General features: G+C 47.0%; 1 protein-coding gene and 2 long non-coding RNA genes across 8 annotated transcripts; 2 read left to right on the top strand and 1 right to left on the bottom strand.

Moving 5' to 3' along the window:
* Positions 1–10,573: 10,573 nt before the first annotated feature.
* LOC106739617 (uncharacterized) lies at positions 10,574–13,308 on the top strand. The gene is made up of 2 exons (XR_001372913.3): positions 10,574–10,733; positions 10,987–13,308. It is a non-coding gene; the product is annotated as an uncharacterized LOC106739617 (long non-coding RNA).
* A 6,629-nt stretch (positions 13,309–19,937) lies between these two features.
* MLLT6 (MLLT6, PHD finger containing) lies at positions 19,938–114,346 on the top strand. Of its 6 annotated transcripts, none has more exons than XM_019482562.2 (20): positions 19,939–20,560; positions 25,088–25,167; positions 32,515–32,569; positions 37,346–37,455; positions 38,130–38,233; positions 39,032–39,125; positions 44,172–44,276; positions 71,643–71,741; positions 83,827–84,001; positions 85,066–85,659; positions 93,735–93,919; positions 95,049–95,166; positions 99,450–99,516; positions 100,030–100,181; positions 100,566–100,754; positions 101,025–101,113; positions 102,828–103,192; positions 104,299–104,407; positions 109,560–109,940; positions 111,002–114,346. In XM_019482562.2, exons 1-20 carry the CDS (start codon positions 20,452–20,454, stop codon positions 111,044–111,046), a joined length of 3,225 nt encoding a protein of 1,074 aa, XP_019338107.1. In that variant the 5' UTR covers positions 19,939–20,451; the 3' UTR covers positions 111,047–114,346. The 6 variants fall into 6 exon arrangements, with proteins under 6 accessions (XP_019338109.1, XP_019338107.1, XP_014459117.1 ...); XM_014603631.3 differs by having other exon boundaries at positions 44,169–44,276; positions 100,030–100,148; XM_019482563.2 differs by having other exon boundaries at positions 44,169–44,276; positions 100,030–100,172.
* Positions 51,732–61,012, bottom strand: LOC132250343 (uncharacterized). Its single transcript, XR_009462009.1, has 2 exons — positions 60,861–61,012; positions 51,732–54,769 (listed from the first exon to the last, which is right to left on the bottom strand). It is a non-coding gene; the product is annotated as an uncharacterized LOC132250343 (long non-coding RNA).
* Positions 114,347–121,588: the final 7,242 nt, after the last annotated feature.

Here is a 121,588-nt window from a genome sequence, read left to right as displayed (position 1 = left end):
ACATTTATAAAGTACAATGAGGCATGGGCAGATCTAGGATTTTGAAAAATGGAGCGCAGATGCCATGGTGCATCATCAAATATAACACAACACCTATTTTTCTCATGTTAAAGAGAAACTAGAAAGTTTACTAATATGCTAGGAACCTAGCACTATCTTATTCAGTTTATGATCAAAGCAAAACCAAGTATAATTTATTGGAATGTCCATCAATATGCTAGATTATAAATTAAGTTTAAAAAACACAACAAACTAGGAAAAAAATAGTTAAGCAATATTGTTTCATTAGTCCTATAGTCATTAGAGTTAAATGTATGTCTCTTTCAGATTTGTAAACTAAAATCTAGTCTACTACCTTGATTTTGCCTCCAATACTTCACCGTCAGTCATTTCTACACCTGAGTTAATATTTTTACAACTGAGTTAAGGTTTTTAGCTAGAGCTAAGAACAGACTGCAGGGCTGTGAAAAAGAAGTGAAACATTACCAGGAATAGCTAACAGAGAGCAAAACTGCAGAAGAAAGGCTAGTTTGAATAGTGGAACATCATTCAAGACCATTAAAAAGGAGACATGGTTGTTAATATCCATGAAGTGAAATCATAAGTAATATGGTAGATTTTTATGTCCTGTTATTTGACTCCTTCAGTGTTGCCTGAATAGAAATGCCACTGTCCCTTCCTGGTTTTAAAGTTTGGGTGCAGCAGGAATCAAAGGAATCAAAGTTAAAGCAATTGCACCACTGCACCATCCCTAGATCCATTCCTGCAATGAGAGGGTATAAATCTCTTATGCCCTGAACATAATAAAATCATTTTAATGGCATTAAATAAATGCAAAGAACACATAAAACATCACCCATGCTGAATGGAAGCACGCTGTAACATTTGATGCTTTCTCATCAGTTTTCCATGCCCCCAGTTAACATACTTTGGGTTGTCTCTATTAGAAAATGTGGATCAGTCTAACTCGATTTCTTTAGCCAGCCACTACTGTCCCCAACAATACTACCTTACGGTGGCATAAATTACTTTAAACTGTAGGTATAATACCACATCTTAACTGAATTAATAAAACAACAGATTAAACTAAATTAACATAGCCATGATTTAAACTTGTTTGAATGCACCTATATTTGGAGCTTGCACTGGTGTAACTAAGGAGTAAAAGCCTCCACAAGGTCCACGGTACTGGAGAATCAGACCCATAGGATCTGATTCTCCTTTCATTTACCCAAGGTCTACACTGATATAAGTCTCAGCTTTTGTGAAGTTACTCTTGATTTCCATGAGTGTAACCAGGAGCAGAATTAGAGCCAGGAATACCTTCTACAGAAATGAACCATCACAAATTTTAATGGGATTTGCAATCAGTTGCTAGCAAGAGGTGCTGAAAGTCTCCTGCATGCTGAGGGAAATACTGGAATGGCCTTACCAGAATATGAAATAATTGAGAACTTGCTCTGATTTCCACTACAGGGGATGGCAAAGCTCCTTCAGACAGAACCCTGAGAAGGCAACATATGGGACAGATCATCATCTGGAGCATTTACAGGAGGTATATGGCAGATCAAAAGGAAACCCATTCCCAGTTGGTGATTTTCTTATTTGTATTCACTTGTTAATATTTGCCGTTCAGAAATCTACCTTTGAGACTTTCTTGACCTTTTTCCTTACTAACTAGAATGTCCTCTCTGTTAATCCATGTGAATATGTTCAAATCAGAAATTAAATGAGTTTCTATTGTTTTTCTCTTATTGGCTTTGCTACACACAAAGCTTGAACCACTTCGACAATTACAGGCAGAGTTAAAGCAGCATGAACATCCGTTTATTTTTATCAGTATAGCTGCTCACATACAGGAAGGGGAACAAACAATACTGGTCTAAGGCCTCTTTATATAAATATAACTGCATCTAGTAAAACTTCTTTGGTTAAACAATTGTACTTCCAAAGTGATATAGTTACAATAATACAAAAACTATATGCAAACTAAGCCTAATTTTCAACCCCAAATCCTCTCATTGTTATTCCAAGCCCTCATTTTGGGTTGTCTCTATTAGAAAATGTGGACAGATCTAACGAAAAGCATATAGGGCTGTGCAAAACAGCACCATTTCATTTTTACTTCTGTTTCACTGTTTTGAAGGGTCAGTGTTTCATTTTGTTGTTTTGCTCGTTCCGTTTCGTTTCGTCAAAACTGTTTCGCTGTTTCAACATGTTTTGACATCTTGCCCATAGGCTTTAATGGGGAATCAAAAAATGCCTATAACTTTGCCATTTCTTGCCTGCTTCAGATGAAAATTGCAAGGATGGTAGCCCCTTCAGAGATCATGAAGCCTGTCAAGTTTCCAGGAGATAGATGCAGAGGTTTTTGTGAAACTGCACCTCAAGCTGTTCAATGCAAAACTCATATCACTTGCCAGCAACGGTGGCCTGCTGTCATCCCTCACACAGATCTGGGGGCCCGCTCCCCCCAGGAGAAGTCTGGCACAGCCCCGCTGTCCTCCTGGGGGAGCGAGTCCCTGGAATTGCCTGTGGGATGACAGCAGGCTGCCACTGACGGCTAGAGCCAGTGCCAGCACTGCGTTCTTCCCGGTGCTTGGCACGGGCTGCACTGGGCAAACTTGGGTGCTGGCACTGGCCCCAGCCAGCAGGATCAGCATGCTGTCATCCGCATGCTCCACAGCCGGTGTGTGGAAATTTAAAAAAAAAAAAAAAGCCCTGCACTCACTGGTTCTGGCAGCGGCCTCTGGGTGCTTGTGGCAGAACCTCCTTGGCAGGGGGGCAGTGGGGATCACCCCCCTGCCTGGCACCCATGCAGCAGCTGCTCCATGGTGTGGGTGCAGTGTGGCTTGGCAGGGCACTGTGTGCTGTCTGGGAGCTGGGGCAGATCCACCTATCTCTGTTCTTCCCAGGGAGTGCTGGGGGGGCAAAGGTTCAGGGACCTGAGAACAATTCCCCAGCCCCTGGTTTGATTCCCCAGCATTCTGATCATTCCTGCAGTTCTTCCTGGGGGGGCACAGGCCCCCTGATCTGCACGCCGGGTTTCAGCAGGCTGTCGCTGTAGGCTGGGGTCAGCAGCAGCACTGCTGTTTTCCCGGCGCTTGGTGTGGGCTGCGCCAAGTGGCTGCCACTGATCCCAGCTTGTAGCAGCAGCCAGCTGAAACCCTGCGCACAGATCAGGGGCCCACACCCCCTGGGAAGAGCTGGAGGAATCAAACCGGGAGCTAGATATCAATATCAGAGCAGCAGTCCTTCCCTCCTCTTCTCCCTCCCTCTCCTTAGTTTCTGCTTAGCTGCAAGCAAGCCCAGCCTCAAAATGTTTTGAAACTTTCAAAGCATTTTGAGTGCCCTCATTTCATTTCGAAGCTGTTTCAAAGTCTTTCATTTCGTTTCGATTTGGCTGTTTTGAGCTCGAAATGCATCGAAACAAAACACCCGTCAAAATTTTGCACAACCCTAATAGCCATACCTGCACAAATCTTTAATGTGGATGAATGTAAATTACCTTGAGCTGCATTATGATCAACTCAGTAAAAAAATCAGATTAATATAATTAAAAATGGATTAAACTAACCTAATTTAAACATCATTCAAATTGGTTGAAATGGGTGCACTTACATGTGCAATTAATTCAAAAGTAATACATTCCAGAGCAGTTTGAATCAGAGTAAACTACTCCTGGGGGCAGCATCTACACATGCACTTGGGACAGCAGCAATTAGAGCTAGGGAGGAACAGTTTATGCCAGGGCCAGGAGCACAGGAAGGTCAGCCCTGGGTTCTGGGTGGCAATATCAGATGGTCAAGGGGCTGGTTGGGGCATGAGGGTGCTGAAAGTATGGAGCCATGTGGCTAGGCAGCAAACAGGAATCTGGCCCCCTGCCAGCTGGGCTGACTGGGTGCAATTTATAACTGCAATCAGCATCTACACATGTTTAATCATAGTTAATTACCCCACTGTAAGATAGTAAATTAGTTTACTGCAGCCTAATAGCATTGCACATGTAGATGGTGATGCCTTACTTTGCAGCTAATTAGTCTACTCCACAGTCAAGCGCATGTGTAGATGCAGCCAATGTGTCTATATTAGGGATTAGTGGCCTGACCCTGAGAAGCTTTGAGCTCTATCAGCTCCTACTGAAGTTAATGGGAAATAGGACCTGAAAGCATTTGATGATTCCTAGTATAAGATGGCAGGGCCTTGATCTTCAAAGGTACTAAAGTTACTGCCTCTTGGGTATATCTACACATGTATTAATGCACCATAATTACTGCACATTAAGTTTAGTACCCCTAATATTTACTGCAATAAAATGCACAGTAGCTGATGCTAATGCACAGTAGCATCAGTGCAGTCTTTTCATGACGCTAAATGCGCAGTAGACTAATTCGGTTTTTTAGAAAAAAATGTTTAAATTAGGCTGGTTTCATGTTTTTTAATTATTTTACCAAATTAATCTGATTTTTTTACTGAGTTGATCATAATGATGAATTTGTGAAAGCCACAGGGAGAGATAATGGAACAATCGAAAAAATACTCCAATCTTTCTGAGAGAGACAGTTTGTTCCCCAGCCAGGAAAAATACATTACATGTCTGCTTAATTTCTGGGTAAATGCTTAAGGATTTAAAAAGTGCTCAATTAGGAAATCATAATCCCAACTAACCCAAAAGAAAACCTAACTCCACACTCCAGCATTTAATCAACCAGGGGAACTCAGTGTCTCAAGAAAATCATTGAGCCAGAACCACAGAAGTAATGTAAAAGGATCAGATGTTTATTATGGAGTACTGGGGCTCTTTGTTTCATGTACAAATTCAACAACTTGTTATGCATGAAAAATGAAGCATATCCTACCTCAGAATTACAGAACAAACTTTTTGAATAAAGATTGAAGTTTGTGAGAACTTGCAAGAAATCTTATTAGGAGTTAAAATTAATAATTTAGGAGTTAAATTTATGGAAAAGCAAGTTTTTTTACAAGTATGTTGTGCAGTACCAGACCTTTTCTTTGTCTTCAGTGATCATAACAGAATAATACAGGCTGTCCAAGCCTCCCATGTAGTTAAAAATTACTGCAAGCCTATGAATTTGCTACACATGAAGAAAAACAAGTACAATATAGGCTGGTGAAGAAGCTGCAAAACTTATAATTATTTGTCCCTGTGTTTCAGGGCAAAAACTGATCAGCTACACGAGTCAGGCAACTTCTGTGTCTTTAAAAAAGTGTTAGTGACTTAAGAATAAATTTCACCTTTATTTGCAGAGCTAGGTCTAGGCCACCAACAAGCCAGGCACTAGACTGAACTGGCCTGCTGGCATGCAGCAGTATGGAAATTCTTATGTTTTGTCTTGATAACGAATAGAAAAAATGGGAGCACAAATAGACGACATTTCCCAGTCACTAAAGATTGGAGCTAGGACTTTGGGGTTCATTGTTTTAATAGATTTTAAGTCACAGAAGATCACTATGGTTATCTAGCCTGATCTACACAGTACAAGACTGGGAATTCACCGATTCTTTAGTTAAGTACATAACTTCTGACTGGTTTTTGCCAGTCAAAAATTCTATACCCCAAACTTGTAGCAGTGTAAGAGGGATTATATTGGCAAACCCTGTTCTTGTATGGGAAGACCAGCTCTAGGTGTTTGAGGCTTTCCCCATACACCTACAGCAATATACTGTACTACCAAAATGCTCCTAGCATGGGCACAACGCATACTGACAAAACCGCACATTTGCTGACATAGTTTGTTCCAGCGCCATCGATGACACCCGCAAGTAAAATAAGTTAACCTAGCAAACCTTTGGTTGATATAACAGCATTTATACAAGGGACTGTTGCCAGCACAGATCTGTTGTTTAAAAATCTCATCCTGACCAACAGAATTATGCTGGTAGCACAGAAGCCATTTCATTAAGCTATGTGTCCTATAGCTCGGGGTGCTCAACCTCTGGCCCACAGCCCAAATTTCTCCTGCAGGGCCATGTCATCTAGCCCATGGGCCTCCCCAGGGGTCTGGAAATGTGGTGCCTGGGGAGCTGTGGCAACATTAATTACCATGGTTTTGAGGGAGTCCCACAGACTGGATGACATGGTTCCACATGCCAGATGGCACCAACACCTGGGGTTGCTCCTCGGTTGTATTTGGCGAGCAGTTCTGAGCCAGTGTGCAGGGTTGCACCATGGCTAGATCCAGTGCATAGGGCTGGGCTGGTGCATTGGATTGCATCCACAGACCAACCCTGCATGCTGCCCCCATGCTGGATCTGGTCCATGGATTAACCCAACTTGTCAGCTCTGGCCTGTGGACCAGCCGTTCATCACTCATCTGGCCCATGGGACCAGATGTTTGAATACTGCTGCTCTAGCTTGCTGTTCTTCCTGGTCCTATATAACTCCCTCTCATGGCTGGCCAGGGAGGGGGGGTGGGAGTTGGATAACGCAAATTTTTCAGTTCAACCTTAAGTACCACCAGTCATTTTTTGTCATATAAATTCTAATAAATCTGGTAATGCTTACCACTGATAGGTTGTCTGTGTACCACTGGTGGTACCCGTACCACAGATCAGGCAATGCTGCCATAGGCTATCAGGCTAAAACATAGGATAGCATCCTCCCCTTGTCCCCTAGGTGACGCATAGCAGGAGTACCGGGGGGGGGCATACCCCCCCAAATTGGCTGCCGCCAAAGCTGCCACCAGCTTCTGCAGGCTGTTGCCGCTCACCACCCATCTACCCCCTCACTGCCGACACCACTGCCCGCATCTGCGGGTGGTCCCCCCTTGCCACTTGCCACCACTGACACCACCACCAGCATCTGCAGATGGTCCCTGCTCATTGCTTGCCACCGCTGGCATCTGTGGGCAGTCCCCGCTCGCAGCTCACCCCCTGCCCCAACACCGCCGCCGGCATCTACAAGTGGTCCCCGTTCACTGCTGACTACTATTGCAGAATAGTTATTTCAGGCTACTTCTGCATGTAGATAAGCCTTAAACACAGTCTCATTAAAGACGGTCTTGAAAATGTAAAATACTGCAGTGAGCAATGGCAGTATTAACAAGGTTCATTCTGTGTAAAATGGTGTGATCCTGCATGATTTGCATATTCAAGAGTCCGAGATTTTTTTTAAGGCTATCTTTAAGGGTCCTGATTCTCAGAGGGAAGATGCTCAACATTTTGTAAAAAGTAGTCTTTAAGGTTCCTCACGTTGTGCATCCTGTCTCTAGTCCCTTTAGTAACACGGGCAAATGTACTTTAATCAAAGTATTAGCTGCCCAAGGTATTCAGGATCAGGCCCAAGATATTCTGGGCTGGATTCTGACATCTTTACTGATGTGAGGTAGCATCTTACTGAATACCTGCATTGACTTTACTAACACTATTTGTGGAGTATGCAGTTTTTCAAAATGAGTAAGTGTCAGCTCTCAGGGGACAAATTATGACTCATCAATGACTAAGTAACAAATTGGAACCTCTGAATTTCTGATGAGTAACAGGGCGTGTAACAAGGTTATCAAGTCTTTTCTATAATGGCAAACTGAAAAGACAGGATTTAGAGAACAGTATTAACAGCACTGAAGAAGTGCAATTTACAATGATAGAGCAATAAATTATCAGCATAGGAAATAGTTGCTTCCTCTGATAAGTTCACTAGCACATTTGCAGTAAATATGTGGAGCATCTGAGAATTGTCCATGCAACTCTCCCAAGACAGAAGAGAAGAGGTTTGGGGGTTTTTTGAGTTTCCCTTTACAGTTTTTTTTTTAAAAAAGCAGTATTTTTTTTCTAACGTGAGCATGTGTGAAAAGATTTTTTGCAGTTTAGATAATCTCCTGGTGATCTCCAGGGGATTTATTTTTTTCTTTCCTTTTTATATCTTACTTTAATTCTACAGTTCTCATCCATTAGGAGTAAAACATTGACCATTATGACCATATTCATCCTTGAGCCACTGCACTGAAATCAGTCTCCTAGGAATTAAGTTAGTGCAATATGTTTTATTCTCCATTCTGAAAAAAAATGTTGGATAAAGGACTTTTTAGAGTATATTTTAAATTTTACGTTACAGGGTCTATTTTGATTTCTATAGTGTGTGGAGTGTTCTGAGATGTATGCATGTTCCTTATTGTAAAAATGGAGAGCCAGATTACTGTTTCCAAGAAGGTTTAGAAATGCTGTACTCTGCATGCACGCATATGCATGTGTGTGCGTGTGTGAGAGAGAGAGAGAGAGAGAGAGAGGGAGAGATGAATTTGCTCCTAAGTTTCATGATTCTATGCAAAACTGTTCCACCAGGCAGATTTTGATATGTGGGATTTTTTAAACAAAGTGATGATTGGGATTGCAAGTATTTGTCATTCAGGGGTTTCCCTGGGAAGGGACATAATTTGTTCCTTTAGGGTGGAGAGGGGTGGTACTGTGAGGACTGGTAGGTTGAAGAGCTCAACCATAGACTAGGAAGTAGCAAAGAGACAAGGTCATCTGTCAAACCAGAAACATCTCAAGCAGGGTTCTGAGCTGCTTTGAGATCTTTTGAAGGGTGCCACACAACTTTAGCAGTGTTAGGTGTGCAAACATGAATCACAAGATAAACCCAGAGCTTTTGAATAGGTATCCATAGTGTTAAAACCATCCTGACCTGTTATAATCTTTTAGGGCTTCTGTACACGTGCAGGGAGGTGGCTCCCATGCACTGGAAATCCCGAATGTCGGAGCAGACTCAATTAATCGAGTCTGCTGGAGCACAGAAATTAACACGCTCCAGCAGACTGTACTGTCACATGTATCAGCATCCCCGCGCTGAAAAATGGCGGCAGGATGCTTTGAACTAAAGCTTGTTCGATGAGCTTTAGTTCAAAGTGCCCTGCTGCTATTTTTCAGTGCAGGGACGCTGATACACATGACACTTAGGTGCTGTTAATTAGCATGCTCACTAATTAAGGTGCCCCACCATGCCTCCTGGAGTATGTGTAAAAATGCCCTTAGAGTTCTTTGCAACAGAATTGCTCTATTATTTTCTGTAGTCAAAAAATGAGTGAAAAGAAAGAGCTGGCATTTTTTGAGCAATGGTTTAAGTCTATTCAGGGGTACCTTAAATCTAATGAGGTTGAGAACCACTGGATTAGAAACTCATAAAGCACAAGGGCTTGTGTACCTCTATGCCTGGTAAGTTTCTCCTGTGTCTTGCCCCATACAGGGGCAGATTCAGGGGACGGTGCAATGGTACAGATGAACCCTTCTTTGATTCCTGCTCCACCCAGATTCTAGCTAAAAACCTTAACTCAGATGTGGCAATATGAATTCAGGTATAGAAATGACTGACAGTGAAGTACTGGAGGCCACTCAAGAAGGCTAGTTTTGGTTTACAGACAAGAACTAGAGACCTACATCATCGACTGTGATGATGACTGCAGGACTAATGGCATAATGGTGGGCACATCTACACACACATTAATATGCTGTGATTACTGCACATTAAGTTTAGCACCTTGAGTTTATATTGACAACATTTTATAGAAGCAGGATGTTGGCTGCTGTGGTTCCTCTGCTTTACCTGTGACAGGTTTGGGGGTTAGGTCTGTGTTGTGTCAGGGCTCACATAGAGTTTTTAGATAATAGTTTGTATGGGTTGGTTTGTCTCTGGCTGATCCTGCCTCAGGCAGGGGGTTGGGCTAGATCAGTGTTTCTCAACCTGTGGGTCATGACCCTAAAGTGGGTCACAAGAATATATGAAAGGGTCACGAATAAACTTTAAAAATGGATTCTCCTTTAAACGTGGGAAACTGTGGCTTTTCCCTTGCAGGCTGGCAGAGGTCCGGCCTGCCAGGGGCTGCTTGGAGTCCCCCCCTGCCCCACACACTGGGGGGCTGGGGGTGGGGGCAGTGAGGGGCACTGGGTCGGGACTGGCCACTGATGTTTACAGATGGGTCCTGGTTAGGGTGGCCATCATTGGCGATGTGCATGCACATGCACCCCCTGAGCGTGGTGGTGCACCCCCTGCAAAAAGGTGCTGCCGACACTGCAGTCGGTCGTCCCTCACCACCCTGCCCCCCTTGCCGCCGGTGTCTGTGGGCGGTCCGCGATTGCCCCTGGCCCCTGCTGGCAGTCGCTGCAGGTGGTTGCTGACCGCTGGCCAGCGCTTGCCACCCCCCACGGGGGGCAGGGGGCACGTGATGCTCACGGTGGCCATCATAGAGTACAGTCTGTCCCCTGTCCTCAGTTTTCTGCTACTCTGTCCTCTATTGATATGAAACCCCACACCTTTCCGCCCTCTATGTTTCTCTTCCAGAAGGTGTGGGGTTTGTTATCAGTAGAGGACAGAAGACAACCCTAGTCCTGGTGCAAAAACTGTTGAGAAGCACTGGACTAGATGACCAGCCCTGCTTCTCCGTGGCTCCACACTGTCTTTGCACTCCCCTTCACGCCGGTCCTTGCGGGTCTGTGTGGAAACCCTCCGGCCTGGCAAGGCGGCGCAGTGGAGTAGCCCCCTTCGCTTGTGCGCTGATCTCCAGCCGCGGCGCCGGGTTGCTCTGGACCCGGAGACCAAGTCGGGGCGCGCTGGGCGCCGCCCGCAGCCCGGCCCCGCCGAGAGGAGCCGCGTCCCCGCGCCCCCGCCCTCGCCCTCGGCCCCTCCTCCCGGCAGCGGCAGGATGTTGTTGCTCGAACCTCAGCGCTCGGAGCTCGGAACCCACGTACCAAAAAAGCCGCCGATCATTTCCTGTCAATAGGTTTACGGGGGTTTCCCACATGCTGAGAAACCCGCCCCCCCCTTCCCTTCCCGCCCCTGCGGCCCGGGGGCTCGAGGCCGGGCCGGGGCTGAGCGGAGGCGAGGGCAGGGCAGGGCGGCGCGGCGCAGCCTGCGCAGAGCGGCGAGTTTCCGCTCGGCAGCGCCCAGCCCACAAGCCCCTCGTAGCGGTGGCGGGGGGAGGTCAGCGGGAGGGAGAGCGAGCGAGCGAGAGAAAACAATTTTCTGTTTGCCAGATCTGCCCCAGCTCTTCAGAGAGACAGCGAGCTGCCAGAGCCGGCGAAAGAGAAACCACAGAGAGAGACGCCACACATCAGAGCCGCCCAGCGCCAAGACCACCAGAGCCGGGGACGCGGCAGGGCAGGGCAGGGCGGAGCTGTGCCTGGATCGCAGGGACCTGCTCCAAGAGTGGTGCAGGGGGGCAGATGAGGGGGCGCTCAGCACCCGCGTGTCCGTGCCTGCCGTGTGGCCGCTTTCCTCACCTTCTTGAGTAACGTTGTGCGGGCGGCTGTGTAAGGCACTTCTTCACATATTTGCAACCCATCTCCACGTGTGAAAGAAAGACAGAAAGAAGAAAAAGGAAGGAAGGAGAAAAAGAAAGAAATGAAGTGGACAAGAAGGAAGAAAGAAAAAAGAAGGAAGGAAAAGAAAGAAAGAAAAATTTAGCTCTGTCAAGAGTTCTCATCTTGACAGCCCTGGTAGATGAAGGATACTCTTCATCCACAGTTTCCCAGCTCATTGCTTGTCAAAATGAGATCTCTCTGGGGTCTACATAAGGGACATTTGGGGGGCCAATACATCTCCATGGTCAGCTCTTGCCCTCGCCACTGAGACTGCCAATTATTATTCCTGTTGGTAGTACAGAAATAATTATATCAATTATATAAATGTTACTTATTTCTGTATTTATTGTGTTACCTTAGTTCTTAGGAGACCTTCCTGTGAAACTAGACTCTGCTGTAATAACTAATGCCCAACAGACAATAAAAGGTTGGTCCCTATTCCAAAGCACTTACATTTAAAGTACAAGCTGACAGTCTAATGCTAAGCATAATGCATGGGAGTGTGTGAGAGAGAAGGAGGGAGATGAGGGCAAAAATTTCATAGAGGAAGTCAGCCATGAGGACATGGATTGTTTCTTGGAGGATGTTCCAAACACACATGAACTTTTAGGCACAAGGATGGTACTGGGCAGTGTGGGCTAAAGGATATATCCGTCAAGCGTAGCAGAGCAGAGGGCATAAAGGTGCTAAGTTATTTAGACTTAGAACTATTTTACAAGTGGAAATTAACTTGCATAGCTATAGCAGAATAGTTATGGCGATTATAGGCCTGTGAGCCTAAGAAGAGAGAGAGATCACTATAGTGGTATATCAATAGCTGCAGTCATGCCATAATAACTCTCATTAAGAACACTGCCTTCCAAAATCAGAGTGACTTGACTTCGGAATAACTACTCTGCTTCAGAAACAAGACAATTATTCCACGATAAACTCCCTTTCATTCTGGAATGGAGTGATCATTAAGAGGCAAACTCCTTCATGGAATTGACACATAAATAGAGGGGCAACACTCAGGCCATAAACCTGGAGCAAAGTGCATTGTGATGATAACTGTACACAGACAAGCAGGCAGCCCAAAGTCTTAAAAACAAGTAGGCTATGCATGGAAAGGTAAGCATTTGAAATTGGGAGCAAACTGGCCCTGACTCACCCAGAGGTACATTTTCCACTGTCAGAGTAGGGCTAGGCTTGTATCATGTGCTTATAGCCTGAGGTCCGGGACACATCAGCAGGGAAACTTTAGCTTTACTGAGAAAAGGGAAGTTTGAACACATGGTACAGTCCCTTGAAGTGAGATAAATCTGCTGTAGCTAACCACTTCTTCCTCAGTTGCAATGAGGCCCATCCCTTGAGGACTTCAGGCCAGGGCAAGGTCATTTCTTCTTGTAATAGCCATTTACTTGTACATTTACTAGATGCCCAAAGGCAGCTGCATCCAGACTTTTGCTTCAAGGTTCCATGTCTTGGGGCAACCTCTCATTGTGTTCTTATGGCCTAAATATACAAGTGCAAGCTAAATAGATGCAGCCAGTTTGAACAAGGAAAAGGATGTCCTGTTCAGTTTATTAAACTGCACCTGACAAGGGGATGTCCCTTGTTTATGCAGATAATCTCCCATTCTCCTTTTCTGGAAAAAAATTAGCAGCAGAAAAATTATTTCTTAGTGCATGGCCTATAGGAGCTCTTAGTTCCCTAGTATGATAAGGCAGCAAGATAAGTAGGCTGGTAAAATGAAAAGTGGTTACAAAAATGTAGGAGTCTCAGTTTAACATGTGAAGGAAAATGAAACTAATTAAAAAGCCACTTAAAATATTCCCCTCTGTAAAAGAGAGAAATGTTACACCACAAACAAATTTGTTACATTCCTGTGTGTGATGATCATGCACTATATTCGTTGTCTTTATTGTTTGGAATGACTCAGAAGCACCAAGGCAAACGTAGCCTACTGTATCTTTTGATTCAAGCGGTTAAAGTAAAAGGAAGACATTTAAGATATTTTGGTTACTACCTTATTTTCTTTAGAAGTCGGTAACAACATGGTTTCCTTATGAAGTCAATACTGACATCATTGTTTCCTTTCAGATACATTCATGACATTGTTTAATGAATAATAGCTTGCACATAGATGGTGTTTTTCATGCATGCTGCTCAAAGGACTTTGCAAAAAGGAATTGGTCTTTTACAGAATGGGAAAATGATGCATAAAGGGAGGAAATGACTGACCCAAAGTCAAAGAAGTTGGCAGCAAAGTAAAGTCTAGAACAGGGGTAGACAACCCCTGGCACAGGTGCCAGTTTGTGGCACACAAAGGCATTTTGTTGGGTACGTACACCTCAGAGTGGATGGCAGAGAAAGAGCCTGGGCTGCACTGCCACCTCAAGGATCAGGCCCTTTGCAGCTCCCCCATCATCCGCCCCTGGCACTCCAACATCTTATCAGTTGAGGTTGCAGGTGTTTTGGGCACTCTGCATTGCCAACAGCTGGTCTAGAACCTATATATCCTGTTTATTGGTGCCCTGCACAGTTACCTGAATAAGCTGTGAGCACTCTTCTGTGTCTGAATAACACAAGGCCTGTCCCATGAGACATCAGGCATACAGGTAAACCTGTTAATAAAACCCGAACACTAATCTAGAGGTCTAGTCTAATGTGCAGTTGCCTTCTAACTTATCAGTACAATATCATTTAAAAGTGTATGTGATCCTATAAAATCTGGCATCTTGTTGGTAATGTTTTATTTGTTTAGGGCAGAGAAAAAGACCAAGATAAAGAGCAGAGTTGTTTCTTGGGGGTGTGGTTAATGCAAAATAGGGGCAAAGTTCTTAGCTTTTCCTTTTAAAACAATATATTACAAAGATAGCAGACGTTCCTGTTCAAACAGAAACTTTGGCTTTTCTAACAAGAGTTCAGGGGCCCAACTTTCCCTCTGCAGGATAGTAGGAGCTCTGGAGACTTTAGTTGGGATTCCCTGAGTCCTGCTCTCTGGAGACCTATATAACATGGAACAATTTAAAAATTACTGTGCATTGACGATCTCAACACATTTTACAGTGGTAATACCCCATATTCTTATTCTCTGGGTCAAGGAAATCTTGGGATTATGACACCCCAATTGTGTCTGACATTGGGGATGGGTTAATTATTGCCAGGAAACAAAGGCAAAGAGGGAGAAATTGATTTAAAATTATGTCTTTTAAGAGCCATCCACATGTTGGCCAAACCAGTACATAAGCCTGACCAGGACAGAAAGTCAGAAGCTCAGAGCTGTCCAATTAGGACAGTCTGAATATGGGAGATTTAAAAAAAAAAATGAGTAAGATTCAAATTGTCACATTGAAAGATGGGGTCAAATAATGGTCTACTATAAGTAATACATAGAGGGCCCAGGTGACACAGGCACTTTACAGGCATAGAATAATAGCCAGTTCCTGTTACGAAGGGCTAGCAGCCTAAATAGATAAGAAGGAAAAGGGGACGAAGTACCACGATTTGCCCAGTGTCTTGTAATTGGTTGATGGCAGAGCTGGGACCAGAGCTCACTTCTCTCAGCTCACAATAGGATCTGAAATAAGGGGTTTGAAGGAAATACTAATAGGCAAAATTTTAAGGGAAGCTTTTTTCAGCTTCAGTAACATGTATATTCTCCCATTTGTGATATCACTCATTTATGGTGAAGAACAGGAAGTATTACTGCCAGATCTTGGTGGGAGGAAAGAAACTGCAGATCTGAACTGAGGAAGGAACTTTTTAGAGATGCAGCAAGAGGGATACATTGATTGTGGGAGGAGCAGAACATCCCTGTGTGCAACACTAGTTGTCGTGCCCATCTCTAGCAGATGGCCCTTACCAAGGATAGGAAGCTAGGTTCTGCTGCCAGCTAGTGGATTTGCTTCCTTAGCTCAAGTGATAAGAGGCTCATGCTTTGATGGTGCAGTTCCTGAAGTCTGACACTGACGGTAACTCAGGGAGAGGTTATTACTTTTCCCTTCACATTCACTTCTTCCTACAACCTGCCTTTGTGGAAGGAGGCAAAACCTCAGACAGAGCAAACTACTTTGAAGAAATGTCTTCATTATAGAGAGGCATAGATTTGCTTTCCCCTGTGTAGACAAGACCTGCCTTGCTTGGAATCAGATGGGTAATGATTCTTACTGCTGCCGCTTTCATGTGCTAGTTTCACTGGCCCCCATTTCCCCACAGAGGAAGGACCTGAAGGCAATATTAGGTATAAGGAATGGCTTTAATTCCTAGAAGAAGCTATGAAAGAGAACTGTGATATCATGTGGATATGTGAGTCTATTGCCAGTCCGTCAAACACAGGAAGCCCAATACATTCTTACCTTGACACTTTACTTATGTACTTCAGGTACTAGTTAAGCTTGACTTAAATGTCCTTTGTCTAGTCCAGAAAAGGTTGAAACTCTTTTGAAGCACTTGCTGTAACAAAGTTTAAGGTGATTTGATCCTTGTACAGGGCTTTCTCCCCCCTGTTTTTCTATTATGACTGATGGGGTTTTTTTTAAATAAAGTAGCTACAGCACGAACAACACAAAAAGTATGTTAATGTGCAGCTGAGCTCTGAAAATATGATTTTGCAGGGCACTGTGCTCATTTTACCTTAAAAGTTCTCATATCGCTGCCATTCCATCAACAAGTAAAAGGATATAGCTTTCAAATACCAGTGAAACACAAAGTGAATTCTGAAAGTCCAGCTGAGTGTGAGATCACCAGTAAGACACTTGACACTCAGGACAAAGTTAACAATTATGTGCATGATGCATGTGCCAGAGAAGGATCCAACTTCTCTTAGAGTATTAATCTCTGTCATGCTAGCAATCGTAACAGTTTTTATAAGTCAAGCCAGCAGTTATGATTTAGATACACAAGAGGCTCAGTTCTTTTGCATCTGTATGTGTTTTACAGAGCCTCTTCCCTAAACACAGCCACATAGTGGACGTGTCTACATGTGTGCTTTAATGTGCATTAGCCTATTTTCTTGTTCATTAAAGCATCACAAAAAATCTGTGCGCTTTTGCTAATGCGCATTAAACTAAAATAATGCGCTTTTTTCCTAGTACCTCACAATGAAAGTACTAAATTTAATGCACATCAGCAAAAGCAAATTAAGGAATGTGTAGACATGCCCATTGTGAAACACCTGTGGGGGAAATACGAAAGGGACAATATAAATTTGGTAGCTTTAGCTCTTAGTTTTCACAGTTACAGCTTTACCCTACTTTTGCTTAAGATGCAGGCATGCTCTTTCCTTTCTGACCTATCCTTTCCTCACCATAGGGATTAGTTATGTAAATTGGGATTTTATCCCATGAAGGCAAATTTCAGTTCAAGTCCAAGTGCCTCTTAGCATGGCCAACTGGAACCAAGACCATCAGGGGACAGAGGATGTTTAGCATTTTGCCCTACAGCCTAAAACAACTTTAAGCCACAAGTGTCTCCTTCAGGTTATAAAGGCAATTGGCCAGATTTTTTTTCTTTTAAACAAGTTTATAACACAATAGATAAAAGGGAAAGAAAAAGGCAGAGGGAGGGAACCCTCCTAGAAAAGTGAGCTAAGGCTCAGTGAATTTCCAGCAATGTGGTGAACGTATTGTCTGCCCCTGTAACTCTCAAAGGAATGTAATAAAAGGAAGACGGCAGCCCAGCAGGCAACTTCTAGGGGAGCCGTCTGCCTTCCAGCCCCTTGATGTAACGCTTGAACAGGTGCAATATAAAGGATGCTAAACTGGTGATTATTAGGGCTGTTGGAATGGGTTTCCTTTTTGCTGTCTGATGTAAAGATTTTTTTAAGGCACTGTATTAAGGATATATAGATCACCTACTCCACTGGAAAAACCATATTTGACGAGAAAAAGAAGAGCTGCCAGTCTAATTGCTATTTGTCATGATTATCCTCTTATTTACGCTACTGTAAAACAGGAATAATTGTACTGAAATCAATGGCAGGATATACACCCATAAGAGGAGGAGAACCAGAACCACTATTATATTTCTGCTGAAATACTGACAGTTCCACTGACTGACTCCGGAGCAAAGATCTGAACTCTTGGCCACTCAAGTTTGTATAACTGGCCTCAAAGATTTTGACATGTCTGCCTTTGTAGGAATTCAGAGGGGCTTTTCTTCTGCTCAGGAGTTTCTGCACTTCCAAGATTATCTGTACTTAAAGCTTGGAAGCCACACAAAGAATCAGAGAAAAGGTTTCTTGCGGTTCAGTGACTTCATGGTTAAACTTCCCAGTCAAGATACAGCATTCTCTTCCTCAGCTATAATGTACATTATTTCTTTTTCACGACAACAAGGGTTTACATGAATGGAACTTGGAAATATTAATGCAAACTACCCAACCTTAAAAGTGTCTTTTTATTGACCGTGTGCTTTTTCATTCCATTACCCAAGCTAATCTGGGCCATAACTTGTACTACTATAATAGTTATGGAATTTAATTCTGAGGGCTCCTCTAGGCACCATCTAACTCATTGCAAAACCATTCCCTGAACTAAGTTCTATTACTTTGCACGCTCCACCTTTTAGTGCTCTGCTTTCTGTTACAGACGGGGTTGTCAATTGGGTAAGTCACTGGGCAGAAAATCAAGAGATCCCAGTTTCATAGGCGACTGTGGGGTGGGGAGGAATGGAGTGACACGTGCCCCACCGACAAGGCCGTCCCTGCTGCCTACACCGCCGCCAGCTTCTGCGATGCTTGCCAGCCCCATCTCCACTGCTGACGCCAGCTTCTGCTGGTGCACCCCCAGACTCAGGAGGCACTAGTCACCCAGGCCCAGTTTCATCCTTAGCTCCCACCAGCTGTAAAACTTTAGGCCAGCTATTTCTGTCGCTGTTCTTCAGGTTCTCGCCTCACTCTTTTTATTTTTACTTTAGGAACCTCAGGGCAATGACTACATCCCACTACATGACTGTATACAGTGCACTAGTCTTAGTGTGCACCTCTAGCTGCTCATGCAATATGGTAATCTAATCCCATGTAGTTTTACTTCTTATACAGGGTCTTCATAAAATCCTTGTGCACAACCTAAGTTATTAAAGCTTAAAAGTGCACAAGGACTCTATGAAGACCCTGTACTATGATGCTTTCTGATCTTCTGTTTAGGTTTGATCTGTAACATATCTGTCCCAATGGGCGGGTCTATACAAGATGTTAACTGAGCAATAGCCTAATAACACTGCACAGCATGAAAAGTGCTAATACGCTACTGCACAGTATTGTTAGGCTACGGCACAGTAGTGTCACTAAAAAGGTGTTCACTGGTGCTTCTGTACAGTAACTCTGGTTACTGCACATTTATTTAGTACTTGGTTATACAAGTACTAAATTAAATGTGCAGTAACCACTGTGCATTAATGAATGTGTAGACATGCCCAGTGCTACTCAAAGGGCTATTTTTCTCCCCATTCCTTTGGAAAGATACCTTAGCTAAACAGGTGCCAATAGGTTTAAAAGGTGTGGGTTGTAGCTGTGTTGGTCTAAGGCAGGGGTGGACAATTATTTCAGGCAGAGGGCCACTTACTGAGTTTTGGCAAGCCATAGAGGGCCACATGACAGGCAGATCAATATTAATTTTCTAAATTTTTTAGGGGCCCCCTGGGCCAGATAGAATGGTTTGGTGGGCTGCATCTGGCCCCTGGCCACATTTTGCCCACCCCTGGTCTAAGGACATATGCAGACAAGGTTCTTTGGGTAAATATGGGCAAGTCTACAAATCACCCTATGGTGATGTAGCGACGTGCTACGTCATCCTATGGAGTGCTATGGCAATGTAGTGATCATGTGGGTCTACATGTGACCAGCGGCTACATTGCTGTAGCGGCATGCTCCCCCATTTTAGCGCACTGCTATGGGAACATAGCAGCAAAATCTAACCACATGCTGTGTGCACGGTGCAGTACAGGCAGTTATTGTGCCATGCTTTAGCACTTCAAAAAGGAAGTGCTAAAGCATGGCGCCACAGCAACATTACCATACAGTGACGTGTAGACCTGCACAGTGATATCATTTATTAGACCAGCTAAATAGTTGGAAAAATTGTTCTTTGCAAGCTTTTGGGCACAAACGCCTTCCTTCAGGCATAGGGAGAGTCTGATGGTGTGTTGTGTTCTCCTGGATGGAACAGAAGCCAATATGCAGATATATGGGTCTGTATTTTGCATATTGGTTTCTATTCTATCCAGAACACAACACACTGTCAGACTCTCCCTATGCCTGAAGAAAAGCGTGTGTGCCCGAAAGCTTGCAAAGAACAATTTTTTCCGACTATTTAGTTGGTGTAGTAAAAAGATATCACGTTTACCCAAAGGACCTTGTCTACAATAGAGTTAAAAAATGTCTACTCTTTGAGAGCCAGTGTCTAAAAGACGCCAGACGGTGGCGCTGGCAGAACCCCTATCTGTCAAAAAGGAATTGTATAGCTAATAGGATTTGGGGAATGGTCCTAAATGATCGCTCCGGAGATATCCATGTTGACTGGGGTGGGCAAGAATCCAGAGTTTTGCACACACGGGTGCGCATTTGGGTTTCTGATCAGTTTATTTGGGGAGAGGGGGGCAAAAAGCAAAAGGAGCGGGTGGCGGGCGGGGCTGGGGGGAGAAGGAAAAAAAAAATCTAACAAAAAATGCTCCCTACCCAGCCAGGCTGCAATCCCTGAACCTAAGATTTTACAAGAGCATGTAAACTACGCAGCCATGATTGCTGTGTAGACTGGAGACAGGGGAGCTTGCATGTACGGTGTGTGTGTGTGTGTGTGTGTGTGTGTGCCTGTGTGCATGCGAGACAGAGAGAGCGAGCGAGCGCGAGCGAGAGAGTACGTGTAGACGGGAATGTGCCACCCTCCAGCCCCTGAGCCCGGGCGAGCTCCGGCTCCGCTGATTGTCTCCTAGCAGTAACAATGTGGATTTACGCCGGGGGTCCCGGACCCTTGTCTCCGCCCGTGGAAACCGTGTGAAAGGCAGACTGCAAAAGAAAAAAGAAAAAGAAAAGAAAGAAAGAAAGAAAGAAAGAAAGAAAGAAAGAAAGAAAAAACCAGGGGGGAAGAAAGGAGGTCAGAGGAGGAGGAGTGTCTGCCGGAGGAGGGGGGGTGGGGAAAAGGAAACCCTCATGGAAGTATGAAGGAGATGGTGGGAGGCTGCTGTGTCTGTTCTGATGAGAGGGGCTGGGCGGAGAACCCGCTGGTGTACTGCGATGGACACGGGTGTAACGTGGCCGTGCATCAAGGTAAGCGATCGGCAGCAGAAGGAAGAAAACAAGCCGGAGCCCGCGGGCAGGGCTGGGGCTCGGCGCCGGCGGGCGGGCGGGCGGGCGGGCGGACAAGGGGAGCCGGCCCCGCTCCCGCCCCGGCCCCGCGGGCACCGAGCGGCGCTGCCAGGATCCGGGCCCTCTGCGCGGGGCGGGGGGAGGGGGGGCGCGAAGCTTTGTTGTATTCCTATTGTTCCGAATAACGGGCCGGGCCGGGCCGGGCCGCGCGGGGCGGGCGGGGCGGGGGGCGCTGCCCAGGTGGGAGGCGGGGGCCGAGCCCCGCGATCTGTCGGCGGGCCGGGCCAGGCCAGGCCGGGCCGGCGGCAGCGGCCGGGAGCTATTTATGACCCGCGGCGGCTCCTGCGCTGCGATGTCGCCCGCGAGGGCTCCGGGGGGCTCGGCCAGACAGCGCTGACCTCTGGCAGCTCCTCCCGCTTCCTTCCGGGCTGCTGCCGGCTCTCGCGGGCTGCCCCGGCCCGGGGCGGCTGCAGGGAGGGACACGGCGGCTCTTGGCGGGCAGGGGCAGGGGCAGGGGCAGGGGCTGCGCTGGCAGATGATGAACGTGGGGCAGGAGGCTGCGGAGGAGTGAAGCCAGCTCTCCTGGCCAGGGCTGGTGCTGCTCGCGGCCGCACATGGCTGCAGGCACTCCCCCCCGCCCCCGGGCCGCATCCTCCGAGGCGGGGAGGAAACAACCCCCCACACATCGCCCTCGAGATAAGGATCATTTGCATGTTTAAATCACTTTGCACTCTTGCAGCGGGCTTGGACCGGAAAGTTTGCGCAGTCAGATCTCGGAAGCAGCAGAGTGCGTGTGCACGTGTGTGTGTGTGCGTGTGCGTGCATCCATCCTTGTGTGCGTGTGTCTGTGTATGTGTGTATACGGGGGTATGTGTACCTGTGTACATCTTTGTGTATACATGTGTGTATGTGTATGTGTGTCTCTGTGTATATGTGCCTATGCATGAGTATATGTATACATGTGTGCATATGTGTACATGTATGTATGTGTATATATATGTATGTGTGTGTACATGTGCCTATACATGAGTATATGTGTGTATGCATGTGTGTATTTGCATATATGTGTGTGTACATGTGTATGTGTGTATGTATATGTATGTGTGCACATGCATGCACATATATATGTGTGTATATGCAGGTGCGTATATGTGTGTATGTATGTGTATGTGTGTATGTATATGTGTGTGTGTGTGTGTGCACGCGCACGCACATTTGCTTTGGTTTGGTTTAAATCTAGCAGAAGGAAAGAGGCTGCAAAACTGAGGAAGTGCTTGCTTGATAAGGTTAAGCAATAATTATCCTGTCTCATCTGGTATCTGTCAGGTTTTGGATCTATCCTGATCATGTCCATATGCCAGTATTTATCTATCCTCTTTCTGTAGGCAACCCCCTGCCCATATCACCAGGCAAAGCCAGGTGTGTGTGTGTGTGTGTGTGCGCACGCACTCGTGCCCTTCCCTCAACTTCAATAATATGCTGCGTTGCTTTGAGTTTGGAGGTTGGGCTTTCTCCTGAGATGTATGTGGTTGTCACATCCAGGCTCACACCTGTAATAAGAGGTAATTTGCAACCAGGTGAGCAAAGGGGAGTTAAACAGAGGATGTGAAGCTTGCAGGGGAAATCTCGAAGGCAGAACTAATGCTTGGCTGTCTCCTGTCATAAAACAGTTTATTCCGGGAGGCCCTAACCCCACTCCATTCTGCTGCAAGTCCCTTCATAATTACACCAGGTTGTTTTAACATCACTGATATAATTCTCCTACTTCCCATTATGTGTAATACCAGAAGCTTCAAGACATTTTTTTTATGAGTGATTACCGGATAAAAATGAAGGGCAGTGGCATCTGCAACCCCACTCCCTAAATGAACCAAGATGCTTTCATTTGCAAACAAGAACAGTGCTTTTATCCTTTCAGGGTATCTCTGTTTTCAGGCTGGCACAGGTGTTGAGACTGTGTGTTTTCTATTTGCTGTGGCAATGGCAGAGCAAGCATATAGCATTTGATTTTGGTTGGGTTTGCAAAGCACTTTTTATTTAAGAAAGTCATAGTCATGGAGCAGCCTATTAAATACACCCAGCAAGATCTTTAGAACTTGGAGGCCTCCTTCAAGTGCTAGTAACTTCAAGTATATCCTAGATGAAATCTGAAAGCATTATCCTCTCCCATAGAGTTGGCATTGTGGTGTGGTTTTGGTTCGCTTTTAATTCTTACTGAGGCAAAATACCACCTGTTAATCTGTTAGTTTCTCTCTTTGTACTTCCTGAATATTGGCAAAATCATGTTTAGTGTTTGAAATGATCTCCTGAATAAAACAAAGGGGCAAAAAGCTATTTTTGAGCTTACTTCAAAGCTTTGCATTAAAACTAGTAAAAAAAAAGGTTATGATATTTTGTGCAAAGAATCATGAACATTTAGTTTCTTCCCTTCCATCAGAACTCTAAATGTCAACAAAAATCTAATCAAAATGGCAAATTAATATTTTCAACTCCGTGCAGTTGTTATTCTTCCTTCTTTTCTTTCTTCTTGAAGCAATGGGTACAGAAACGAATAATGTCTCCAGCTGAGTGCTTGCTTCTGGCCCAAAGCCCATTGCTAAAGATGGACCCAAGGCAGGCTCCTCTATCATTGCTTTTATACAGTTTCTATTTTCTTATGTGTATGCCTTGGCTCATCGTTGAGTGAGCCAGCCCTTTTGGTTTAATTCCATCACCACATTTTTTTTCTGGTTCACATAAAATCACAGGCATTAGAGAGAGGAAAAAAACCAACTGGGGTCATGTTTGTCAATCCCCAAGGGACCATCACAAAATTGCTTGCAGCAATATATTTTCAGATGCTCTGTCGAACCTAGTTTCAAGTATCTTGAGCGACTGGGATTCCACCCCAACTGTCAGCTCAGATTTGGAGGTGGAATAAAGAGGATGTAATTTGTTCTGTCTTAGTGGCTGAAGCATGAATTATTTCACCCTTTACCCCTGTCTTTGCTTTGCTTCTGTAGCTTTAGACGCACCTGCTTTAGTGGCATTGGAGCCAGCATCCTCTCAGAGCCAGAAGGTCCTTCAGGACCCATCAAGGCCATTCCTTGGCTGGGTTTGGCAGGGGGTGGCTGAAAAAGTCAGGGTGTCCTCAAGTGACACTACCAATCCTTGTATAGGACTAGTAGCCCAGAGTCTGTACTGTCCCATCATCACAGAAAGGAAACAGGCTGATTATGGAAAAGAGAGAGCTTTTGTTTGCACAGAGAGATCTTGCAACAATCAGCAATGATGGCAAAACCAAAGACTGCTGGGGGAAAGGTTTGTTCAAATTTGCCTGGATATGAGCTAGAGGCTATTATGTTAAAGTGGAACCTGCTCCCAACATTGCTCTGAAACAGCCCAAAGTTGGTGACCTTCCAGGCATGCTGCAAAAAGACATCTGTTGGACATGGCTTATGGAAAAGTCTAATGTTAGGTTCTTACAGTAATGAAGGGGTATAAAAGAGTATCTGTAGGTGTCTGGCTGGCTGAGTGCCCATTAAAATGATTCCTTTCATGCTGCTGGGATCCTATTGTATTGCTAACAATAGTTAGGGTGCCTACAGCCTTGGATAGGCATATTTTTAAGTACCTTGAATCTAATAAATAAAGTGGGAACTGGCAGGGTTGAAATTGGTTAGCACAGGGAGCAAGAAGCTATAAGCACTCTATCCACCCTATTCTGGGCAGAATCAGAGGAAGGTTCTCCAGATAACTCAGCTTCCCTTTAGGCTACATTTTCAGACATTTTCTTCATATTGGGGCATGAAGTCTTTTGATAAAAGTCTGACTAAGAGTGTCATCATGGAAGCTGCTGAGTTCTGAGCATTTTGGAAAATGTGGTCACTTATTTAGGGACTGAACTGTCCTGAAAATCTAGTTCCCAGCTGTGGGATCTTGGTTGGGGTTTTTTTTGTCTCCTGCCTCTCCCTACCTGCCCAGAGCTACTGCTACTGAAGACTGGTTCACTGATGAAGGGATGATGGGCCTAGGAGTTTTAAGACCTGGGTTATAGTCCAAGCTCTTGTGCAAACATAGACAAGTTACTGGTATTTCACTACCCTGTGCCTATGTGGACTGGATGAAATTCTACAGTCTATATTACATGGTGGGGGTCAAACTAGATGTGCTAATTGTTCCTTTTAAGCTTCAGATTCGTTTCAAGCTGACTTTTTCCATAGTACTCTAATTTGCAGGTGTGATCAAAGCCAAAAGATGTTCTGTGAGAGACTTGTGGTGGCAGGAGAGGGAGCTTGGTATCTTGAGAGGGTAGAGTTCTGCTGCTAGAGGGTAGGGGTGTGGTGGGGAAGCTACTGTTTAATGTTAATTTATGATCTTGTATTATGGTCCTGTTGTTTAAAGCGTTGCTTAGGCTGGAACATCCCCTTTTTATAATCATAGAAAACAGTTTATATTCAATGAGCAGTGAAAAATAAGCCATATGACCATCTCCTACTTTTCTTTCAGCTTGCTATGGAATTGTCCAGGTTCCCACTGGACCCTGGTTCTGTCGAAAATGTGAGTCACAAGAGAGAGCCGCCCGGGTGGTAAGTATGAGCCATACTTTGTCCTTATATTGCATAGACTATTTTTTTCTCCTCTGTTTCTTGGGAAAGCATTGTGTAGTTCCCTGGTGAGGGCTGCAGTGTACAGTTACTCAGGAGAGTCAGGTTCAACTCCAAGCTCTGTTCCTAACCCTGGGCATGACCCTGGGCAAGTCATTCTGTCTCCTCACCTTATACTGAGCTGCCTAACTCCCTTGTTCAGTTTCCCTATTCTCTAGTAAGCAAAATTATATTGACCAACATTTGTGCAGTGCTTTGAGATGCAGGGGTGAAAAGTGCTGCACAAGCATTTTTATGAGTAGGTTGGTAGGGGCTGATAACCTTTATCTCTGGCCTCCCAACACCCTCCATAGATTATGGTTAGTCTCTAAAAAGAGACCCCCATATTTCTTTTTCCCTTTCATCACCCCTCCCCACAAGGTTAGCAAGTATGGGATGGGTGTGTGCATGCATGGGTGTCTGCGTTCATGTGTGGATGAAGCTGACATAGTTCAGGTAGTGTGTAAAACTATAGAAAGAATTCTAGACACCTTGCCCTCAATTCAGTTTGAGGCTCAGTAGCAACTTAGCAGTCCTACAGCACTTTACAAGGGCTCATTAATTAATTCTGGCATCACCCTTGTAAAGCAAAAAAGAAAAAAATCATTAGGACAGGGGCTGTCTTTTAGGCCTTGCTAAATCATGTGGTTTTTTAAATGATAAAATTGGTATAAAGCCCCCATATAGACACTCTGTTTGATTTAAGAGGTTTTTGTTTTGGTTTAGCTTAAAGATGTTCCTAGAAGTAGTCAATGTATCGAAATTGTACCAGTTGAAATTAAATTAGCACAAACCCATCTGAGGACACACTTATATTGGTTTAAAACTAGTTACATCAATTTAGCTTGTCCTTGTAAATAGTAACAAGTTAACCCAATACAAAACAGATTTAAACCAATTTAAGCATCAACATACAACATTTAATTTGTTTGATTAAATCAGTGAGAAAATTGTACTCATTTAACTTTGGAGAAGTGACCCCAGGAATGAATTTACGTTGTACTAGTGACCCTGCATTGACTTCTCTTGCAAGCACTCTTACAAGTACATAAACAAGCTAACACAAGGTAAATCCAGGTTTGACTTTACAGTGTGCAGCTATGTTGTGATAACTGTTCACGTGCATGCCCTTAGTCCATGATAAATGAAAGTGAATTTAAGGGGGGCAAGGTATCTCATATTTACTGCTAACACACTGTAATTTTACACCCTGGCTTACCTTGTGTTACCTTGTTCTTGTGGCCTTATCCTAGGAATTAGTTTAAGCTGAAATAAGAATGTCTGCACAGGAGCTTACACTGGGTTAATTAAATGCATTTAAAAAACAATTTAACTGCTGTGACTTTTATGTGTAGAGAAGTCCTGCACAAACAAATGTCCACACTGCCTTTTGGACTGGAGTAACTAAATTTTAAATCACATATTTCATGAACCGAAGTAGATGACCCTTTAATATGTATCTGTATAGTACCTAGTACAACAGTGCCCCCAATTCCAAGTGGGGCTGACATAAACTACTGCAATGCAAATAATAACTCTACTTGTTTTACTGATGGATACACAGAAATGAAGTGACTTGGCAAAGGTGAATAAGTGGAAGAATTATGTATAAAAGTTATGCCTCCTGGCTTGCATTAGCTCATACCCCTGTTAGAACTGGCAGTGCGAACAAGACCAGACTCTCAGACCCCAGGTCTGAGCACTGAGAAATGCTGTTTTCTGTGGTAAAGCAGATGAAATATGCCTCAGGGTGGTTTAACATCATGCAAATTATTTCTTAGCAGAGGGTCAGACAGGAATGGTAATTCTGATTTCATGTCCCTCCTCCGCCCCCAGTGCAGAAGAAAGGAAGCTCTGCTATGTTCGTTACAATTCAAACAATGTCTAAGCTGAAATAATGCATGCACACACAAGTCCTCCTCACCTGTGCTTCTTGCAAGGATTGTAATATTTCAGCAGCAGAATATGCCCTTCAACCCGCCTTCCAGACATCAAGAGGACAAAGGCCCTGCAGGTGGTTCCTCATTTGACTCGCTTTCAGTGAAATCTGTTAGACAATGCGTGGTGGGCTTCAGCGATGCCATTCTGTCGTGTGACATTCCACCATAATAACTGGACAGTAATAATCTTCCTTCCTCGGAAGAGCTGGGGATGATTTCCTATCCAAATCCTTCACCTTTTGAGTTAGACTTCAGCAGTCATAGCAACAGATGCACAGATGGGTAAATACTTAGAAAGAGTCTAGTCCTTTGATGTAGGAAACAGTATGGTCAGAACAAGGGAACTGAGTCAGCTCTTACGACTTGTATGCCTAGCTCTGAGTCACTTTACCCACTGCAAAGCCTGGTGGGTAAGTTAGTCTACCAAGACTCAGAGGAAAAGGCTTTGTTACACTTCTAAGGTGCCACTGCATCTATCCATCGGCTGCCCCAGCTGTAAAAAGAGACGTATCTGTTTGTGGAAAGTGCTTTTACAGCCTGAGATGAAAAATGCTATTCTACCTGTGCAAAGTATTGTTTTCCCAGTGGCAGGATGCATTGGCATTCATATCTCACTGACAGTGGCTGGCACTCTCAGCTGAACTTCACTGAGAAATAACAGTCTAATCGTACATTGTGTTTAATCAGTTTTCTTCATAATATACTATTTTCCTCATATGTGAATATCAAAGCACTTCACAACATTGACTTAATCAAAAACCTGAATGAGGTAAATATTAATACTTCTGCTTTACAAGGGAACCTTGGCCAAGGAAATAGTTTGACACTTTCCCAGTGTTTTACAACTAAGGTTACCTGAATCCCACACCTCTGCTTTGTCAGCTAGATTCCACTTCCTCTCCGGGAAGAAAACCCAGAAGTTTCCCAGTCACTGAGTTTAACCACAAGGTTATATAGCCCTGTTCAAGGGAAGAAAAACAGAAGTCCTACCTTCTGTTTTAATCAACAGGCACTTCTCTTCTCCCAGAGCTAGAAAGAGAACTCAGGAGACTAGACTAGACCATATAGGTTGAATAAAAGGAAAAGGTATTGTTAATCCCTGCTCCTAACCCTCTCCTCAAATGCTCAGGTCTCTAAAGGATGCTGTGGACATTATTGTACTTACAGTAAGCAACTGAAAACCCATCCACTTTGTAATCAAATTGTCTAGGAAGCCCAGCGAGCTGCAATGGCCAGAGGGCACTCATGTGAGGGGATCATGTGAAGGCTTTAGCTGTCTTTTAGAAGCAGGGCTATTAAAAGTCTTGTGTGGGGCCTACAGAGCTGTTAACCCCTCTTGTTACCATCAGAGCTTTGCTAATCGCGTGGTGGGAGAGCTGCTTTGATCTGAGGGGCTGGGGGGAGAGTGGAGGGGCCTTTTCAAGTGCAAATTTCTTAGTACAGTGCTGTAGTTAACCCCGTTCTTCTTCTATCTTGGCTTTGCCAGGCTTTCCGCAGGAATCCTGGGACCAAACTCTACAGTGCCCTAGCAGTCTGGGCCTAGTAAACAGCTATGTGGAAATGCAGCCTATGGCTATTCATATACCAGATCAACATCCACTGGCAATGGTATATTTGCAGTGGGGACACTAATTGCTGAGGGAGTTGGCCTGTTTCTTATTTCTAATTATTTGCTATAATTTCACATGGATTTAGTAAGGTCAAAAGCCCTAGGGACTCAATTCTCCTGTTTGTCTAAAGCACACGTACAGTGTAAGCAAGAGCAGCAAGAGCTACCTGTATTTTATTATTTTTGTTACAGTAGTGCCTGAGGGTTGAAATCAGAGATCCGGATCTTCAAGTTGCTAGGTGCTATGCAAACCCATAACACAAGTAATAGTTATGTTGTAGGGACCAATTCAAAGTGGGTGCAAAACACAAAGCCAACCAGAATGGCAGCAACATGCACCTAGTTGCTGTGGTGCAAAAGACAATGCTACGTGCATGGTAATAGCAATGGAGAATCAGGCTTTAGGAGTTTATCTACCAGTATAGCTACCCTGTTACAAACCCCTAGTGCTGACATAGCCTGCACTGATGCTACATGACTTGCATCTTATTAGAAGTGGGCTAAACTGCCATGGTTCAGATTGCGTTGTATTAATGTAAACTGTGTCTACACTGTGGCAAAATCCCAACGGAGAAGAGACCTCAGGCCTGTTCTAGCAGCACTACCCCAGGGGGCCGAGAGGAGTTCAGTATTTATGCATGCTTCAACAGTGGCAGTTTTTGCTGAGGGCTCTAATACAAGGCAAATTACAAAGTGTTATGATGAATTGTGTAGCTCAGGACACCTGCTCCATAGAGCAGTGAATCACTAGAGCTGGGTAAATACAACAAATGCAAACAAACAAGAATCTCGTATCCATGAATACTCACTGGGGTGCAACCCACTGGTTCATTTTGAGAGCATCCAGAACTAGAGCTGCACAAACATTTTCTGTTGAAACAGTTTTGTTAAAAAATGTCTTTTTTACAAAATGGACAATTTCCCCAAAGCCGTCTGTTTGCAGGGATATTGTCTGAGTTTTAGTATTTCTGCCAAAGCCCGATAAATTAATCAACAAAAATGAGAGATACTTTTCATTTTCATTTACATTGTAATGAGGAAAAAGAAAATTCTCATCTGGCTTGGTCTGTGACCCCTCTTCACAAACATGAGAGCAAGCCAGGAAGACTGTTCCCTATCAGGAAAAGAGTCACGAACACAAATGAAGGCACCTAAATGTCCAGGCCAGAACCATGTTCATAACCTTTTTGAAAGCTCTTTGTGGACCTCGGATCATCCAGCCATGGAGCAGGGAAAGTAACATGTGACCTATGTGTCCAGCCATGTGATACAAATAATCAGATACAAATAGCCAGGGGTAGAAATGAGTGTGGAAAAAGAATGAATACCTGGACTCACCTTGGGTGGGATGCTCGAGCAAATGCTGTGTGCCTGGTGGGAGGCAGGGGATGCTTGAGCAAATGCTGTGTGCCTGAGGCAGGCTGCATTGTGGAAAAGGCATTTGCTCCCGTTGTCCGGTGTGGCCATTGCTTTCAGCCCTATGAGGGTGTGCATTGGTGAGCAAATCTCTGATCCCTCATGGCTACTTTTCTTGCTGTGTGGCAGGGGAGGGGTTTGGGCAGGTCTCCCCTCCCTTGCCAGCCTGACAGCATTTCCTTGACAGCTCTTCTGCTCGTGGGGGGTTGCTGATCCCCATCCCCTCACACTCTCTTTTGCCCTAGTGCCCTCATTAGTGGGATTCCTTTTTCTGCTTCCCTGAAGAGGGAGAGACAGGCAGAGATGTGAAGCTGGCCCAGGAAGTCTGTCGAGTCTGTGGGGAGGATGGAGCTGACAGCTGGGGCTTGTGTCTGGGAGTGGTGTGGAAACAGCTCAGGGCAGAGGCATTCTTCTGCTGTCCCCCATGGCAATTCCTCTCGCTGAGACTGGGGCTGTTGAGCCAGGCTCTGCTTTCCTTATAAACTAACCCACATTATCACAAGGGCTCAGGGTGGGGGGCTTTCCTCTGCTGCTCTGTTGCTCTCCGGGGTGATCCATCCTCTTCCATTTGGGCTGTCCTTTGTCCCAACACTGTCCCCAGCAGCCTGGTTCCTCCTCCTCCTTCTTCAGGGATGTACAGCGGACTAGGAAGGCCATCAAAGCAGTTGCAAGGAGGGAATTGGTGGCTGGGGCCCATGCCTGGGAGTGCTGAGTGGATGGCCCAAGCCTCTTTTCTGCTACCCTCTCAGCCCGTCCTTTCACTAGCTGTTGGGCTGGGCTCGGTGCCCCTCGCCACAAATTTGTATTACTGCTGGGGCTGGGGTCTTTACAAAGCAGTTCTTCCACTTCTGGGGGGAGGTTTCTCTGTTCCCTTTCCTTTAAGCTCATTTCACTCTCGAGGCCATCCCCATTTTACTGTTCCCCCAAGCACAAAGAGTTGTGAAGAGCAGACCCAGAAAAGAGAGCACAACTCATCCAGGGGTATCCTGGGCTCACCCCCTGAGGTGCCACAGTGATCAGCTAGGGGAAAAGAGGGAGAAAGGAGCAGGTAACAGCCACTGGGCCAGTTGCAAGTGCAGGGTAGGGCTTGCTCTTCTCTTCTTTTGCATCCGGGTTTGAGTCCTATTCTTGACACCACCCTACAAGAAGGGTGAAATTCAGCCCTGTGGTAAGAACATAAAGTGTAAGCACTATTTACAGGGGTGTCGACCCCAAGCACTCAAACCGTGTGTCAGACCCTCCAAAATTGTAATATTGCTTTTAAAATATTATTATTATTATTATTATTATTAATGATGATGATGACTTGGGCCTCTTGCTTTTTGCTTTCTGAGTTATGTTTTCCAGTTTTTCTTCACTGTCCCAAAAGCTAACCACTGATATTAAAAAAAAACAAACAAACAAAAAACAATAAATACATATAATCCTCTGACTCCAAAAGGTGGGGCGTTAAGATAGACACCATATCTCAGGATGCTCCTGATAAAAACAAAGCAAGACAAAGCATGAGTTGGTCATGCTGATGTACTGGAACTAGAACGAAATTCTAGCACAAAAGGGATGATGTGTGTATAACTTCAGCCCAGTGGGAATTGAGTGACACGTTGGCTTTCTACTCAGGCATGAATTTAACCAGTGAAAATGCTCAAAGCAATGACTGCTGAGAGCGTTTTGCAAGTAATGTGCAGCTGGGAAATAGCATCATAACAGCCGTTATATTTATACAAATAATTTGTGATAATTCATGAATAGAAAAAGGAGCAAGATTATTTGAATGAATTGTTCTCTGTGGATGGTTTTGCATGCCTTTGAGCTGGGAGCAACCAAATTCATTTCACATGGCCCACCAAGAAATAACTTGTGATGACTACTGACTGAGGTTGGACCAACAACCAAAAAAGACCGTATCATCTGTGCTATCTTTTTTCTGCCAACCATGTTATCATAGCTGAGGCAGAAGAAAAGTGACCGTGAGTTAAATCCTCAGCCTAAATCCTCAGTATAAATCACCATAGGACTCACTGAAGTCAACTAGAACCTCACTCATTTACATCAATTGGGCATCTGGGTCCTAATCCTAATGGTTTAAGGGACTTCCTGGGTGTAACTGCAGCAGTGGTAGTGCAGACACAATAGTATCTGTCTCTGCTGTGGAGTAGCCTCCTGACCCTTACCATTTGCTGTCCTTTCCTCCCTCTATCTCCCAGAAAGAACTAAAAAAACACTATTCCTGTAATCCAGCTGTGCACTAAATGAGATCACTTCTGTTTCCAGCCTCTGTTCCTGAGAATCATTCTAACGTTGTTGTTTCTGCTTGATTTCAAGAGATGTGAGCTGTGTCCTCACAAAGATGGAGCCCTAAAACGGACTGACAATGGAGGTAAGCACCCCTGCCTAGAGCAAGCAGCCTGTTCACTCGTGACTTGCTTGCTAGGATTACAGCAGCAACTGTTCCAGAGTAATGGTTAAGGGAACAGAAATTACTGTATCCATTGTTCATGGCAATGGCTGGTTCTCCAGAAGAACAAGAGAGACTTCTTCCCTTTCCCACAACACCTCATCTTGTATTATTTTTTAAGTGTAATTCTGTTGCCTAGATATTTCTTTTCTTAACCTCAGGCTGGTATTGAACCTTAAGCGTGAGGGTTTGCTTTCATAAGCTTTGTCCTAGCTGCTGTCACTGGAGAGGCTGCTATTGTTCATATAAATAAACACACAACTTACTAAGCTATTCTTTTGCACAGTGTGATGGTGAGTTCCAAAATACAAGGTCTCAATATTGTACTGGAGAGAAGGGCTGCCCAGTAGAGTTAAGAGGGGAGTTTATTCTCTGCAAGCTGTATAGTCCTCACTTTCTGTCCTGAGACTTCTGGCAAGGTAGCCAGCTGATGGTGAGACAGGAAGATCTCTATGGATAGGAAAGGATCTTAGGAAAGCAGGGGTGGATAGAGACCTGGCTAGTGATACTGGAGATCTGGAGCTCTGTTCTAAGCTCTGCCATTGGGCTACTGCATGACCTTGAGCACTTAGTTTCTCCACCTATAAAATGGGGAAGATGACCTTTGTAAAGCTGTTTGAGATAAGATATCCTTTGTAAAGTAGTTGAATAATATCTGGATATTATTAGTGGCTGTTCTGATGGTGGTCCAACCTGGACATTTGTCCTCTAGGAACTGGACTGAGATCCTGCAACTCATAAGCATCTCTAGAACACATTATCCACATCTCAGTGCCCTTTGAACTGCCGGTTCAGAGTCTCCTGGGGAAATTCACTGCCCTGAGCTTTGGGCTGCAGAAGCCATGAGAAAATCAAGGCTGGGAAAAGGCAATGACAATAACAAAGGAACAGAAACCAAGCAAACAGCTGTTCATTCTGGCAGCAGAGACATCTGGCAGGAGGGTCAGTGCCAGTCCCAGAGCTGACCTGTCCAAAGCATGGGGAGAGTAGGTCTTGCCCCAGACACAGCTAGTCCTTAACAAACTGGATTAACAATGATAGCTCCGGCTGATGCAAATCAGGAAGGTTGGGTAGTGCCTGTGCTGGTCTTTGTAAACCTCAGAGTGAGAGAAAAAGAGAAGCCAAGAGCCCTGCACCAGAGAAAGCTGTTTCACTCTGCTGCGTTTTTCTCCTCTCTCACCAGCTCTTGCTGCCTTGCAACTTGGTTTTAGTTACTACAGCTTGCAGCCAGTAGTGCAATCAGTTCTACAGTTTGATCAACAGCTTTCCAAAACTTCTTAATTTTATTGCAGTGCTCTTGTGCTTTCACCCATTGCACAGTCCTTCACTCACCCCAACATATGTGGAGTCAGGTCAAAGTGGGGGAGCTTTGCTTTAATGTGTTTCCAGTTTAGAAAGGAAGCTCATGAGAGCCCCTGAGCTGCAGAGAAAGGACACTGCAGGTTGTAGGAGCACCAATTAGAGCTCGTTAAAACTAACTGCCCTGCCACAATGCTAAGGGCTTGACTGCAACAGCTAGAGTTCTATGTTGGGGGATCTTATTATAATAACTTGCATAGATTTCGTAGACATTAGGGTTGGAAAGGACCTCGGAAGATCGAGTCTAGCCCCCTGCCCCAGGGGCAGGAAGTCAGCTGGGGCAAAGGATCCCAGCAAGATAAACACCCAAATGTCTCTTAAAGGAGTCCAGAGTAGGTGCTTGCATCACCTCTGGAGGCAGTCTGTTCCAGGGCTTTGGAGCTCAAACAGTAAAGTTCTTCCTTATGTCCAGCTTGAAACGGTCTTGGAGGAGTTTGTGACTGTTTGACCTTGTCATCCCTTGGGGCGCTCTGGTGAATAGTCATTCCCCCAGATCCTGGTGAACATGCCTTATATACTTATAGGCAGCCACCAGGTCCCCCCCAAGCCTGCGCTTTTCCAGGCTTAAAAGTCCCATCGCTCTCAGCCTCTCATCATGAGGCCTGTTCTCCTGCCCTCTGATCATGCACGTGGCTCTCCTCTGGACTCTCAAGCTTCTCAACATCCTTTTTAAATTGTGGAGCCCAGAATTGGATGCAGTACTCCAGCTGCGGCCTCACCAAGGCCAAGTACAGCAGGAGGATGACATCCTGAGATTTGCTTGAGAAGCATCTATGGATGCAAACCAGAGTTTTGCTCGCTTTACCAGCTGCGACGTTGCATTGGTGGCTCATATTCATCTTGTGGTCAATCATGACCCCAAGTCCCTTTCAGCCGTGGTGCTAGCAAGCATAGCACTGCCAAGCCTATAAGCATGCTGCAGGGTTTTTTCCCAAGGTGGAGTACCTTGCATTTTTTGGTGTTGAACATCATCAGGTTTTCATCCACCTATTTTCTGAGCCTGTTTAGGTCGGCCTGGATCACCATCCTGTCCTCAGGTGTGGACACTCTACCTCAAAGTTTGGTGTCATCAGCAAACTTGGCCAGTCTGCTTCTAATGCCAATGTCTACATCATTAATAAAGACGTTAAAGAGTATAGGCCCAAGGATGGGGGCCCCACTGGTCATGGTGCACCACAATGATTTACTTCCATCTATTACCACTCTTTGGGTCCAACCTCAGAGCCAGTTCCCCAGTCATCGGACTGTGATGTAGCCAAGGCCGCAGTTGGCCAGTTTTTCCATGAAGAGATCATGGCACACCAGATCAAAGGCTTTTTAAAAATCAAGATATATGACATCAATCCCTTCTCCCTTGTCCAGGTGTTATGTCACCTGGTCATAGAAGAAGATAAGATTGGTCAGGTAAGACCTACCCACAGCAAACCCATGCTGGCTATCCCTCAGGATGTTGCCATCAGCCAGCTTGTCAAGAATGGTCTCTTTGATAATTTTTTCCAAGATCTTCCCTGGGATAGAGATCAGGCTGATGGGTCTGTAGTTCCCCGGATCTACTTTCCTCCCTTTCTTGAAGACAGGCACCACATTGGCCTTCTTCCAATCTTTGGGCACTTCACCTGAGCACCAGGAGCTCTCAAAGATCCGTGACAGTGGCTGAGCTATGATGCCTGCCAGCTCCTTAAGTACCCTGGGGTGTAAACTGTCAGGGCTGGCTGACTTAAAGGTGTCCAGTCTCTCAAGATGTTCCTTCACATGGTCAACGCTGATGTAGGGTAACAATTCTCCTTTACCCTGGCCATCCTTTACCATACTGAGCAGGGCGGTCCCTTGGGGCTAGTGAAAAACTGATGCAAAATACCCATTAAGCAGGTTGGCTTTTTCCTGGGCATTGTTTGTCAGTTGTCCCATTTGGTTTAGCAGGGGTCCAATGTTACTTGCTTTTCCACCATCTCCCAACATATCTAAAAAAGGACTTTTTATTGCCTTTGATATGTGTAGCCAGTTGGAGTTCAGTCGCAGCCTTGGATTTCCTGGTTCACTCCCTACAGGTCCAGACCAGTGCAGAGTACTCCTCCTTTGAGGTGGTTCCAGTCTTCCATCCTTTACAGGTCTTTCTTTTTAGACGCAGGAGGTCCATAAATTCCCTGCAGAGCCAAGGGGGCTGCTGTGCCCTTTTGCTGCCTTTCCTCCAAGATGAGATAGACATTGCTTGTGCTTTCAGGATCACTCCTTTGAGGATCAGCTACTCATCCTGAACTCCCCTCCCCTTTGGGTCATTGTCCCTTAGGGCCTCACCAACAAGTCTCCTGAGCTTGTCAAATTCAGCTTTCCTGAAGTCGAGGACTTCAGCATCGCTGACTGACTTGTCAGCTTTACGGTGGATAATGAAAGTGATTGGCTCATGGTCACTGTCTCCCAGCTTCCCTTCAATTGTTAGGTCGCTGACTAGATCATCCCCCATTGCCAGTACCAGGTTGAGCAGCGCTTTGCCTCTTGTCAGTCCATAGACTTCTTGAGTCAGATAGAGCTCATCCATGCATGTGAGGAAGCTTTGTGACCGTTTGGATTTGGCTGAGTGCTCTTCCTATGAGATGTCTAGGTAGTCGAAGTAGTCTAATTCATGATAGTCCCATTCCAAGCATGTTATTATGTGGTTTGGTTTGGCCTGTGCAGATACTGTTATAAGCATGTTACTGGTCATCATTGCAGCCATGCTACTGACATTGCTGTAAGATCATTCTGTAATAACAGAGTTGTTTCATCCACTCAGGTGAAACTTTGCTGTCTCCTACCAAGAGTCCCACCTCCCCATGGGCCCTAAATGGAAATTCTGCATCTGGTTTGGAAAGTTCTGTGTTTCCCAATTCATTCAGACCTTAATCAATGTGGAGTTGCTGAAATAGAGCCTTCTACCAGGCTCCCATAGCAGCCTGATAATTATAGTAAGGGACTTTCCTCCAAACCTGTCCCATCAGTATTTTACTGAGAGTGATCCTTCTCCCTGGAAACTCATGGCTCTGGCTGGGTCAGATCCTGAGTTATTTGTTTGTTCACATTTAAAAATCTTCTTTTCCCAGAAATCTTTACCCCTCCTTATTTAAAATCTAAATGTGGTGTCTGGCTGGCTGGCTAGCGACTATCATCACAGGATCTGAGTTTCCAACAAAATTATGAGAATCAGTGTTTCAAGCCTAGCATGTGATTAAATCCTTTCCCTTCCCTGCCTATCCCCTCTATCCTTGAGTCCATCCTAGCACCCATCTACTGTTCTGCTTGGGTCTACACATTTTCTGACTACCTGCTGTGATTTTTATCTCACCATCCCATTCATCTCCCCAGGCTGGGCCCATGTCGTCTGTGCTTTGTACATCCCTGAGGTGCAGTTTGCCAATGTGCTGACCATGGAGCCAATTGTCCTGCAGTACGTGCCCCATGACCGCTTCAACAAGGTGAGGCTGCCTCTTCTTCCCTCCACCCCAAATGCCATCCCCTTACCCACTGATGACCTTCCTGTCTTCTCATCTTCCCACTATTTCTGGCACGTTTGAGGTTTATATCAAGGTATATTGTTTCCTTTAGAGACACATGAAAAAGTGGAGTCCTTTTCTTACAAGTTACCCTGATCTCCTCTCTGGCTTACACGACTGGGCCACTTGTGTATGTCCTTGGATTCCCATTACACCCAACTCATCCTTCCAAAGAGAACATCCCGCCTTGTGATACATATAGGTTCTTAGACAGGGTGCCCCCACTTTAGTTTGAACCACGTGGTATTGGAGGGAGGAAGAGAATGACAATTGGCCCACGCCTGCCCCCTATTTTGTGGGCCTGTAGGAATGAAGTTTCATCTGCCTCCTGCAGTATAAGAGTAGGTGTCATGGAGAAGTGTGCATGTATGCTGAGGGTGGGGAATGAGGCTATCTTTGACCTGGATGTTATGGAGGTCTGTGGGGCTGAGGCTGAATTGAAAACTGAAATAAACCAAGTTCTAGCCTCACAATAAGTGATGTGCTGCTTTGCTGCATGCAGATTAGTTTGTGGGGCATGAGGAGAGCCTACCTCTGGCTGCCCACTGTGTGGCCCCATTGGAGTAAACTCACAGCTCACCACTTCCTTTTTGCAGACTTGCTATATCTGTGAAGAACAGGGCAGGGAGAGCAAAGCAGCCTCTGGGGCCTGCATGACCTGCAATCGACATGGCTGCCGGCAAGCCTTCCACGTCACCTGGTGAGTCCCTTACAGCATTTCCTCAATGACGCCCCCGGCTACTGTTTTCACTAGCACAACTTCGGTGCTATCCTTGGCAGGAGACAAAGGCCCATTGCAAGAGGAGCTGGGCAAATTGCACTGACTTTATCTTATGTGGGTGGAATACTTCTGCCATCCATTGGACATGGAGGGAATTCCCTTGGGGTGGCAAGCTCTTGCAGACAGAGGTCTTCCCAGGGCAGGTGTTGTGAGCAGTGGGGCTGTCTCTAGGACTGGGTGAAATCCAAGGACAAACCAGCTGGCTCACAGCCTAGGAATGTACTTACACAAGCACAGCACATCCAAGAGCATAATGTGAATGATGTTATTTTTAAAGTCTGGTACCTTGCGCACCCTCAAAGCCAAAAAACAATGCTATTTATCACAGGAAGGCTGGGATTACCAGCTGTGTATTGGCGACAGCATGGGGTTCTTGCTCAGGAGATGTGTCCCCATGGAATAATTACTAGTTGCTTAGCCCCGTGCTAAAAACAAGAATCACAGGTGGAGCAGCTAGAAAATTTCAAAGATTTCAATTAATTTTTTTGCATTTGTTTTAGACCAGTTTTCTGGTGTGAGTGTAATTTTTCTAAAATGTCTAATTTTGGTGAAAACTTTTCCACAATTTTTTTTCCCAACTCTCTCTAACACAAACTGTTTATCAGAGAGGCAGGGTTACCCTGAGCACTCCAAGCACCCCAGGCCCGTGTTCCCCTGATGAAATCTGAGAAGACAAGGCATGTAGTCTGGCTGAGGTTTCTGATGTTTGTGTTTCAGTGCCCAGATGGCTGGCCTCTTGTGTGAAGAGGAAGTCCTGGAGGTTGACAATGTCAAATATTGTGGCTACTGCAAGTATCACTTCAATAAAATGGTGAGTCCTTCTGTCCTGCTAGCGGTACTTACTCCTGTGTTAAAGGGGGTAAGGCTTCCTCCTGCATCCTCCTGAGATCTGGGCATGAAAGAGATCCCCAAAACTTATAGATGAGAACCGTAATCTGTGCCATCTGATCTCCAGTTCTTCAATGCCAACAGTGCTAACCAGAGCCTAGGAGTAGCTGTTATCCCTGAAAGCCAGACAGTCAGCTAAGAAAAATTATATAGGCAAGGAAGGGGATAGACAGAGGGTCATGATATGAAAGAGAATGTCAGAGAGCTCTTGATCATTTTGAATGAATTCAGATCAGGAGAGCCTAATGAACTTCTTCCCAAGGTACTGAGGGAGCTGGGAGAAGAGATCTCAGAGCCCTGGGCATTATATTTACCAAGTCATGGGAGAAAGCTGGGGTTCCAGAGGTTTGGAAAAGGGCTAAAATAGTGCCTTTCTTTAAAAAAAAGGCAGAAATGAGGACCTGTAGAATTATGGACTGGCTCGCCAAACATAATACTAGATAAGTGCTGGAGCAAATCATAAAGAAGCTGACATAAGCATCCAGAGGAGGAAAGGCTGTTCATGAGCAACAAGCATAGATTTGCCAAGAACAAATTGTGCCAAAAAAATTGATCTTCTTCTTTGTCAAAGCAACTAGTTGGGTAGATGAAAGGAATGAAGTAGGCACAGTGTACTTGGATTTCAGTAAGGATTTGAATGAGTCCCATACAACCTTTTCATAAACAAATAGACTAAATGTGGGCTAGACAAAACTACTGCAAGGTGGATAGTCAACTGGCTTAATAGCTGTAAGGAAAGGGTAATTATACATGGATCCATATTAAAATGTTAGGAGGTTTCAAGTGGAGTCCCACAAGGGTCTGTCCTGAGCCTGGTGCTGTTCAGCATGTTTAATAATTATTTGGATGCTGGAATAGAGAGCTTCCTGAGCAAATTTGCAGATGGCACAAAACTGGAAAGTTTTGCAAAGACACTGGAGGACAGAACTAGAATTCAGAAGGACCCTGATAGTTTGGATAGCTGGACTAGAGCAAAAGGATAAGTTCAGTGCTGACAAATGCAAAATGTTATACTTTGGGAAGAATAATCCAAAACACAGATATAGAATGAGTGACATGATTGGATGGCAGTACTGTGGCGATAGATCTTGGGGCTTTAGTGGATCAGAAACTCAACTTGATTCCACGGTGTGATGCAGCAGTAAAAAAGGGGGCTGTGTCAGCAGGAGTATTAGGTGTAAGACATGGGAATGTTAGTGCCCCTGGGAATGACACTCTAATCCAGGGGTCAGCAACCCCCAGCACGCGTGCTGAGCATGGCACGCAAAGCCATTTTGCTCGGCATACCACTGCCAGCCCGGGCTCCAAGCAGCTGCTGCCAGCCATGGAGCCCAGGCTGATCCAGCAGGCCAGGAGGCTGCAAACAGCTGCTCCGGGCTCTGGCATGTCGGCACTCCGGCACCTTCCAAGGTAGACATTGTGTTTCTTTCATCACTCCATCCAAAAAATGTTGCCTACCCCTGCTCTAGTCAGTTTGGTTAGGTCTCATCTAAAGTACTGTGTGCAATTCTGGGCTCTGCATTTTAAAAAGGACATGGAGAAGTTAGAGATGGTCCAAAGGTGGGTGACAAAAAGCCAAAGGTTTTGGAAGGCAAGCCATATGAGGAGAAGTTGAGAGAAATAAGCTTATGCGGCTGGTGAAAAAGGTAATTAAGCAGGAACACAATAGCTATCTTCAGATATCTGCAAGGCTGCCACAAAGAAGAGGGAGAATGCCTTTTCTCTCTTACTGCAGAAAGTAGGATGCATAGCAGTGACTTGATATTACAGATTTAGGTTGGATATCAGGAGAAAATATTGTCACTGTTAGAACAATGAGGCAGTGGAATAGACTGCCTGGGGATGTTGTGGAATGTCGTTTACTGGACATTTTCAAGAAGAGATCAGATAAGCATTGGTCAGGGATTATTTAGGAGTAGCATTGCTTGAAGTGTGCTGTGAAAGGCCACCATTAGATGCTCAGGAGACCTCACACATGCATCAGAAACTGGTGAGGATCATGCTCAGCAGCATGAGAATGAAGCATAGCTCAACAGCTGGCTTGGTTATGAAATGAAATTAAAGAGCTGGAACAAGTTTATGGAGGAAATGGGATGGCAGAAAAAGGAGTTGTGACTCTCTAGTTTGGGTTTGGGATTCATGGAATTGTGTTTGTGGTCTGCAGGTTGCAGTGTAGAGTGGAAAGTGTTTGGTTTCCCCATAATTCTGGGTTGTGCTGGTTGCCACATGAGGCTAAAAAGAATTTTTTCCCCTCCTGTTGCTACAGGTGTCAGGGCAGAGGTACAGCAGGGCAGCTCCATGCCTGGGTTAGCAGCTGTGCACAGGAAAACACTGGCTGTCATGGTGCCATTGACAGTGGCATGTACAGCCACTGCTGTAGTGGCTGCTGTTTTTGCGCTCTCCCCTCCTCTCCCCCACCGCTAAAAGTAGCACCCAGGGCAGTTGCCCCAGTGGTCCCCCTCAGTTACACTACTATGTCATGGGGAGGAGGTTTAACCTTCTCCATAAACATTGGGTGTCAGATGCAGCCAAGGCTGGGGACTTTGATGAAAGTGCGCTGAAGCGCCTGCTGGGACTGAAAAAAACCCTAGAGGTTCCTGACTAGAGGGTCTTGCTTCTCCATCCAGAGTCAGACCAATTGCCACAAAGGGGATCAGGAAGGAATTTTACCCTGCAGTCAAATTGGCATCAACTGTAGAGGGTTTTGCTTTTCTGGTGGGGGGCATTATCCCCTTCCCTGGAGCTCTCAAGTGTTTTTCAAAAATGATTTCCTGTCCTTGCAGTGGCAAGACATGGACGAGTGCCCTTGCACCCCTACTTTACCTGTGGCGAGTTAGGGTGTCCATGATGTTTTGGAGCAATATGCTTGATAACTGTGGAGGAGGGTTGCTTGAGCAGTTTTAAGACTAGATTGGTCAAACATTTCTATGCGGCAGTTTAGATGGGAATGGTACTGCCTTAAGCAGGGGATTGGACGGGGTGACCTCCTGAGGTCCATTCCAGCTCTACTTTTCCAGGATTCAATGATTTCATTAGCATCTTTAATTCTTTTAAGCAGCTACAGATCCCTCATCCTGGCCTCCTGCTCAGGCCTCTGTGCACCGCTCTGGGTGGGACTGTAAATGAGCCTCAAGGGACCAAGAGAAAATTTTCCAGATGCATAAACCTCTTAGAGCTGATGTAAGCAGCCCAACACTGCTCCTGATGTGCAGCACAGCTCTGGGACCAGGAAGGATAGTAACCAGAGCGCTGCGGGGGTGCAGGGCTGTAATGCAGCCTTCAGGCTATAGGAGCACAGCCTTAACTTTTGCCCTTCACAGCAGCCCAGAGGTTATACAAAGCCACCTGGGAGATGCAGGACAGTGAGTCTGGTGGTGATATATGTATGGATGCACATAAGCACACACAGACACACACAGTCCCAGGAAAATGGGGAAGGAGAACCAGGATGGTGCCTGGTATTTAGGGGGGATGTGGGGTGAGGAGAAGGGAGCTCTCCCTCCTCTCTGCTTAGACACAGGGCACAAAGTCAGAAGAGGGTTCCTTTTTCTGCACTGTCACAATTTGCATATACTCCTTCTCTCCACCACTGCTGAAGAGGAAACCTGATCCTTTCACTACATCTTTTACCTCTCAGTGGCTCCTTTGTTTGCTGGCTTTTCCCAGTCCCCTTCCCACTTATCAGAGCTGCCACATTCAGTGAGTAAGGTGTTCAGCCCTCTCCCCAAAGTCAAACCAGAGATTGTGTTCTCTGCTTGGCTATTTCCCGTGATTACCCAGGACAGCTATGGTCCTATATCTTGTTTGTTGATGCACAAAGCAGTAATACCTCCCCTCACAAGGATCTGAGCACGGCCTGCCTCACCCGCTGCCCTACCCAAGAGTATTGACCATGCTTAGGGCAGTGCTTAAACCACAGGCTTTGGGTCTGGAGCTAGAACCTAAACAATAGTGCTCAGGAGAGGCTAGCAGGGTCTGTCTTGTGATGTGTCCAACCTTGTGGCAGTCCAGGGTGGTGTAAATTATGTCAAAGTATTGCTGCTGGTAGAATTTGCCTCCTCATCTATACCATTCTCACAATGCTCCACCCACAGGCTGGGTCTAGCCCCTCCTGTTTCCTGATACACTTCTTTGTGCATTGGCCATTTAATATATACGAACTGAGTCATCTCCTTTTAAAAGTTTGTGAGCCCTCTAGCGCTCACTGTGTTCTACACTTTGGAAACCAGACAGAGCAGCAGCAGGCATGGGTGACTGGGCTTTTCATGTTGTTTGTATTTAGTAAACATGGTTATTGGGACCCAGTGCCCCATGCAGTTTGTTCTGACCCTGATTGCTGTGGAAACAGGAAAAAATGTACAACAGGACTTCGGGCGGGGGAGGGATTCAAAATGGGAAACTGAGAGGGGAAAGACTGTCTGTCTGAACAGATGGAGAACTGTTGGGCAGGAAAGGGGATATAAGGGAAAGCTTGTTAATCCCCTGTCTCCATTCAGCATGCCCAGGGGGTTGGCTCTAGAGATTATCATGTGCATTTGTAATCTTTTTTCTAGTGAAAAGGTAATGTGCACTATCCTCCATACCATGGCCTGTCCGGCCTCTGGGAGGGCTTCCCCCCATAGGGAAGTTAGTGTGCAGTAAGAGTGAGTGTGAGTACACACTGCAGTACCTACTTAGCACTAATTCTCCAGGTGGACACACTTAACATGCCCCAGGCACCTTTGTGTGAGGGAGCATAGTTGTATTTGAAAGTGAAGTAAGCTACCTCACCCTTATGCACACTAAGAGTGTCCCCACAGGAGACATGCAAAGAACTAGGGCATTGGTTTACTGCACAGTAACCTCTTGTAGACATGCCCATAGTCTTAATTTTGCAGTAGTGGTGAAGCCCCAGCCTCATAGGCACTGTTTCTCCTTTCTTTTTTGTCTGTTTTCCATCTCTGCTTCCTATCCCCACTTCTCTCAGAAGACATCACGTCACTCCGGAGGTAGCTCCTTCATTTCTGGGAGAAGGAGCCAGTCTGCATCACCCACTCAGGAGAAGCACATGTCCCACCATGAGAGGCCAAAGAAGGTAACGTTTACCCAAGGTGTCTTTGTGCAGTGAGAGCATAAAAGCAGGCTCATATAAGAGCTGGGAGGAGGGTAAGAGTCTATGCAGAATGCAGGAATCCTGTCTGATGTGTCATTGCGATGCAAAGGTGTTCACAGCTGGAGATTTGAACATTGAAGTGTATTTTCAAATGGACCTCTGAAAACATGTCCATCAATTATAGAAGCTAAACCATGCATTCATGCTAAGTGCTCAATTTGCATGTACAAGGTGGACCCATGCCATGTGACACTCTTACAAAACGTACGCTACATTCCCCTCTCTATCTAGTAGTTGATGCTCACTGAGGATAGCAGCTTGTTACAAAAACAAGCGAGGGTGTTACTCCTTCAGCACATGTGACAGAAGTCTGGGCTATGATGTTGAATGAAGCGGGTTTGAGTACTAGAGGTTGTTATTCTTGCTGATTTGGGAAATTCAGTTTTAAAGAGATATTGGGTAATATTTCCCTGATTATAGGGAAAGGGCTTTATTAGCCAGATTGAAAACAGTCGCATGGATCCTGCTTGCACTTTAAATCTAACCATGAAAGTATCTCATTCTGGTCAAATGACATCATACTCCATGTCCTCCTGGAATTATATTTATTTAACATAGCTGGTACAATGGACATCTCAAAATCCCTGCAATAGTACAGGGCATATTAACAGGTACAGCAAGGGTCACAATAAACCAGCTGGCTCAAGTGACTTGGCATCCTAAAGAAGAAACCTGAATAGATGCCCTGGCTCAGTCTGGGATGCACTGTCCAGTTTAAAAGAGCCTGCGATGAATAAAATTGGGAAGCCCTGATGCCTAAAGGTTATTGTCCAAAATATTTGTTACAAATGAAGCTACCTAAAACATCAGGCTTATAAGGATCAAAGATCTGTTGACACTCCCCAGTCAAGAAATAATGCGCTTGGTGTTTCAGCCATAAGTGTAACTATTGGTGAGATAACAAACCCTTTGTCACCCCATTGATGCAACTCTCTCAGAACCAAGTATTGCTGCAATACAGCCCCTCGACACTCTGTCCACAGCAATGGAGTGGACTGTGAGCCTACTACAGAGAAAAGGTTACTTTCTAGCTGGCTACACCAATATGTTTCTCAGACTTAGTGGGCCATATTCTGCTCTTTGATTTTTATGGTATAAACCCAGAGTGATTCCACTGAAGTCACTTCAGATTTACACCAGTATAACTGAAAGCAGAGTTTAGTTAATTACTTAATGCAGCTAAAGATCCTATTGTCAACTGGCATGTGGACTGCTGAAATCTTGCCCAAAGTAGGTGGCTTTCTAGGTTTTATTTTATCTTGTTTTAATTCTGTGCCCCTCCAAGAATTTAATAAACCAACTCACATCCAGTGTGGATCAATCATCATGACCAAAATCTAAAATAACCTGGGGGCTCTTGGGTGATTTCTGTAGAATGAGCTTGGTGGGTCTTCCTCTGAGCAGGGATTTCTACCTCACAGAAGCAATATGGCCACAGTTAACACCGACTGGCTTGCTTTCTGAATAGCTCAGCCAAGAAGGCAGGGACTGATTGGCCCATGGGTACCTCTTCCCTTTTCCATATGAAAAAGGCTGCTGCTGATCTGGGCTGAGACACACCATCTGGTGTGACAGGTGCATGTGGGGAAATTTGCCCATGTCATACCTCTGGGGTATCAACCTCACCTTGTGCCTCAGGCTGGATTCAGATGGCCAGATCCAGCTTGGGGTATGGGTCAGCAGCAGACAACACAATGGCAGTGGGGCAAGCAGGCATGGGCCAGTCAGCTGCAGGATGAGAAAGAAATGTGTTGCCACAGTCCTTGCTCAGCTCCTGGCTGCCAACAGACATGTCCACTGGGGCCTCAGGCCACTGAATTTTGTGATAGACCCTGCCCACTGCTAACCATGCCCGTCAATTCATTGGCCCACTGGTAGCCCAGCAAGCCAGCTGGAGTAGCTCCACAGCATGGATCTGACCTCTGGGCCATATGTTTGACCCACTTTCTGCCACCATCCCTGATCTATAATCAAACAAAGGAGACGTTGGTTCCCAAGGTTTCCGTATAAATTCATGTTCACCTTGTGGCTGATACCAAGTCTGTAAATTTGCTATGGTAGACAAGGCTAAAATATATGGAGGAGTATTTACTCCTCTGATTTGTATTCAGCTTCTAGGAGGAGAGGAAGAAGAGGAGGTAGAGAGAGAGAGAAAGAGTGCCTGTGTCATGTATAGAGAAAGAGAGAAAAAGAGCTTGGCACAAGGTAAACCTCTGTAATGGAACAAGCTATTTTTAGCTAGCAACCAGCCAGAGGGGAAGGGGGAGGGAGAGGGGGACAGGATCAGTATGATTGAGGGGAGCTTTGGAGAGCTCAGCTGTGATTATAACTGACAGACTGTGCGAGGCCAAGGCTTGGGACTGTAAGAAGGTTTCTATATTTACGCAGATTTTGGCAGCGGGAACAGGGGAGGGGGCAGGGGGGGAATCACAGCCATGTGACTAGCAGGTATGAGTTTAGGAGGTCTGTCTGTAAGCTAAAGCTAGAAAAAAGGTCAGCGCCTGAGGGGAAGCAAGAAGAGAAGGAGTGCATCTTTATAGGCATTTCGGTCAGCATCTGGGCTCCTCATCAACATAGATGTAACTCAGACCCATAATTTCTGCCTGGCCTCCAGCACTGGAGGATCAGCATTATGTTTGTGCAGTGCCTAACCTAACCCATGGGTACCCGTATCTGGATCTGGGACTCCTGCATGATACTCCAGTTCAGAGATAGTAATAGTCGTCATCTTCCGTTTACAGCTAGGGAAGTAGACACAGAGAAGTTGAAGTGCAAGCTGCTTTTTGGGAAGGGAGGGCAGGGGAAGAAGCGGTTGTTGGAGGCAGGAGAATGAATGACCTGACCCTGCAAGGTGGCAAGTGCCCTCAACTCCACTGAAGCCCATGGGAGTCATGGGTACTCAGCAACTCACAGGTCTAGGCCCCATTAGTTGCTGAGGTACAGGGATGCCAGGATGGCTGAGGAACACAGGCTGTGCATCTGCCTCAGCCTCTCAGAGGTAACCTAAAGGGTTGATTAAAAGCCATCAGTCCCCAGATCTTCTTGTGGGAAGGGTCTAGTAGAGATCAGGGAGAAGGCATTCAGGATTCTTGGGTTCCCTTGCTGCTTCTACACAAGACCTTGAACAAGGTCACTACATCTCCCATCTCCCTTTCTGAGTCTGTTTTACTACTTGGGATGTGAGAGTTGCAAGAGTGAGCTCCTCTTTGCTCCCACTCCCTGTCCCACTCTCCTCCTGAGGGAGCATTGAAAGACTGGATTCATATCAGTAAAGCTTTTGAACAGCCTCAGATGAAAGGGGTCAAGATGGTAATACTGATATATTTTTGTGTACTGATAAAGAGCTTCTGGTATCCTGCCCTTCTGTCTGGCATTCAGGAGAAGATTTCTAGCCCTGCTAGAGATGGGGTCATTCTTTGTAGCTATCTTTCTCAGTTTTTTACATTGCCATCCATCACCGTAGCATCTGAATGCCTTCCATGTAAAACTGAAAGCAGTACCTAAGTCCCTGGTGGACTTCCCACTGCTGCTAAGTTTTTGCTCAGTGATGTGGTGGCTCCATTCCCTTGCCCAATTTTAACTTAGGAGGAGGAGCCTGTATAGTAAAGACTCTAGTGAAATGCCCAAAGCAAGCCCTTGCTTTCATCAAATCTTATACCTTTGTCAACACATGCTACATGCATATGGGAGGAAGTCATGCTACTACTGTGTGACATCCCAGCATAAAAACACAACCTTGTTCTGGTGTCACATTGCTATGCTATGCTCACTGTCCCACGAAGGTGTGATGAACCCCTGTAGATTAGTGCCTTTCCTAGTAAGGTTGCAGCAGGAGGAGACAACTTTGTGGCTTTCTCTTGAGTCAAAATTAGTTCCCTTTCTGCCATGGTTTCAGATCTTGGATAGGTCAATTCTACCTACAAATACTTGGCCAAATTCATTACTGGTATATTTCCACTGGAACCAGCGGGCCTCAGTCAAGTTATATGAAAAGTGGGTTTTGTCCACTAAATACAGAGTAATTCTTATAGATGCAGACTTTGAAAGAGGGATCTTTTCAATGGTGCATGGTCTTTGTAGACCACACGGAGCATTTCAGAGTCAATGGGCTTTGCAGGCCATCCTGGGACAAAACCATACTTCCTGTTTACACTCATTTGCTGTGCAACAGACTGCCACTTTTCCACCCTATAGATGGCAGCATTTCAGTAGAGCTGTATGTGCATATGACCCTCCTAAGGTCCTTAAGTAGGACCCAAGGCTGTAGATACTTACCATTGTGCATCATGCTTCAACTCACTGTAGGAAAGGGGGGAGGTGTGGCAGAGCATTCGAGGCATCTTGCTGCAACTCCAGGAGTGTGAGTTTGATCCTTACGTAGGACTTATGCCAAAAACTGTCCCTGTTGTAATTGCAGGGGTTTAGGTTGTAGCCGTGTTGGTTTAAGGATATAGGCAGACAAGGTTCCTTGGGTGAATTTGATATCTTTTATTAGACCAACCCAAATGGTTGGAGAATAGTTGTTAAGCAAGCTTTCGGGTTCAAAAACCCTTCGTCAGGCTAAGGACGCTGCAGCAGTTGCTGCGTGCTCTTCCTGGATGGAGTGAAAAGTAAAGAAGCCAGGGGCTGGGCTGGGCTGGGGAGTCAGTTGCCAGGCAGATTGTAATGTATCAAAAATCCAATGTCTATGTTTAGTCCCTGATCTCTAGTATCCAGCAGGTTGATGAAATGGAGCTCATAGGCTCATCTCTGGGATGTGTTGTGTAAATTTCCCTTGAGGATCAGGACTGAGAGATTGGAGAGAGAGTGGCCCTCCTGTGAGAAATGTACCCCCACCGGTAATTGGGTGTTTCTGTCTTTGATGGATTTCCGGTGTGCGTTCATTCTGGTGCGCAGTTGTTGTCTGGTCTCTCCTACATATCTTCCATCAGGGCATTTGGTGCATTGAATGAGGTATACTACATTCTTGGAGGTGCAGCTGTAAGATCCTGGGATGCTGATGGCTCTGTTGTGGGGTGTAGTAATAGTGGAGGTGGTGGAGATGTGGGGGCAGGTTTTGCATTTCTTGTCATGGCACGGTCTGGATCCTTTTGGTGTGTTCTGGGGCTGAGGAAGTTTGCTTCTTGTGATGAGGTTGGCGAGGTTTGGTGCTTGTCTTAAGGCTAGGATGGGTGGCTCTGGGAAGATTTTTTTAAGACTAGGGTCTTTTTCTAATATGGGTTGCAATTTTTTGAGGATTTTCCATATAGGTTCAAGGGATGGGTGATAGGTCATAACCAGCGGTGTGCAATTTGTGGGTGTTTTTCTTCTGTACTGCAGCAGTTCTTCACGTGGTATCCAGGTGGCTCTTTCAAACGTGCGATCTTCCTCTCTGGAGGAGTGTCCTTGCTGGGTGAAAGCCTTTTTCAGATTGGTGAGGTGGCAATCCCGGGTGTTCTCTTCAGTACAGATGCGGTGGTATCTGAGGGCTTGGCTGTATATCACAGCTTTTTTGTTGTGTTTTGGGTGATTGCTGGTTTTGTGCAGATATGTGTGTTGGTCTGTGGGTTTCTTGTATACTGTGGTCTGTATTTTACCCTTCTGGATACTGATCCTTGTGTCTAAAAAGGGGATGTTGGTGCTGGAGTATTCTAAAGAAAGTTGGATGGAGGGATGGTGACTGTTGAATTTCTGGTGGAACTCAATTAGAGATTCCTGGTTCTCACTCCAAATGATGAAGATGTCATCGATATATCATAAGTACAGCAAGGGTTTGATGGTGCAGTTCTTGAGGAAGTCTTCTTCCAGGTGGCTCATAAAAAGGTTGGCATACTGTGGGGCCATTTTAGTGCCCATAGCTGTTCCCATCGTCTGGAGGAAGTGTTGATTATTAAAAGTGAAATTGTTATGTGTGAGGGTGAAGTGTATAAGCTCAGTGATATCTTTGGGTCTGTATTCTGGGTTGTAATCTTGTTCCTGTAGATATGTAAGGCAGGCATGGATGCCATCCTGGTGTGGGATGTTGGTGTATAGGCTGGTAATGTCCATGGTGGCTAGGAGTGTGTTGCTGGGAAGGTGGTCTATGTTTTTAAGTTTCCGTAGCAAGTCTGTGGTGTCTTGGACAAAACTTGCTCTGTGGGTGACAAGTGGTTTTAGGATGGATTCAACAAAACCTGATATTTCTTCAGTGGGTACTTGGGTACTTGATCATTCAGGCTAGGGAGTCAAAAGCAACTAGACATAACGGTAGGCACATCACTTCCTTGTGTGCTGTTGGCTACAGAAATCATTGCGACTTACCCATGCCAGCCTACTGGACTTAGAGACCTTTGACATTGACCTCTCTGTAATGAGCACTTCATTCGCAGCATTAAAGACAGGAGTTTCCATTTAGTCTTTCCTCAAGCAAAACTCAGAGCAAAGTAACAACTGAGTCAAAACAGTTTAAAGAGGGAATAAGGAGCCTGAGGCTGCTGGACCATAGTGGGAGTTTTGTCTGAGAAAGACTGACTAGAAAGTGAGTCAGGTCTTCAGAAATGGGCCTCTAGGCTCTGCTGAATAAGAGCTTGTAGCTTGATTTCTTTGGGACAACAGACATTTATTATGGTGAGACACTCCTAACCTGATATTTATAGCCCTCTTGCATGCGCCCAGTCCCTTGTAGGTTGAGATGATCCAGGCAATACTATCTCAAATGTTTCCTTCTGTTTTGCTGTTCTGAAAATGGGAAGCTTTTGTTTTTAAGGCTAGTTTTTCTTCTCTGACTGTACCAGGGCGTTAGCAAAAACACCACCATTGCTTTCTTTGAAGCTTGGCATTTCCAAAGAGTGTGTTCATTTCTGAACCCTGAGGGAGCTTTTATCCTTTTTTGTCTTTAAACAATAACTAAATAATGAGAAGGGATGGCATACAGATGTTGAATGAGATACAGATGTCCCATCACCCATCCATCTGTGCTGACATTTTACAAAACAGCCCTACCCTGCACACTGATATTCACAATGCACCCAATGTTCCCAGGAATAGAGATATGGAAGTAGGGACTTTTTCCTATATGAAATAACGCAACTTTAAAAAAGTGTGTATAATAAGCCACATCCTCAACTGGTGTTGTTCTCAGTAACACTGAGGGGCCCTAAAAAAGGTCATGGGTCCATTGAGCTTGGTGCTGTACATATCTAAAGTCTCTGCCCAGAACAGTTGAGGCCCAAATACAAGTCCATCTATACACTGTCCAGGTGGACTAAGGTGCCTAAGTGTGATCCTATTGTACCCTGTTCAAGTGCCTGATAAACTATTAATACAAGAAGCAGGTGGATCTGCCTCCCTCTCTTCCTCCTCCTCCTCCCTTCTTTCTTGTGACATAGCATTATGGCTAAGATGACAGTGCATCAGAACTAGAACAGACTGAATTTTATTAGTAGATGTTAAGAGGTATGAATCCAAAAAGATGACAAAAGCCAGTAGGGAAATACAAATTGCCCGAGCAAGGGACTAACGTAAGAGGGATGGGGGTGAGGAGGGGAACACAACTAGGTTACAGAAAATACAATGTTAGCCTACTAAGTCCAGGACTGGGGGAGGTGGGGGAGGGGGAAGGGGGGGGGTTCGCGACACTGAGAGAGAAAGAAGATAGATACACACAAACCCATACAATGGTCCGCAATGGTGGAGGAAGTAGGCTGAAGAAAGTTTCTCAGTCCATATAGAGTCTCATCGTGAGGCTCCTCTTCGGGTGGAGCGGGGTGGTCTGTTGCTGAACGTTCTTCTCAAAGTGAAGTCCATCAGGTTGAGATGGGGTTCAGACAGTCCCCTCTGGGTCCAGTCCAGTGATGATCTGTCTGGTGGGGTCCGTGTACTGGCGGTGGCCTGTGATGTGCTCCATGTAGATGTCATGGGACCAGTGGATCATGTCGGACACCATGAGGCAGGCACATCAGCTTGGTGTAGCGGCGGGAGATGCGGCAGACACGCAGGACACTCTCGTTACTGGGGTCCCAGGCTCCTACTACAGCATAGTGGTGGCCCACTGTTTTGGCAGGCATGCCTCAAATTAGCCCTGCACCCTCCCCAAGTGCCACTTTGATCCCCTTCTCCTGCATCCCCTTTGATCCTCTTCTCTGCTTTCTGCTCCCTGCCCTATACTCCCCGATCAATGTATTGCTTTGGGTTTTTTGCTTCCTGCCCTGTGGCCCCCATCTGATATGCTGCTCTGCTTTCAGCTCCCTGCCCTATCTGCCACTATCTCCTTCTTAATCTGCTTCATGCCACACAGGGAGGCTGGGGCATCCAATGTATCACATGTGTGCCACAGGTTGGCCACCCTTGTACTCATGGATTTTCAGGAACTTGTATAGGGTGGAATAGGATTGCACCTAGGCACCTAAGTCCATTGTGGTACCTAACAGGTAGAATAGGATCTAGCCCCTGCATTCAAAGGATGTACAAAGGGTGTGAGGAAAGCATTGTGCCTAAGGTCCATGGTAAAGCTGGGAGCAGAACACTTTTCTCTTAGGGTATGTCTACATATGCAATTAATGAGAAGCAATAAACTTCAGAGCAGTTTGAGCCAGAGTAAAGTACTCCCAGGTGCAGCATCTACATGTGTGCCTGGAACAGCAACAATTTGAGGCAGGGTGAAGTAAGCCTGGGCTGGCAGGGAGCACAGGGGGCCAGTCCCAGCTTCTGGGTAGCAGCGTCAGGCAGCAGAGGGCCTGGTTGGGGCATGAGGGTGCTGAAAGTGCATGTGGCTGGACAGCAGGCAGGAGTCTGGCTCCTGGCTGACTGGGCACAGTTTACGCCCACAGTCAGCATGCACACATGCATTTAATTGCAGTAAATTATCCCACTGTAAAATAGTACTGTCCCCAACAGTGCTATCTTATGTCTGTGTAAATTAGCTTACTGTGGCCTAATACTGTTGCACGTGTAGATAGTGACGCTTTACTCCACAGCTAAATGGTCTACTCTGCAGGAAAGTGTATGTGTAGATGCAGCCTAGAGTCCTAACAACACAAACCTAACCATGAGACCATACTGCCTTTTCAGGTGGGATTAGAAACCAACTGAGGATCTGATACAATTTCCTTTGGTGCTGACATGTTTAGAGTGTGTTGCACTGGGCTGAGATTTAGCTTTTGTGTTTATATTTGAACACCCCCCGCCCCTGTTCTGCCCTTAAGAGTTTTGGTCTCACGCTGGATCCAAAGTGGGGAGCAAACGTCTTTCCCCATGGGCGCCAAGGACTTGTGAAATCAACATGCAAGATTTTTATTTATTGACTTACTTTTGGCGCAGTCAGACCCAAACAGCACCAGAGCCCTGGTTTAAACATGATCAGGGTCTTGATCTGAAGCTCACCCCTTTTTGTCCTCCCCCTGTTTTGTCTCACCCATCCGATCCTCCAGCAGAAATAAAGGGAGCAGGCACAGTGTGAGAGGTGGCAAAATGGCACCAGGTGCTGCTGTCAAGACTTTGAGTGAAATCCAGCCTAGATTTACACCTGGTGCACTCCGCATGCACCTCCCTGGTATAGATCAGGAAGGAAATCGCTTAAATCAGTTCAGCAGCACAGGTGGCAGAGACAGCAGACTCAGGCCTGTAGCTTTCAATGGGGTAGAATTTGGTCATGTATTTCCATTTCCAATCTGACTTGCTTTCTTCCTCATTCTTCCTGCGGCTGCACCCACAGCCAGGCCTCCTTGTTTTCTGGCTTAGAAAGTTCAGAGAACCTGAGAGTGGAGGGGAGTATAACTTAATACTGAGACCACTCGGCTCTTCCAAGCAAAGGTCTCATCCCCAAAGAATCTCTTCCTCCCTCCCCTGTCCAAGCTGCTTTTAATGGTCCAATTACTCTTGGCCAGCAGATTAGAAGGGGGGCACAGAGAAGGGAAGAAGGGAGTGGGGTTGGAGGGAGGGAGGGGGAGTAGGCACCACAGAGAAACTGTGCACAACCCTTTTTGGCAGGCAAGGGATCTTGTTTCATTCCTCCTGCCTTTAAGAGCTACAAGTTAGATTGTGTGTCTCGGGCACGCCCCCCCATCCCCTCCCCCCCATCCATAAAGTTTCTGGGCTGTTCCTTGCTGAGATGCCAATCTCCAGCTGCTAAATCCTACATGGAGAGAGTTTGTTTTTCATGAAGTTTGTTGCTTGGGGCAGGTCAATGTTCGCTCCACACCAGGGCTCACCCAGCCAGCCTGCTGCTGTAGGGAGCGTGGAGTGTCTGGAAGGTAGGGCGGTATTTTGTTTTCAAGGAGGGACGGGTGTTAAAATAGTTGGTGATCTAGCAGTGCCCCCCGTCCACCCCTCTCCCTGAATGAATCGCAGCTGCTTCCGGACTACCTCCACTCCCCACTCCCGTCCAAGGTCCATGGCAGGTTCTCCACGCAGACAGGAGCCATTGGCAATGAACCTCCATGGCTGTACATGCGGTTTCCCTGAAGGGACATGTGCAAAGAGAGAGTGTGAATGTGTGCATAGGGGGGTGCTGGGCACTGAAGAACTGGGTGGGGGGTGGCAGGAGGGGCAGGCTGCTAACTTTTCTCTTTTCCTCGCTGCCTCCCCACCAGTGACTTCTACAGGAAGCATTCAGAGCCAAGATCACTGTCCCCTCCCATTCCCAGAGTGAACGGACACGACACGTTTAAATGTCTCTGCCACATGCTGGGCAATGTCACAAGTGCTTATGGCTGCAGCCTGCAGAGCTTTGTGTGGAAAGAAGCATGGAGTGGCAGGGAGACAGCCCCGCACTCAGGTACCTGGGCACCTGCTGGTGGCACAAGGCTACCCTACCGAATAGCTGTAGGTGTCCACCCCTTTGGCTGATATGGCAGCTTCTCTATTTTGCACCACCAAAATATCCTTGAGTAACTGGGTAAAGTGACTTCTCTGGGTGCTAATGCCTGTAGGTAACCAGGTAACCTGACCCCTCTGGGTGCCAGTACCTGTGGATAACCAGGTAACCTGACCCCTCTGGGTGCCAATGCCTGTGGGTAACGAGGTAACCTGACCCCTCTGGGTGCCAATGTCTGTGGGTAACCAGGTAACTTGACCCCTCTGGGTGCCAGTGCCTATGAGTAAGCAGGTAACCAGACTCCTTAGGATGGCACTGCCCATGGGTTACCAGGTAATTCAAGCTGTCCACTTAACTCTGTATCACAAAATACTTGTTAGTAATAAAATGTTAATGCTTAGCTAGGTAACAGGCCATTGGGCACCTCCTTGAGAGGGCAAGCAACATGTCAGGGAGGAGCCTGACTTGTCCCTCTGATGTGGGGTACTGTAAAGGTGCTCAAAGAAATCAGGCATTCTGGGCCATACAGAGCAACAGTGCAGGGGTTTGGGGCCTAGAAGACCCCTGATGTTTGCTCATATCTCTTTGGTTTTCTGATCCAGACAGGAAATGAAGGACATAGGGAAGCCTGGAAGAAGAATTTCAGGGGAAACCATGATTGCGAAGTGATCTAGGAAGAGCAGGATGTGGCTGCGGGCACGGCTGGAGCTCTTTGTGTGGGCAGAGAGAGGAATTGCAATTCCCCGTCTCATCTCAGTGCAGCATTCTGAGCTTAATGGAGGAAGAGAGGGCTGGGGAAATTTAAGTGGGATACAAAGACTAGTCTCCAGGGGACAGATTTTCCAATGGTTTCCAGCTGCTCAACACTTGCAGTCAGGGCCAGTTTTTCAATAGAGCTCAGCACCCAACAGGTACAGTTGTTTGGAAACCTTACTGCTTAGTTTGGTATCTTAATGGGCCTAGATTTTTAGGCATACCTGGTCCCAGCTATGGTAGCTGAATTCTAGTTATGTGTGTACAGATATGCACCTAGATGCAAATAGAGGCACAGCTCAGCTGCCTGTCATTGCCTCTCTATTATTTCAGAAAGAAGATTTCTGTAGTTTTGAAGCAGGAGGATCTAGGTGTAACCACTACTGTCCTTATGAAATTATGTGGGGAGTGCAAAATGTAGCCTGTAGTGACCATCATGACATTTCTACCAATCAGACTATGAATGTATTCCTTTGCATGCTGGTACGCATGTATGTATGTGCATATGCGCACAGGTACTCAGTGCCACATACTATATAAGACTATATTGGCTCCCATACTTGCCATGACCTGTGGAATAAAATAACTGTAGTACTGTGCCTTGCATTTGCATCGATTGATATTGTAACACGGCTTGGCAATGCCCAAATTTCCTCTGGGAAGTCCTTTGAAAGACTCTGAACAATCTCTGCAGCCAGCAGGGACTGTCAGGACCAGTGTTGGTCCTGTTATATCTAGTGAAATGCCTCTTAATTGTGGGTCTCTCCTCTCCTGAATGACACTAGTTCCTACAGCTGGCACAGACAGTGTTCTGTAGATGGGGTGAGTCTTGTGTGGAGAAGACAGTTGGGAGCCTAATTCTGTTCTTAACTCTTCCCCTAACTCCATCCTCAGACTCTTGGGCAAAGCACTACACTCTAGAGCTGCGTGAAATTTTGCCACCAGTTTTGTTTTGATGATGTTTCGACCTGTTTTGAAACAGCAAAAATCAAAATGAAACAGATATGGTCGAAACAGCCTCGAAACAATATGAGGCAAGTCGAAATGTTTTGCCATTTCTACCCTGTGTCAACGTTTTGCCCACAGAATATAATGGGGAAGGTTGAAACAGGCTATAACTTTGTCATTTCTGGCCAGATTTGGGTTAAACTTGCAAGCATGGTAGCCCCTTCTGAGGACATGAAGTCTGCCAAGTTTCAAGAAGGTAGGTGCAGGGGGCTCGGAGAAACTGCACCCCAAATTCTTGAGAGAAAAATTCATGTCACATGTACGTGTTAAGACACAGTGGGGTCAAAACTGCAGGCATGCTAGCCCCTGTGGAGGCCACAAAGCCTGCCAAGTTTCAAGGAGATAGGTGCAGGGGGTGCAGAGAAACTGCACCTCAAAGTCTTGAGAGCCAAACTTGTGTCACATGTATGTGTTAAGCCACAGCATGATCAAAACTACAGGAATGCTATCCCCTGTGGAGGCCACAAAGCCTGCCATGTTTCAAGGAGATAGGTGCAGGGGGTTCAGAGAAACTGTTCCCCAAAATCCTGAAAGCAAAACTCATGTCATGTGTATGTGTTAAGCCACAGCAGGGACAAAACTGCAGAGATAGTAGCGCCTGCTGAGGCCACGAAGCCTGCCAAGTTTCAAGGAGATAGACTCAGGGGTTTGGGGGAAACTGCTCCTCAAGCTGCAGACAAGTAAAACTCATGTCATGGGTGACAGTGTGTGTGTTAAGGTGCAGTGAGATGACAGCTGCAGGGATGGTGGCCCCTGCTGAGGCCACGGAGCCTGCCAGCTGTCGAGCAGATCCGTGCAGGGCTTCTGGGTTCTGGGGCCCTGCACCCCTGGCTGCTGACAGGCAAAACTCATGTCTTGGGTGCTTGTGCAACTGTGTCTGTCTTGGGGCATGGGGGAGAGGAAACTCCTGCAGGCCTGCCTACTAGGCCCTGCTGCGGCCACAAAGCCTGCCAGCTGTCGAGGAGATCGGTGCAGGGGAGTTCTGGGGCCCTGCACCCCTAGCTGCTGACAGGCAAAACTCATGACATGGGTGCTTGTGCAACTGCTGCCTCTCATCAGGCAGCAGGACTGAAGATTCCCCCATCACTTGTCACCAAGACCTGAGGGTAATAATTGACCACAGTATGAACATGAGCCAGTAGTGCGATGCTGTATCCAGGAGGGCCAACAATACCCTGGCATGCATCAATTGATGCATCTCCAGCAAAACCATTGCAAAAATGTGATTCTCCTGCTCTACACAGCTCTTCTCAGCGTTGGTGAGACCACAGCTGGCATACTGCATCCAGTTCTGGGCTCCGCACCATAACAAGGATGTGGTAAAGCTTGAGAGAGTCCAGAGAAGGGCCACTCATATGATCAGAGACTTGCATGGCAAGCCATATGAGGAAAGGCTGAGAGACCTGGGAGTTTTTCAGGCTGAAAAAGAGAAGGCTGAGAGGGGATTTGGTAGCAGCTTACATCTAGGGCTTGGTGAACAACTGTTCACCAGGGCACACTTGGGGAAAACTAAGAGTAATGGTCACAGTCTGGACACCCTAGTTGTGAAGTAGTTTTTCCTAAAGTTGAGCCTGAAACAGTCTTCAAGGAGTTTGTGACCATGACTCCTAGTTTTCCCCCCCAAGGGTGCCCTGGTGAACAACTGTTCACCAAGCCCTAGATGTACACTTCTGATATAGCAGTAAGCTACAGTGGTAAGGAGCTACCATGCCTATAAGTTTCATACAAATCTGGCCAGAAATGACAAAACGTTATAGCCTGTTTTGACCTTCCCCATTATATCCTATGGGCAAAATGTCGAAACGGTAAAATGTTTCGACAGAACAAAAAGGAACAGCTGTTTTGACTTGAAACGAAAGTCGAAACAAAACACTGTTCTGACGAAACATCAAAACGCTAGTCAAAACAGGATGCTTCTGTTTCGCACAGCCCTACTACACTCCACGTTGCCTCTGTTTTCTCATTAATAAAATGGGGATATTCATATCGAGCCATCCTAATCAAGCATATAAGCATATTGAAACCCTCTTCAGTAAGCCATGAAATAAATGCAAATTATATAGAGTAATGAACTAGGAATCTGAACCCTCTTATTACTGTCTCTGCTCTTCTACCAATGCACCATATAGCCTTTGGCAAGTCACTTTACCTGCCATGGGCCACAATATCCCCATCTGGAAAGGAGGGTAAAACCTGCTTATCTGGACTGTGAGGTAACACCTGGAATGCGAGGCTGAATTACTTAACATTTGCAATAGTACCAGCCCCAATTGTTCAAAAAAAAGGGAGTTAGCCCCACAAAAATTGTGAGATCAGCTTTAAAAAAGGTGAGATTTTCATAAAATAATGTATTTCTTTAAATTTGCCTTTGAGTGTTGTAATTCTGAAGAGATAATATTTTCAGGCTTTTCTTGATAACTACAAGAGCTAGCAATGTATTTTTTTTCTTAATGAAAGCTGAGATTTTCAAATGATCTTTGACCCCAAGAGCTGAGGCTTTAAGAAAAATGCCAAGAACCAATGGACTCAAACTTTGGCATCTTGGTGTTTGAGTGAAAACCACACAAGTGCAGAGAATTTCTGGGCCTCATTTTCCTCTCACGCACCCCAATTTGATATCAATATCAATTCAGTAGAATTACCCCAAATGATGGTGATGTAAGTGAGAGAAGAACCAGGTCTGTTAACACACATCTGAGCACCATTTGCAAAATTGCTCAGAAGTCACAGAAGGGCAACAGCCCTTAGAAAACAACTTGGGATGTTGAACATCCAGCCTTAAGAGTCACAATGAGGGATGCTAATTTCAGAGCATTTTTGAAAGGCTGGCTCCAAGCTGTGGGTGCCAAGTATTTGGAAATCTTGCATGGCTTCCATTTGGTTCTTTAGGTCTGGGATCCACAAACAATTCATGAGTCTAGATAATCACCTAACATGGAATTTCTTTGCCCTGCTCTGATTGGCTCTTTGCTTCAGCCGTCTCCCAAACCACTATCTTACCCCCTCAGCGTCACTCCCTAGCTTCTCCCCGTGACAGGGGGCCTCCCGGGGCCAAGCTCTGTGGCCCGCCCACCTGCCACCGTGACAGCAGGCCTACTCAGGGCCGAGCTCTTCATGGCCCGCCCACCTGTCTCTGGGCAACCGCCCGCTCATCTCGCCCGCCACGCCTTTGATGATAATGAGTTCAATTATGATGATAATTAAGCGGGAGGCTGCCCTTCGACTGCCCCGATGCCCAGGGGCACTCTGCGGCTCCAACCTCCCCTAATACCGCAGCCCAAGCCTCGCAGATGGCATCATGGTGTTCTTCCTCACCGGCCCCTGCACTGGGCCCCAGAATCTTCTATGCAAGACCCCACTATGGTCTTCTCTACTCAGGCGGCCACTCCGCCGTCATCTGGGCTACCTCACCCTCCCGAAGCCTTGTTCCCCTCCCGGGTGTGTTTCCCCCGGAACCTTCGGCTACCTAGCCCTGGCCCACCTCAAGGCCAGTTGGGACCCCAGGCCCCCGGCTCTTGGGCGTCCCTCGTGGTGGGCCCCCGGCCCTTTTGACCCTCACTGGTCCTGGCCCCAGCATGGGCCAGTCGAGGGGACTCTCCCCTTCGGGCTGGGTCTCTCTAGCCACTCTCTACTCCTCAGGCCTTACCGTGCCATTACTCCCTTCCTCCTAGGAGCAACCGCGGCACCTCACCCACCTTACTCCCACTCTTGGGGTCCGCCCTCTCTGGGCCCCTCATACACATGGGCCCTCTCGGCCCTCCAGTAAACACTAGGGTAACCCACCTGGTGGTGGTGGGAGCTAGGGGTTAAGGCACCCCGACCCGCCTTTCACCAGGGTGATCACTGGCCTGGCATTTCCTGGGGGCTCCCGCGCCACAGAGCCCCACCAGACCACCCACTCCCAGCAGGGTGCAGTTTCAGGTCATGCCCAGGACCAGGAGCCTCCTGCCAACCCCTTGCAGCTCCCCCCTTACCTCCAGGCATTCACAGCAGCCCTAAAGCCAGGCAATGTTACTGCCTGACCTCCTGCAGCCAAACTGCCTGGTTTATATAGGCCTCAAAATGGCTGCCGCAATCAGGCACCTGGAGGCTGCCGGCTCCAGGCCCTTAAAGTGGCAGGAGCACCCTGTGCTCCACCATACTCCCTTTATACTTTTCGGCCATGCCCAGTCCTCCAAACTGGGCACATCTACACGTGCCTCTTTTAAGTGAGCTTAGCCTAAAATTGCCATTTTTAAGGCACATTAAGGGCGTATGTCTACACATGCACACCCTTAATGCGTCTTAAAAATGTTGATTTAAGGCTATGTGAGCCTGAATTTGATATCTGCATAAAGCAGGTATCAAATTTAGGCATGAATAGCTAAGTCACATTAGCACATGTGTAGACATGCTAATGCTCATTAATGCAGTGTGCGTCAACAGATACACATCGTGTTAATGTGGATTAGTGCATCTGCACGTGCGCTAATGCGACAGCTATTCATGACTAAATTGAATGCGCCATAATGTTCATTAGTGAGCCCCTAAATTGCCTTAATGTGCCTTAAGTAAATGTGTGTTAAGTTTAGGTGCATATAAACACACGTGTAGACACACCAACTGCTTCCCTTCCCTTTACTTCCACCTAACCAACCCCTTCCTTTTAAAATGTCCCTCCCACCATAAAACACGTGTGGAACTAACATCTGCTGCCATTATTCATTATGGTGGTGTGTTCTGTCTCCTCCTCTCCCTGGGTCTGTCTTGTCTGTTGAGGCTGTAAGCTATTTGGGACAGCAGGCAGTCGCTATTCTGTGAATGTACAGCACCTAGCACAATGGAACCACATTCTTGGTTGGCCACTGCTATAATAAACACAGTTACAACAACAACAGCAACAAAACAATAACAGCTTTCTTGGTATTATTGTTGTTGTTATTGTTATTAATCTGAGCCACATGGAGGTGTTCCTTTGGTGTAGTGGTAAAGGGACTTATTAAAAGTAGCTGCAATGTATGTGTAATGTGCAGGGGAGCCATTTAAAGCAACACAAGTTATAGACAGAGGCCCCTGGATAGGGCTTTATGACAGGGAGGAGCCTGCTGTCAGGCTGAGTCCTTGGGACAGTGTCAGGCAAACAGGGAGATGCACAATTAAGAAAAGGCCTCCTTCTTCCCTGCTGTGGTGGTAGCCAAAGCCAGACTATCAGTAGCAGTGGTGAAGGACACGAAGAACAAGCATGTCCATATGGCCCATCCTGCAGAAGAGCCACTTACTGAACTTTGCTGCTAAGAGAGAAAGGCTGTTTGTGTCCCTGAAGTCCCTGCAAGGACAGTTGGAATGAGTCAGGGGACTAGGAGCTGGGGCACGTGCTGGGTCAGGGCCAGCTCTGAGATATGCTGAACACCCACAACTTGCACAAGAGCCAGTGAGCTAATTTAATCCTTCCCTGTGCTGCAGAGGTTTCCCAGATGCAATGGGGTCAACCCTATCCTATTCCTAGCTGGATTGACAGCCTACAGTTCATTTCTGAGCTATAGAAAGTGGGAAAGGGAGGGCCAGAGCCCTAGATGGCTAGTGGGTGAGGCTATGCAGGCTCACAGGTTGTGATTCAAACTCCTCAAAAGGATGAGCTAATCCAACAGTCTCAGGGCTGCTCTGGAGGCTATGAGAGCCCATGGCTTGTCTTCACAGCCTAGCTATACCTGGGATAAGCCTTCACCTTCTAACTACATCAAGTCATTCAAGGCTGAGGAGAACGGTATTTCCCCTGCCAGGTACATGGAACTACAAATGCTTGCAAATGCAAGGATTTCCACTACACAATTTATGGTGATGGGGGATTGCTTTTGGGCTTTCCCCCTAGCTTGCTTCTTCAGCCTTTTGGCTAGGGACAAATGAGACTAGGGGGAACCTTTACTCCAAGGCCTCCAGGTTTGGGGCTTGCACATAGGATGCCTGCCATGGGTTTGGGAGTATCTGAAACCCCAGACTGAGGAAGCTGGGAAGTAAGATACTTGCCGGTGGTAGCGCCACACAGACTTGAATGATTGAGCTGTGCTCAGTTGAAATTTGAAACTTAATTAACAAAATTTTATTGCAAAAAGAAACATAGTTATACCAGGATAAATTTGTATGAATGTCTAGTCTGAAATAAAAGTGACTGTTTCACAATAGTTGCTCCCCTTTGGGAGTGGAGGAATTGTCCTATAATGAAGGGCTAAAACCTGTTTTGCTTTATGTGCCTAACTATCACTTATGCAGCTGCTTAACTGCAGTTTGGGGCACTTGCATATAGTTTGCAGTTCAGCATTGCCTGTGCTAATTATGCTCAATAGGTCTGTGCTCCAGCCAGAAAGCTGTACAAGGAAACAGAGTCTCCCAGGTACACATGGCAAACCAGGCAAAGCACATAATTTTATCTGAGTAAAACCCATGACTAGTGGGGGCTGGACACTGAAAGAAGGTACTCTTGGTTTTTAGTCCCAGTAGCTGAGTGGTTAGGGCATTTGCCTAAGAAACAGAAGACTCTAGGTCCCTTTTACCCAGGGGAGTTTGAACCTGCATCTCCTCCTTATCTCCTCCTTATCTCCTCCTTCCCTGAAAAATGCTCTATCACTAAGTCATAGGTCAGGCCTTACCCAGCCCTGCCTCCAACTCTTCTCTTGAAGTTAGCCCACTGGGCAGCCAAGAGAGGGAGGTATCTGGAGCCAGGAGGAAAGCTACACACTACAGAGAGTGTGGCTTGATGAGATGAATGTTGACACCAATGGGAAGGGATCCTGGGTTCTTCTCTTGCTCCCATTGAGGAAGAAGACTTCCCAGTGCTGTTTATTCACTGAATATTAAGTGCAAGGTGCTGTGGGTACCTTCCTGGGTGTTCAGCTCTGTGGACATGCACCCTAACCACTAAGTGGTTGGCCTAACAGGTGGGAGGGGCCTCTTCCTTCTCCGTCTTGTTTCCCCGCAGGTATCCATGTAGGGTGATTCTGTGTTGCCAGAGGGGAAAATAAAATCCCAACCTGTATATGAATGCCAAAAACTGCAGTTACATGTATACATATGTACCACTTACATATGTAAAGCGAACTAGGATTTAGCAGTAAGTGTCCACATGGGGGAGTTATAACCAGAGTAGCTACTCTACCAGAGTTACGCTAGGAAATTTCCCCCTCCCCTGTAGATGAGGCCTCAGAAACAGTCCTGATTTTCCAGGCTGACACACCAGGACTGGGCCAGGGAACCTGTACAACTACACACGCAGGTTTCTACAGCTTGAGCGGGAGAGGCTGCATCTGCAGCTCAGAGCTGTTGCCCAGAAGGCTCACATCTGGTGAGTATGGCTAGATGGGAGTTTGGGGGTGAGCAAGCAAGAAAATATGGGGATATGGTGGGGAAGTCCATCTGCCAGCCAAGGCTCCTAAATCCAGATGGAGACACTCCAGTAAAAATGGCCTTATTTTCAGAAGAACTGAACACCCACAGATCCTGTTGTCCTTCATGGAAATTTCAAGTGCTCACCACCTTTGAAAATTAGGCTCCTTTTATGTAGATGTCTAAACATGAATACAGGAGTTTTAAATTTGTTATTGACAGGCCTAGGTGTTCAAAAACAGGTAATGCCATTACAATCTTTCCACCCCACTAATCTCCCACATTGATTTTCACCCTCCAAAGACTGAATGCAAAGTTACATCTAATGAATCTCTGTCTTGCCCAGGGTGGAACCTGTCCAGTTTGTGCTGCCCCCTGGCAATTTCTCTGAAGAGTTGTTTTTATATCTCAGATCTGCCAGACGTGTATTACAGGGGGAGAAAAGGACAAGTGTTCAGAGACCATAAAATAAGCTAGACTAGAAGGAGGAAAAGATATTAATCTTTGTTCTAGTGGAGGCTGCTTGAAGAGGCAGTGTGGTTAAATGGACGGAGGTTGTAGCTAGGATTCCGAAATATTGCCTTTGCAGGAAGGAAGAATGGGTTTGTGGTTGAGGCCTGTCCTGGCTTCAGGAAACCTAGAATCTGTGGTCTGCATGATAAATTACCTTGCAAATTTGCAAAATTGTTTAGGTACCTGGCGGGATTTACAAAAGTGCTTAAGAAGTTTAAATCCTTTTAAGCTCTCTTGTTGAGAGTCAGGAGGAGTTTGATGCCTGATTCACTGAAATGTCTTTGTAAATCCCACCAAGCATCTACCTGCATTTTTAAGCACCTAAATACATTTTTTAATCTGTCCCTTGCTCTGTGTCTCAGGAATTGTCTACACTAGAGTGGATTGGCTGGTAGAGCTACAACAGCCAACCCTGCAAGCAGATACTTGGCTTATCTGCAGTGAGGCATTTGCTGGCACAGCTATGTCAGTAAAGTGTGATTTTTTTTCATACTCCTATCTAGCACAGCATAACCCTGATCTTAACAGGGGCTTTTAGGTGATACTGGGTGTGTCTACATGTGTGCTTCAATGAGCGTTAGGCTATTTAATGAGCATTAAACCATTACAAAAAAAGTGCGCTTTCACTAATGCCCATTAAAATAGGCTAATACACCTTTTTCTAGTACCTCCCAATAGAGGGCACTTTTACATGTGCTTTTGGAGGGTGGGGGCAGGTGGCACTTTAATTAGAGCTGCTGTAATTAAAGTGCTGGTGCGTCTTGTGTATCAGCATCCCTGCACTTAAAAATGGTAGGGATGCTTTGAGCTAAAACTCGTACAACGAGCTTTAGTTCAAGTGGCCCCGCCACCATTTTTTAAGTGTGGATACACTGATACACATGATGCAGGAGGCTGCTGGAGTGCGGTACTTGTCATGCTCCAACACACTTGATTAATCGATTCTGCTCCGACATGCTGGAATTCCAGTGCGACAGAACAGCCTCCACTCTTGTGTATAGGTGCCTGGAGGAACTAAATTTAATGTGCATTAATAAATGTTTAGATGCAAATTAATAAATGTACAGATGCACCCACTGTAATACAAATAATTACAGCCCTGAGTTAGCCACTAATTCACTGCTTAACCAAAGGTAGGATACATAAACCTACATTTTCACCAGTGTCTACCAGTGTCAGGTGCCTCAGTTTTGATTAACCAACTTGAAAGAGCTGTGTTTGACTGGCGCAGGCAAAAGGCCAGCAGGAATTTTCCATTTTGAAAACGGGCCCCGGTCCATGTCTCAGGCTTTGGCAGCATAGAGAAATTGACCAACATCACTATACTGGAATAACCTAGTATATAATATGGACACTCTATTTTGGAGTAAAAGTTACTTTGTTGTAAGTCTTAGAAGCTTCAATGGCCAAAACAAGTTCATGTCCTCCTTTGCTTTGTTACCAGTAACTGCTTTGTTACCAGATGTTAACAGAGTTGCCCTAGGGATGAATTTGGCCCCAGGGTACTAATTACACACCGCAGCTTAGCACAAAAAATAATTATTAGTCTACCAAGATCAATATACAGCAAAACGAGCAGTGAGCCATGAGCTTGACCAATGGAAACTATTCATTTGCTGGCTTACTTAGCAACCTATTGAATCAGCACCTACTCTTCACAGTGGTCCTACTCATTGTGTAGGATGTGGTCGGGATGAAAAAGACTGGACATTCTGGAAAACTAGAAGCTATATGAAGTGAGGATCCTCCAACAATATCATCCTTTAAAAAAAATATTTTTCCTAGTACTGTAACTGGAACTTCCACAGACGGCCCTTTTCATCTTCATAGCATTTTATGAGCAATGATTTTTCTTACTAAATTGTTTGCTTCCGTATATCGCAACAGTGAGTTCTTTTGGATAATTGTACATTATATTTAATATTACTAAAGAGGACATGCTCTTTTCCCAGTGTAAATGTTGCTGTTGTAATAATAACAACCATACTTTCAATGGTTGTCATATTTTATTTGTGTTACCATCACTCCTAGGGGCCCTGCCAATGGAGCAGTCACGTTCTGACAGGCCCTGTACAAACACAGAAGGGTCTCCCATTCCAGACTCTCAGCTTGCCTCATGTGTCATCTTTGACGAAAGCCCTACCCCTCCATGGAGTTTTGCACATTATAGGAGCCTACTCACATGAAACTCATGCAGGATCTAGCCTTAAATGTGGGAAATTTTAGATTTTTCTGTATCACAGGGACATGGATGAAGACAATAAATCCTGTGGGAAGGAAGACGGGAGATTGAGTTAGGCCCAGGGTCCATCTAGCCCAGTTTCATGTCTCTGACAAAGGCCAGAAACAGAGAAAGGCGTAATAATTCCATATCTGGCAAATACGAGCTGACCTTAGCCACACGTCAGGTTTCATTCTGCTCTCTGATACATAGAGTTCGACTTAAACTCTGAAGCACGGTGTTTAATATGCCTTCCAAAGTATTTATTAGCATAAACTCTTGTAACACTAGAAGATCTTGTTACATGAATGAGTGTCCAGCCCTTTGAGTCTTGCTAAATCCTCAGCCTCACCAATTCCCTGTGACAATGAGTTCTAATGAATTCTGTAATAAATTACAGAGCTGAAAAGACAACAACATAATATGCCATTGTGTTGCCAGTTGTAGATAACCAGCTACCTTTTCAACTCCTCAGTTTTACCTGGGGCACTCAGTCATAAATTATTGTTATAAAAGTTGTGAAGCAGACATAAGTTCTGTTTTATAGATAATTTGGGGATTTTGCAGTTTGGTTTCGTTATAAATTAGTATGAAAACGAAACCATTTTGAAAGTACCTGCAAAGGCAAATTAAAAAAAATGTATTGAATCAATCAGAACATTTTTGCTTTGACTTGTGATTTTTTTTATTTTGCATTATGCTCTATGGTATCTATTGCAAAATAAATATTTTGAAACAGAAAGTCCTTTCCATGTAGGAACTCAAACCATTTCATGCCTGCTGTGTTGACATAGAACATTTTGACATAGTCAGAATATCTTCCTCCCCTCTTTCCTTCCAATACAAAATTCCAGCATAATCAACCCAGTTTCACAAAGTGTTCTCATTTCAGTGGAACAGCATATTCCAGCAGAACAGGATTCCACTAAAATTTCTTCAAGTAACTCTAATTATGATGAAATGTCATTGTCAAATAGGATGATCCCATTTCATCATCTGCTGTAAATTTGAACTGGAGTCAGAGCCCCTGAATTTTCACTACCTTGTGTCTATTTCTATTCTCTGTCTTACAGCTGTCCATCGTTGTAATATGTAAAAACTTGCCATATCAATCCGTAGCAATAGCACAGTCCAGAATGGACTTCACAGAGTGCCTGTCACTTTTCCTTTCTCAGTGTCAAATCTCTTGTTGGGGTAGGATTTTTGTGGGGGCTGGTTGATTTGCTTCCAGATATTTGGAGGGAAGGGGGGTATTGTTGGAGGTGAAACAGGAGGTATCAGTGTTGTGAGAATCATTCTTGCTAGGAGGGAAGGACTTTCAAAGAGGAAGACTGGAGTGTTTCCTTCATTCAGGCTCTGTATTTGCCTGTTTTTTTTCCCCATGTAAGCTTCTTCTACAACTGGAAAGCCTCAAGAGAGATTTCGTACCACCATTTTTACCTAGAAAACACAGGTGTAAAATGCTGCTCTTGCTGTACAGAAGTGGAGAATTCTGATAGGTGATCTTTCATATCCTTTCTCCCCATGCTTGCACAAATGGAAATAGCTACACGAGAGAAGAATCAGGCTTGTTCCATTCTGAATAAATTACAGTTAGGATTTGAAGGTGTTTTTTCCTCTAAAACCCTTGAAGGGCAGAAAAAAGACCAATGAAAAATGTATTAGAAATACGTCTCAATTGTTATTTGTTGAAATACAGTCAAGACTGTTTAAAATATCAGATCCTCTCAGGCCTATTTATAAATGTCAGTTAATCGCATAACTTCTGCAGTGTGACTATTACTGCCCACATTTTATAGGAGTCCGGGTGTTTAGTGTATAAGGTCATGAATAGGAGTCAAAAGGCCTGGGTTCTCTTCCTGCCTCTACCACCTGTCTACTGGCAGCTTGCTGGCCCTGTCTCTGAAGCTTTTTTCCTTTTCAACTGTGTTATGTTGAGTTACTCGTTACACTTAGACCATACTAAGAGCACTTAAAGCTCAAGTGTCCCCACATTAAAGCTCATTAAATCATGCTAAGTGCCCTCTGAGTGTCTCAAAGTTACACCATTTCAGACAAGGGTTAACTCTGAGTCATGGTGCCTAGCTCATGTTAGGGTATGTTTAGTCTGCTCCATTGAGAAAAATGAGCAATTTGCAGCCCGCTGGCATCTCAGGATGCACAACTTCCAGCCTCCCCACACCCCCAGAGCAGGGATAGAGCCTAGATGTCCTGGCTCCTAGATACACCCCTGCTCACCTGCCCTCTAGTGGCAAGTCAGAGCTGTGGAAACAAGAAACAGTGTTAACATGTGACTGCTCACAGCACGTTTGAACTTTACACCACTTAACATTCCACAGATTTAGTATGGTCTAAGTGTAATGTGTAGCTTCACCCTAAGTTTCATCTCTTTAGACTGCAATCTCTTTGGCTAGGGACAGACATTACACATTAACTGGGAGAAGTGATCAGAAACTGGTTCAAATCCATAACGCAACAGAATTTCAGTGCGCATAAACTATTTTCAAAATGGCTGGAACCAGTTTAAGATAAACCTGGATGGATGTAGTATCAGATTTTAGGCTAAATTGGTTACTGTCAGAGATCCCCTCCAGACTCAGGTTAACTCACAGTCCCCCGGCATCCCAAGATTCGTTGCACCTCCCTCACAAATCTCACTTAGCAGGGTGGTTGGGTTAGTTTTGGCCCCAAGCTGTCTGCTCCAGCTGAGCAAGGAGGCGTGCTCTAGCACCCCTCAGTTTCATAGATTTCATAGACATTAGGGCTGGAAGGGACCTTGGAAGATCATCGAATCCATTCCCCTGCCCCAGGGGCAGGAAGTCAGCTGGGGTCACAGGATCCCAGCAAGATAAACGTCCAATTGACTCTTGAAGGAATCCAGAGTAGGTGCTTGCACCACATCTGGCGGCAGTCTCTTCCAGGTCTTGGGGGCTCGAACTGTAAAGAAGTTCTTCCTTATGTCCAGCCTGAAACGGTCTTGGAGAAGTTTGTGACCATTTGACCTTGTCATCCCCTGGGGTGCTCTGGTGAACAGGTGTTCCGCCAGATCCTGATGTACACCCCTTATCTACTTATAGGCAACCACCAGGTCCCCTATGAGCCTGCGCTTTTCCAAGCTGAAGAGTCCCGTAGCTCTCATCCTGTCATCATAAGACCTGTTTTCAGGCCCTCTGATCATGCACATGGCTGTCCTCTGGACTCTCTCAAGCTTCTCCACATCCTTTTTAAATTGTGGAGCCCAGAATTGGATACACTTCTGGCCTGAGCCACTGCAGGCATGTGGCTGCAGTTTTGGAATCAAAAGTGAATGTCTGTTCACTTGCTTAGCAATTCAGTCTATGCAGTTTTGACTAACTTACAAAGATTGAATAGATTCAGCCTCAGGCTTTTTGACTGTCTGTACTTAGCCTTAGGGTTGCAAATGTCTCTTACTATGCACAGTGTCTTCCTCAAACCAAGCCCAATCTTGGTCATTATATTAGAAGGTATTTATAACAAAGAGTTGCAGCTCCTTGTACAAATTCAACAGAACTGGTTTCCTCTGTGTAGCGGGTCTGTATTTTGTATTCTCTCTCTCACATTTTGCCAAATGAAGAACCCTCAAATCAATGGCAAAAGTCCCATGGAGTTCCCTGGAATAAGGTCTGGCCTATTTCTTCATAGTGCTGAATGCCTTCTGTGGGGTAGTCAGCAGGAGCCAAGAGCATTCTGCACCTTATCAGGGCAGCACCTATGTAGAGCAGATCCTGTTGAAGTCAGTGATAACTGAAAAGTGTCAGCACCTCTTAGGTCCTTGTTCCTCATTGGTTCGCAAGCTGTCAGTCCTGTTGGCTTCACTGGAGCTTTAGAGGATGAAAACTGGGATAGATTTTGTCCCTAAATAGTCTGACTCTTGTTGACAGAGATGGGCCCTACTCTTTCCCCCTAGTGCAGGAGTGGGCAATTATTTCGGGGGGAGGGCCACTTACTGAGTTTTGGCAAGCCATTGAGGGCTGCATGACAGGCCACCAGGGGCAGATAAATATTAATATTCTACATTTTTTAGGGGCCCCACGGGCCGGATAGAATGGCCTGATCGGCTGCATCTGGCCCCCACCCCGGGCCACATTTTGCCCACCCCTGCCCTAGTGGATTTTGTGGGGATCTTGAGATCCAGGTTCAAGCTTTACTGCCTGGCTAAAGTGCTGAGTTGTTGATCTCCCTAACTGTGTATGTACAGCATGTGCTAAGAATGGTTTTATGGACTCTCACACTAACTGTAACACAGGGTGAGTCTGAGAGATGTTTGATGAGGGGAGGGGAGCGGGCTGGGGCATGGGGGCAAAGAGCCCCTTTGGGGGGAAAGGAGGAAGGCTCATGTTTCTTGAAATCAACCAGGGCTTGTTAAATCCTTCCCTGTATCATCTTACCAGAAATTGATTCGGGGGCTTCTGTTGATAATTCTGCACATCAGATGTGGACTGCAGCTGGGGCAGGGATAGTGGGACACTCCCAGCCAGAAGTTGTTGGGGGAGACTAGGCCCATGTGGATGGGTGGAGGAGGAAAGGGGAATATGAATGTAGGGTTGCAAATCTACCCCCACACACCTTCCTCTTTTTTCCTTCTCAACCTCTACTCTCACTGGCAGAAATCTTGTCCTTTAACACTTTCTGGTTTCCTTTGCAGAGTCGGAAGGACAAGGAAAGACCTAAACAGAAGCACAAAAAGCGGCCAGAGTCTCCCACCAGCCTCACCCCGTCTTCTGTGCCTGTCACTACTGAGAAGGTACCAGATACAGCAGATGCTGGGAGTGGCTGTGGGGCAGGGAATCTGCACAAACTCTACTCTCTCAGGGTAAAGGGAAGCATCAGGCACTGGAGCAGAAAAGAGGCTTTGCCCATGTATTTTCTTTCCTTATTTCTCATATTCCTTCTTTTCCCTCCCTTAGTCCCTACCCCAGCCCCCACCTTGGGAATTTCACACTGCAGCTGTCTTGCTTTCTGTTGGTGTTGATGACATAATCACTGAGCTGGTTGAGCTGCATGTGCCAGCCTGTTTGGCAGCAGATGTTCATGTTTAAGGCTCCTGTAGAATAAATCTGTATCCATGCTTTTGCCATTTCTTCTGCCATGCTGTACACAGCTCAGACAGGTGGATGGTAGGTACCTTCATTTTGGGATGGGAAGGGACGAGCTGAGACCAGTGTCTTAACGCAGGAGTCCTGTTTAATAATGTTTTGCCCCTGTCTGCTCCCTTCCATCCAGGGAGAGCAAAGCACCTAATACATACTAATTAAGCCTCAAGCTCCCCCAGCAGGGGAAGCATGGGTAATTATGGTATTACCCCATTTCAGGGGAAACAGAGGATCAAAGTGTCTGATTCTTTTATTGTCCTTGGGTCTCTTCTGCAGGCTTTAAAGGCAGCAGAACTCTCTACTGGGGAATCATTCTAGGGTAGAGGCTTCCCCAGGTGGTGTCTGTACCAGCTTTATTTCATCCCCAGTATTGGGCATATGCTGGGGGCATGGGCAAAGTACTGACATGCTCCTGCTCATCTCTTCTCATACATTGCCCCTTGAGCTGCCTGTGGCATCTGCAGGTAAATTACAGCAGCCTTGAAGCTATTCTAGTTCATGCCAGGGCCATGCACCAGAATGCAGAGCTTAAACATGGTAGAACTGAATCAGAGCAGAAGTCAAGGCCACAGTGGAGAAGCATGTGGCCCCAAGATCACATCAGGGTCCATAGGAAGAGCAAAGACTAGAACCCAGGCATCCTGACTCCCAGGACAGCATCTGATGAAGTGAACTTGGGCTCACAAAAGCTTGTGCTATACATCTCTGATTTAGTTAAGTCTTTAAGTTTCTGCCTGACTTCAGACTAACACAGCTAACTACTCCTCTGTGCACTCAAGGGACACTTTGTGGGGAAGACCAGATCTGGAGGCAGTCACAGATGAGGATAGAGGTGCACCGGCAAAGCCGTGAGAGGGGCCAGACCCAGGTTGAAGGAGCAGGATTCCAGCTCAAGATTAAATTGGATTATCTGGATTCTGTGTGAGGCCCAGAGCTGGAACAGAAGAGTGGGTGTAGATTGGCGCTGAAATGCCTGGGCAGAGCCATACACAGGAGTCCCAGGCAAAGAGTAGCAGCATGGAGGTGCCGTGACAGAGCTGGGCACAACCCACTGACTTGTGCTTTCCTGGCTTGTATGAGTGCAGTTCAATTCCTGCTTTTGTGAGTAATGGATTTGCCCAGCTAACAGAGCTGTTGGGAACTGATGTGCTAAGATTATTTTCAAGCCCTACCGAAATTCAAAACCTGACTCCCAACTGGCTAGAGTGGCTGTTAGACAATTACCCACTGTCTCCTGCAAAGCCCTGTCAGCCCCTTTTTAAGAATGGGGGAAGGGCCTTATTCAGGTTTACAGTCACCTTTCAGCACTTCGTAAGCTGAAATCCAGGTCATCCTGATTACCCTAGACATGCTTGAGTGACAGGGCCTTAATCTTTTCCCAGGGTTTTATTCTTATGAATCCTTGTAACAATGAGGGATAGTCCCTTAATGTTTTCTGTGCGCAGTTCCCAAAGCATCACACAAACCATCTTCTACTGAAGTGTACCCACTTCTGGGGTGGAGTATGACAGCTGTTGAACAGCGCACTGCAGTATTACACAACTCAGGACTGTAAGTGGAGAATCTGGTATCTGTTTGAAACCATGTCATGAGCTAGACTCTCTGGGTGCATCTACATATGCAATTAATGTGCCTAAATTTTCTATACAGAAAATTACAGTGCATTAAACTGTGCCCCCACATGCATCTGAACATGTGCCCAGTGGGAGCAAACTTGCTCCCACTGGGAGCAGTTCAGTTCAGGGGTGCTTCTGCAGCAGCCAGGGGGAGCTCCAGGTTCCCCCAGGTGCCAGCCCTGGGCTGGCAGGAAGCATAGGGGCTGGTCCTAATCGCTGGTTGGGGAGAGCTGTCTCAGCTACCAGGCAGCTGCCTCCCAGCCATGTGGAGATTGGGACTGATCTCCATGTGGCTGGGAGGTAGCTGCCTACAGAGCTGGGACAGCTCTCCCTGTCCCTTTTGGCCCCCTGCTGCCTAAGCTGACCAGAAGCAGTTTGCTTTGTGAGCTTTGGTGCATTGGTTTAATGCACCTATTTCTAGTACCTGTATCTACAGGTACTAGGAAATGGCTCATTAGACGAATCTAGTGCACAGTAATTGCTGTGCACATATAGATGGGGATGCATCTCATGTAGACACACCCTTGGTGTCTCTCTCTAGATCAGTGGTTCCCAACCTTTTTATGCTCAAAGAGCCCCTCATTAAACTTAAGGCATCCCTTGTTAGACTCAAGGTACCCCTTGGAAAATGCCAGCTTTTAGTTTCACTTGGTTTTTGACTATGGAAAATAATAGATCAATTTTTCTGTTACAAAGCACTCAGAAAGCCCACAGCAGGTCAGCATGTATTTAAAACTGTAAATTTCTATTCAAAATCTTTGGGTTGATTTTTTTAATCAAGTTTGCATACCTAACAATGCTAACATTGCATGGCATCCCACAGCACACTTGAAAGGATCTCAACACATCTTAGCATGTTATGGCACCCTGGTTGAGAATCACTGCTCTAGATATTTGCACCCATGTAATATCAGTAGAGTTACAGTGATGTAACCTCTGGAAGAATATTTATGGCACAGATCCAAACTCCATCTCACACCAGAGTGGCATGTATACATGGGGCATTTACCCTGGGATAGTACAAAAATGACTCTGGTACACTCTGCGTCATATTCATTGCACTTCCCCAACTGGAGCTTGTTTAGGACAAAGATAAGTCCTCAGATTGTTTGGTGCGGGTGTTCATCCAAAAAGCAACACATGTGGGTGAACAGTTAGGGAAAGTTTGTTTGGCAAAGAGTGCATTACTCAAAGAAACAGAATAGTCCAGTGGTTAGGGGCATAGGCCTGTGCATCACAGAAGGGATGGGCTTATTCCTGCCTCTGCCATTTCCCTGCTGCATGACCTTGTTTAAGTCATTTACTGTCTCTGCTGCCTCACTCTGTACCAGGTAAAAAGCCCTTTAGGACAGGGATTGTTCCAAACTATGAGTCTGTACAGAACCAAGCACCACACAGGTCCAGTTTAACTTAGGTGTCGGATGCTGCTACCCCTTCCTTGAAATGTTCAGGTGCCATAGTTTGAAGACAGGGACTACTTGCTTACTGCATTCTTGTCTTCAAGCCCAGTCCATCTCTGCCCAGATAATGAGCTTTTCCCCAAGGCAGCAAAGCTTGTGTCTTTCTGGCTCTCCACATTCCCCACATACTCCTACTCCTTGACTAATTGTGATAACGGTTGCCCCGATAAGCATCCTCTCCAGCACTCATGGACATTTAGCAGTCCTCCTGTCACCACGCTGGGTTCATCACTATTTTCCGACATTCTGGTCATTCCAGTGTCCCTGGGTGCCCTGTCGAGAGCTATTCCCAGTGCTGCTGCCTGTACTCCATTCAGTCAGTGAACTGGGGGAGTGGGGATTGTGCTGTGTTTCAAAGCTGAAAGTTGCCTGGATGCATTATTTATAAGGACACTGGATGTTTTGGGGAAGACGGATGAGGCAGTAAAAGGCTGAAGAGCCTTTTGGGCTCTAGATTGCCAGTTCAAATGCAGTCCAGGTGGGCACTGGTTGACACCTGGGACCTGGGTAAGTCTTTCCAGTCATCCCAAAATTCACTGCCTCAGGAAATGAGACTTCTTGAAGTTCTCCTCAGAGAGGCCAAGATCTGGATAGAGTGGGCGCATCTACACATTCATTAGTACACTTTTGCTACTGCACATTACTACATGTACTACATTAAGGTGCATTGGGCTGCCCCAATGTGCAGTAGCAAATGTAAATGCCTTTTTAGTGATGTTTAATGCACAGTAGAATAGGCTACTATGCATTAAAGTGCTCATGTAGATGCATCCAGTGTGGAGACTGAATTCACCTCTCAGGGGGGCTTTTTAGGTAAGCAGGTCTAGCTGTGGGGATAGGGAAGTTTGCTCTATATGTGGCCTTGTGACCTGGTCAGGGTGTGTCTTAGGAGCCTGGCTTGAAGCTTGCTAGCTCTGAAAAAAACAGGACATGAGCTTTGTGGTGATCGCTAGTCAGTGGGTGTATCTACACAAGACACTAAATGCACAGTAGATTAATTCTACTGCACATTAGTGCATCGCAGCAAAAGCCATGCTAATTTGCTAATGCGCAGTAGAATTAGTCTGCTGCACATTAGTGTCACTAAAAAGGCATGCACCAATACTACTGCGCAGTAGCACTGGTTACTGCACATTGAGTGCAGGTACTAAACTTAATGTGCCATAATTACGGCACGTTAATGCACGTGTAGATATGCCCAGTGTGGCACAGGAAAGGTATCTGGAAGGAACAAAGGGATATGGGGAGAAACCAGCCCTTCCAGCCCCAGGGAGCACTGAATCAAAGAGGGCAAAATGTCTTTGTCCAGGCATTTGAACAGTTCTAAGAGCATCAGCCACCCTGTGCTGCAGGAGGGGCAAACACAGCCTTTGGCATCTGACCTGGGATCAGAGCTGCCAGCCAGCTTCCTTTGGATTGGCCAGGAGAGGGAATTCGTAGCACGGTTGCCAAGGCAGCCCCATATCCAATGGGATTTGTGCTTCTGTCCCAATATGCAAACAGAAAGGCAGTAGCAAAGCTTGTGGGTCTTTTAAATGAATGTGTGGAGGAGGGGAGTTAAATCAGGCAAATATTTAGGTGCCAGACATGTTTAGGAGCTGGAGAAGTAAATGTGTGTCATGATGCCTCTGTCCGTCGGTCACAAAACCATTTCCTGTTGCTGGCAGCTGTCTAAGAGTGTTCCCTGTAGGCGTCAGCATCTGATGAAGTGACCTCTGGCTCACAAAAGCTTGTGTATCTCTGATTCAATTTGTCTGTAAGGTACATTTCTACCTGCCTTCTGTAGGGATTAGTTTCACCAGCTCTCACCAATCTGCAGTGACAGTGGAGAAATCACCCATGAGCTTGGGGTGAGGTGGAGGGTGGGATGAGCCATGGGAATCAACCAGGGATTGGACTTTCTTCTGTGCTGGTAGCACAAGCCATTAGAGAGCCAGCTCTGTAGCCCCCAGTGCTTCCTTCATCATTGAGTATGGGGGAAGGAGTAGCAGCCAAGGACAGTACATAGTTAGGGTGGCCATCATAGAGGACAGTCTGGTTGTCCTCTATGATGGCCTTGAAAAATAGAGGACGTAAAGACGTCTGGTTTCATATCAATAAAGGACAGAGGACAGAGTAGCAGAAAACCAGGATATCCTCTATGATGGCCACCCTATACAGAGGTGATCCACTGGGGCAGTGTGTTTGTTTGGGATTGAAGACCTGGGTTGAGCCCCTGGTTCTACTACTGATGTCCTGTGCAACCTTATGCCACTCACCTACAACCAGATGTTTTTAAGGTAGTTAGGTACTGAGTGGGATTTTTCCTAGGAGCACCTGCCCTGTTCAGCTGATCTCACTGAGGCCAAGATTTCACCCCGAAGACAAACTGCTCTGTGTGCCATTGCCAATCCCTGCAAACAGTTTGGCGTCTCTGTTAACTTTTTTGTGTTTATTTCAATTTTCTAATCAAAATGTCCTTTGCCACCCAGGTTTCACTTCTTCACCTTGAGCTAATTCAATATTTGTCCCATGATCCCCTCCTGACACACTGGATTAAAAAAAAAGGGGGGGGCTCTTTGGTGTGGTTTCAGTCTCCCACTTGCAATCAATCAACTTTAACTCCTGACTCATGTAGGCACTTTTAAAAGTCCCACAAGATGCCTGTCGGCTTCTGTGCCTACATACCTTTAAAATCTGGCCCTTAGTCTTTTTGGGCCTTAGCATCCCATCTGTACAATGGGGATAATAGCATTGCCCTACCACGGGTAGGGCGGGTGAGGGTAAATACGTTACAAATTGTGGAGGGATACAGGCTTGTCTACTCGGGAAGCTAGGAGTTGGGATTGTACCATGCCAGCTACTGTGTGTTTTGAAAGAAGATTAAGCTACCTTGCACAAATATATTCTTGGTGCAGACTGAGAGTGTTCAGTCAGGGAGTTAATCCAGAGCAGTACATGTACTGTGAATTTACACTCTAGTTTACTGTCTAGTTTCTTCCCCAGGTAGAAAAGCCTGTCTAAGGACCATAGATGAATGATTGCAGGTGCATTAATGGGTTGAGGTGCAGGCCGGCTTGCAGGGGAGGGGAGGTTGTGGTGGGGTTGATCCAGGTGCAGGCTGTCATGTTCAGAAGCAGGGCAGGCAGTTCACATGTGACGTGCACACTCATAATGCAGCAAATGCATGGTGCCTGCTGTCCCAGGTTACCGCACACATGGAACAACCACTGCTGTGTCCCTCCTTCCCCCTGCAAAAGCCCCTGGGGAGCTGTCCCGGCTCTGCTGATTGCACTTGCAGTAAATCTGCGGTGTTCTGAACCGCCCCAGATGCCTCCTCCTGGCCAGCTGCAGACATCCCGATCACTTGTTGACACGCACTCGCACATGCTTCAGGCCACAACATCTGGCAGGCGAGACCAACCCGGTCTGGGTCTTGTAATCCAAGCCACGATTGCCAAGGCCTCCCTGCACCCACCCAGCACTTCTCACCCTCCCCCTTATAGGTCAGGTGCTGGGAAGGGGAGCATAGGAGGGGAGAGGAATATCTGATTGGACACTTCCAGCTGGGAGGCGGGGAAGCTTTCCAGGTTTCCCACTGTCATTTGAGCCTTAACTGTAGGCCAGCAGGCCTGAGTCTGCCAGGAAGAAGAGACAGATCCTGACAGAGCACTGGGAAACTTTGCTTGCCTTGTCTGGATTTGCAGCAGCTCCAATGGCACTGGCAGCCAGTATAGGAGTCACACTAATTGTTTGCCTCACCAAAAATCAGAGCAAACCTAAATCCCAGAACCTAACAAGAAGCCCTGTCCTCCCCACTCCCAGTCTTTGTATTAAGCACAAGCTGGTGATTAAAGTACAGAACGGAGTCAGGAGATCTGGGTGGAGCTTCATGACCTTTGAACACAGTACATAGGACCTGAGTCTGTCATCAGTGGGAAATCAGCCACTGCCATCCAGGCCTGCAGGACCAGGCTCTTCATCTTTGTTAAATGCGTTTACCTGCCTCTCCAGACAGCTTAGTTTCCTGACTGATGCAAAGAGCTTTGCAACCCTTGGAGAGAAGAGGCTGCAAGTATGCTAAATACCATTAGCTGGGATTTTCCAATGGGAGTCTACTAGAGCTGGATGCATAGTTCACACCAGAATTCAACTGGAGCAGAGTGCCTAATTCTCTTTCCCTCTTAGGGACACCCCAGATATTCTTGTTAAGCAATCTACCTTAGAAGTCCTGCAAGGAGAGGAAGGATGGTGTATAGGGGTGAGTCACTCAGTGGCTGGGTTTTTCAAGGTCTATAGGTACCTCCTTCACTTTGGGACTAAATACCTTTTAAGATTTGACTCTCCACTTCCCTTTGCCTCAGTTCCCCTTCAGCAAATGGGAATAATAGCCCTGCCCTGTCTTACAGGGTCATTGGGAGATTGAGAACATTCAAGACTGAGGGGCTCAGGTGGGCTGATAATGGGACTCATCTAAGGGCCTTAGCTAGACAGAAAACTCTTGCTGCAAGTTTGTTTAACCTCTGGCTACAGATGCATCTTTAAAAAGCAGCTGACCATTAGTCTCCTTCTTGTTGGCTGCTTCACTGTATCTTTTGTCTCACAGAGATCAGGAGAGCTACCACTGTCACTGAATCATCCATTGTTCCCATCCTCCCTGCTCTCCCATCAGTATTAGTTTAATCCAGGGCAAGGCAGTTCTGTACAAGTGTTTTCCACGCTGTATCATTCCTCCCCCCTCCTCCCCCCTTCCTTGTCTCATAAGTGGTTCCCTCTAGTAGCTCATCTCTCCAATCAGGATGCAAAGAGGGGCTCTTCTGATTTCCGATAAATAAATTAATGAATGAACAGTTTAGGTGCTGCAGAGTGTCAGAAGGAGGCCAGGAAACAGGTACAGCTCCTTGGCAATGTTGTGTGACTCAGTGTGTATGTATGTGTGTGTCTGTGTGTGTGTGTATGTGTATGTGTGTGTGTGTCTGTCTCTCCTCTCCTGACTGTTTCATTTCCCTCTGCCAGCTCATGGATTGGGAACTTGTTCTCCCCATCAGGATTTTTGAACTCAGCTGAGAGGGGAGACCTGTTTGGTTAGAAATCTTTTTTTTTTAAGAGATCTTTAAATGCTGCTGCATTTTGAGAGGCAGCTGTCACTTGCTCAGCACTGCTGTGGGCTTCTTGCTCTCCCTCCCCCCATCCCTCCTCCCCCCCCCCCCCACACACATATAATGCATCCTGTAAATTTAATTCTCTTCTGGCAGATTTCACATTGAGGAAAAGTTAATAGCTTTGCAGAGTAAAGGTCTCTGTTCAAGCACAGGACAGGTACCATTCAGGCCCCAGCCCAGCAGGCTTCCTTCATCTTATTTCTAATCTGCTGCAGACTGAGCCCAAGAGACCCTCACTAGAAATCAGACGGGGTTACAATCTTTATTGTTTATTCATCCCTGGACCTACTGTAGGACCAGCCAAGATTGAGGCCCTGCTGTGGCAGGCACTGTGCACAGACACAGTAAGAAAGAAAATCCTTTCTTGGCCTCACCAGAGCTTACGGGAGAGGAAAGTGAGATACAAAGAAGGGCTCTGATGTTCCCAGGCACACAGCACAGATGAGAACAGAATACAGGTATCTTCACTCTAAGAACAGCCTCTTTGTAGAGGCTACCAAGGAGGAGAGAGGCTACCAGGTGTGGCATGTCTGGCTCTGATAGCATCTGGTTTGTGACCCCCAGTGTGTTGCACACAGAAGTCACCAAGACACTCTCCAGGGACATGGGGTGAAATCCCTGCCCCACTGAGCTCAGTGGGAGTTTTCCCATTAGCTTTACTGGGGCCTGGTTTTCATCCCTTGCAATGAGCAACTCTACATCCTATTCAGTACTGGTCACCAAACTGGCTTGGCCCCTCTGTTAACTCCTTTTAATTTTCCTATCAAGATTTATTTTCCAACTTCGATTTCACCCCACCACCCACTGCTGATTCATTATTCACCCTCCGCACTGTCCTCCCCTCCCCTCTTGGCACATTGGATTAACAAGAATGCTCTTTGATGTGGTTTCTACCTCCCTCTTGCTTTACTTATGTAGCATTGTGCACCTTGTAAGTCGACCCAAAGAGATGAGTTTATAGAGGAGTCTTGAGGGCTTTGCATCTACTCCGAGTGCCATCTCCAGGGGCTTGTGGTTATTACAGGCAGTATCTCCTTGAGATGTGAACTTTGCCTTCCCTAAGGCAGCCTGCGGAACAGCCTCAGTGCTTACCATAGCTCCCAGAAACTCCTCCCCCTCCCATTCTATCTTCCCCTGGCAGATGTGGAAGGTCGGAAAGATTTTCATACTCCCTCTGTGTTTATAAATCAAGAGGGCTTAATCCTCTACATCCAGGAGTTTGTGACGAGAAAATACATATCCCCTCCCAATTTCCACCGCTCCCTTCCTCCTGTCTTTCATATTCCTGGCACATCTGGTATGCATTAGGCTGCCAGCTGTTGAACTGTGCAGAGTGATTAAACCAAGCAGGAGGAACAGGGGTCAGTTTTTATCTGGGCATTAATGGGTCTGCATCACAGGCCCATTTGATTAATCCACCCCCAGGAAAGGGCACTTGGAGTTAGAGGCAGTGGAGCCAAGAGCAGGAACTATATTTTTCTGTAGTTTGCTCCTGTTTGCTTTCTGGGGCAATAGAAGAACCTTGTACTAGTTCATGGGTTTTTATTTTGGGCTGGACCCATCAAGTTTCAGAGAGGGTCAAAAGTCTGACTTTGCAGAAGTAGCATCTTGCAGGTAGTGATTTTTGATCTTTTCTGGGCTAATTTTGAACTGGCAAAAGAATTCTTTGTCCCAGCAGAGGTGGCCTGAGGGATCCCTGGTCCCAATGTATCCCCATTCCCTCTTGGACAGCCCACTGGATTTCCAAGTTCCAGGCATATCTGGTCAGTTTTGTTCCACGTAGGTGGATATGTAGGCTTTTCCATGTCCTGAGGTGCTTTCTGTAGCATCTGTAACTGCACTGTGCAAAATACTGCACTGATAATTGAATTTGGTCAACCATTTACTTTAATAGTTTCATGGGAAGATTCTAGGTACCCTTCCTGGTTAGCTACCCTGGTGCTTCTGGAGACAATGGCATGTAGCATGGCACTGAAGAGTAGCGACAAAATATAATGGGGGCACAAATGGAGTTGTACTAATAAATTCATCACTTGTAGGCAGCATGGGGTGTCTTACGTAGAAACATCACTTCAGAAAGCAGGGGATTAATAGTCTTTGAATAGGCATGACCTCACATGGAATATGATATTCCATGCTGGGCACCATTTTAGCAAGAAAGATATTGATATCTCTGAATAGAACCAAAGGAAAATGACTAAGGGACTGGAGAGACTTGCAAGAGCTCATGGCCTGATTTTGACACACTGGTCACTTGCCGAATCTGTTGACCTGAATTGGAGGGGGCCTGTTTGGTGCTTCTGAAACGAAAGCCCCAAGGACTGGAATTTCCAAAGGTTCATAGAAGAAACGATCAAATCCTTTTGGAATTATTAGGCCTCTATGAAGAAAAAGTAGCCTAAATGCATGTAGCTCAGCTAAGAGAGCATGTATGTCTCCCAGCATTGGAAACATGTAGAGACCAGAAAACAAAGGCAAGCTAAATAGGGAGCAGAACTAGAATGAGGGGGTGATCTTAAGAAGAGGGAACAAACTTCCCCACAGTGGGGGCTGGCAGACAATGGAAGGAAGGGTTTCTCAAGGAAAGTAGTGGACAATTCAGTGCTTAGTCCTTTTAAACAGCAGCTTGGACTGAGCATTAGAAACAGGCAGTTTGGAGCAGCCCTGTGTTAGGGGAAAGGCATATGTCCCAGGAGGTCTTTCCCATCTCTAACATCTGTGACTTTGCACATGTGGGTCAAGTGTTGTCAGTGTCTGGAGATTAAATCTATGCAAAATAATTGTCAATGGCTTAGCAATGAAGGGGAGACTGGCAGTGGCCCCAATCACTGACCCTGGTAGGGGTGCAAAAATAGTAGCAGCTATGCTGTCAGCTTGGCCACTGCCATCATCAGCGCAACCACCAACACTGCCACATGTGCCAGTGCCATCCAGGGTGCTCAAGTGTCCAGTTAGGCCTCTGGAGCTAAATGGCCTGAGGATATTCTGAGCATCCCTAAACTCTTACTCTACTCCCCAAAGTTTATGATATCCCGGAGCCTATTTACACAGCAGAAGGACTTTCTGAGTCTGAAGGGAACCTGGATGATATCTAGTTAAGCATCAGAGTCCGCTTTGCATGCTGATCAGGATTTTCTCATTGTATCCCTGTGCTTCCTGGATGTATTCACAGGTGAATACATCCAGGGAGCACAGGGATACAATGAGACAGTCCTGATTAGCATGCAAGGCAGACTGATGCTTCGCTAGACATCACCCAGTTGAAGTCAATGGGAGCTGAAACTATGGAGAGCCTAGGGGTCTCAAGTCCAGTGCCCCCAAAACAGCTGGCATTTAAAAATATTGCTTTTTCCCTCCATTGAATGTGTTGAGGGCATGTAGGAGGAGAATAACCTGGCCGTGGGTTATACCAGGACCATTCATTAGAATTATTTGTCTTAAGGGGAAAATCAACCAAGAGTGAGCTGATACATACACATTGGGCGTGACTGCACTACCCTCTGCTTATTCCCTTTCCAGAGCTCCACCAGCCATCATGAGGGTAATAAGGAGAGCTCTGAGGGCAGCAGATCAGAGGTGAAAGGCAAGAAATCCTCAAGCCATGGCACCAGCCACAAAGGGAAGAAGACGGGAAGTGGAAAAAGCTCAACTGGCTTCAGCTCGGCCGCCTCCAGCGGGACGTTCCAGCCTGCAGGTAATGGATGGATGGCAGGGAGAAGAGAAAGGAGGGGAGACCCAGGGAGGGAGGAGAAAAGTGAGAAAATTTTTATGACACTAGCAAAAGGAGCAAGGATAGCTCCCAAGACAAAGTGCTGGGAAGTGTCTCCCATCTAACAGATAAACTGTGTGGAGAGAAGCATACTCATGGAGTTGTTGGCCCTCTGCAAAACTTCATTGACTTCAGTGAAGAAGTCTGACCCTATGAAGTCCCCTTTGTGGGGCTGACTGGAACCAAACCTGTCCTTCCAACAGGGCAGGTGGAACAGATTGCAGCCATGAAGGAATTCAGACCCACTTATTAAATTCCCAAGCATTGGCTGCTGATGCTTTCTTAGTACAAATGTCCTAGCTGCTCCTGCCTTTGCAGGCACCCGGCTAAAATATATCACCTTAGAAAATAAAGGGTCTCAACTTTAGCCAGCAGCAGGGAGTCAGGATGCTGGGCTTCAATTTGCAGCTTTGCTGCCGACTCACTGCATGACTTCAGTGAAGTGGCTTTATTTCTCCCAGTTCCTTAGTTTCTGTACTCTCTGTAACACTAGTGAACCACCTCCTGGAGAGGTCAGGAAGTTTCATTACTCTTTATATAAGCCCGTTTGGTCTCACCAGGGAAAGGCAGTCTTACTGGGATTAACTCCATGTGGGAGGGGATAAGGAGGTCCAGATGTGGGTTGGAGTCCCTCTGCAGTCCGCACTACAAGGAAAGGAGGATGCTGTATCAGAATAATGGGTGGAGGGGAAGGGATACTGCTCAGAGGCAGCATGTGCAGTACCTGCCCTCCCTTCTTTAGTCTGTGTGTCTGAGCCTTAGGCTTTCGGCAGCACTGGGGATGGACCTGAACTAAAGCCCAGCATCTGCAGTCTTCTGAGCTTCAGATTGGAGTTTTATGAGGTCTGGGTCCAACTTTAACCTGGCCAGATTCTTCCCAGGACCAGTAGGATGACCATATATTTTTCTACCCCTGCTGTGGCTGCCCTGAGGGGCTGAATCGCTGCTATGATGAGTCCCACCACCTCTTTCCTCTCTGCTCTCCCTAGGCACTTCGTGCAGCTCTTTGCAGTGCTCCCAGGACTTTGTGACATTCCCTAAGCTAGAGCAGGAGGAGGAAAAGTACCGGAAGCCCGTCTCCTCCTCCTCCTCTTCCCACTGCTCCCCACTCTATGAAGGGCAGAAGGGGGACATCTTCGAGCAGAAGGTGATCTTCTCTGGCTTTGGCTCCATCATGCGTTTCTCCACCTCGGCTGTGAGCCAGCAGAGGGGCCGGGACACCTCCCCTGTGGACTACAAGGCCTCGAATCCAGTCAGTGGCCCCTCAGGAGGCGGCGGCAGCAGTGGCAATGGTGGCAGCAGCAGCCACAAGCGCATGCCGTCCCTCAGCATCGAGGATGGGGAGGTGCTGAAGGAGAAGAAGCACAAGGCCAGCAAGAAAAACAAGCATGGGCCTGGCCGGCCAAAAGGCGGCAAGAGCAAGGAGGTCCTAGGGGCCCAGCTGGCTGGGTCCACTGCTACCTCTGCCTCCCCCTTCTCTGGGGGCTCCCTGGTCAGCGCCAGCATTGGCAACTCATCCCGCTCCTTCAGCCACACAGGGAGCCTGCCCAGTCTCAGCCTAGAGTCCCCGCTGCTGGGTTCAGGTATGTTCCCTGCAGGATCCCACCTCTTGGTCTTGCCTGTCCATTGCACAAAACAAATGAGCCCCTTCCTTACCAAGGCATTTGGCTGCTGCCCAAACCTGTTGCAGTTCCAGGTTTTTCTCCTTTTGGCGTGCTATGCCTTGAATCTACTTTGGGTCTCTTCCCACCTTCCTGGCCATCGTGTCCATGCCCTAGAATCCATTCCAAGGTCCAGGGCAGGTTTTCTTTCCTGGGAGCTGTGCTGTAAATCCATCCCAAGTGGGCATTTTACCCACTGTTTGCACAGGTGCCATAAAACTTAACCTGACCCTAGCTCAAAATCAAAGGAGCAACCAGGCTGGTTCAGGAAAGGAGGGGGTGGATTTGCACAATCAAAACCAGAGGGTGCTGAAATCTGGACCCCATATGGGGAATGCCGATAAATGGTTCTAATTTTATCTCGCTTTTTAAAAGGAAGTCAATTCTTAATCAGTGAATACCTGTCCTGCTTATTCTCAAGGCCAGAAACTGAGCCATGATCTGAGATGGTTTTTAATACCACTGTATCCATTTGGTTTGGGGTAGGATTTGGTTTTGCCAGTTGAACGGGTCTGGTAGAGCCTTGACATGCTAATATAGCTGTTTTTTTCTTCCTTTTTGGGGATAATGCTGGCAGAAATACCTTCATACCAATATAATTATGTCCATAGAAAAACAGGGCTGGAAGGGACCTCAAGAGGCCATCACATCCAACCCCATGCCCAAAGCAGGATAATCTCTGTCTAGACCATCCCAGACAAGTGTTCGTCTGACCTGCACTTAAGACTGTCCAATGGCAGAGATTCCCCAACCACCCTGGGGAATCTGTCCAGTACGTAACCAGCCTGATAGGAAGTTCTTCCCAATATTCAGCCTAAATCTCCCTTGTTGCAAATACAGCCCAGTACTCCCTGAGGAGTGGGTTGTGCCCCTTTAATTATGCTGGTTGAGGTCAAGAGGTTCCACTGTTTTGGGTCAGCGAGGCCCAAGTCATCCTTCCCACCTAAACAACCCTGCCTGCCCAGAGTGAAGAGCAGAGGTGCCATAGCTTGGCAGGAAAGAGTTAAGGCAAAAAGGCAGAAGGAGGAGCCTGGCGCTATACTGCTGGGGTTTGACACTGTTCTGGCAGCAGAGCTTGTCATGAGTCTATTGTGGGTTGTTTGCAGATGCTCCTATTTAGGTCAAATTAGAGGATGGGGGTATAATTTGGTTGCAAAGTGTCTGGGAGCTGTGGCCCGTTAGATCTGTGCTGGAGTAGGGGGGATGGAGAAGTGGCTAGGAATCAGCAGCTTCCATAGGCATGCCGGCGTAACCGTGGGGCCGTATTTTTCTCCTCCCCTTGGAACAACAAAGACACGTTTCAAAAAGAGGGGAGAATCGCTGCCAGGTTCCCTTTTCCTACGTGCTTGTTCTCCCACTCTCCTCCCCTCCTCCTCCTAGAGGATGTTGGCAGGGACTGGGGAGAAACTGGGCCTTAGGCGGTGCTGCCTGCTGCATGCCTGAGTGGCTGGGGAAATCAGACAGGGCCTCTCCCTCAGCTGTCAGTTCCTCACCTTTCCTTCCTCTTGATCTCACAGCACCTTGCTGCCTGGGGATCAGCTGCAGAGCAGGCTGGCTCACTTTTGAGGGCATGTGGTTGAGTGGTTAGAGACAGCAGGAGCACATAGGACTCCAGGGTTCTCCTCCACTGATCTGTGCCTCCAGGCATAAGAAAGGAAAAACCACCCTATTGTTGCAGCCCCAACATGTCTTGCCCAGTGTCCTGCATTTATGGTCCAGAGTCTTTATGCTGGGCCTGTCCGGACAGATCCATCCTCTGCTGTTCTTCCTTCACCACAAGTTGCTTCACTGCTCTGTGCCTCAGTTTCCTTGTCTGGATGCATAATAGAAGTGTTGTGAGGCAGCAGAAGGCTTTGCCCTCCTCAGAGAAAAGTCTTCCTTCTGTTCTGGGTTCCCAAGTCTGAAAGGGCTCCTTTGTTCATTGCATGCAGGGTCCCAAAATACCAAGGCAAACTCTATGTGACCATGCAGTATCAGCCAAAAGTTTTTTCCCTCCCTTCCATTTTTGGACTCATCGGCTCCTCCCTGGGAGATGTGACATGCCTCTGATGTGATGTTCAACAGTCCGGGCCTCAGCTGGGGGCGCTCCGTGCCCAGTGGGATGGCACACTTGGGTCACAGTTTTTCACGTAGCCACTCTTTTTTTTTGTTTTTTCCTTTTTCTTTTCTTTTTTTATGGTGTTTCACTTTTTGGAAAGCTGAGGTAGAGACATTTCAGGCCTGCTATTTCAGAAAAGCTGAGCGGTCCCAGATCCGGTGGAATTGGTTGGAGGTGTGCGTGATCACTCAGTGCCTTTTGAAAAATCAGGGCAAGATGAGATTCTTACAGTGGAGACATGAAAAGTCTGCAAATACTCAAACTTCAGGCTCCAGTGCAAAACAGAGTGTGAACCATTGTGGAGTCAATTTCCCCCAGTTGATCTGGAATACAAAGGGTTCTAGTCCAAGCATTAGAAAGACCATTTTTTTATTTCCAATATAGAAATCATAGAAAATTAGGGTTGGAAGGGACCTCAGCGGGTCCAACCCCGTGCTCAAAGCAGGACCATTCCCAACTACAGTAGACCCCCGATTTACATGAGTATTGCATTCCGGGGGGATTTCGTGTAACTCTCCCCATAGGAAATAATAGCATAGTGAGGGGTTGCGTACCCCAGACATACCTTAGTCATAGCATTTTTTCCCCTTTTCCTCAGCAGAATCACCTTTAGGAAGCACATCTAGCATCTCACCTATGCATCTTGAGATGCCGCTACCACAATGGTGGCACAGCTCCGCTTGATTCTGCCTGCAAATCTTGTGAGGCATTCGCGTATATATGCGAATCTCATGAGCGTTTGTGTATATGCACGTCATTCGCGTATGTCAAGGGACATTTTCCAGCCCAGACTCTAATACAAAAAAAAAAAAAAAAAAAAAAAAAAAAAAAAAAAAAAAATCGCATAAATGCGAGACGCGCATAAATTGGAATCGCGTATGTTGGGGGTCTACTGTATATCATCCCAACCAAGGTTTTGTCTGGCCAGGTCTTAAAAACCTCCAAGAATGGAAATTCCACAACTGCTCTGGGTAACCTGTTCCAGAGTTTTACTATCCTCGTAAGGAGAAAATTGTTCTTAATATCTAACCTAAACTTCCCTTGCTGCAACTTGAGGCCATTCCTGCTTGTTCTGTCATCTGCCAGCACAGAGAACAGTCCAGCTCCATCCTCTTTCAGACCCCCTTTCAGGTAGTTGAAGGCTGCTATTAAATCCCCCCTCAGTTTTCTCTTCTCCAGGCTCAATAAGCCCAGTTTCCTCAGCCTCTCCCCGGAAGTCATGTGCCTCTCACCATTTATGTTATCCTCCACTGGACTCTCTCCAATTTGTCCACATCCTTTCTGTAGCAGGGGGCCCAAAACTGGATACAGAACTCCAGATGCGGCCTCATCACTGCCGAATAGAGAGAAATAATTGCTTCCCTGAATCTGCTGGCAATGCTGCTACTAATGCAGCCCAGTATGCCATTTGCCTTCTTGGCAACAAGGGCACACTATAGGCTCATACTCAGCTTACTGTCCACTGTAACCCCCAGGTCCTTTTCTTCAGAGCTGCTGCTTAGCCAGTCAGTCCTCGTCCTGTACCAGTGCATGGGATTGTTCCATCCTAAGTGCAGGACTTTGCGCTTGTCCTTTTTGAACCTCATGAGATTTCTTTTGGCCCAGTCCTTCAATTTGTTGAGGTCTCTCTGAATCCTAGCCCTACCCTCCCACATATCTACTACTTCCCCCAGCTTGGTGTTATCTGCAGATTTTCTGAGGGTGCCCTCCACCCCATATTCCAGATGATTAATGAAAGTATTGAACAAAACTGAACAAAACTGGCCTGAGGACCGATCCCTGGGGCACTCCACTTGATACTAGCCAACAGCTACACATTGAGCCATTGATTACTACCCTTTGAGCCTGACAATCCAGCCAGTTTTTTATCCACCTTACAGTCCATTCATCCAACCTGGACTTCCTTAGCTTGCTGGCAATAACATTGTGGAAGACAGTATCAAAAACCTTGCTAAAATCAAGGTATATCACATCCACTGCTCCAATTGTGCTTTGAGCTTCCTGGTTTCATCCCTGCATGTCTGAGCAATACTGTTACACACCTCGCTAATCATTTGTCCAAGTTTCCACTTCTTATAAGCTTCCTTTTTGTGTTTTAACTCATGGAAAAGTTCCCTGCTAAGCCAAGCTGGTCTTCTGCCATACTTGCTAGTCTTCCTGCACATCAGGCTGACTTCCAAGGGGAGTTACCTGCTTATGAGTTCCCCGAGTGTGACAAAGTCTTCTTTAGTGAAGCCCTTACTCTTCAGGGTCCTTACTCTGCTGCTGTCCTTCCTTCCTTTCCTCAGGATCCTGAACTCAGTCATCCTGTGGTCACTGCTGCCCAAGTTGCCATCCACTACTACATTCCCCACCAATTCTTCCCTGTTTGTGAGAAGCAGATCAAGAAGAGCATGGCCCCTTGTTGGCCACTCCAGCACTTGCACCAGGAAGTTCTCCTCAATACTCTCCAAAACCTTCCTAGATTGCCTGCGCACTGCTGGATTGCCCTCGCAGCAGATGTCAGGGTGATTGAAGTCCCCCATGAGAACCAGAGCCTGTGATCAGGAAATTCCTGTTGACTGTTTGAAGAAAGCATTATCCATCACTTCCTCCTGGTCTGGTGGTCTAAAGCAGACATCCACCTTGGTATCACCCTTGTTTTTCTCCCCTCTGACCCTAACCCAAAGACTTTCAACAGGCTTGTCTCTAGTTTCATACTGGAGCTCTGAGCAGTTATGCAGCTCTTTTACATAAAAAGCAACTCCTCCTCCTCGTGTCCCCGCCTGTCCTTCTTAAACAGTTTGTACCCATCTATAATAAGTGGGCATCCCAGGGCTGGTCTGATTGTTGGCCCGCCCACTTGTTTCAGGGCTAACTGGCCCCCTACCTCTCCTGCCACACCTTTGATGAAAACAAAATAAATTTGATAACAAGGCAGGAGGCTGCCCAGTTACTTGCCCTGATGTCAAAGACCTATACACAGCTCCAAACCTACCCTTATACCATGTCCCATGCCTTGCAGATGGCATCCCTGGCCTCACACCCGGCCTGAGCATACATAGCCTAACACCTGGCCTATAATCCAGTGTCCTCACACTAGGACTCGCATTTCAGTGCCTTACATTGGGACTCTCACTCCCATGCCCCCACACTGGGCTCACAATCCCTGTGCCCTCACACTGGGCTCACAATCTCATTTACTCAGGGCTCCCAGCCCCTCCCTTTCCTTGGGCTCCCTGCCTGGCTTGGGACCATCTTGGTCCCCTCATGCTCCCACACTGGGGCCTCATCCCCTGGCTGACACTGGGCCACAATCCCCTTGCCCCAGGAGCTTCACACCCAGCTCCTTCATGGTCTTGGGGCCCCACCTCCCTGGAGCCTCACACCCAACTCCTTCATACATCTCAGGATTTGCTGTGAGCCTGGGCTCTGCCTCAGGTCCCTTCACACAACCTGGGACCTGCCTCGAGCCTCAGTGTAAGCCTGGGCCCTTGCTTTGTCTTTGGGGTGTGCTCCCCTAGCCTTTCTTCTCCATGACAGCGGGGGCTGAGGCTTTCTGGCACCCCATACTCACCCTTCACTAGGCACAGGTGTGGCATTTCCTGGAGACTGCCCCGCCACCGGCAGTCCCACCTCACCATCCAGCCCCAGCAGGGTGTAGTTTTAGGTCATGCCCCAGGACCAGGAACCTCCTGCTATCCCCATAGTTCCTGCCCTGTACCTCCAAGGTATGAGCAGCATCTCCAGCCAGGTGATATTCTCCCCTTGGCTGCTAGCAGCAAACTGCTGGCTCTACAGCTCAAGGCCTGCTTTTATCAGCAGCAGCTGGGCCCTGTTCCCAATCAGGCAGTTGTACTTGATTGGGAGTGCAGCCACCTGCAGGCTGCTCTGCTGCTCCCATGCCCCTGTGAGTAACAGAACACAACTTGTGCTCTGTTACACCATCCATGACAGTGCTCTAGTCATGTGAGCTATCCCACTATGTCTCTGTTATTGCAGTTATGTCATAGTTCTGTGACTGTGCAAGGACTTCCAGTTCTTCTTGCTTGTTTTCCAGGCTCTGTGCATTCGTGTACAGGCACCTGAGGTAATTAGCCAATTGCCCTACTTTCTCAGGAGAATGAGAAGGCCTCCCCTGTTGTCCCTTCCTGCTTGTGCTCCCTCCAGGTCACCCACTTACCCACTTACCTCAGGGCTTTGGTCTGTATCCCCTGGCAAACCTAGTTTAAAGCCCACCTCACCAGGTTAGTGAGCCTGTCTTGAAGATGCTCTTCCCTGTCTTTGTCAGGTGGATTCCATCTCTTCCTAGCAATCCTTCTTCTTGGAACAACATCCCATGGTCATAGAAGCCAAAGCCCTGCAGGTGACACCATCTGTGCAACCACGCATTGATCTGCAGGATGTGTCTTCTCCTGCCTGGGTCCTTCCTCTTGACCAGAAAGATTGAAGAGAACACAACCTGAGCCCCTGTTCCTTTCACCCTTGTACCCAGAGCCCTGTAGTCACATTTGATCTGCTCAGGGTCACCCCTAGCAGTTTCATTGATGCTCACATGGATGAGCAACATGGGGTAGTAATCAGAGGGCCAGATGAGTCTCAGTAATCCTTCTGTGACATCTTGGATCTGGGTTTCGGGCAATCAGCAGACCTCCCAAAACAACAGGTTAGGGCACCAGAAGGATGCCTTCATACCCCACAGAAGGGAGTCTCCAACCACCACTACCCATTGCTTCCTCTTAGTGGCAGTGGTCTCAATTGTCCCAACCTTAGGGATGCCTGGCTTGGCCTCTTCCACCAACAACATGCTCCTGCTCCTCCTCTGTTGCTAGAGCTTCCTATCTGTTCTCCAGGAAAACCACTGCAGGTGGAAATGAAGACCTGTGTTTGCAGCCAGAGGTCAGAAGCTTCCAGCTTCCATATTCTTGGGAGTCCATGTCCTCTTCCTTCTCTAGTGCTGCCTCAGTCCTTCCTCCACAGTCCTAGAGGTCTCCTCCACCATCGAATCGATTAAGTCCTCATGGTGGAGGATGCTTTGGAGCCTTGCCACTTCCTCCTGTTGCTCTTTTGCCTGCTCCCTGAGGAACAGCACCAGGAGGTATGGCTCACATGGCAGATGCTCCCCAACCTGGCTGTCACTGGAAGGAGCCTGCAAGCCACGGTCTCCACAGCACCAAACCAGGACCTGGGTGGAAGTCTCAACAGTGAGCTGTCCCACTTGGACAGTCACCTCATAGGTGTAAGCTGCGGAAGAGCTGGCAGCAGTGGCTTTGGCATCGCAACATCCTCCAGCCATTTCTCTGGATCTCTTAATCATCTCACCCAGTATCCTAGAGCCCATCTGTACCATTAAGGGAATTTGGGACTGATGTTTGTACTCTGAAGGATATTCAACAGCACATACTAACAATTAGAGAAAACAGCCCCCCCCCCTCCGGAGTTCAGCTGTCACCCACTCCAGGGCAGCTCTGGAATGTACAGAACACGTCATACCAGTGTAGCTTGCTGTAGCTGCGCCTACTAACCTGGCATCTCTGGAAGACGCCTTAGTCAGGGGGGGCCAACCTGCAACATGAGTGACACAAGTGGCACAGGCAGCCTCTGTGTGGCACAGGGCAGATAAGGGGGGCAGCATAGTGGCAGATAGGGCAGAGGCAAAAAGCAGAGCAGCAGATTGAGTAGGGAAAAGGGATCAGAGTGGCATTTGGGGAGTGTGCGGGGCTAATTTTTGGCACACCTGCTAAATAGGTTCACCCCCGCTGCTTTAGTGCAATGAATGTTGCAGGCCTTGATATAGGGTCAATGAGTGAAATCCTAAGGCCTGTGTTATATGGGAGGGTAAACAAAGTGATCCTCTGATCTTTCAGTTCTGACTGCCCAGCAGTGAGCTCTCCAATATGTTATCCTCTCTTCCATGCAGGGATCTACACCAGTAACAAGGACCCCATTTCTCATGGGGGTGGGGTGCTCCGAGCTGTATGCAGCACCCCACTCTCCTCCAGCCTCCTGGCACACCAGGGCACCTCATCTCTCCCACAGCTCAACCGCTCTCCCTTTGCCAGTACCATCCCGGCCTCCTCCTCTTCCTCTGTCTCCACCACCCAGGTAAGGGCACTGGGACTGGAACACACAGCAAGAGTTAGTTTGGGCTGGCCCCATAGCCTGGCAATGTAATGCAAGCCTGGGAGGCACTGGTGGCCTTGCAGTTAGGAGCAGTGTTGAAGAGGATATATGGCCCTTCCTCCAGAGGGGAGGGAGGTTGCCACGTGATTCCTGAACATGAGGGAGACCTCACTTCCTGCACCCCAACTCCATGAATGGCTCAAAAGGCCCCAGCTGTCTTTCTGATTCTGGTGATTCAGCAGAGTGCTGCTGATGACACTCCTTCTCCTTCTGTTGACCACCTGTGGTCAGACAGGACAGCCCTGTGGACAGATACTAACCTAGGACTCAGGACCTCTAAACTCACTTGCTCTGCCACAGGCCACTTGTGTAATCTTGGTCAGGTCACTTGATTTTGGACATGAGCAGATGTGGAAATTCTGTTCCATGGAGTGCTGCTGATGGTGATCCTCCTCCTTCCTTCCCTGTCTGTGATTGGAAGAGTCCTGTGGTTGGAACCATATCTTGGGACTCAAAATCCATAGGTTCAATTCCTTGCTCTGGCCTCTTGTGTACCCTTGGCCAAGCTGCTTGATTTCACTGGACGTGACAGCCTACATATGCTTAAAAATCAGGCTCTTAGCTTCTCTGTGTCTCAGCCCCTACCTGTGCATGGATACGAGCACTACCCTGCCTGAGGATTAAAAAAGTGTAACAGTATTGGTGAAAATGCAGTAACACATGCTGTCAGCTAAAGTAACACATACAGGCTCCCTGGAAGGTTTGTACTCTAGTATGTGCTAAAGCCCACGTTGCTGCATCTTCACCGCTGTTGTTACCTATACTAGTAAATGAAGCTTGCATGGGGCTGTTACCACCTGCTACAACCATGCCTTAATTCTGCAGCATGGATGTGACAACTGCAGAAAGTGCTCAGACACTATGTCCCCAGGTGGGGCATATAAGCACCAAAGATGGATAAAGTGTGACCATACGCTGGAAACTAGGTGTGAGGCAAGTGTTGCCAAAGGGAGAACAGCTCTAGGAACTTGGAGGCAGCACAGGAATGTACGGTTGGTCTCCCTGTGCTATTTAACAAAGTCTCTCTTCCTCCTTCATTTCCCCTATGCAGGTGTTCTCCTTGGCAGGATCCACTTTCAGCCTCCCCTCCTCGCACATTTTTGGCAGCCCCCTCACCTCAGGGCTATCTATCAACCCTCTCCTGAACCAGTCTGAAAGCAGCCGGGCAGGTACGTGAATCGGAAGGTATGTGAGTTTGGACCTTGGAGAGGGTCTCCCTGGAAGAGTCGAGACAACTGCATCTGCTGTTTGAACCTTTTGTCCCCTCCTTGCTTGCTCCCATCCCAAGGGCTTGAGGCAAGAGGGCATGTGCTGGGAAACCTGAGCAGTTTAGAGTAATGGCTTTTGTAGCTTATGCTGTCAGAAAGGGCAGTATGAGTATTAGAAGAGCCTTTGCCTGGGATGCTGGCAGGTCCTGGGGGTAGAGGATTCCTATGGCAAGAGCAACCCTGCCGGTTCATCCATGGCAGACTGCTGGCACATCTACACCTGTCCCCATCTGTCCTGAGTGGGCCTACTGTTGAGCACAAATCCTGCCCCTGTATCCCAACTCCAGAAGATCCACTCCAGGGGTGTCCCAGGTAGTTGCTGTCAATCTCTGTCTCTGATGTGGTTCAGAGCAGCTAAGGGCATGACTTCTGGACATAGGCAGGAGGTACATGCCCAAAAGCAGTACTTCCCAAAGCAACAGGGACAGTGCAGGCAGACCCTGCATGCCTTTGGACTTGTGCTAGCACCAGGCAAAAATGCCTTTTACCTTGAACATTTGCAGAAAAATAGTGCCTTGTTCTCTGCACTAGAGCTGCACAAAACTAGTGAACATTGCTGGATGTTTTTATTCAAGCACATTTCATTGTTTCAACCGCCAGTGACAATTTTGCCAGGCGATACCTTGCCCTGTAAGAATATAAGAAGTGCCATGCTGAGTCACACCATTGGTCCCTCCAGCCCACTAAAAGATCTTCCCTTTGCTTTTCATTGGATGGTTTCATATCCCTTCAGCTCTGGCTATGAAATGCAACAAAATCTGCTATTTTCATATTGAAAACATGTATATTCCAGCCCTGGATTTGACCTTCTACTCAGAACAGTCTCTTCTTTTTTCCTCGTTTTTTCTTCTCCCAAACAGGCTTGTTTTCCTTGGAAAACTTCCTGTTAATGAACAGAAAACTTTAAACATTTATATACATTTCCCCAGTCAAATGGGCCCTGGTCCTTAGTTTGTAGCACAATGCGAAGAAAAACACCCTCCTCCCTCCCCCCGATTTCCAGCTGCTTTGCCTTTGTTGTGACAATTTCTTGCCCTTCTAGATCAGAACTTTCAGGAGCCCGGCATGTTGGGTGCTGAACCCTTGGGGAGAATTTAGCCAGGCCACCCAGCTGCCATTGCAATTAAGGTCCCTGGAAAATCTGGTCTTGAGCTCATTTTGAAAGTCAGCCCCTCATGTGCAAAGCCCAGTGGTTTGTGCAAGAGTGCATGGCTGAATGTGGTGCATGTGAGGATGTGCATGCTTCCTCGTGAATTGGGCCAGACGCATGTGCTCATGGAGAGGACATATAACTGTGTATGGCATGCAGTTTTGATGCTCATGTCCATGTATGTTTGTAGCTGCTTCTATCTACCTGAGTGTAATGGTATAATTGACACAGTGTCCAGAATTGAATACAACAGCCCGTACTCATACCATTTGGCTGTCTAGAGTTGATAAGGAAGAAAAGTTTTAGAAAAAGATACATCCTGTAAATGTCCTGTGGGCGGGGAGAGGAAAAGGTACTTAAGGCACACATCCACTCTAGTATGGGGACAGGAAGTGAAAGTAAAGATTAGCTTTGTGGGGACAGTCTTGTGGTTCATTCAGATGCTGCACTGGGACATGGGAGACCTGGGCTCTATACCAGCTCCACTGCTGACAGCACACTCATTGCTTACAACTAAACTTTCAGGAGTATCCAATGGACTGAATTCTCTCTAAAATCTGACCTGTAATTTCAACTTCTGGTGTTGCTCAGTCAAGATCTGGTAAGTTGCAGAACATGCTTCTTGCAGATACAGAAGTCTAAAGCCTCCATCTTAGAGCAGCTCCACCCTCTGGGTTAGGTTTCTAAATGTCCACATCACCACAGCATTTCTCCTGTGCAGCAAGAAAGTTGTGTTATTAGAAACTGAGGCAAGCTAAATAAGGCAAGTTCACACAGGAAGTTTTCAGCAGAGCAAAGACTTAAACACTATAGTCTTTCAAGTCCTAAGTTAACACCCGAACCACTGCACCATCCTGCCTCCTCAATACTTTGTTGCCTGGGGATGGGCTTGACCTATCAGCCTTCTCTGGCAGGTCTCCCTGAATCTCCTTGTCATTCCTGCAGCTTTGCAAAGTGCTCCCTCTGATAGCTCAGGCATCTCCAGGTGCTGTAGAGTGACCTCCAAAAAGTAGCTACCCTGAACAGAAGGAGAGAGTTGAATTTGGCTAATAGCAAGACATTCCTGTCTGGATAGAGGGGAAGGACTTCTTCCATTCTATATGTACTATGAGCTTCTCAGCTGAAATACCACTGAGCTGGTGCCTACTTGGACTCAACAGCAGCTGTATTTTTGACTTCTCAGCAGTGCAGGATATAGCCAGTAACTCATGCCCTGCTTGGGGCATTGCCCTGTAAATCAGGGGTGGGCAAAATGTGGCCCACGGGCCGGATGCCACCTACCAGGCCATTCTGTCCGGCCTGCAGGGCCCCTAAAAAATTTAGAAAATTAATATTTTTCTGCCCCTGGCTGCCTGTCATGCGGCCCTCGATGGCTTGCCAAAACTCAGGAAGCGGTCCTCTGCCCAAAATAATTGCCCGCCTCTGCTATAAATCATACCACCTCCACTGCCCTGCAGTGTTCCCTGCAGGAAACTTCCTGAATTCTTGCATGGAAGGAAATGCCTCTTATTGTGAGAAGCAGAGGGGAGGGCACATCGACCAGCTGGCACAGTCTCTAGTCACAACATCTGACACATACCAGACTGCTGGAGAAAGCGTGTTTGCTGAGTGGCAGACACTGGGGGTGGGGAAGAGAGTGTGAATGGCAAATCACTCTGCTCTGCTTTGGAATCTGGGAGCTTTCTGTGGGTCAGAGAAACACCACCATACACACAGCCTAGGACTTTTCAATGTATCTGACTCCCAGAGATAGGCCTGGATTTGCCAGGAGCTCAGCACAGCCAGAGATTGAGATGTTTTGAAAAATCTGGCCCTCAGCATCACAAAGGGAGTTGAAATACTGTCAAAAATCTGGCCAATTACTGAGGTCCCTTAAGGAAAAATGGGGAGGGGCTGCTGGGTCCTGTGAAATCTGAGCTTGGAGTCAGGAAAATTTGGCACAGGATGACTCTTCACGTTGTGTGTTTCAGCAACTCCTCTTGGCTCTGAATCTTTCCGGGCATTTTGCACACAATTAAGGCTCCCAAGCCCTGCAAAGCAAGTCTGGTCCCCCTGGTATGGATAAAGGAAGTCATCCTCCCTGTTGCACACACTTTCACATTGCAAACCAGCCGCAGTGCTGGAGAGGGAACCTCAGAGTACTGATTCAAGCATTTCAATGCCAGACTGCAACAACCTCCCTGACGCATTGAAGTGTAAAGAAATTGTGTGCCCCTTGTGAGTTAATGGATGGTTGGAGAGAGACCAGAGCCACAGGGACAGCTGAAGCCAGTGACTGGCAGTGTTTTCCTGTGATGGGCTGGAATGGGCCAGTTTGTGTCCAAGGCCATTGCTATCGCTGTTTCTCCATGCTGCTGTTTTTTTGTGCTACCGTTTCTCCCTGCCACCCAGCTGCAGCTCAGCATGGGAAAGCTCCCAGCAGCCTGGTCACAGCACAGTACAGCACAGACAAAGCCCCCATCACCAAGACTGCCCTGTCACAAAAACCTGCTGATGCTCCAGTTCCATGGGCTGGATCCAATGGTTCTGTAGGCCAGATCCAGCCTGTGAGCCATAGGTTGCTGACCTGTGGCCTAAGCTGTAAGCTCTTTGGAGCAGAGGTGGGACACAAGTACCATAGAAATGACCAGCTGTCCCAGATTTAGCAGTGTAGTCAGTGCCAGCTATAGCCCTGGCCCTGTCTCAGAATCTTGCTTCTTGCTCATGCCTGTTTGGAGAGGGGGCATTGCCAATCCGCAGTCTTCAGGGTATAATGCACAGACCCTGCTGCCTTTGCGCACCATTCCCTCCTCCCCAAACTATAAAACACCCCGGCTGTTGCATCTGCGCAGATGGAGAAGCAGGAGGAGCTGTTATATAATGACAGTGGAGAGGAACTACTCAATGCTGGCTGCCATCTAGTGGAGGCTGCAGCACTGGCAGGCAGCCCTTTGGCACAAGCTGGTAGGTAACCCCTGCCTTGGCAGGCGGCAGAGGAAAGGGCTTGGACCCTTTTGCAATGCCTTGCCTGTTTTTTTTCTATTTCCTCTCCCAGAACCTGATCTGGAAGACTGCAGTTTTGGCTGTCGAGGGACCTCCCCACAGGAAAGCCTCTCCTCTATGTGAGTGCCTTTCAGTTGTCCTTTTCTGATGCTGCAGGGGCTGGGGTGCTGCCGCAGCTAGGAGTGCATGGTGAAGGAAACATGAGCCAAGTCTGCAGGCTCGGAGAAAATCCTGATGGGGAGGGAATGGAGGCAACTGCATTCTGGTGTGGTGCAGAGGATAGTGGGCAGGGAGTGGGACGGGGCAGAGATACCTCCTCCAGCATAAGGTGGGGTGGGGGATGAGGGGAGTGAAGGTTGCCCAGCACTGAAAGTGGCTGAGAGGTTTGGAGAGGAGCCGAGGAGAGGCAGAGACAGACCCTTCTGCTGCAGTACAGAGGATTTGGGGGAAGGACTGGGGACTGTCTTTTCCAGTGCAGGAAAAAGGAGCTGGGTGGGGGTAAGAGGGATAGAGACTGGGAGACATAGGGGATGGGGGGAAGGGATGGAGACAGCCCCTCTTAGTGTGGACTAGAGAGGGATGGGGGATCAGTGCCCAGTGTCTGACAGCCCATCTCCTGGGCTGCTCCCCAGGTCCCCTATCAGCAGCCTCCCTACCCTCTTCGACCAGACCGTGTCCTGCAGCAGCAGCGGGCAGCTGGAGAACGTGCCCCAGGCCACCCCCAACATTGAGCAGCTCCTGGAGAAGCAAGGCAATGGCGAAGCGGGTGTAAACAGTGAGCCACGTAGGGAGCAGGGAGGAGAATTGTCTGGGGGATTCCCAAATGGGGATGGAGGCCCAGAGGAACCTGTCCTCAGCTTCTGCTTTATGCCTGTCATGACAAGGGCTGGGGCCCTTCCCTGCCTGCAGGGGAGGGAGCAGGTGGTTGGGGCATGGAGGCTGCAGGCTTAGCCCAGCTGAGTAGGGGGGTTTAGGAAGAGAAGCACTGATCTGTGCACAGGTGGGAAGGACAGTAGGAGGGCAGTTGGGGAGGGGCTGGCACAGCTTGGTCCCCCTTCTCCAGGACCATTCTGCTGTGTGTGCAGTCAGCACTAACCATGCCCCCTCCCCTCATGCCCCCTCCACAGTGCCTTTATCCTGCCCTTCTTCCTGTTTTCACTTCCTGCAGTTGTGGAAATGCTCAAGGCTCTGCACTCCTTGCAGAAGGAGAACCAGCGGTTGCAGGAGCAGATCATGACCTTGACAGCCAAGAAGGAGCGCCTGCAGCTCCTCAACGTCCAGCTCTCTGTCCCCTTCCCAGTGGTGACCAGCAGCAATGGCCCAGCCAGCCAGGCCCAGTACATCTTGCCTCCCACTGGTAAGAGAGCAGCCTCACCTCAGGCATCAAGGGACTATGGGGAGGACACCCTCTATGTCACTTCTTAATAGTGTCCTCAGAGGCTGCCACCAGCAGCCCCTTTTGGGTGGGGGGAGCAGAGTGATGGGGAAGCAGTGAGGAGAACTGGCTTCCTAATTTATTGAATTTTTTTGCTGCCATGATGTGCATAACCCACACAGGATCAGGCCACTGGCCCTGGTAACACTGAGCCTGTCCCTGTCGCTTTATCATCCCATCTCTCCTTTACAGTGTGCACCAATGACTCCCTGAGCATCAGCAAGAGCCCTCCCTGTAAGAACAGCTTTGGGATTGAAAACTCCCTCTCCACCTCCTCCGAGGTACAGTGCGCTCCAAGAACCTAGAGGGGGGAAGGGGCTTTGATAGATTAAATCAGAGGAACACCCTCCACTCCTGCCACCCTGAAAGCAGGAAAATAGGTAATGGTTTGTGGGGGCCTATAGGCCTCAGCCCAAACTGTGCTAAAAAAGTAAAAAGGTAGGCAAGACAGTGGGCAACAGAAACGTAGAGAAGTAGGGCTGGAAGGGACCTCCAGAGGTCATATAATCCAACCCCCTGCCTGAGGCAGGACCAGCTTTATCCAAACCATCCCAAACAAACCATAATCTAACCTCTTAGTAAAACTACCATCAACTCTGACACAGCACAAGACCTAACACCCTAAAATGCCACAGGTAAAGCAGGGGAACCATGGCAGCTAACATCCTGCTGCTGTAAAAGGTTGTTAGTATACACTCAAGAGATCCCAGGTAAAGGACTATGCCCCCTGCTCCAGAAGAAGACAAAAACCCCCACAGTTCATTCCAGTCTGACCATAGGGTGAAATTCCTTCCTGACCCTAAATATGGTGATTGGTGCAACTGTGAGTGGAGGGGCAAGACCCTCTAGCCAGGAACCTCCAGCATTACGTCCCAGCAGGAGCACTGACAGACCCCAATCAAAATCCCCAGCCTTGGATGCAGCCAGAACCCAATGGCTCTGAGGAAGACTTAAACCCCCCCCCCCCCCCCCCCCCCCCCACCCTGGCATGTTGCAGAAAGGGGAGGAGTGCGGGGCAGAATTCTCTCTCAGCCACTTGATGACTCTCTCTCTCTCTTTCTTTTTCTCTCTCTCTCTCTCATGCATTCCTTACTTATCCAGGGTCTTTAAACTCCCCGCTATGATCCTGTGATCACTGCCAGTGCTGCAGGGGCAGATGTCTGTTATTTTGGCCCACAATAAAGGCCACAACCCCTCTTGCTTCAGTCCTAAACATTAGGGTTTCTTCCTCTTGAGTGGTTTTCTTAGCAGGTTCAGTGATGAGGAGCACAGCCTTGGGCTGAAATAGCAAAGGGACCTATGGGCTAAGACATAGTTGCTCAACCTGTGGTATGTGTACCCATGGAGGTACGTGAGACACAGGCAGGGGGTATGTAGGTATGCTAACACTCTCTCTGTCTTGCACTCTTTTCCTCTCTCTCTCGCCCTCTTTTCCTCTCAAAACCATGGCAAAAAATTTGGTGCCCAGTAAATTCCCCAGTAATAATTTGGCATTCAGCGCTCCTAGCTTCGGGCAACATCACCTCTAGCCCAGGTACATACTTGAGTTGTGCACCCCCGGTGTAAAAGGTAGCAACCCTATCCACACCAGATCAGACATCTGTCATATCATGGCCTTATATGCACAGCCCTTCTTACAACATATAGCACACATTAGTCTGTAAATATAAAATCCCCCTGGAAAATTGAGTGTTGGGGTACTTATTAAAATTTTCAGAAATGAGGGGGTACTTGCTACTTAAAAGGTTGAGAAACACTGGGCTAGGACACAGAGACAGAGGACAGAAGGCTGGTGTGTTATTCTAGCAGCAACCCTAGAGAACGGGTATATACGTGCCAACTTCCAACAAGGCACATGGGAGGTGTAACATCTTCCTATGCCCCACCCATGGTGGGTCACTTCACTCAGCTTTAGCACCTGACTGCTGAGCTGCTGTTACCCAACACCCAGGCCTCCAGTGCTCACCCCCATTCCCTTTTCTCTCTCTCCTCCAGGATCCACACTCAGGCTGCCCCAGCAGAAGCAGCTCTTCCCTCTCGTTCCACAGCACCCCTCCTCCCCTGCCATTGCTGCAGCAGAGCCCTGCCACACTGCCCCTCTCGGGGGTGCAGCCACAGCAGCAAGTCAACGGCTTGGCCAGGGTGACAGGAAACACGCTGGCAGGAGGCACAGCAGGCAGTCACAGCCTGCCCTCTGTGCCAATGGTGGATGGCCTGATCGGGAGCCTGGCAGGAAGCCAGCAGATGCCCATCAACGGGATCCTGGGGAATCTCAATGGTGCTACAGCTGCCCAGCAGCAGAACCCCCTGACACAGACCAGTGGGCCACCTACCTTGCAGCTCTCCACCAACTTGAGCAGGTGAGGTGGGAGGGAGCTATCAGCAGTCCCAAGGGGCAGCAGTCCAAGCATCCTTGTCTCTCTCCACCTCCGGCACAGGCTCTGTCAGTACAGTCCTGTGAGAGCATCCGCCTGCCCCTGGCCCCATTTTAATGGATTCTAATTGCAGCTCCTTTCTACAGACCTTGGGCCATCCTGCAGTCTGAAGAAAAAGGAGTCAGGGGTTTGGTTCACCATTATCTCATGCCTCCCACAGTCATTGGCACTAGTGCAAACTATTCTCATCCTGAGCTGGTCACTATCTGTGGGACAGCAGGGAATCAGTCTCCGTCCCCTGTTCCACCCCACCCCCCCACCGCCCCCCAAGATACTGCATTTTCCTGCATGCAATACACCCTTTTTCCCCCCCAAAAAACAACTTATGGAAACTGGTGCTCATTATATATGAGAAATATGATAACAACAGTTCCTGCTGGTTAAGAGCAGAAGTGAAAGTAAAATCTGCATGTGACTGAGCAAAACAATGAGCAGGCTCTGCTCCCTAGCTATAAGGAAAGATCCTTTTGCTTCATTTGGCCTTTCCAAGAAAAAGGTGTGGCATGTTGTATGTGAGAAGACAGGATATTCCAAATGCTACTATCTATTTCATCCAATAAACAACTGTGTACTCCCTTCCTCATAGTGCCCTCTGGTTCCTTATTCACTCCAGGGTCCAATTCAAAATATCCTTCCGTTTTAAAAGCCATGTGTAGATTTGTACCTCCTCAGAGTACTGACCAGCTGAGTGGACACAGCATGGATGGGGAAACAGAGGGGCAGAAAAAGAGTGACTTGCCCAGGGGTTACCTGGAAGCAGGTCAATGGCAAAGCTGGGAATAGGAGTGTCTGGAGTGCCAATCTCAGCTGGACTGTGCTGCCTCTCATGTATACCACCACTGAGTTTGACCCTTAAGGGAAGCTTGACTCAAATGCTTCCAGCAATATCCTCTGTTCCTGGGGGTTTACAGCTCCATTCTGGAGGCTGCAGCAGTAGGGTGTACTTAAGTGGGATTGGGGGGAAGCAGTATCCCAGCAGGAATGCAAGGCTGTGGGTTGTGCTAACAGTCCCTGTGCTGTGTTCTTCACAGCATACCAGGCCTCAGCCCCCTGACGGAGCAGCAGCGACACGCCTTGCACCAACATGAGCAGCAACTCCAGCAGCTCCAGCAGCTCCTGACATCCCAGCTACTCAGTCCAGTAAGTGGGGCTTCTTAGGTATTTTACCCAAGGGCTGTTTCACATAAACAGCCACAGAATAGGGGCTGGGGCCCTGGCCTTCACCTTCCCTGGTGCATACTGCCATCATGAGGCCAGACAATTATGTTCATTCTCCCTGGCCACAGGAAGCCAGAGGGCATGTCTGCACATGTGCTTTAATGCACATTAGCCTATTTGAATGTGCATTAAAGCATCAATAAAAAAACCATGCTATTTAGTTAATGTGCATTAAAATAGGCTAATGCACATTAACCAAACACTAAAAAACCATGGGCGTCTATACTCGTGCTCCAGGGGTGGAGGGGAGACCTTTAATTAGAGCATCTCAAACAGCAATTCTAATTAAAGTGCCCAGAGCATTTAGTATATCAGCATTCATGCACTTCAAAATGGCGGTGGGGGTACTTTATCTAAAGCTTGTCAAGTGAATTTTAGATAAAGCACCTCCACCGCCATTTTGAAGTGCAGGGATGCTGATACATGAGATGCAAAGGCTGGCTGGAGCACAGTAATTAGCACGCTCCAGCAGGCTCAATTAATTGAGTCTGCTCTGACGTGCTGTAAATACAGCACGGTGGAGCAGCCTCCACATGCATGCGCAGGCACTTTAGTTAATGCTCATTACCACAGGCTATGCACATTTTCCTACTACCTCACAATGGAGGTACAAGACTTAATGCGCATTAACTAAAGTGCATTAATGCATATGTAGAGACACTCAGTGCAAAGTGAGATAGCTACAACAAGAGGGGCAGGAAAATAACCAGTAGCCTGGTGGTTAGGGCAGTCCCTGAGGAAGGGTTTGAGTGCCTGGAACAGAGGAGGGAATTTTAACCCGTGTCTCCCACGTTCTTGGTGGATGCTTTAACTCAGGGGTTCCCAACCTCTTTATAATGCAGCCCAACAAACTGTGGACCAGAAGTCACCACAGACCGACAAACTGGACCAGCAGTGACCAGTAGACTGTGGGCAGGCAGCCAACCCTTTTTTATACTCAGTATAAAAAAGGCTTTGGCTGCCAGTCTGCAGTCTGCCTGTCACTTCCAGTCTGTGGTTTGCCAGTCCGCAGTCACTTCTGGTCTGGCAGCTGACCCTCCTGTGGCCCAGCAGCCGACCCTTCGGGCCGTGGCCTGGGGGTTGGGAACCTCTGTTCTAACTGCTAGGTTGTAGTATAAAAGGTGAGGGCACCTCATCCTCTGGCCAGGTTTCCTGGAAGGAAAGGAGCTGCCACTGCTGTGTTTTGTACAGCTCCTGATCCTGTGGGTGTATGGACTATGGCAAGGCAACACTTCATCTGAGGATCGCACAAGGGCTTAGACCTGAATTCAGCACCAGGCTGGTCAGCTGAGCCAAGATGGAGGCCATTTTGAGTCTGAGCAGAATCAGGTTCACTGAGCAGCTACCAATGAGGCAGTTTCACTGGTGAAAACTTCAGCACCTACTGCTTGAAATGAGGCTTATGAGGAAATCACTGTCAGAATTAAGGCCTAAATTTTGCCTCCTTATCCTATAAAACACCTGAGACCTTTTATGGCTGTGGCATTTAGTCCCTGTCTGTAAAGTGGGACTGCCATTCCTACATGACGCAGGTGTTAGGATGCCAAGTGCATCAGGTGCTGTGCAGTGTCCTGATACCGGGCTGAAAGGGGGACCTGTAAAAAACTTAAATACACCTGTGCAAAGTGGAGGTAATATTCTCCTAAACCAGAATTTGGACCTGCCTGGCCTTTGCGTTGTAACAAAATCCCCAAAGTCAATCATAGAATCGTAGAACGTTAACATTGGAAGGGACCTCATGAGATCGTCTAGTCCAGTGGTTCCCAACCTTTTTTGTACCAAGACCCATTTGTAAACATTAATGGTCAATCCTGAGCCAGTGCCCCTCACTCCTGACCCACTGCCCCCAGGTCTCAGTACATGGGGGAGATTACGGGGGGGCCCAAGCAGCCCCTGGCAGGCTGGAACTCTGCCAGCCTGCAAGGGAAAAGCCACTGTCTCCCGCGTTTTTCTCCTTTAAAGGAGAATCCATTTTTAAAGTTTATCCGCGACCCTCTCATATATTCTTGCAACCCACTTTTGGGTCATGACCCACAGTTTGAGAAACACTGATCTAGTCCAGTGCCCTGCTCAAAGCAGGACCATTCCCAACTATATTATACCAACCAAGGCTTTGTCTGGCCTGGTCTTAAAAACTTCCAAGGATAGGGAATCTATAACCTCTCTGGGTAACCTGTTCCAGTGCTGTACTAACCTCCTAGGGAGAAAAGTTGTTCCTAATATCTAACCTAAACTTCCCTTGCTACAACCTGAGACCATTGCTCCTTGTTCTGTCATCTGTCACCACTGAGAACAGTACAGCTCCATCCTCTGTGGAACCCCCCTTCTGGTAGTTGAAGGCTGCTGTTAAATCCCCCTCAGTTTTCTCTTCTCCAGACTCAATAAGCCCAGTTAGCCTCTCCTCATAAGTCACGTGCCCCAGCCCGCCAGCCATTTACGTTACCCTCCACTGGTCTCTCTCCAATTTGTCCACATCCTTTCTGTAGCAGGGGGCCCAAAACTGGACACACTATTTCAGATGTGGCCTCACCAGTGCCGAACAGAAGGGAAGAATTGCTTCCCTGAGTCTGCCGGCAACACTCCTACTAATGGATCCCAGTATGCCACTGAACTTCTTGGCAACAGTGGCACACTATTCACTCATATTCAGCTTACTGTTCACTGTAACCCACAGGTCCTTTTCTGCAGAGCTGCTGCTTAGCCAGTCAGTCCTCAGCCTGTACCAGTGCATGGGTTTGTTGTATCCTAGTGCAGGACTTTCCACTTGTCCTTAATGAACCTCATGCGATTTATTTTGGTCCAGTCCTTCGATTTGTCAAGGTCTCTCTGAATCCTAGCCCTACCCTCCAGCATATCTACTACTCCCCACCGCTTGGAAGGAGTCAAGTTTATATAAGGATAAGTGTGTTCACACGTATAAAGTTCCCCCCATTTCAGTAACGCGGTTTAGAATTACACCTTAGTTACAGAGGCATAGCACAGAAAAAAATGCTCCCTGAGCAGCTGTCTCTCACCCTTCCCTACTCCTTTCGCCTCCTCCCCATTACTTACCTTCTTGATTGCTGGGTCCTGTCATGGAGTACCAAAGCATTCTAGGGATCAGAGTTTTCTAGACCGGCAGTGGAGTTTGCCACTGCCAAGGGAATCTTCCCCCCATTTTTTCCCTGCAAGGGAAAAAATGCCTAAGTCCATGTCCAGAAGGTTAAAAAATGCTGAATTTGGCCACTAAACATGGGGGTTACCGCCCTCCATAAACATGGGGGTTACCGCCCTCCATACTCCCCACCACCAACAGCAGCAAATTCAACTGCTGCTCTATAAAACTACAAGTCCCAGAATGCCTTGCAATGCACGACACACATTACCCGTGCTGGCAATGTGTGTCCTAGAGGCAGGTAATGAAGCAGGCAGCAAGGGCAGAAGCAAGCGGTACCCCTGACATATGGTGCACCTCCTCCCCACTATCCTCCTGGTGCACATCCCCTTAGGTGGTGCCTAGGGCATGTACCTTGCTTGTCCACCTCACTTTATGCTACTGGTTACACCAGAGTCACTTAGTGGATCTGAGGAAGTGAACCTGACCTCCTCCTGAAAGCTTGTGCTGTCTCTCTTTGTCTTAGTCTATAAAGGTGTATATCTACCTTGCCTTCTGACTTAGGGGCATAGACCAGGTGCCTGGAGGCCTGTGCAGCATCTTCAGCTTACACGTGATGTGAGTGGCAGTGCAGTGCAGCCCTTTGGTCGCTAAGCAAACTGTTTACATGCAAGAGATTGGTGTAGGTAGAGAAGTGAGAATTGAATTGCAGCCCCATTCTCCCTTGCTTGAACCAGTTAAGCTCTGCTGACTTCAGTAACAGTATTCCTTATTTATGATGGCATAAATGAGACCAGGATCTGGCCCTCCTAAGGAATAGAACATCTTTTTCTAACATCCTCTTGTTTGCTATTTGACCTACTATGTGCGTTGAGCAGAGTGAGTATATGGAAATCAGCCTAGATAACCCTTAGCCCCCATTTCCCTTTGTTCCTCTGACCATCTGATGTGTCAATATACCATTAATATCAAGCACTTATGTTCACATCACTGCTGTTCTTGGACACAGATTTCACTGGCACATACACCAACAAATCAGTGCTTGTGTGCTATAAATACTGGTTCTGGTTCTCATTTTATTTTCCCTTGGGAAGCTTCAATGGCCAGAGGAATAGCTACTCATATATTGCAGTATAACTGGCAGCACCACAAAGGTCTTCATGTGTCTGTAGTATGATGAACCAGCCTCTCAGTGGGTGTAAGTTAGCATAGTCCCATTGAGGCCAGTGGGGCCATGCAAATTTACATCAACCAAGAATGTGGCCTGTGGTACAGCTCCCTCATGTGAGAGATTTCTAGGTCAAGCTATTTATAATCAGAAAAGGGAAATTTCCAGGGGACTCTCTTAGAATGTAGCTGATGTCACCATTTCATCAACCAGGTTCCCCTGGGTATGGGAATAATTAGTTAGCTCCACCTGTGCATCCTATTGGTTGGTTATTTCCATAAGGGCTAATGTGGCTTCAGGTGATTGGAGCACATCCCCACCAGCTGAAGATGAGCTTTGTCCCTCCTGGCTTCTCAGGATCTATCTCACCTGCAGTAATTAATTCTGCCCCATAGGAATGATTTTTTTTCTGGGGTCAAATTTAGTAACAAGAGGGAACTGGAGTTCCCAAGTTGGTTTTGTGACCATGAATTCCATAAAGTGTTGGGAATTGGGTCATTAAATACTGGAAATGGATTGGAAGGGGCTAAACAGATGTGAGGGCCGGTGTGTTTTCTGGCATTGCGAAGTAGGGGTAATCTGATCTCAGGTTCAGGGTATCTGGTGGATCAAAAGGATTTTGTGCAGATGTACATGCCTTCTTAGGCCACATCCAATAGGGTGTGTGGAAAAGCATGTAAACTAACACAAGAGTTGGGTTACATGCGCTGCATTAATGAACCTAGTGCTAGGCTGTACAGACAGGCCCATGCATGCAAAGCATCCCCCCTGCTCCATCCTTCTCCTGATCTGTTCTCTGCCTTCCCATCCAGGAGCAGCAGGCCTTAGTGTTCCAGATGATCCAGCAAATCCAACAGAAGAGGGACCTGCAGCGGCTACAGATGACAGGCACCTCTCAACTGCCCATGACCAGTCTCCTAACAGCCACCTCCACACCCCTCCTCCACTCAAATGCCAATGCCCTGATGACCTCTGCCACCCAGCCCGCACCCAGCAGCAGCTCCCTCATGGCTTCCATCTCTCCCCAACAGCTCAACCCTGGCAACAGCCTGATGGCTACTCCAGCAGCCCCACCCCTTAGCGCTCCTGGGAACAGCCTGGTGGCTTCAGGAGCAGGTGTTCCACCAGTCCTTACAGCACAAAGCAACCCCTTCCTCAACCTCCAGGCTGACAGCAATGCCCAGAAAGGAACGGTGCGTGTATTATTGGCATTACGGTAACACCTAGAGGGACCCCACTGGGATCAAGGCCCCTTGTTTTAGGCACTGGTCCATCCCTACAGCAAGAGAAGGTCTCTGATCCAAAGAGCTTGTGGTCTAAATGGGGGAAACTGAGGCACAAGGAAAGGAAGGTCATACAGCAGAAGAACCAGGAAGAGAACCCGGGTCTTTGGGACTAGGAGTCATATCCATGGGATCTGACTTCCTCATCTTCCTGATCAGCCAGTCAAATGGGCTTGATCCCACCTCATTGGCTTCAGTGAGTTGAAGCTAGGGCCATGGGTGGGCAGAAGGACAGCCAATGATACAGGTATATACATGCACCAAGCCAGCTGCAGTGCTGCAGGAAATAGGGTTGGAGACAATATGTATATGTGTCTCTATCACTTGTGACATGGGCAATTATGTGGCACAGTAAAATGCAGGGGTACTTGCATTCCCAACTGGCAGGGTCCAGGGGGAGATGATGTGTGCTTGTGTTTATCAGATGCAGGGAGGAATTGATTTGCCTCCTGCCAGACATGTCTGGGATCCGCTGCTTTCCATAGAAACCTAGGGCTGGCAGGGCCCTCAGGAGGCTATCTAGTCCAACCCTGTGCTCAGCACAAGAGCATCCCTGTCTAGGCCACCCACAACCTTCTAGTGAGGGGCATTCCATGGAGGTTATCAGACTTGAGGGACCATGGTGTGATCTGCCATGGCAAAGCCCCCTCCCCTACGCCCTCCTTCTCACTCATGCATCATTCATCCTAGATGAGCCCAGGAACTCTGGTGAAGGCATTCCCAATGTGGAGGACACCAGTTTGTGGCCCTCTTTGTTTGAACTGAGGTCTCCAGTTCAAATTTCTCTGCTGATCTCAGTCCCTGATGGAGGGGGAGAGAAGAGCAGGCCACACTGGGATCTGCATTCTCCAGCCCAGTGCCCCAGCAAAGCCAGACTTGCAGCACGACAGAGCCATCCCATTTCTATTCATTGGCATGTTGCTGCCTGTCCAATTGACACTGAAGACTGTCTCCTCTGTGTCTTTTTGCAGAGCATGAATGAAAAGGTTGCTCCTCTCACCCAGGACAAGGGCTAAGCCCCAGGCCTGCCTAGACCAGCAGCCAGCTCCTCGGTGACTGGAACGCGGCTTTCCACGGTCACAGATCTTGATACTTTAGAGCAATGAGCACAAGGCTTCTGAGAAGCATTTCCTGCCAGCAAGTAATGCCAGGTGGTGCGTTTGGAAGACAAGTGTGTTTCTGATTGAGGCCTGGCATTCAATGCCCTTCTAAGAAGGGAGGAGGGGCAGGGAGATTCCTGCTGACTTGGTCCAGGCCACACTTGCTCAAAGCAAAGCTATATCTACCTCCACGCAAAGCGGAGGAGAGAGTTTGTGTGAGCTCAGACACCTGCCAGCCTCTTCTTCAGAGGGCACGTGCATGTGTGGATCCTCCAGGTCAGGCAGTAAACCAAGATCGCAACCCATCCTCAGCCAAGATCATGGATGAAGGGGTGTCTCTGCCAAGGTGTCCCTTTCATGTGGGACTTGGTGGGAGTGGTTGGCTTGTGGGTTCTCTCCCACCAGGCAGGGAGGTTAAGAGGATCATAGCTGAGGAAACCCTGAAACAAGACTGATGGCTGGGACTTCCCACAGGACTTTGACTGCGCAGGTCCCTAAGATGTTCCGTCCTCTGTAACCATCACATACAGCCCTTCTCTGCCCCCCTGCCAGATCTGGATTCAGCCTAAAAAGACATGGATGAGGGATCTATGGAAAGGGACTGGCTGCAAGTGTTGAATGCCACTTTCCTCTGCCCTACACTGCTCGGGGTCTCCTTTCCAAAGGCTAAACTGAAAGACGTCACCATGCCTGCTAGGCCAACTAGTGCGGCTCTCCATAGGTCAGCTCAGCGCTTTACTTTCCCACGTGAGAAGCACACTCCTGCCTCTCATGTTGCCCCTTGTTCTCTCTTTCCAAGCTCAACCAGCACAGCTTGCAAAAGGGCTGAGGCCATTCTGGTGCTCTGCACAGCCAACTTCAGGAAGTGTGTTCTACCCAGGCTGTTTGCTTACAGGCCTTCTCTGGGAGGTGGCCCCAAGCATGTGTTGGGTGGAAAGGATAGTCTGAAATCTGGTACCTGGTCTTTCTTACTCATCTCTAAAGTAGTTCCACTCTGGCAAAGACTGGTCTCCTGCACTGTGGGCACCATCTAGTGCTTGGAAAACCCTAAAAGAGCACTAGTCTTCCCAGCCTGGAACATCCTTGCTTTTACACTTTTTGATTTTAACTCCACCCTGGCACCTGGAGCTTTAGCAGAGAAACCTGCTTCCTCAGAGATTGTATGGCACAGATTTTTGAAGGACAGGTGGGGAAGCTGAGCAGAGGGGGAGATCAGCATCAAACATACGAGTTACCCCTCCCCTGCCCCTGGTTACATCCATGTTGCTCAGGGGTGGAGTCAGGACTCCAGCTAACAGAAACACTGAGGATCTTAATGAAAAAGTCATCAGACTTTACTGGATACAAGTCATTTTCAGCATATCCCCACTGCCTCCATCTAGTTTGCACTATTCAAATTTATTGGCAGTGGGTCTGTGCTGATACCACTGGAAAAGTTCATCATGGTTCATCTATTAAATACATTTCTTGTTTCTTTCTGTTTTTAAATGAAAGATCATGGCCATGGTGGTTGTATAGGACAAAAAGGAGAGAATGCCTTCCTGGGCCTTGGCTTCCAGTTCTGAGCTGGACAGGACAATGCTGTCTGCTCACAACTTTTTTTGAAACAAATTTTAAAAGCTATTCCTCAGCAACACCACAAGCACTAGTGGCAAGGTAGAGATGGCAGCTATAAAAATGAGAATGCAAAAAAAAAGTTTCCCTCCCTTCCTGGCTATCTCTGCAGTGGGGACATGGAGAGGAGCAGCTGGAAAATGTGATTATTATTAACGTTCCCTCTCCACAGCCAGCTGCTAAATTGAGTTAAGAACTGAGATGTGCCAAACTTCCATCAGCCTGGTGCATTTAAAATTATAGGTGTTGAATTTGAGTTTGAAAGGGCTTGATTTTATTTTTCCTGTCCCCCTTACTCCTGAAAATGCTCTTGTACAATATTGTGTCGCACCTTTTTTTTAATCTCAACATTTTCTCTTCCCCTCTGCAAATCCAGGGCATAATCCCTACATCTTCCTTAACCCCATGGAACTCCTGGTAACACAGGGTGCTATGCTTCTGTCTGTAAATCAGGTAGTTTGACACTGACCCAGCTTGTGAGCACAACATGTCATGTGTGAAAAGCTGCATGAGCAGAATTGCAATTGCAGATGCTGCTGTGCTAGATTCTGCCCCAAAATATGCTGCCAGCTGCTTGCTGCCCTGGGCTTTTTGTTTGTTTTTTTTTACTATAGGGTCCCAGATTCAAGTTCTCACTTCCTCCCTTGTTAGGGCAACAATCCCCATTAAAATCCCTGAGAAAATTATCTTAAACAGTCACAGCCTCATATCATGCCTGGAACCAGTCCCAACATTTCAGTTTTTAATTAAATTTCAGACTTTGAAATGGCAGGAAATGGGCTGGTGAAGGAAGAACATTTCAATGGTTCCCCCCCTTTCTTTAATTCTGATTCACCCTAGTCAAGATTTGATGCATTTGTTCCTGAAAAGCAAACAAACCTTAAATGTAAGTGAATACAAGGAGTCTGTTTTGCATAGGTTCTCTCCATAAAGGTAGGGATGTGAGTCATTCTGGGCTTCATTCCTAGCTGTCCCTGCTTCATATTTGGCACATCTTTTTTTTTTTTTTCATTTGAGTACAAAGCCATTTTGCTCTAAGAGGACTCTGTAGATCAGGCAGGGAAGAAATTGAGGATAATAAGGGGAAGGAAGAGACATATAGCACTTAAATTAATATATATATATATATATATATATATATATATATATATATATATATGTGTGTGTGTGTGTGTATATATATTTCTCTGCCATCTTCCAAAGGCACCTGGTTCCTTTGAAGTGCACTCTGCCCAATGGCTGCATTCTGTCCCAGAGGCAAAGGTCCCTTGGGCAGATTGAGGAGAGGAAAAGGGCCACTTTTGGAAAGTTGATGTTAAACTTTGCATCTTTGCGAAAAATAGGAAGGTGAGGAAAGAAAACCAAGCTAAAGGTTATCTGTGTTTCGGTTGCACTGGGGTACATTTCTTTACCCGTTTTGATGCTAATGTCTCATTTTAGTATGTTGCATGTGTCTTTTTTGTTTTTGTTTTGATTTGTTTTTTTATTAAATAAAAGAGAAAAAATGTGTATATTTTTGGCAATTTAAGGTAATGTAGCTAAGATATATTTTTTTCACGCTGCTTGACTGTTCTTTATTATAATAAATAATATTAATATTAATATCGAAGACTTTTTAATACATTTAGGGTTTCAAAAGTTAACTAAGAAAGGGGTTTGTGTGTGTGCGTACCTTTAAGTAGAGGTGCAAAAATCCTATTGACTGAAATAGAACTAAGCACATATTTAAGCGCTTTCCTGGATAAGGGATGCTTTCGAAAAGTAGGGCCTACATCAGTGCCTGAGTGCTTGCTTTCAGTCTGGTTTCCATGGGTGCAGAGCACCCAGACAGCTGCAAATCGGTTCATCCACAGCAGGGGGTTCTTGGCACACTTTGTATGATCAGACTTGAAGTGTCTTCAGTTCTGGAAGCTCCCAAAATTAGGCACCACAAATTAACACCCACTCTTTATAGGGGAACTTCAGTCTAATAAATTGACGAGAGGAGACAGGAAGAGTATTAAAGTCTTGACCACTAGCAAAGAGAAGGCAGCTTAGCCATGAGATTGTTGGCTTGAATTTAACACCCTGCCTGTGCATGTGAATAGTCTGGGTGACCCTGTATGCTACTTGCCACTGAAGGAAAAGTAGTGGTCCTGTGGGCTTGAAAAGCTAGAGATGGGCCTGAAAGCAAGCACTGGCTCTCATGCAGACTTTGCAAATGATCCTGAAGTTTTCCAAGGGGAGCAACTGTCAATTAGGCATTAAAATAGGGGCGGGCAATTATTTTAGGCAGAGGGTCACTTACTGAGTTTTGGCAAGCCATCAAGAGCCGCATGACAAGCAGCCAAGGGCAAATAAATATTCATTTTCTAAATTTTTTAGGGGCCCTGCGGGCCGGATAGAATGGCCTGGCGAGCCGCATTCAGCCTGCAGGCTGAATTTTACCCACCGCTGCATTAAAAGAAAGGGCTTGATTTTTTTTCCTTCTTCCAATGTGCGCTGCATGGTTGGTTGCTGAGTCTTCTTGAAGATCTGGCCATGTATTTGGTGTCTCAATAAGTACAAATCTCTTGGGAAATCTCATGCTGCTTTTGGTCCCTAAGCCCTTGGAAAATAGGTGCTAGAGGGCACCTCAGCACTGAGCACTTTCCAGTCTCAGGATAGGTCAGACCCCCACCCTTGTCTTCCTTATTATTTTAAAACCCAAACAGAGTGTATCCATCTTGTTTCTCCCAAACAAGTGTGTACACTTAGTATACCCCAAATGCTGAAGCTATGTAGCAGTCTGGGCTTTGTGGTCCTCAGAAGCTTCTGGAACGCCTTTAATTCACTGTGCATGTGTGGAGGATTTTAAAAAAATAATCTCTAGCTCCGATATCAGACTTTTTCATGTGTAGAGCTCAAAACATTTTGTGCAGATGGTCCACATCGTTATCTCCATTTTACAGATGAGGAAGATGAGGCAAAGGGATTGGCACAAGGTCACCCAGCCAGCAGCAGAGATGAGCCTACAGTCCAGGTGTCCTGTGTCCCGGTCCAGGGCACCATCTGCTAGACTGCACTGAATCCATAATGGTGCTCAAAGTCTGTAGGGCAGGAGGTAGGGAAGAGACCATGGAGCCATGACAGAGAAGGGAAATCATATGCTTCAATAAGATTGTTCTTAAGAGGTAGGGGGAAAGAGTCAGGCCATGGAGATACCATGGGAGACGGTGCTGATCTCACAGAGTTGAATTATCAGAGGTACTGGATGACTGGGTGTTCTCAGTTGCCAGAACCATGAAAACAGTTTCTTTCTCTCAGTAAAAGAGTCGGTAAGAGAGAAAGGACATGTGATATCCAGTCTCAAGAGTTTACTGTCTGGGTACTCTACATCTCCCCAGTGTTGTAATATGTCTTGCAATTGCAGTAGCGGTCCGTGTGTGTGTGTAGCGTTGTGGGGAGAGGTGCAGAATTTCAGTTGCTGTAAATTATCGCTGGTGGAGCTATGACCATTTCCACTACAGGTGGCAAAGCCAATAGGAGAGACCTTGTTCATCTAGTTCAATCATTCTGGATAAGGCAAGCCAGGGATAATCCCCCAATGGTCCTTTTAGTGGAAGGAATTATTTTTCCCCATTTCTGTCCAGCTAAGATATGAATTTATGTGGCTAAGGAGGAGCTTATTTCAGCATCAGTGATGCAGGAGAGAGCACTGAATCTGAGATCCTTCTGGAGGGAGATGTGCATGTGGAGACCAAGAAATCTGGACTGGGTTATACTGTACTTCTGATACCATGTGGATGCTGGGGTTTAGGCAGGAGTATGCAAAGTGGATGTGGAGGCATTTAAGCTTCTTTGTGGAGGCTTCATAGTTTCATAGTAGCTAAGGTCAGGAGGGACCTGAACAGATCATCTAGCCTGACCCCTTGCCACAGGCTTTTCTGTGGCTTGGTTCTCCTGTGGGTAGAGGTGGGTTAGTTTACTTTTTGTCCCCCAAATAAGGAACCAGCTTCCATTTTGAGGATGTGGAGACCAGTTGTTTTCTGTGGAGAGGTGCTGAGCTCTGTGTGGACTGCATGAAAATGCAGGGAGTGTATTTTCTTAGGGTGGTGGTGATGTGCAGGATGTGTACGCATGCAGGGTGCCTTGAATAGGCAAAGTATCCAGGTTCTATTTCTCCAACATTCATCAGTCCATGAGAATTATTCTCTCATTGTGTGTCACAAACCACATATACCCTTTCTTCCTTGCCATTCCTTGCAGAATGCCCTCTCTGCCTGCCTTCTTCTATCACAGGACTACCTACCTACTACATCTAAGGAACCTACTATCATGACATTGCACTGCTTCCTGCCCTCAGGCTTTACTCCTTACCCTTCTGTAGCAGGACGGCATCCTAGGGGTTGCCGTGCTTTTCCTTAGTGCCCCCTTACCGTGCCAAGCTGCCTAAAGGGCACCCTCTATTCTTGTCTGCCACGTCTTTGATGTTATATATATGTTATAGGGAGGTTGCCTTTTCATCCTTTTGGACACAGTTCTCCTGCTATACACTGACCCTGTTTCTGTAATGGGTGCTCAGGTACACCCCAGACTTAAAGACTATGCATGGCTCCAACCACCCCTTTACCACACCCCAAGCCTCGCTGATGTAACGGACGTTGTTCGGTCTCACTTTATGTCTCACTGGTACTCAGGCTCTCCACAGCCCTGTCTCACGCTGCGCCTCACCAGGTGCTTGGGCTTTCTACGACCTTGTCTCGCACTGCGCCTCACTGGGCGCTCGGGGTCAGCACGCTCCCAATGCTGCGCCCTTTCTGGCTTTCGTCAGTTGCCGCCCCTTTCTCTGGGGCTTCTCAAATCACCGCCCCCTTCTCTGGGGCTGGGGTCCCCCACGCTACAGTGGATCCCCTATGAGGCCTCCTCCATTCCTTAATAGCCTCACCCAAGCCACCTGTTTTAAACAGAAAAATACAAGCCCCTAGGCTATAACATAAATCTAAGCCAACTGGCTCCTACATTCTTCCCGCACACCAGGGGTGCTCCATCTTTCCCCAATCTCGGGCTGTACCTGTAGTCTGGCCTCTCCCCGCTGCTTGTTCTAGGCAAGCTCCTTCCCCCTTAGCTGCTGGCAGGAAAACTGCCAGCCTGGTCTCAGCCCTGGGGTTTAAATAGGAGCCAGGCCCTGCTCCTTCAGGTCAGCTGACTGCTAGCAGGTGTGGATCACTGGCTCCCTCTGGTTGCCCTAGCAACCAGCACCTAAGTAGTTATCCCAGCTCTACAAGTAGCAGGCACCTTGGTTCCCTGCTACACCTTCACAAACTGCAGTGTGCGTTCCTGCACCTGCAGTTTCACAGACAATTGAAGAGTCTGTGCTGCTGGGGTTTTTCATTGGGCTCATCTCAACATTCCTAATATGCCAATTAGCTCACACATCATCCACCCAGGGGTCTTCCTAAGCTCTTTGCCTTGATTTTCATGCCCGTCTCCAATGGGGCAATAAAAATTCTTGGCTCATCTTCCCCTGCACACATTGCATTTACCCGGTTCTTTGCTTTGCAGTCCATGTCCTGCCATCCTTAGATGACAGTGGTTCTTGTCTGAGTGATGACTGTGTTGTCTCCCCTTTATAGGAGTCTGACTCTCTGTAGAAGACTGCTAGAGGAGACATTAGAAACTCTTCTGGGTGTTATCCCAGCCTCTAGGCTCCATCAGATAATGGGGTCAGATGGAAAGTGTTGATAGCTTTGGGGCAAGTATGGGTCAAAGCCTTGGAGGCATCCAAGCTCGACTCTAGGAAGTTCATTTATCTGTTGCAACAGCAGGTATCTTCTCACTCCAGTGCCCATAACTGATCTATTTGCTGTGGAGTGAAAAGATACCTGCAGCTACAACAGATGAGCGGGTCATTGTTTGTATTGTGGTAGCATGTGGGGTCGTAGCCCTGCTGTCCTTGGTGCTGCACCAACATACAGCAAATTGAGGACAACTGCCCCAAGGAGCCCACAAACTAAGGGCCATAGCCTACCCTACTTCCAGGGGGTCTGAGTGTGATCCTTTTCCACCCTACACAAGTCCCTAGAAAACCAGTAATGCAAAGATTGCAGGCCCATTTTTAAATCCTCCTTCCCCAGTCAGTGTGTTGCTCTTTACTGGTGATAGTTAGGGCTTTGCTCCTGGTTGTCACTTGGGTTTGTCGAGATGGGCACTAGCTAGTGAAGTCAGATCCAGGTAATGTGGGGGGAAGAGAAGGAACCTGGCAGAGCTCTACAGGAGCCAAGGTTCACACAGCTCTGTTACTTGCCATCATGGGCTGGGTGTGATGTTATAAAGGAAACAAGTGGAAACAAAGAAAGCATTAACCAAAGTGCCTGCACACAAAATACCCTGGGGCTGAGCCCTGAGTCTGAATCCCAATGATTGCCTTTTGGCCAGATGGGCCCCAGAACTCGGAGTGCAGTACAGGGAGCGGGGTGAATCTGTGCAGGAAGAGGAAGTAATAATCATCTCTAATACTTACCCATTGGTTTCTATCAGGAGATCTCAGCACTTTACAAAGGAGGACGTTAATCTCATTTTTGCAGGGAAGAGAAACTGAGGCACGGAGAGGGGAAGTGACTTACTCAAAGCCAGCCAGGTAGAGCTGCAAATAAACCTCAGGTGTCCCAGTCTACTTTTCTACCCATTACACTGCACTACCTCTCCCTGCACTGTAACCCCTGGGCCTGAGAGTAGCCAGGCTCTGAACAATGCTGTGTTCACTCCTAAGCAGGAAGGTGTAAGAGAGCAAGATCTCCAGAGCTGGAGACATTCAGACAGTGCTAGTTAGTGGGTGGCTGGGATACAGTGAGAGTCACAGCAAGGAGTGGGTGATGTTTACAAGTGCAACAGTGCTGCTATCAGCTCCTTCCATCTTCATAACTATTCCTATCACGGGCTAAGCCCACAAGCTAATAAGCAGAGATCCAGTCTTCTGCTTAGTCCCACAAAACTGTAGCTGCTTCTAGCTATGGGCCTGACCCCAAAGCCTATTGAGACTTCCCATTAGCTTTGAATCAATCCAATGAAGCCTCACTGTTCCACCCAGAGCAGCAATTCATTTGGTCACTGTGCATTTTGGAGCAACTCCCATATTCATCTATTTAGAGCCCTTTAATGACCTCCATTACCTTAATACCTGAGCACCTTATAATATGAAACCAGTTTATCTTTGCAGTATCACTGTGTGGAAGATAAATTCTCTTAGAGACATTTAACTGATAGGAACCGAAGCCCAGAGAGGATAAGTGACTTGCCAAAGGTCACATGGAGTGTCAGTGGCAGAGGAAGACTTTATCCCAGGTCTTTCAAGCCTTAGATTAATACCCTGATCACTGGAACAGCTTTCCTTTCAGCCAGACACCTTCCTTTTTCTTCTCTCTCTATTATACCCTATTTCATCCCTTTTTCCTTTTGATATGCTCACCCCCTAAATCTATCATGTCAAATTAGAATCTGTGTGCCCTAAAGAGTTGCCCACAAGGAAAATTAAGCTGGTTAAACTCAAGCTGTGACTCTAAACTGATTGAATTAGTCTAATGCAAACGGCTCTGATTTGGGTTTAGGCCTATCCTAGACCCAGGTCGCATCTACATGAGATGCTGACTGTACAGTTGTTACTGAGCAATCATTTAGTACTTGCATACACAAGTACTAAATGACTGCACAGTAAGCGGACTTACTGCTCAGTAGCACCCCCACAAGGCTTTTTGGTGATGCTGACCATGCAGCAGATCATTACTACTGCTCAGTAGCTCGTTACTACTGCGCAGTAGTAACAAGCTACTGCGCAGTCAATGTCTCGTGTAGACGCAGCCCTAGTATTGTAAAGCTGTAAACTTATACCAGCCTAGTTAAACTGGGGTCAGCTGTAGTGTGAACACAGTTAAACCAGTTTAAATCTGGTTTGTATCTATTTAGCTTGCATGTGCAAAATCATGACTCAACTGATACACCGAGTTTAAACCAATATGAGGGCTTAGTACTATTCTGACTCAAACTGCTTTCAAGGCCTAAGGAAACAGTGGATTTGACTGTTTTTTTTTCTGGGATTGTTCCACCCAAAATTCACCCTCCCATTTTTTCTCCGTGACAGGAGAAACAAATATTTATGCATGAAACACCTGTCTGGAGGTACCTGAGCTGTGAAGCTCTGGACAGAATTTCCTTGCAATCTGGAGCTGTTCAGATACAGAGGTTTGATTGCTGCCCATCACAAATTCAGTTTTCCCTCTCATCCTGTTCTCCATTTTTATTTCAGCTTGTTGTGAATTCACATCGTTGCTACATTTGCGACATTTGTCCTTTCCTCAACCAAAAGCAATATACATTACTGGGTCAGCAGTCCAGGGTAACAACTGAAGTTGGTTGCAGACAAATTACTGACAATATTCTGTGTACTTTTTTAAAATTTTGAAATTCTGTCTGAATTTGGAGGAAAATGACCAGTTGCACAGAAAGCTAGAAAAACAACATTTTTAGCTTTGAAAATCTCATCAATATGGTGCTCTGAACCACATGTTTTGAGTTCCATAGACAGTAGAATTTAAAACAGGGTACATTAGCTAAAAATTAAAATGCAAACACACTCCAGAGACCTGCATTTTGATCTCAGACATCAGTGCAATATTTTAGAACCCACCCATGCTTTTCAAGAAATTGGGGCTGCTGCAATTACCCTGGTAAAGATACAACAGCCCAATGCAAACACATTGCAGTGATGCAGCAAGGCTTATAGTTGTTGCAGATCACTGTGGCAATACACCAAGTCATCTAGGCTGGGGTAGCTTTGTACTGCTTGGTAGCTACAGCATCGAGAGTGGAGGACTGCCTGAAGATCAAACT

Source organism: Alligator mississippiensis, chromosome 4, assembly GCF_030867095.1.
Source record: "Alligator mississippiensis isolate rAllMis1 chromosome 4, rAllMis1, whole genome shotgun sequence".
In the NCBI taxonomy this organism is placed as follows: domain Eukaryota; kingdom Metazoa; phylum Chordata; order Crocodylia; family Alligatoridae; genus Alligator; species Alligator mississippiensis.
This window is presented reverse-complemented; position numbering and strand designations above follow the sequence as displayed.

Coding starts and splice junctions, on each gene's coding strand:
- MLLT6 (XM_019482561.2), top strand. CDS start 20,452: ATGAAGGAGATGGTGGGAGGCTGCTGTGTCTGTTCTGATGAGAGGGGC. Junction 25,168..32,514: donor AAGAGAGAGCCGCCCGGGTG/GTAAGTATGAGC, acceptor CTTGATTTCAAG/AGATGTGAGCTGTGTCCTCA. Junction 99,517..100,029: donor CAGGAAAGCCTCTCCTCTAT/GTGAGTGCCTTT, acceptor GCTGCTCCCCAG/GTCCCCTATCAGCAGCCTCC.